Source organism: Symsagittifera roscoffensis, chromosome 2 (assembly GCF_963678635.1).
Source record: "Symsagittifera roscoffensis chromosome 2, txSymRosc1.1, whole genome shotgun sequence".
Lineage (NCBI taxonomy): Eukaryota > Metazoa > Xenacoelomorpha > Acoela > Convolutidae > Symsagittifera > Symsagittifera roscoffensis.
In genome coordinates, this window is record NC_087063.1 from 61,060,820 (window position 1) to 61,184,819 (window position 124,000).

Here is a 124,000-nt window from a genome sequence, read left to right on the forward strand (position 1 = left end):
TATCTATAATAAAAAAATTTCTCAATTTTGGTGGAAGGTGCGCAATTGATAACCAAAAATGCCATATACTGCTTTTATTAGTAGGGCCAATTAACCTTTACGCTATCTGTTGACAAAATCAAAATAATTTCATGCGAGTTTTCAATAAAAGACTCAAAAGGAACCTTGGAGACATTAAGATTTGAGAAAATATTTTCATTTGAGCGCTTTATCGGGTTTCTAATTTCTTTGGCCAGTTATTTTGATTGACTTGCATAATTTGATCTTCAAATTGCAAAAACCACAACGAGGGGTTTTGATTTTTGTTTTTATGTCTTACATGCACTTTGAAACTGTTTTTCATGCTTTCAACGAATGCATTTCCAGATAATAAATATTTAGGGATCGGAATTAGAGACTTAACCGTACCATGCAGGTCTGTAGCAGCACGGTCACTCAGATCATATCGACTGCAAGAAAATTTTATCAAAAAAATAGCATTTCAGGACGAGACGGTTGAATCGTCAAAAAGTGGTTTCCAAATAAAAACTCCGGGATTTGCACATCAGTACTTTATTTTTAGATACACCATAAAATTACTAAATTTTGAACAATTGGGAACACGCATGGATGAGCGTCTTTAACCAAAAAACAATTGTCGTTTCAGCGCCAGAAAAGTTTGGCTGCAAAAAACAAAGCGGAGTAGATGTTTCAATCTCTAGCCAATTAACACTTCTTTTCATACGCATACGCTTGTTAAGTTTTCCCCGCTTTCGAAATAGGGGCGTGGCAGAGTCTTGGTAATCAAAACACAAGGTGACCACTTCGATCGGAGTGATTGCTGAATTGTCAAAACAAGTATATAAAATTTCATAATATATGTCATTTAAAACGTTATAGTAAAGTCTAGCACATAAAAGGGGTCACCTTCTTCAAAATCATCCGAACCTATATTCTCGAAAATTCACTATCAAGCACTGCCATGGGACAAGTTCAACAACCACATTTCCTCAAAAAAAAATTCTTCCAAACCTCAACAAAATTTCTTGTCCCCTCTCGACAATTGTTTTGGTCCTCAACTGAAAAAACTTATGGATACAATCTTTTAGGCACAGCATTTTTCCCGTGATAAACTAGTTTATAACCCTGAAAAGAATCAGGTTCAAAACAAAAATCACGAACCGAATTATTTCACCCATACTTCTGGTTTTTTTTGACATGCAACTCAAAATGCTTCATCTGATTGAGCGCGCAAAATAGGTTCCGCTTCTCTATCGCCGGACTCTACGTATCTAATTGCTGCTTGAGCATCACAATGTGACAAAATTTGCCAGTCAACACCTCTAGGTAACATTTCTCCAAAAAATTTTGGATCGTGAAAATTTAACTTGAAGGACGGACAAGAAGCTTTTGGCTTATTCGCATTATAAGTTTTTCAAATGAATCGTATTTATAAAAGTTTCAATTGATGGTAACGTGCTTCACGTAAAATTTTTGAAAAAGTCAAATCGAGTGATAACATTTTTTTTGGCTCATTTTAGAAAAAAAAAGATACACAGAATTGACAAAGTCAATATTTTAACAAAAAGTAATCAAACACTGCAAAAAAAGCACGTCCTAAGAAAAAACGGCAGGTTAAGATTTCAAAAATTTGGCAAAATCAGAACGACCTCTGAATTGTTATTTTAACACAGACAACAACACATAATGCTAAGAATTGTCTTCCCCACAGCACTGAGTTTTACCCTCATCATAAGTTAGGTTTTTTACACCACTTTAAAACAGTATCATTTTTTGTCATGACAAAACTAATAATCAGTGAAAATTGCACTCTCTGAGTAGAGACATGCAATTGTCTCGGACCAAAATTCTCAATGAAAACTGCATTCTCTGCATACAGTTTATTAGACAAAATTTCTCCTAAAGAAAAAAAATTGTTTTTTTTTCTATCAATAGCAAGAAACAGTAAAGAATCAGTAGTGCAAAAGTATCAGAATGTGAGCGAAAGCTTGGAAAAATTAGCAAAATTTCAAAAAACGGGCAAAATCAGGACAACAGCTGATTTAACATCAAAATTTGAAGAACAGCAATAATGTAGATAAAGGATGTACCCTATAAAACAGCAGTTTGGCCCTCACATCAAAAATTAGGTTTTACACAATTTAGGAAAGATATCATTTTGGATTATGGCAGTATACAAAAAAAAGTCATCGTTGAAAATTGCACTCTCTGAATAGAGTATTGCAATTAGTTTTCACCGCAGGTCTTCATAAATCAAAACAAAACGAGGTCTTTTTTCCTTTAACAAAAATTTTACAAAATTAGGACGACAGCTGATTTAACATTAGAACTAGAAGCACAGCAAATAGAAGAACAGCAACTAGAAGAACAGCAAAGATGAAGAATGTATCTTTTTTCGAAACAATTTTAGCCTCTCATAAAAAATTAGGTTTTACCCAGCTTAGGAAAGATATCATTTTGGCTTATTGTAAAATATAAAACAAAATTATCAGTGAAAACTGCGCTCTCTGAATAGAGTCTTGCAATTGTTTGACCACAGGTCTCTTTAAATTAGAACAAAATGGAGTCTTTTTTCAATCAAGGGCAAGGAACAGTAATGAAACACTTATGTAAAAGTATCGGAATGTAAAGGGAAGTATCGAAGAACCAGGATTTGAAGTTTCAGCATTGGTTAGAGTTTTAGGCAAGACCTAAGTCTAGATCGCTTTCTTTGTCACTGTCCGACAGAATTTGTTCATGACCTAGGCTTGGTAATTTGTCTATTGTCTCAACGCTTTGCGCGATAATGTTACGTTTTGAGGACCTTTATTTCAGCGATCGTTGCCTGCAGCATTCAGACCCTCTTGAGTTTTACAATATGCGGCGTTTGATGAATCCGGATAGCGTATTTGAATAAACTCTCTAACACAAAAAAGTCAGAAGTTAATATCACCATCCAAATTTTGATTTACCACCAAAAAACTCACCTAAAAAGTTAAAAACACTCTACATTATGTATTTTTAGTTTTCACCAGAAATATTGTCAGCAATTATCTTTAAACTTGCGTATAGGTTTGTTAAAACATTGAGTCTCGAAAGCGTCGAAGAACAAAAGTATTTTGCCTCCTAAGTTTGTCTCTACGCTCTGGCTCCAGCACAATTTTTCCCCTCTCCGCCCGCATCCAGTTTCAAGCGTTAATAATCGATTATATTACAATTTTAGTACCAGTCTCACTAAAATTGAGAAACAATCGATTTTATTCAATTAATAATCGATTATAATCACTCTTTTTAAAATCAAATTATAATCAATTATAATCAATTATAATCGATTATAATCGATTTTTTATTCGTCTATTTTTCGATAAAATTATAATCGATTATAATTGATTATAATCCATTATTTTCATTCAAATTTCTATTTCATTAGTTTTGCACAAAAATCCATTATAATCGATTATAATTGATTATAATCCTTTTTGTTTGTCCATTTTTGTCTTCGAAGTTGCATCTAAATTGCTTATATTTTATGCTTTTTGTGGACATTGGTTTCTATAAAAAATGAGAAAAATATTTTAAAAATTTTCCAATTGATTCAAAATTATAAGTTTTTTTTTCATTTCTTCCCCATTAGGGTTGTTTTGTGATGCATATTTAAGGCTTTTTTAAACACCAAAACATCAGCAAATTGATTCAGTCTCATGATCGATTCGGTAAATTTATTTTTCATATACCGCGAGAACCTTTCCCTTCATATGAAAGGATCTCTATGAAACTTTTGTTTCGTGGTAAAACTTTGTGTTCAGATGAACCAAAGTGTTCAAGAGATCTCTCTTTTAGAGATTTTCTTACTGACACAAAATTAATAACCCATAAAATATAATTTGAATATCGCAAAATTTCGGCAAAATGAGAGATTATAATCGATTATAATCGATTATAATTGATTTTAAGGGTTTTTAGTAAGAACTGTAATCAATTATAATCGATTATAAGAGATTATAATCTCTTGGAAAATATCACGATTATAATCAATTATAAATCCCTTAAGGACCTAATTTTGGTAATTATAATCGATTATAATTGTCAAAAAATCATCATAATAATCCGTTATAATTGATTATTTACGCCTAAACTTGGATGCGGGCGAGTCTTTGAAAAGTTTGCGAACAATTTGCCGGCCAAAAAGACCAGCATGCCTTGACTTGATGGCCATCAAGTTCTCGCCATTGCGTATAACTTGTTGTCTTTGATTCAAGACATCGTCCGTTTCGTTATTATTGGTGAAAAATTCGGGTCTTTCAACAGTCAAGTCCTGAAAACATTTACGTCAATATTACTGTGTCTATTAGCATACCGCAGTCGTTTCTATTTTCATTTTTAACAAATTTTATTTCGGTCATGATACCCTAAACTATTTGCTATTCAAAAAGAGAAACGTACAACTTCCTTCAATCCTCCGTCAATTTTGGTACTGCACTTTGTTTGACAAATTGGCAGTGCAACGGTTGCAATTTTCACCCATTGAGAGCCCATGTCTACATTGTTGTCTCTCATTTCTTTCACAGTAAGGTGAAGCTCCTCTACAACAGATGTGAGCTCCCTCACTTGTTCAGTATGAGCTTAACATTTTCGAATGCAGTCCTCGCAACTTGTTGTAGGTTTTGACGCGACTTGTTTTGCCACTATACCAAGGGTAAATAAGTCCTTATTTGAGACGTGTTTTAATAACTGATCATCAACAGTTATCTGTTTAAAGGTTGCTCCTGAACCACACTGATAACTTGGCGACACTCGGCAAAAAGGTACCTTTATCAACAGGGGTCTTTTTTTGAATGTACTCCGTTGAAAAGATTATTTTGAGAAATAATCTTTTGAGAAATTTCGTTGAAAAAGTTCGGCTCACTTTCAACAATCTTGGGCTGAGAGTTCATAGCCAATTCCCCCTGTTTACAGTTTTCCTGTTTTTTTTAGCTTACACGTCCAGATTCTCCACTTCCGACGTATTTTGGCGCATGAACAAATCCGGGGAAACTTACATAATTGTTGGCTTCTCGTTCTTTTCGAAGGACAGAAAACTCAGTTTGTTTGGTTTTAACATACGACTCTTTTCCGACTGCTTTGATTTGTGCTTCTTGAGAAAAAACTTTGTATTTGATTTTCCTTGTGTGCTCAACCTTAAGTTTGCAATTTCAGATTTTTAAGGTCCAACACTGCCGTTAACTGGAACACATTGTAGCATGCAGCTAAAGATCTCCCTTTATCGGGACAATCCAAACTGTAATTTCAAATTTATTTATTCGCCATTTTTCTTTTAGTCCAAACCAAGTCGATAGAAGAGTGGGAAGATCCGAGGGTAGCGCTCTGTAGATCAGTATGGAATACAACTAACCAGCATATATTTTTCATGTACCTTTTTTGGAGAACATCTTCGCCGTTAAAACTTGTGTTCAGTAATTGGGAACTCGGTTGGGACGATGGCTTTGCCAGGTCATCATTTTGTACGGCATTTTCCACCAATTTAGAGTCAAAATGGACGATTGTTCTTATAAGTGATTTATGTAGCGGAAAAGTAATATTTTGATGACAACCTATACCAAAACTTTTCAAACCATACCCCCTACCATCAAACAAACCTTAAAACCAGTTTCTTCTCAACATACGATAACAGCCGAGAGTGGTCAAAATATAACTCGTGCACGGACAAAATACACCTCGAGCACGGACGAAATATTTTTAGAATACTGTCAAAAAATATAAGGAGAGCAACCAAGTTCGAAGAAAACGGAAGTTTTCTGAAAAGACCACAAACAAACACCTTCAAAATTTATTCAGAGAAGGATGTTCCTTTTGCGGAAAGAACAATTCGACGGGGTTTAATGAAAACTCAAAAGCAATTATCAAAAGAAATACAATTTAAGGAACACCAATTGTGAGAGAAAGTCAACAGAATTGGAGCCGACATCCAATAAGCTAAAACTCAGCTAAAAAAATTCGTCAAACCGTATATAAAAAATTGATGTAATGCCTAAATAGGATCCTCGATAGACATGTCAATAGCGTATGCAAAGTAGACTACTTAGTTAGAAACTATACCAATTCAGCTTAATCCAACAACTATGAAGCCGAAAAATCATCAGCAAAAACATCAAAACTCTAAAATTATACAAACAATAAAAAAATTCTGGTCCAATGGCCGGATTTGGCGCAAAATTTAACACATGATGTCCCTTGTCACTACCTTTCATATCCCTTGTGGCTCCCTTGCGTTTATTGGGGGCCGAGAAACGTTTTCCGGAAGTCGAGGTTGGGACTATTTGATTAGGGCAAAACACCGGAAGTAGGGGTCCAGGTGGTCTGAGGTTCCAACTTTATAACATACTAAACTTTGGTCTCATTCCAACCGCTAATGACAGAGTTCTAATAGGGTTATTTGCACTTCCAGGAACCGCCATCACTTTTCCCAGAGATGTCCAAGGGTCCAGGTTTTTTTTTGCCCGGGTCGAGTCATTTCTAGTTTCCGTTCTATGAGTTTCATTAAGGTAGCTTCCTTAGTTCCAATGTGAGGGAAAGGGTTGTATCAAATCTAATTTCCCCTGGATTTTGAGCTATTGGTGGAGTTAATTTTTTCAGAGGCGAAACTTCTTTGAGATTGGTCATTTGTTCGTTTTTCTACTTATCGTATTGACTAGGCAATCTTAACAATCGTGCTACACATTTACCTCATAAAACTAGACGCAACCTGATAGCCCTTACTTATGAAACACGATACTTAAAAATCTATTGCCGGTTATCACAAGGCTAATTCCGACAGTAAGGAGGTTATCTCTTAAACTAAGGAAGGGTAGAGAGGGCACAGCTCCGCTGTAAGAGTTTCCTTTTTTCTTTTAACTTACCGCTATTCTACGGGTTATTCACAGGGATCTCCTAGCACACCCAGGGGGATGGACGAAGTTACCGGCTCTAAGTACCATGTAGAGTCTTTACGAGGGCTTTGCCGGAACCTTTGCATCACTTGCGAGGAGTGTGAAAAGCGACGGGCAGTTTTGCTGAGTGACGGCTCATGAAACACTCTAGCCTCGAGACCTACCGCCAGTTATGCGAGCGGCTATGTTGAGCCATGGGCGAAACCCCCGTCTCCGCTGCGACTGTTAATCAATAAGTCTGATTACGCTAGAGCCAGTTATTAGGAGGGACATTTCGCGTTAGGTACAAGGATGCCTCCCCATATTACTTAACTAAGCCGAGAAATAACAAGTTTACACAAAGTACCACTTTGCACCACAATTAAAATGAAATGGATTTCGAACTTGAAATACTGTTTTGCCTGGGCGAGAAGGAATGATGCCGACAACTTGGACATTTTCCGCAAAATTTTGAAAATGAAGCATGCTAAAATACTGCATTAGACAAAAAACAAAAACCTACGGATGTTTCTTCCCAAAAATATAGAAAAAAGAAAGAACTCTATAGTTTTTGATCTCAATTTGAAAAGATTTTTTTTTCGCTAAAAAAATCATTTTACCGATTTGGTTTCCAATTTTTTTCTATCTATGGAGCATTCAGACACCTAAAAGCGTGGGACTGAAAACTGTGGCGCGCGGATCATCAACTAATAATGTATTTGCCGGCCTACCTGCATTTTGCGACAATACCAATTTAAAACCTATGAAAGGAAGAGATTCATTTTTTTTGATCAAATCAACGGAAATTTTTTGAGCATTTTAATTTTTAAATAAAATTCGGAGGCGGCAATGGGCTGTATAGAAATAGTTGATCATTTAAAAAACGATAATTTTTTTTTCTTATCTATACAATGAATTGTCCAAAGTATCAATGTTAGGATCAGACGAATGGATAACATACAGCCAGCTCAAAAAATAACAGTTTCAATAACAGTTTCAAAATGAGGAGGTTGCCATCCGCCATGGCTTTAATGATTTTCACAAAAAAATTTGCAGATCTCTATACCTGAAAAAAAATTTCAACGTGGACATTTGTACACTTTTAACAAACTATTCCATCAGTTTGACAATTAAATTTACTTGTCTGTGCTTTTATAAGTAGCATAACTCTTTCAAGATACCGTTAAGCAACTTGAATGAATCATAATTACCCTCATAATAAGCAACTTCAGAAAAACCTATGGTCAAAGGATTTTAATAAAATAATTTTTATTCTCTGATTGATCATAGAACCAGTCTGTTTCCAATGTTTCCAATCTCACCAACAAAAAATTGTTTGGACTAGACATGAACAGAAAAGAACATGAAAAAACAGTGGCTTCCATGGGTGACCACACTAGCATGTCGAAGGATCACCCGGAGGATCACATTTATATCTACAAGCACTCTGGCTGCGAGGTGCTCGCTGACTAAGGCATTAATCATGATCCCACTACGAAGATATGATCGTTTGACGTTAGGATCCCATTTAAAAAGATGGACTGGAGTTGCGAGGTTTGTAGCTAGGCAAAATGCTGTTGTTCGAAAATCATTCCCCTGGTAAGCCAGCCTTCGTCAGAAAAAGTCTGTCGCAAAAAGAAGCTACCATATGAGTGAAGAGAATAGTAAACAAGATCCGTTGTTTAAGCTGCTTTTTTCAAGTATCTTTACATTTTTTTAGAATGAGTTATTAGACTTTCTTGTTTTAATTGTGATTTTTGCGATTCGGTCTAATTAGCTTGAGCATAGTCCATATCTTTTATTTCCCCACATTCCAGATTGAGTTATTTTGTTGATCAAAGCTCTTTTTTAGCAACTCAAGGTCGTTTTTGTTTTCCGTCTAGTTTTCGTCTAGAACTTGCAAGTGGTACCTTTAATGTCGCCGTAATCGGTCAGGCTGCGGTGACTTCGAAGCTAGAGGTCAAGTGAGAGCTGGTACTCACACCCTATCATTGCCATGGCCGAGGATCGCCTACACAAATTAAGGGCCACCATAACGGATAATGGCGGCACTTAGCATTGTGGTAAGGCGTTTATATCTATGACTTATTTAGTCTAGACTATGACAGTAGCAACGATTGATCTGAACAAACTGCTATGACAGTAGCACAGAAGGATCTGATCAAACTAATTTAAAAAAATCAATTCAAAACTGAATAGAAGTTTGTAAAATATCAAAAAAAAACATTAAAAACTTTTTTTTTGCAATTGTTGTTGCCTAATTTTCTTGTTGTTTTTTGCTTGAAATGTGATTGAGTTAGAACTGCATGCAGGAAAGAAGGATAGCTATTTTTGAAATAACTTTGTAAATTTAATAGAATTTAGCTTTAAAAGCCAGCCTCTCATCAAGTTTCGAGACTGTGGGAATTTTTTTTTGAAGTTTTCAGATTACAATTCAAAAGGTTTTAATATACAAGTACCAATGAGGACTTCCCTTACAAAATAGTCATGTTTGTTGGTAGAAAATGAATATAATAATAACAATCTTTTTCTTTTTAATTAAAGTTCGGTTTGAGAAAAAAGTTAAATAGTTAATTCATATTTAACAGAATTGATACCGAAAAGACTGAAAAAAATGCACAAAAAAAAACAAAATTCAAAAGTAATTCAAAGTCAAAAATCTTTTTTTTTTTCAGTTTAAGTTAAAAGCAATTCCATTTTAGCTTCAACATGAAGCCCCGACTTTGATTACTGTCCCTTTAAGATCTCTAACTTACGCGCTTCAATCTATTTTTGTAACAACATTACCGTAGCAAAAACTCAAAGAGGTATTTTTTTTTATCATTTGAGGAGCTGCATCAAAATCCACTTTCTTAATTAATTAACTTTAAAGTAGAAAAGACTTATGCAATGAAATTATTGACGTGCTACAAGCAGAGTATGATACAATGAAAGCCAAACACTACTTTATGCTTTCAACCAAATTTTGAATCAATTTTGTTAAGTTTAATTGAATAAAAAGCTTAAGCTATAGAAAAACAAATTAAGTTTGGACTTTTAATATGGATTAAAAAAAAGATAAATATGAATTAGATGTAATCAAAATGGAAGCTTGAAAAAAATAAAACGAAACCTTGATTTTCCGCGTATAAGTTCTCCACTTTCTCTAGAAACAAGAAGAGCAATTTAATTTTAAACTGTTTAAACTGCAACTTGTCTATAGTTTGTGGCTTTCTGATATGCTGTTCTGCTTTTTTTGGCTCTTTTTTTCAAACATCCCCGTGTTCCTTTTAAATTCAAGCATTCCCATCCTTATTAATCTAGCTTCAACGTATTAAGTCTAAACATAAGTCTGCAAAGTCTGAACACGAGTCAGCAAAGTCTGAACATTAGTCTGCAACTCCTGAACGTAAGTCTGCAAAGTCTGAACATAAAGTCTGCAAAGTCTGAACATAACGTCTGCAAAGTCTGAACGAAGAGTCTAAAAAGTCTGAGTCGAACCGCGTTGGGACCCAAAATTCATTTCTTTGGTTCACATGGTCTGAAACTGGATTCATTTGGTCCACATGGTCTGAATACGGAAATCTTCGGTCCACGTGGTCTGAACCCGCATTTAGTTAGTCTACACGGTCTGAAAGCGGATTACTTCGGTCCACGCTGTCTTAATCCGGACTTCTTCAGTCCACGCGGTCTGAACCCGGATTTTGTTGATCCACGTTGTCCGAAAACGGATTCCTTCGATCCACGCTGTCTAAAAACTGATTCACTCAGTCCACACGGTTTGAAGATAGTATTTTTTGGTCCACACAGTCTGAACATACCATATTGTGGTCCCAACAGTCTGAACATGCTAAATTCTGTTCCACACGGTCGGAAAACAGAAACCACGGCGTCGACCCGGGCCGTGAGAAAATTGTATACGCAGGCAACAAAGTTTGAGAGTCCTTGATTCCACAATCAATCCTTAAAAAGGCTATTAAACATAAAAATATGTGTTAATCTATTCCGCGCCAAATCCTGCTAGTGCAACTCTACTTAAATCTTCCCAAGATAAGCTTTGAGAAAAGTCTCCAAGTTCAATCGCACAGACGAAAATCAAGCCAAATTTATAAGAAGCATAGCTGTCCGCATCAGTGGGAAACCCTGTTTAATATTTCGTCGAGAGCCCTTTAGGTGTCAGTAAAATTTTGTTTCTGTTAAATGTTGTTAATAAAACTTTCCAAAATTTTTTTTTGTGATTGTTTTTGAAAGTCTACATTCCATGCTCAAGGCTCATGACAAACATACGTATAAACGCAACTTTTTACAGATAAGATCTTTCAGGTTTCGGAATCTACTGTAAACGTGTATGTTTGGTGCTTTTCGATTCCGCAATATGCAGAGGGTCACGCAATTTTTGCAGTTTCAGCTAATTTTTTGAGTTGAAGGCTTTTTTCGAAAATAATGTCAAAAAAATATCACAAAAAGACAGTTTTGTTGAGTAAAAAACAAACATTTTTTTCTTTTGTGAGTTCGACAATGAGCTGATTTTGCACTTTTTGCTTCGCAGCCACATAAGTTAGTTGACGACAGCTTGGCCTAGTAATGAACATTTTGAGTCAATTTTGTACAAAAATTAGATGAGAAAATTGCATGAAAAAAGAAGTTGAAAATGCGTGATCGGAACCTTGTGTTGTTCAAACATTGCTGATGTCGAAACTTTCTGTGAATGGTCCTGCTTGATCATTATAAATTTCTTTGGTAAAGTTTTAAATTGAAAATGTTGTTTTTTAAACTTTCAGTCGCTGAAAAAATTAGGCATAAAATAGTTAAGTGTTGCCATTTTGCTATACAAAATGACTTATCGAACATCGGCTCTTTTTCATAAAGATTCAAAAATGACAAACGATCAAATAAGACCTGTATCTGACATGTGGTTTTTGGATACTTAAGAGACAATGAATTATATTATTTCATTCTCTCTAATATTGAAAAGTAAGCTCAAACTTGTTTGCTCAATTGTGTCCGTTTGGTGATATTTGCTCCTTTTTGTCTCTGCAGCACGTTTGGTCTCCTGGGAGGAGCAAATATTCATTTTTATCTACTCGAGATCTGTTTGTCAAAATTCGCGACCGGTTTGATAAGCTGAGGGAAGAGTAAATTGTCACATATTTTAATCCACTCGGTATATATCTGGATAATAATTTTGGTACCGACTGCATGTGAAAGTTCATAAGAGATCATATCTTCAACTATCAACACAAATTACTGCTCCAGAGAAATTTCCAGTTCTCCAGTATAAATCATTTCAGTTTTGCAGAGAACTGTTTACCCGCTTGATTCTTGTTGTTCTTCTTTCCACTACAACTACTTTCTCTCCGAAATAAATTAAAGGCTTGTGGAACTAACTCGCTCTAAGGCCTGTTCCTCGTTATAAATTGGCCCGAAAATGTGGAAACAGTGTTGTAGTTTTTAATTAATAAAGATAAAACTATTCTGTTATTCTCTGTCTTGAAGACTTGGGATTCTTCGGGGAGGCTTGTTTATTTTCTCAACTGAGTTACAAGATTTCTCTTGTGTTAAGCCCGCTATAGTTTGAGGCACCGGCCCACTATGGATAGAGCTCTGTAACTGTCTCAAACTGGAGAAAACATAAAGATATACCGAAAGACATTTCCAACATATATGCGACTGTCTTTCTGGAACCTGATCTAAACTATATTTTATGATTGGATAAATTAAATGTTTTACCAATGTAAAGTATTTAATATTAACCAATCATGATCCATCTAACTAACAACCCACTTATTTGTAAGTGCTGAAGTTACTTGTAATTTCAGCACCAGAGAGATTTGAATTTAACTTAGAAATTAGTTGGACTCTCCCGAGCACTTCAGCAGCCGCAATAAACCAGTATACCCTAGATCTATTGAGCCTAGCAGAGACTAGTTAAACAACCTGAGACTAGATAGTATAAGAGTAAGATTAGGATCGGTATTAGACTAAGAAGTTGCACGAATCTATCCGGCCGAAAATAAGATAGCGTGACGAGCAGACGGTGTACCCTATCCGAAATTACTCTATGAGTTACACTTCGGTCCTAACTCATCTGGTGCGACCATAAGTCTCGAACAAGACCTTACTAGATTAGAATTAACCAAAATTAGATTAGAAATTAGACAAAAACATTTACAAAATGTTATACGACAATAATTTAATTGAAATGTCTCTCCGACTCAATAGATCAGAGCCAATATTCCGAACCATAATAGAACTACCCGGAATTGGAAGAAGACATCGAACCAAAGACGACATACGACAAAGTAGAAACTTGCCGTATAGTTATATGATAGTTCGGCAAAAGCCAGAACAAACTTTTATATTTCGAATACTACTTGCAATGAATTTAGATTTCCATTTGCAAACATAAAACCTTGAAGTTAATCTTCAAAATCATTTCAGGCGCTAAACAAAATTAATATTATACAATAACGATTGATAAAAAGATCTAAGATCGTTTTCCTAAAACTCTGCAGTATTATACAAAACATGTTTGAAAAATATTTATTGGAAAACAAAAATAAAAATTAGTAGCATGACAATAAATGGTTAGTAATCATAAATCATCTTGTTGTTCCAGCTTCATCATCTAAAACATAACAGCAATCATAAACCCACTAATATCATCAAAACACTAAATCTTTCCTTTACACACATTTAAAACTTTATTAAAACTTAAATTCACTTAATTTTAAAACCAGATCATCAAGGCTTATCCTTGGATCTTAAATCATTTTCTACTTAATTAAATTTTAAATTTGATCATCAAGGCTTATCCTTGGATCAAACAGAACAACTTTGTTCTCCCCCACCCACTTAATTAGTGTCTAACGACCTCAAACGTCGATTCACTACCCAACCCTTTCTAAAGACCCAAGACTAATAGAAATTTTTAAAACAAAACTAATCATTCAAATTAGGATAAACAGTGAAGAACTTCGGTTATTCATCCTTCACTTGACCCCCCCTCTTACCAGACCCAGGATAAATCTTAGACTTAGTAAGTTTAAAATAGTATCTAACGAACTACTCGCGTTCTAATTATACCTGAACCTTGTGGATCGATTTACTATTCTCCAACCCTTGAACACAATCACTACCCCTAAGTAAGATTAAGTAAGTTAACACCTTAGCTTATACTAGTCACGAGAAAGTAAAAATCATTCTTCGGAATCGATATACTTTTCTCTCCAACCCTGAACAAATAGACCCAGGTTAAGCTAACCAAAAAATCGTAAAACTAACAGTTTAGGAAAATAGAAATCATTTAACAACCTTTTGCATCCGTCATCCTAAACCTTATGTCATTTAAAAACCTAGGAAATAAACAAACAATCATTTTACACAATTGTGAAATAGATAACAAAAAATACGACCTTGTAATCACACCTCATACACAAACAGTTGGATACATTCGAACAAAACGACAAACACTAAAGAGAAAAATAATAACTAAACAAAGACAAATAACACGAAAAAGATTTTCAAAAAATCGAAACGCATTTTCAGAATCAGAAACCAACAGTTTAGACGAACTTTACAAATTAAAAGAATCAATAGATAAAAATTACCCACAACACGATCAATTATATTTTTCTGACTCAGAAACAACTTCAAATTCATCACAAAGAGGAAAAAGAAGAATAAAAAAACAGTACAAACACAAACCAGTACATTTATACAATTGGAATCAACCAATTCGACACATTAATAATTACATATTAACAGTCATCGAACGAAAAAATGAGTTCAACACACACCCCAGGTGACGAAACTCCAGATGATGATGAAATCTTTCCTTTTATAGTAGACGCAGATACTGATAGAGGACAACACATATTTTGTCAAAATTTACTCGTAAATTTATTTGAACCCGGAATCAGTCCATGTAAAACAGAGTTCCCCGATGTAAAAATCAAAAGACAAATCATAGACCACTACTTAAAAGATATATGCAACATAACACAACAGTATGGAATCTACTCCATAGAGTTCACTTCCCCAAACCATAATAATAGAACATATACTATACAAACAGACGATCTTGATTTAGAATTTTCAAAAGTTTTTTCAGAATATATAAAAAGCATCCAATACCATAACTCACAAAGAGCAAACTCCATTTTCACCAATGAAGTTTTCGCAATAATATATAGTTATATTTCGATATTAGAAAACGAAATCCCATTAACAAATGTCTCACCGACAGAAACATCTAAACATTTAAGAGTACGACATGAAATCACACTACTCTCTAGTTATTTAAACATCATTAAAGAAAATTTCACGAAAGACGACGTTTCACAACATACCAAACACGATTTACAAAAAATTTTGGCATGGTTCATAATAGATTATTTCACACACAATATTGATTTAATTGCACAAGCAAGAAAAAATTTTAGACCCCAAAATTCGAACGATGATACCGCTATCACAGAACAATCAGATTATGTTTGGGACCCCGAATGGTCTCATCCCGCATTTATAAGCTTTCCACAATCAATCTCAAGTCAAGCAATAGGTACAATATCTTACATAAGAGATTACGTAAGAGTAATACCATTAACAATTGATGCAACACCATTAAACTATAATACATTTTTACCCGATACACAAAATAATAGTTTAAACTCTACAGTCATACACAACGAAAACCTCAATGGAACTAGGAATCTTACTCAACAAGATATCCAGACACCATCACACTTCATAAATGAAGAAATTGTACACACAACAACTACACAACAAAGTATTTCACCAATACACCCAAATTTAATAACACCAAGAAATACAAATCCTTCACAAACACAGGTAACCTTACAATCAACCGTTAAACCTTCGGTTGCTCCTAAATATTCACATATGGATTACCAAACATACAGACCCATGACAATACCATCAAAAACACGCAAAACATTCACTAGAAACAACTTTGCAGACCATAATTATAATTATACACATCCATCAAAAACAAATTATCAACCACAAAGGAATTTTAATCAATATACAAAACCTCGAAACTGGGATAACCCAACGGCCCAATATAATTCCAAAAATTTTCAACCAAATCCTCCACAGGATCGCAGTGAAAATTACCCATTTTTTCAACAAAATAAAAATAAAAAACAAACATCTTATCAAATGGATTATTTATCCTCAGATGATGATTTCTTACAACCAGATATATTTGCACAAAATACTCAAGAATATCGCAGACAAGGAATACAGAAAACACGTACAAATCATAGAAATTTTTCTCCACAACCGATAGATGCACAACATCAACAACCAATTCAACAACAAAATCCAATTATTACACAATCTTTTCAACCAATTCAACAACAAAATCCAATGACTGCACACTCGTATCAAGCATCACAAATGCAAAATGAAATACCACTCCCATATTATCTTCAACAACATGAAATAACAAGAAACCAACTTTCAAATTTTTCTCAAATGCCAAATGCAGCAGAATCATTACAAATGACAATGAATCCATACCTAATGGGTGGATCATCAATAACATCAAACAAACCCTTAATGGTTTTCACAGGAACAGACCCTGAATACTCTGTAGAAGATTACTTAAATGCAGTAACAGCAAATTTGATTTTAAATATAGGACCTGAACCAATTAACACGCCACTACATCAAAATTGGATACATCGACGCACAGCGTTGATACAAACAACCTTAGATGGCGCAGCCCAAAAATGGTTTTCAGTACTACCTCTAGAAATAAAATCAAACTGGAAAAGATTTACACAAGAATTTTCAAAAATGTTTGACTCCGAAAGAAACAAACAACAACAAAGAGTTTTATGTAATGAAATTCGCAGATTACCAAACGAAACCATCAAGCAAATAGCAGTACGAATCGAAACACTAGTTCGAAAAGCATATTCACTAAATACACATGACTATAAAAACACAAAGATGACAGAAATCTTAATGATGACCTTAACACCACAATTAAGGAAAATAGCAATAAAAAAGAGAGCATCCCATCCTTCTTCAATTCGAGAACCCGATTTAGATTTTCGAAAACTAGTAGACAAATTAGAACAAGCAGAAATCACGATGAAACTAGAAGAAACGGAAAATCTGAAATTACAATACGTTAACAGAATTGAAACGACTCCCACTAATATTAATAATATACAGGAATCAGAAACAGACCTCGTCGAAAAAATCACTGAAATACTCAATATTTACGAAAAGAACCCGAACTTTAAAGGCAAACCATCTTTTAAAAAATGGTGTAATTATTGCCGCCGATACGGACATAGTATTTCCGAATGTAGACAAAAACAGCAAGATAGTCAAAATAAACCTCAAAAATACAAAGAACCAAATAAATCATTCTATCAATACATGAAAAAAGATCAAAATCTACCGAACAAAACAGTTCACAGCAACAACAGTTCAGGAAAACCACTCCCGAACAATACAAATTATACAAGAAATCAATCCCCATATAACTCAAGTTATAGAGGAAGATCACCAGAACGAAGAAACACGTATAATTCATCACAAAATCACTACAATAGACCAAATAGTAGAAATAACTACTCCAGATCAAATTCAAATACACAACGATTTGTTTCTAGATCTAATTCCCAATCAAGAAATAACTACTATCCAAACAATCAATCACGAAATTCATCGTACAATAGGAATAGAAACTACTCCTATAATCGAAATAGAAGTTATTCAAACAACCGAAACCAGAATTACCCGAACAATCGATCAAGGAATAACTCATATAATAGATCGAACTATAACAGACCAAACAATAATTACCAAAACAGATCGCGAAATAATTCACAAAATCGACACCCAAGTTATAATAATCGTTATAGAAATTATTCCCAATCACCACATAGGAATAATACTAACTATAATAATTCTAATAATCGTCACAGAAGCAGTACACCTAAACATCAAAGACAAATCAATCAAGTACAAGCTAACCCAGAAACAACATCAGACCCTCCAGGTATTGATGACACAGTAACTGATACGTTACAACTCAATCAAATAAACTGTACATCATCAGATTCAGAAAGTGATACTGAAAACACTCTTGCTATCAATATGATAAAAGTCGAAAATGACTATGAATCTGTCATATATGAACAACCCTTTCCATCACATATATATGAAAATCAATCAGAATTTCTTCAAAATAATTACACTACACCCATAAATTCCACACCAACGACGCAAGAAACAAATGAGATAAACACTACAAATCAAACCAATAAAAATACCAAAACAAAATGCTTGAATACAAACCACATTTATCAAAATATACAAAAAGAACAACCCAAAGAAAAAATTTGGACAATACCATTTCTCTTAGAAAGCCCAAGAAATAAAGAATTTCAACCACCAGACCTTGAAATAGATTTTTTAATTGATTCAGGAGCAGAATCAAACATAATAAACATTCCCACATGGAATGAAATAAAAACTTTACATCCGAAGCTAACGCCTCTCGAAACCTCCAGTAAGTTAGCAACAGCACAAGGATCAACATTGATAAACTACGGAAAAATCCAATTATTTCTCCTCCCTACCAGAACAATGGAGCAAAGCAAAATTTTAAATAAGCCATTTAAACAAATATTTCATATCACTGATATTAATTATAATATCATTGGAATACCATTTATTTCGAAGTATATACCAACAATTAACATACTAAATAGTAAAATATTAATCAAAGATAAATATACAAAAACAAAAGAAACATCCTTAACATTTTTTCAAAGATTAAATAAACAACCACCATTCTTTTCAAAATTTTATCCGATATTTAACCAACAAAGAAAACACCTGAAACCACTATCAGGAAACATCTATAATTTTTCAATCAAACAAGTTCACCAATATGATAAAGAACAAAACAAACAAAAATTTTATATGTCAGATTTTGAATTCAAACCTATTCATAAATTTTTCAAAATCACAATCTCTTCAATAAAATATTTGAAAAATTCGAATTCAGATATTATTTCCTTACATGTTTATAACAACACACCTTACCAAGTAACATTACCTTTAGGACTTTTAGGATATTGTGAAACCAACGCTACAATATCACCAATACACGAAAAAGCCTATCGCGTAAATAATATACTCCAATTACTAGATATTTGCCAATCTACAATTCTTAATGAAGAATTATCTATAAATAATATAATAAATAACGAAAACAGAAATACGGATTATTTCACAAAAACTCCATATTTCAAACCTACATTCAACATAAGTAACTACACAGCAGACCAACAGAAATTTTTAACAATGTTTAATTTCCAACATTCACAAATAACACAAGACGAATTCGAAAAATTAGCCAAACAGCTAATTAAATATTCACCAGTCTATGCAACATCAAAATTCGATGTTGGAAAAATCAGTTCATCACTACATCTTCCGTTAAAACCAGACGCAGTTTTCAAAAAACAGAGAGCAAGTAAAGTACCAATTCACTTACATGATAAAGTAAATAGATTACTCGATATTTTAGAACAATACAACATTATATCACCAGTTAATAAAGAAGAACAACCAAAAGGCAACACATTCATCAACCCCGTTATCATTCTAGCTAAAGGAGAATCATTAAAAATCGTTCTCGACGCTAGATACCTCAATTCACTCATAGATGAATCAAAATGTAATTGGCCCATTGAACCAATACAAGTTATTTTAACAAAAATAAATGGCAAATACTTTACAACCGCCGATATGAATAGTGCATACAATCAAATGCCACTAGATGAACAATCACGACGTTTAACACAATTTGTTATCGGAAACCAACAATACGAATTTAACCGCTTATTCTATGGAATATCCATAGGACCAGCAGCATTTTCAGCTTTTATGAGCAAAATTTTTAGACCACTAATACTCAAGAAAAACGCAATCACCTATCTAGACGATGTTTTTATGCAATCACAAACAAAAGACGAAATGTTCAATGTTTTAGAAAAATATCACCAAATACTTCAGAACGAAAGTCTGAAGGCCGCCCCCGATAAATCACACTTCTTTTTGACAAGAGTTAAATTCTTAGGACATAACATAGAAAGAAAAACAATAACTCCACTGAAATCACGCATTGACGCTATTCAAAAACTTCAACCACCAACAAATAAAAAGAAAATCCAAGAATTCCTTGGAATGTTAAACTTTTTAAGTAAATATGTTTATAAAATGCAATTATATCTACGACCATTTTATAACATCCTTAGACAACAAAATAATTTTGAATGGAATACAGAACATCAAGCACGATTCGAAGAAATAAAGAAACTTTTAACCGAACAAATTTCAAATACAATCCCAGACCCTGATCAACCATTTTATGCAATGTGCGATGCTTCGAACTTTGGCATCGGCGCAGCATTATTACAATCACATAATGGTACAAACAAAATGAACCTTATATCAGCAAACTCCCGATTATTCACTCAAGCAGAGCTACGACTCTCAACCCTAATGAGAGAATGTACAGCCATAATATATACACTGACAGAATATGAATTTCTGATACTTGGATCAAAACATCCCACAGTTTTATTCACAGACCACAAACCAATCATTTTTCTTTTTACACAAAAATCTAACCCAAACCACCGAGTTTACAGATTTCAATTAATTCTAATGAAGTTTCCAAACTTACATATAGTTTGGACTGCAGGAAAAAATCTTGCATTACCAGACACCTTAAGTCGAAATACACCACCTGAATTACTTACACGAAAAACAACAGTTGAAATACCCAAAAATATAAAATTCTACCTTGCAGAAAACGAAACATCACCTCGATTAGAATGCAAATATGCAGTAAAAACTGATATTGAACAATCACAAATAAATAATTTACAACATTTCCCACTTTATTTAGATTGTCAAAATAATCATTATGAAGTTGATCTACTTGGAACATCAACCTTCAAACCAATCCCATATTCTCAATGGATAAAAAATAACACCCAACAAAAACGAACAAAACAACACCTACCTAAAAAAGACCATTTTCCACTAATTGAAAAAGAAGATTTAACTGATAAAATAAATTTATCAGGACCACAAACAAATAATTCAAAATACACAATAAATCAAGTTTTTGACCTCCATGACCCACTTGATACAATACCCTTATCTAAATTAGAAATCGAAAACATTTTCCTCCCCCCAACAGAAACAATTACAATTTCAACACTGAAACAATATCAAAATCTTGACCCAATAATTCGACAACTGAAATCATGGCACAAATATAAAACTAAACCTATCAAAGCAGATTCAACCATTCTAGGAAACAAAACACTCCTCCGATACTTTCGCAAATTTAACAACACAACAATTAACGAAAAAACAGACCTTTTAGAGTATAACCTAAATGAATCTACAGTTCCCTGTCTCCCTATAAGTATGATTCTTATAGCTTTTAATATTTCACATACACAAAATATTAAAGGACACTCTGGATCAGAAAAAACATATTCAAATTTTATACAAAATTTTTACTTCCCAAATGCACCGATTTGGATAAAAGTACTATGCAATGATTGTATAGTATGTCAACTGAATAAACCTTACCCAAATCAAAAACAAATAGCACAAAAACAAGATTTTAAAGGACAAAGTTTGTACTTTAATCATCGTATCTCATTTGATACTAAAGGACCAATTTCACCCTCATCCGAAGGAAACTCCTACATTATGGTAATTGTTGACGCATTTACACATTATGTAGCAATTAACCCAGTACCACATTGTAACGCTTATTACGCTTACACAACACTCTATGAACACTGGATAGCAAAATTCGGACTACCAGAAATTTTAGTTACAGACAACGGTACAGAATTCATAAATAATGAAATAATAACACTATGTCATTTATACAACATTAAACACAAACCACGTACATCTCATGCACCTTGGACAAACGGTTTAGTCGAAGGTATGAACCGTTCACTACAAGAATATCTTAGATGTATCATCAACGGAAATGATACAAAATATACCGAATGGTCAGCAGATGTAAAATTATTTCCCTTAGCATATAATTCACAAATCACGACAACTTTAGGAATGTCACCATATGAAATGGTTTTCAATCAAAAGCCACGCAAACCAATAATGTTTACAGCAAATTCCCATAAAAACGCACAAGGTTATTGTCAACCAACTAAAGACTCAATTTGTTATAACCTACCTTTACATACACACGATGAAGATCATTTTCATCACCCACAGATTCTTAAATTAGCCTCCGGTACACACACCGAATGGATTTTAAATAGAGATAAGAAACACAATGAAATTTACCAAAAAATAACGAAAAAGTTATTACAAAGACAGAACATAAATGAACAAATCAATTCACGTTTTACACCAGCTTCCGATTTAAAAATTGGAACATTTGTTTTAATACCTAATTTTAATACTCAAAAAGGAATTTCTAAAAAATTACAACCCCTCCGAAAAGGACCCTACCAAATAATTGCAAAACCCACTGATGTCACATATAAAATTACCGACTCAAACAAAAAAGAAATCGTTCAACATCGAAACAACCTATTACCTTATTACCCAAAAGAATACGCACTCCGCGAATTAACTCAATTATATTCTTTCACAGGATTAAAAATCATTCAAAATGAATCACATCTGAAAAACACAGAACAAAATGATAACCCCACCGAAAATCAACACACAAAACCAACCGCCACCAAAAACAATACACAAAACCATAAAGAATCTCCAAAACAAAGAAAAAATAGAAAAATGACCGAACAAATAATACCCCAAGAAGAAATAGACAAATCAGAACATAGAAAAACAACAAGACTCCGAAATCAACCACGTAAAAACTACAAAATGTTCATCCCCCAATCTAAAATATTAAAGAAAGTAGAATTTAAAAAGTAATTTTAAGATTTTATACTTCACAATCTTGAAACCTCCGTAACAATTTTCATTTCATTTTTTCAAAATAACATGCTCACAAGTACGCAATAATTCTAGTTCAAAATAGACCAATAGGATTCATCCAATCCGCCACTTTCTCTAACTCAAACTAAGACCAATTAGACGAATAATCTAGAACTCCAGGCACATCTCTAACTATAACTTTACAACCTCCAGGTCAAAAATAAGCAAACCACTCCAACTTGACAGCTAAAATAAACATCACCATAATACCGTACCCCTCCCTTATCTAATAACCCAAAGATCAACAATATTTCCCCAACTCAGACCACGAATACCCCCAAAACAAATTTGATAACTTAGCCTAAAGTAACAAAATGAAGATTTTAATTAGCCTAAAGTATAAAAATCTCACCATACCCCGGATCATTTGACAAACAAAAATAAAGAAAAAGACGACCTCCCAGTCACCATGAAAATTGCCCCCAACAATTTTTTACAAAACTCAACCCACTTGTCAAAAAACTAATAAATAATTCGACCACACTAGAAAATCGCCTCAAACAGCAAAAAATATTCGACCAAGAGATCATTTCTTAAATGCTTTTCTCTCAAACAGTCGCTCAAATACTTATAAATTTTAAACATTTTTTTTCAATACTTGAAGCTTTTATAATATTTCTTTTTGATCTACTTGAATCTTTTCTAATAATCTTAATCATTTTTTGTAACATTTTTTTAATTTTCTACACAATACTCGAACTATTCCTCCAACTTTCCAAAACCCTTGAATATATCCACAGGTACGATTTTAACAACTTGTCTAAATGATACGAACAATTTTCAGTAGAACTGATATTTTTTTATTGTTTGTAATTTTCATAACATTTCTATCATCCCTCATTTTGACAATATGTAAATGTATAAAGAAAGCAATCATCACATTTGCCCTAGCAACAATTTTTCTAATTATTTTTTTGGAAGAATATTATAATAAACATAAACCTTCCCACTAAAAGTAACAATTCAAAAATCCATCAAAAATTGCTACCCAACAGTCACAGAATCAGTCTTCACCGACATCATCCCAAGATAACCAAACACCACCTTCAACTACTCAAAATCCTCCAACATCTACACGAATTTCTTTTCAAGACAATCCATACACTTTTGAAGAACGGCACGCTCGTTTATCTGAACCACTAGAACCAGTTCAACGACAAGCATCCCTAAGTGAACCAACATACAATCTTTACCCAACACTACCACAAGAACTAAGTAGAATACGAAACCTTAGTCAAAACCAAAACACAACAGAAATAGATAGACAAATTATACATCCTCGACGAAACAGAAATTTTCAAACTCCCCGAGTTCATTTTGATATACCTCAATCCCCATCACAAACCACTCCAGAAAACACCACTGGTATCACACCAGAAACTCCTACACTTTTTTCACAACGAAGCACTTCAAGTCTCCCCTCAGACTACTTAGGTTCAACACCAACATCTGAACAAATACGTGAAAATCCTTTTAACCCCCCAAACCAAACATCACGATTTCCATATTGGACTACACATTCATTTACACAAGGTGAACCAAATTTAGTCAATGACCCCATAGATATTTCTACGGATACAACAACATCCTCATCACTACCAGAAACATTATCACTACCATCAACACCATCAATAAGCCAATTTTCACCACTACCCTTTAACTTAAACTTTCCAAATAATCTCGACGCCAGATATCGAGAACAATCATCAATAAATATTCCTTTAAGATTAGATTGGAATACATTCACAGCACCTCCACCATTATTTGGACAACATCAAGAAAGTAACCGCCTTCATAACTGGGCACTTAATAGATTACAATATCGCCAAGATATTCATAACGATATCCGTGATCACAATATTCAAATACTCCAACAAAACAGTTTACAATTAAAGTTTGAAATCACAGTTAAGTTAAATAACATTACCCAACATCCCTACCCATTAAATCCACCTAACATCACAGCTCAATCACTACCACCACCGTTTATAACTACTGAAGTAATATATAAATACGACAGATACACCAAAAACACAATTGGTTACATTACATTTTATAACCCATACTCAGGATTATCATACACATGTATATTCTAAAATTATTAATTTTTCTCCAACTCCTTTTTCTAGTAACCTCAAATCAAAACATAAACCCTTCCCCTCGTACAGGACCACAAGATTTATTAGTAACACATTACGATTGCGAAGAAAATGAACAAAAAACACTACACAAATATGCAATAAATCAAGTATCACAATGTGAAACAGAACCACAAGCTATAGAAACCACAGATATAATAGCAACACTCTATTCAAAAGCCCGAGCAACAACAGTTACAGATTATAAATTCACAGCAACATTTTCCGAAAAGAAAGTACATTGTTCACAAGTCTCGAACGGAAACAAAAACCGACTTGACCATGAATCATTCTATCAAAGTAATATAGAACGTCTTTTACATCTCAATCCCGACGATTGTAAAAATGAATTACTTAGACTAAACATCACACAAAATAAAAACTCCCAAAGAAAATTAGTTAATTTTCAAGTTTTTTCAGACTCTGTACACCAATCACAACTTGAAAGACACCAAGGACATATAAAACTAGACGAAAAATACCCGTATAAAGGCGCACACGGACGATTAACCTATGACCTACATGATAAACATTGGATACCACACATTGGTATAAATAACCCATCAAACTGCAAAGCAGACACGAAAAATAAAGGATACCAAGAAATAATGTTTTTCGATTGGAAAATACAACTCGAAAAAATACAACTCACACGAGATTTATCTGATAATACAATGATCTATCAAGGAATCCGACTACCTTGTAAAAATGATCAAGGATATTGCGACCCTACAACGAGAACACAAGCAACAATTGTTTGGTTCCCCGAAGATACATGTACAACATTTCAAGTAGCAAAAATACACGCTCGTATGATAAAATTTCACGAAAAATATTTTATACAATCAATTCCATATGAACAAGTCCATCCATCACGCAAACTAAGTTCCGATTTTAGAAACATAGATAATATAGAAAATAAATTGACACGTTTTCAAATATATCAAGAAACAGAACTTGCATGTAAATACAGGAATCCACTTCACAGAACACAATACTCTGAAATATTAGTTGAATACGAAAAAGGATTCGACATGACCACTGGAAAGGTAAAAATCGACCCATATGCCACAGGTCATCCTCTAAACGAAGGAACATCCTATATACCAGTTAATTTTGAAAAAAGCAACGGACAACCTGGTGGACATCTAAAACCTTATGACACCAGAAGCACACGCTTACAAGAATTATCACTAATGAATACTACATATTTCGGTAATATCCACTATGATATTCATTTGGATATGAAACTAGACTATACAATTAGCCGCATTTTTCAAGAAATGTCACTCTCCGAATTAGAAACACTACACCAACTATGCGAATTAGAACGAACACAAATATTACAATCACTTGCACTAGCAGTATTAAAAATACCCTACGCAGGATACTTATTATCTGGAAATAGATCAAATTTTTTAGACTACGAAGGAAACATCTTATGGTTTTATACTTGTACTAAAAAAGTATCACCACTATACGTTTTTGAAGATAAACGATGTTATAAAAGAATCCCTATCTTTTATAAGAATAAAGTACATTTCGTGGATACACTTTCACGAAGAACCTATTTCTGGGATACCGCAGTCCCATGTGGATCAGAAAATAGCCACAATGTAGTACAACTAAACCCTGATGAAAATAAATATTACCTTCTCACTCCATATCCCACATTAATGCAATCACTCAAAAAATTTTCACCAGAAAGCATTCGCGCTATTGCTCGAAACCCAAATATAGACTTACAATCAATAGGAATCTATTCAAAATCAGATATTCAACATCACATTAGAACACAACAATTCCAGGAATTATTAACACAAATGGACACAATACAAAGACAATCAATAGACCAAAATTTACGCAAACTTGCAGAAACCGCAGGATTTGCCGATATCTACACGCAAGACTATAGCGGATATTTTAAAGACATTAAAGATTATATATATCTAAACGGCGAAAAATACCGTCCCCAAGATATATCACCAATTAACATTTTTAGCTTTGTTACACTCAAGAATGAAATCCTTGATTTTCTAGGATGGCCCTACTACATCTTAGAAAAATTGACTATTTTATACGCAATGTTTAACTTTATTGGATTTCTTTTCTCACTCTTAAAAGGAATCTACAATACATGTGCTATACACACACAAGTAAACAGACAAGCAAGCGTAGCACGCATACTCTTTGCAGGATTTTTTGGAATTTTTTCGACATCTATAAACAAAATTCTTTTAGACGCACAAATAAAAGAATATAACACAAAAATAACAACACGACAAAATACATACGACGAAGAACATAACAATGTCGACACACAGCCAACGGCACCACAATTACCACCCCTACCAAATAACCATCCACTATCCCTAGTCCCACGAAATTTTCGAAATTTAGCCATCACACACAATCCAAATTTTAGACTCACCACATCGCAAAGTCCCGTCCAACATATAATAACACATCAATCACAAGATGATAATACTTATGAACAAATTATTGAACAACCCCATACCACCGCTTTTCAATCTCAAAATAATAATTTTTTTAGCCCACGATGAGCCGCCAACTTGGATCACTCCATCGATCAAATTCCCATCCAACCAACCTTCCTTCTTCAATCCCAATAATACCACTTTTTGCTTTTCCGCCACCCGATTTTCCACCTAGCAATGTAACATCAGGCATGAATTCCGACACTAACTCACAAATTTCAGTTTTATACTCCATTTCACAGCTAAATAATCCGAATATTGAAACCCCCGATGAATTTGCCGACTCAGAACCATCTCCATCCAATAATTTTCATAACCCTTCTCATTTTTCTCAACCTCCTTTTCAACCCATTTTGTCAAATAACCCTGACCCAATCACTCCCACACCCTCTTATGCTTCCCAAGTTACCCCAACCTATTCCTCATATCATTCTGACCAATCATCTCCAGACACCCCCCGAATCTCCCCAGAACTAGACAATTTTATTACCCTCCAACAACAACCCTACCACCTTAACACCCCGACCATAAACCAAATCTCCTCCACTACAAATTCATCCAACCCCCCTACACCCTCTTCAAATGATACTGAATCATTAGCACAATCATCCACATCAACTGAATCCTCACTCAACACTAATAGAGCTTACCGCACTTTTAAAAGAAAGTTCCCCAACCATCCTTTCCCAGCAAAACCAGGAACAGCCCGTGAATACATCAACCACCCCAAACATACTAACACCAAAGAATTTTTAGCTATCACTTTACCCTCATTTCCACAATACACCTTAAACACCCCTCATGACGCTAACGAAACACGCAACTTTGTAGACGAATACGTTTTAATGCCCACTCTCTCTTGGACCTCATACTATCATTTCACTAACCCTCTTTGCTTACCTTTAACCAACACATCCATCGATACAGACCGAAACAAAGATATGCTATATCGACTAACTACACCACTCACCGCTAGACAGTTTACTTACGTAGGATATAAAAAATCACTAAAAATACACACTGCACCTAGAGCTAATGAATATACACTAGAATACTACGATCACAACATCATCAGAGCTAACCAAGATCAATTCTTAGACGACGATCGCTTCGCTAATCCACAAATCACCGAGAAATTTTTCATCAAGACACCATATGTATTTACACTAAACATTTTCGACCGAAAGTTTGATCACATTATTTCAGAAGCACTAACAAACACACAAGCATACGAAAGTTTTAAAGAACGCTTCCAAATCTTTTCACTAACCTTTCATTTCCTTGCACCACACGAAAGAGATTTACACTGCTCACACGATATTATGTTGCGCACTAAACAAACACATACATACAGTTACTATCGTTTCATCCAAAATCACTTTGACCTACACACACCCTCTAGACAACCACACCATCGTTTTCAATTCATTAATTCCAAATACACTTCACCATTTTTCCTAAATTTCACATATTGTATTAAAGACACTAACCTCCATGGTATTCTTCGTAATTATGACCCCATAACCCAAATGTACATTTTCTGCCCCATCACCAAGACCTTCAACGCCGAAGAATCCCGACCCTTCCTTATCCCGCACGAGTTTGTACAGCCTATAGAGATCCCAATTTTAGAATTCATCCACAACACTAAATTTAACCACAAATTATATAACTTAATCCAAAACACACCTTATGAGTTTGCAGTAGGCACTGAAGAACTAACCACTATTAAGGCACTTCAATTGCTTTGGCCACTGCTTCAAACTAAAAATATCATCCGCATTCTAGCTAAACTACTAACAACTTCAGAACTAATTCACGATATCTTCCCCCACGGTTTTTTCCCCGACGACTAACAGGTAAGTATGAATTCAATGAATATTACTAACTAATTAAAATATTAAAAAACTCACCATTCATTATTCATGTTTTCTTTAGATTTTTAGCCTTCATCCTAGATCATCTGAAAAATTCACAAAAGAAAAATAAAAAATAGCAAACTTCTTCAAAACTGTTAAAAACCCTATTAAACTTGTGCACCAACAATCAAATAAATATAATACCAATGCAGTAAATTAATTTATAAAATTTTCCCCCAAAGCAGTAAATCTAATTATGATGAAAATTTGTATCTTAAAATTCCCCCATAACTAGCAGTAAATTTCCAAATTCTATGCAGTAAATTAATAAAATGCAATTGCAGTACTAACCTTTTGATATTTTCATTCATTCGCACAGAAATTCTATCCACACTCGCACAGCTCGCCCACGAAGAATTGTTTAAAATAATGAATTTCAGTTTCAAGTTTTCACACTCAACAACTCTAACATATAATAACATGTTTCAAACTTTCCTTTAACCCGGTTGAAAAGGAATCATATACTAAACAAAACTAACCAACGCAGCTTACTAAATACCACAAATCATAGAATAACAGCATGACTAAGAAAAGGAAACCAACGGTACCCAAACCGGATTAACCCAGTTTAAAACTGGATAAATTATTCTTTTGAAGACTATTATAAAGTCTAAGAAAGAAATAATAAAACACAAAAAAGTCGAAAGACAAACCCATACCACAAACAATTTGCTTTTTAGAAAAAGTACATAACCAACAAGACATAAGTAAAACCACAACAAACCCAACATAAAACGTTGTCACATAACAGGACCCCTCACAAACACCGCATGAAATTATACTCCCACACCTGGCCTAACCCACCAGGAAAGGACGTCCTGAGCATGCTCTATAGCCGGCCTAACCCACCGCGCTACATCCACGCTTTGTGACCACACCTTTATTTTTAATAAGAGCTACTCAAGGGTGAGTAACTCTTCAAAATAACCGAACTAAAACAAAAAGCTTTTGTGAAAACAACTAACTAAAATCATTATTAAAAAATATTAAACTAATAAAAGTTTTATAAAATGTAAAATCACATGATGCAATATATAGATCAGAATACAACACCAAGGACGAACATCAAAAGACAAGACGACCTCACTACACTCGAGAGAGAATGACCAACTACAATCGATATGCCGCTCACAATCACAACTCAAAGGATTTAGAGTACGACTTGACTTCGCAGAAAAGGACTTCATTGAACTAGACCAATGACCACCTCGATGTTCAAGTATACGTACAGATCCGAGTAACCAGGCATCCCCTCCACGCACAATCTCCACGCCATTCCCAAACTAGATCATACACAAAAGAAGTTCTCCACGCAGAACAGAAAAACCTGACATAGCCAACCATTCTGGAATCAGAATTGACCTTGTTGCAGAGACTCAGTCGTTGTCACAAGAAGAAGCGAAAGAAAATTATGATGTTCGCCAAATACCAACGTCCATCATCCACCCTTGAATTACAGGAGAACTGTTCTAAAAAACTCTGTAAAACGCGGATGGGTGGAACCTGATCTAAACTATATTTTATGATTGGATAAATTAATTGTTTTACCAATGTAAAGTATTTAATATTAACCAATCATGATCCATCTAACTAACAACCCACTTATTTGTAAGTGCTGAAGTTACTTGTAATTTCAGCACCAGAGAGATTTGAATTTAACTTAGAAATTAGTTGGACTCTCCCGAGCACTTCAGCAGCCGCAATAAACCAGTATACCCTAGATCTATTGAGCCTAGCAGAGACTAGTTAAACAACCTGAGACTAGATAGTATAAGAGTAAGATTAGGATCGGTATTAGACTAAGAAGTTGCACGAATCTATCCGGCCGAAAATAAGATAGCGTGACGAGCAGACGGTGTACCCTATCCGAAATTACTCTATGAGTTACACTTCGGTCCTAACTCATTTCTTCGGCTGTTAAGAATCGAGTATTTATTTAATTTAATTCTCCACTTTTCCTAGTTTTGATCTCAAATAAAACCAGTTTTTGCTGTTTGATTTTCGTATTTTTTATCTTAAGTTCTCCCGGCTGTTAAGTCATAAATTTAACAGTGTATATCGTTACCAGCACCTTGAAATTTTTAAGCGGCTTCAGTATAGACATTTTGAAAACAAAAGTCAGCGCAAAAAAAACGCATGATATTATCTGAAGACGTTCCCGTGTTAAATGAACATTTTGTTGTGGGAGTTAATGAGTCGTAACAGGCACCTGTTTACTTGTTATCCAAGTTCAACGGACCTTCAATCATTTTAATTATCGCTCCATTCAACCACAAAATATCATGTTTTCCAAGACGCCGTACACAATGATACCATTAGGTAATTGTCTACGTTCTTCACGTTTTCATTTTCAATCTATCAATTCTTTTTATCATTTTAATCAGATAAAACACTATTTTTTGGATTGGATTTTTAGTAAATTTTCTGGAAGATGAAGTGGTCACAGGACAGTCTCGATACAACATGCAGGTTGACAACTGCGACTCCGGATGACCTTAATAGTCACAAAGAACACCTGAACAACTTCTCGGTCGGCAACGTGAACAGAAGATATTTCGCGCCTCTTACACCAACTTCACAGTGTAAAACAGCTCACAATCAGTTCAGTCCAGTGAATCTTGCTACTGCTACTCCAATGGTCAATCCCAACTCAATGAACTACTACCCTCATCCAATCCACCGAGGTAAGAGGGCAGAGAAATTTAGGTTGCTATTAAGTTCGTAAGTTCTCTGATAAAATGAAGTTCTCTTTTGTAGCGCTCATTTGGACTTTTTGGGGAAATTCACCTTTGGCTGACTATACAACAGTTTTTCTAAAGGCGCTTTCGGCGCCAATATATACTTATTTGGAAGGGAAGCGAGTGCCAAAAAAACGCGTGTTTTTGGTCAAAACTTTCCGAACAGTGTCTAAAACGCCGTTTTGGCCCGTTTTTCCAAAAGATCATTATAGTGACTGGGAGAGCACAGAAAATCAATTTAGCTGTGAATCCAAAAAAATCGTATTGAAGTGCGGATTGGTGTTTTGTAGAGGGTCGATTTCGTAAGTCGGAGCGATACTACGTGCATTTTCACCATTCTTTCGTAATCGAACGAGTAGCGAGATAAAAAGTTGAATTCTCTAAGTGAAGCGCCAAGTGACAAGGATACGTATGGTATGTTTGAGTTTTGGCATCGATTTGGCCATTGTTCGGTTTCAATGGATTCTTTTGCTGCGATGACGGCTCCATAATTATTATCCAGTGAGGTTTGTGACAATAATTTTTGAAAATCCGTCCTACTTCGAGAAAATCCTAAATCCGCCCCTGTCTGAAAACGTATTAACTTGGCCTAAAAGGCTAGAAGTTAGCGGCAATAGCCTGAAAATAAGTCAAGTTATAGTCTGAAAATTAGTTACGATATAGTCAAACACGAATTCAAACCTTAATAGAAGAAGCGAAATTTGGTGGTGAAAAATTCTGCTTTTTGAGGATTTGATACTACAATATATAAAATTTATCCGTCAAAAACCAGTAAAAATACTACAATAATTTTCAACATTTTGTGACGAGCAAATTTTGTTAATTCGCTTAGCCGTATACGGCTATTAATGCTTAGCCGTACATGAAAACAAAACTAAAACGGCAAGCAAACATCGAACTGCCTAAATATTACGTCAACGGAAAGAAAAAGTCAACGGTCGCGCTTTTCGCAATTTTTTTTCGCGCGGGTCACGGTTAAGGTTTCTTGATTTAAACTTGGTGCGGATGCATCTGCTTGGTGCATAAATTTTGAAATACCGAATAAAGCCGAAAAAAAAATTGAAGCATAATAAAATGGTTATAGTCCTGATTTGATCTGCATAATTGCTATCAGAAGTTTTTCTCTTTGTGGAATTGAAAGCTTATCTTAGTCAACATTTTTATGTTCGGAAGTGTTTTTTCAAAAATTAATAACAAAATGCTATTTAATTTTCAATGACTAAAAATCACACTGTCCTAAAATCGCAATTTTATTTTTTCACATTTTTTGCAAATTAGAAAAAAAATGAAAAATATCTTCAGTTATTCTTAGATTGAATTTTTCAGCTAGAGCTGCTTCAAAAAATGTCTTTTCTCAAGAAAACTCAGCTCATCAGATTAAAGGATTATTAAAAATTTACCCAAAAAAATTATCCATTTCAAAGTGTTCCGAAGATTGAGAAGTTGAGAAAATTTTTTGTAACCCACTGGCGGTAACGTTTTGGTTTCAAAAATCTATCAGAAGTTTCCAAAATCATCACTTTTTTTCAAAATCATCAGAGGAAAATAATTTTGAGATGACGTACTAAACTTGGTGCTCTGTAAATCTGCTGATTTGGAATGTTTCGATGTGTTTGTCAAATCTCAATTTAACAGTAAAACATTTTTACTTTTCTAAAAAAAATATTGAGTTCTTTTATCAGTACGCTCCCACTGCTATTTTGCGGCAACAATTCTCAACAAAAATTATTTTAATTAAATTTTTGCTTAAATCACCTTAAATCATATAATTTTCATGGGTAACATTCAATAAAAAAAAATCAATGAAACAGTTTTTAAGGTTGAATATAATCTAATAAATTCATCTTTCTGTTTTTTTTTTAATTTTTTAGAATTTATAAAAAAAATTTGAAAAAAAATCAAAACAACACTGAAAAAGTACGTTTTCTTGACCTTGTTTTCTTCAAATTTTAGCTATCACTTGAAATTTCAGACAAGAATTTTCGATCAACATCTGCAACTGATCAAATTTTAATTTTAAGAGTAAAGACGGTAACACTGATATCTTGCATGCAAGTTAGTTTTGGATGCTCGCGACTGAAATGATAGTTGACCCTCACTAGCATATTAGTCAAAACGAAGAACCAAAAAAAATGGTTCAATTGTTTAGTTTTTATCGGAAACTTTTTGCGCAGCTAAATTAATCAAAATTGTTTTCTCCGAATGTCATTCTGTAGATGTTTTACCATTAGAAGTTTTTGATTTACTTTTTAATGCTGCCAATGTTCTTTAAAACCTGTAGCACACGAGAATTTGCAAAATTTATTGGAAAATTGTGGCTTGCTCTTGGATTAGGCACGAGTGCGCTTAGATAATGCACGAATGATATAATGCTTAATCTAATTCTTAATCACGCTTAATCTACTGTTGTTAGTTGTTTCCTCTCGATATTTAACGGAACTTTAAAGTACAGGTAATTGTGTCTAAAATTAACTAGACTGCTCGTATTAGAGAGAAACCCTGGCTGTTCCGGCTGCCTTTTGAAGCCCAAAGAGCAGTGTTCGCCTAATAAAATTGATGATGAATATTTAATTTTTAAATATTAAAATTTTTTTATCAGCCCCACACGCCATACAAAGGGACAGTTTTTGCTTCTAGTAACGTATCAATTATGACAAATAGCCTGCTTCAACCAATTTGGAACGATTTCAACGACGAACTAAATTTCAGCTTGCGTAAACAGCGCGAAATATCTCACGCTTTAACCATCTCCATTTGGCGAAATTGGCTAGCTTTAAACCCCCACAACTTTCCGAAAAAAGATCAAAAGTGAAATATCTTGAGCTCAAGACAACAATACCTTTCGACAGATATAAAACTTTTATAACTGATATATACACTTCCGTCGAAACTGGCTAGTTAAAAAGTCGAAATTTGTAGAAAAAAAACACAAATATTTTGTCACTTTCTTTGAAAGCGGAACGAAAAAGTAGGAATCTCAGTATACAGTTGATTTATTTCATTTAAGTCGAAATAAAAGTTTTTGCAATGCATATCATAGGTACAGAAACGCCCTGTAATTACTTGAACTGCACATTGATGGCCGTTTAAATGTTGGAAGTCCCACCCCGATTTGTAATGGCGTAGACCTCATATATCAAATGATTTATGGGTTTCGGAAGTTTTTTGCTTCATCGGCTAGTTGTGTCTCATTTGGCACACTTATTTCAATGTTTCTTGTCTTAATATCTTAGTTTTTAAGATAAAATTTAATGATGTCTGATCTTCCCGGGTACTGATTTTGTCATATACTCAGTTTCCCAATATTTTGAAACATTAAAATCCTATATACATTTCTTGAATATTTTGAAACTAATGAAAAAAGCATTTTGAATAACGCTGACAATTATAAAGTATTTATAGATGTTTTTAAATCTATTCTCAGAGAAGTTAAATTGAAAGCTTTTGAATTCCTGAAAAAATGAGTGAATGATTTGTAGTCAAAACATAGTCTCAGAAGACAAACTTTCTACTTCATACGAATTGGTTTTCTTAATTACTCAAGAACTTATTAATCACAAGAACGATCCTGACAATAGTTGATAACAACAAAAAACGCAAGGTTCTCAAATTGTAACAAAAAATATGAAAAAGAACTACAGAAAAAGTGTTTAAATTAGTATTGAGAATGATTAAATAGCGTGGCATCGAATGCCCGTTGGCAATGCAACGACCCTTTGCGCTTTCCAACCAGTTTATTTGCCGCTAATTTGATCGAAATTTACTCTGAAATATTCTGTTTCTCATATTGAGTGTGTTTAATACTGAAGTTGTCTCGTAATTTTTTTTACCTTGATAATATGGAAAAAAAAACACTTTTTCATTCTCTTTTTTGTACTAAAATTTTTTCAAAAATGAATGTGAATAATTGACGTTAATTAATTTTTTTTCTCTGAGATTCCAATTTTGGTTTTCTGATCCTACAGTTTGAATGGTAACTGATAGCGTTTTTGTTTGATGAAACGTAGCATGTTGGCTGAAATCCAACTTGGCGTAACTTCAGTCATTTCTAAGTCTGTTTGCTTTCTTGTCCAGTCACGAATTATTTTTGGATTTGGTGATTTTTTTTATTTTCAATTCCTAGCGAAAATCGGCATTGCTTAACGTAATTCCAGATACCTAAATAGTCGACTCATTCCTAAGTCATCGACTTTTTTTTCCAAGAATTAGTTGAGGATTTGGAGGTAAGTCCATCAGAGTATTTGAGTTCATTGGCTTAGACAGGGCGGATTTCGGGGGAGATCGGCAGATGCCCTCCTTTTAGGGACTCAACCCCCTCGCCAACCAAAGTGTCCCCACTTTGGCATTTTCTTATGACATCCATTTTAAGCCAGCCAACCCTAAAATTTTTCAAAGGCGCCATGACGCCAATATATACTACATTACGAGGCCAAACTGTGCACTGGATAGGCGTACAATTTTGTGTCTGCAGGGGCGGATCTAGGATTTTCTCGAGGGGGGGGGGGCGGATTTTTTTTTTTAGGTCGACCAAATTGATTTTTTGAGCTCTCCCAAAGCACTGTTTTGCCCCTATTTTGGCTAAATTTTCTGCACCGCAGGCAAACTTTTGAAAAAACAGTCAAAAAAGCCGTTTTTGTGCACTTTTTGAAAAATTATGACAAAAAATCGCGTTTTTTTTTTGGCGCGCGCTCCCCCTCAAAGTTAGTATATAAAGGCGCCTTCAGAAAAATTTTAGGTCGGTCGACCAAAAATGGATTTCTGAAAAAGTATCAAAGGGGGGACCCTTTGGGTCGGCAGGGGGTCGAATCCCTGAGGGGGGAGGCGAAAGCCCCCCCCCCCCCCCGCCTCCCTCCCCTTCCAAAATCCGCTTGTCTTAATGTTTGTCTGTATGTTCCTGGATTCCAAAAACTAATTTTCAAACATGTCCCAAATTGTAAGTGGATTCCACTTACAAAACTTTCGTGGATTCCGCGTACATATGAGTGTAACGTAAAATTTTGTCGGCATATTTGTTGTGTCGAGGGTTCCGCAACAAGCGAATATAGCTAGTTGGTTTGGGTTCTGCAACTGTAAGTAGATTCGCAAAGTATAAGCGGAGTCCCAAATGTCAGCGGATTTCGCAAACTGTAAGTAGATTCCGAACTTTGTTCATTACTGAACTTGCATACTGAAGTAAAAGCTAGAGCGGGAATTCTGATCTGTAGCAATGCGGAATTTAAAAGCAAGGACATAATCCTTGTTAGCGGAATCCACGAACAAGTCTTAATACATTGGTGAACTAAATTGTGAATCTTTTAGTATTTAGGATTATTTTTCCACCAGGAAGCAACTTTTGGGGTCATAGTTGTGGAAAGACAACATCTCATCACTTATCAAAAAATTATTTGGATTTGAGGGGTTTGAGAGGGTTTGGAATAAAATCATTATCTGGGATTAGTGATATGGTTGAGAGTGATTTCAAAATATGAGGGCAGTGTTTGATATGAGATTATATAAAGAGTTCAAATCATGAGGGCAGTATTTGAGGAACAAAGAAAGCTGGTTGATATGCAAGTACCACAGGAATTCAAGACCACAGTTATCTAAACCACAGAAAAATATATAGATTCAAAAATAAATGAATGTTTCGAACGGGCAAAAATGAAGAACAAAGATACCTGAAATGGGACGCAAAAAGTCAACCTACGTCATAGTTCCAGGAATCCACAAACAAATCTTAATACATTGGTTACCTAAATCGTTGGATATCATCTTTTAGTATTTTGGAAACACAACACCGAATGATTTCAATATTTTGAGTCATTGAGTTAAGAGTGTATGGAAACACAACACACAGCATATCGCCAAATTAGGTCAGTATTTGGGATTGCGTCAATCCCAAATACTGAATTTAGAAGCATAACCCCGAAAAAATACAAAAATTGTAGTCGTTGGGTTGGGAGTGTATGGAAACACAACACACAGCATATCGCCATGATAGGTCAACTTTTGGGATTCCATCGATCCCAAATACTGCTCAGTATTTGGGATTGATGGAATCCCAAAAACTGGAATGAATTGGAACAAATGTGGAATAAATTCTTTATTTGGAGTCATTAGGTTGAGAGTGATTAGAAACCCAAGGCATAGCAAATCGTCGAATTGGTTCAGTATTTGCGATTTCATCGATTCCAAATGCTGGTCAGTAATTGAAGTTCCATTAATCCCAAACACTGATCTAGTAAATTCTTATTCAAATGAAATAAAATCATTTAATTAAAAGATTTAATTCTAAACGCTACTACATATATGCATATATGTAAACGGAATCCGCAAACAAAATGCGGTTTCCACTTACAATTTGCGGATTCCACGTACACTTTGCGGATTCCACTCACAGTTGAGGATTCCGCAACAGCTCAATTTAACTATACACATGTCTTATTGTTTGTTTGTGGACTCCACAAACTGTTTTGAATTCCGCAAATACGGTTGCGGATTCCGCAAACTCGTCTATTTTTGGAGCGATTTTGAGCGGAACAGTGTTTTAAGTATTTGTTTGTGGAATCCATAACATCAAAGAAGATCAAAGAAAAGTAGCAATGATGTTGATTGCGCCACAAATCTGATTTTGGCCTGTTGTGGAATCCGCATAGAATGCACAGAATGCACAGTTTGGCCTCGTAATGTAAATTTGAAGAGTAGCGTGCGCTAAAAAAATGCATTTTTATGTCAAAATTTTCAAAAGTAGCCCAAAACGGCATTTTTGACCTGTTTTGTTTTTTTAATGCCTGTGGCGCAAAATTTCTTGGTAACAACATGTGTGGTAGCGCTCGGAAAGTTTTTGAAAATCCGCAACCACCTGTGATAAAATCCTAGATCTGCCACTGGGCTTAGAAGCATATTATCTGAGTTTTGTTAAAGATACCTAGAAGTTACATTCAAAGTCAGCTGATTTGATTTATCTATGTTAAATCACAAATTATCTATGTTAAATAACAATGGTCATTTAAACAGATGTACAATATAAGTACGAGAATCAATCATTTTTAAACATAGTTTTGTTTTCATTACTATTAAGAAAGACAAAAATTGGACGGAAATTATTATGAGTGTTGTAAATAATCGTAGTTACGAAGAAATGGATAATTTTTTCTTATTGTTGTAGTGTGTTCTTTGGCTATTACTAATGAAGTTCATAAAGTTTTTTGGTTTTTACAGAGAAAACCAAGTGTGACAAAGGGGTCCGATATCACACTAATTCTAACCAAAACAGCATTTAAGTAAATCAATAGTAGCTGCTCGGTCGTTTTCAAGATGTTTTCTAAAAAACGTATTTGATCTGCCGCAATTGTGCTAACTTATTCGATATTGTCACCGAAGCATTGAATTTAAAAAATTTGACGCTACCGAGGGGAGCTTCTTGGGACTCCAGATGGCGTGCCTTATGATGAAGAGAGTGTTTGAAGATTAATTTCAGCCAATCAAAACTGAGTATTCAAAATCCTCCAAGAAACTTGCAAAAGTCTCCAATTAAGCAAAATCTTAAATTGGTTCTCATAACATTATACTTTGTTTTCATAATTTAACTATAGAAGTTAAGCCTTTAAAGTCGAAAAGTTTCATTTGTGATAAGTTACGCCAAGTTGTTGGTGTTGATAATTGGTGCACGCAAAATTTCCAACTTTCTTTTAATGAGTAGCCGGTAGGTATTTCCAAAATTCGACTTTTAAAAAATAACTGTTCCGACTTTGGAAGAAAGTGAGGAATGTATGTGCCCGAGGGTGTTTTTTATTCAGACCGATTTTAGAAAAATTGACTGCGTATGGGCATCGATCCGGAAATCGTGGGATTGCCATGCAAGGATGCTTGCGCAATAAGAACATAATTTCGCCAAAAAAAGATTAAACCCAAAACTAAGACTCACGTAATTAGTTGATTAACTAACACAATGACTGTTTGTATATAGAATTGGATAAGTATTTTTGTGCAAGATATCTACTATGCGAATTGTAGATATCTTGCACAAAAATAGATTGGGTTTTATTGTGAAAGTGTTTGTTCTATCTATGACAAGTTAAAACAAGTTAAACTTAGTTATCAAAATTCTGGTTGTTAACCTCCCCGCACTGACAAAAATGGATTAGGATCAATTTTAGTATGAAAAAAGTACGTTGATTAAATTTAAATCGATTTTAGTATAAAAAAAGTATGAAGATTAAATTAAAAAGATGAAGATTGATTTGGATCAATTTAAAATCGATTCAAATTTGATCTTAAATCCCAGCTAAATAAATTGATCCAAATCGATTTTAAATCAATTAAATGCATTTTTTCCAGTCTGAAATTGTTTTTATTTTTAAAGGGATTAAAACGGATTTAAATCGATATAAATTGATTTTTTTTATTCGAGTTTTATCAGTTTCAAAATTTTATTGCATTTTTTTCTTGCCTATCAGTTTTCATTTTACATCCATAGCGTATTGTAGCACAAAAAATACCAAATAAAATGACCAAAATATCGATAAAGTTCTATTAGTTTCTTGCATATTTTGAGTTCAAAAACTGATCTATATTGACCCTTTTCTTGATTCGTTTCATAAGTTGTTGCTTAAAATCTGATTTATTTTCGTGATTTTTTTTGCATATTATTGAGATCGCAATTTAATTTTACCTGACCTTTTTCTGGTTTGTTACAAAGTTTTGCCCATAAACTGATTTACAAGGGTTTTATATGATTTTATTGCGAATTTTTGAGCTTAAAACCTGACTTGTGTGGATCATTTTATTCAACTCTATAACATCTGGCACGAGTGTTTATATTTAGGAAATCGAAAATAAAAAATTTCAAGAAATTTTTTAAAGGGTATGTTTTTTCGCCATGTTAGCAAAAAAATCGATTTTAGTGTGTCATAAAATCCATCGAAATCGATTCAAATCGATTTTTTAGACACTTAAATTGATTTAAAATTTTCAAAAAAATCGACTTATATTGATTTAAAATGGATTTAAGTGAGATTCTGATGGATTTAAGTGAGATTCGGATGGATTTCAGTGAGTCGGAAAATCCATCGAAATCGATTTAAATTGATTTTTTTAGACACTTAAATCGATTTAAAATTTTCAAAAAGATCGATTTGAATCGATTTAAAATCCATTTAAGTTCGTAAAATGTACATGGTTAATCAATTTGGATCGATTTAAAATCAATTTAAAATCAATTTAAATCGACCGGAAACCATTTCTGTCAGTGCGGGTCACTTGTAATAGAAAAAACGGAAAAACAATAGCGATTGTGTTTTTCGACTTTCTAATTAAGATAATTCTTTTTAAGAAAACTCATGACAACTGGATCATTTTTGGTATTATTGATATGCTGATAAAAACTACTGTTAGAAGATGCGTTTGAATTGGTACTTTGTTTTGTCAATTTTTTTTCCAAAGTGGGTAAAACTTTGCATATTAAAAATTGTTACAGCTTATTTTTGTTCCGATTTTTTTATTTGTGTTTGTTTTTTGTTCTCAATGTTTCCATTATCCAGATTTTTCTGCACCTTTTTTGAAAAAAGGGGCGAAATGTTGCGGCTCGAGGTGCCTTTTCTCCAGGAAATTTTGAATTTTCAAGAGGCCATTTTGGCAAAAACTTTTATAACTTTGGAACAATTTTGTTATACTAGGCTGAAAAGAAGTTTTCATCTGCAACTGTCGGATTCAAAATTATCAAAGATGGGACTATTTTGATAAACATACTTGAAGTTGGAGTAATAAAAGCGCAAAATGTTTCGTTCTATTAAATCGTAACCAATAATTTAATCCGTTCCAAAATAAGTTGAGACAAGCAAATTGCTACGTTATCAATTTACTAGAAAATAGTATGAGAAAAAATTTTTTACCGTATGCTGCGATATTTTTAACAAGCTAAAAGGACGCGAAGCTTTAATAGTTTTTTTTTCGCTTCTTACTTGTCAATTTTTTCAAGAAAACATTTTCATTGACGTTAAAAGTCAGTCAAAAATATTGAATTATGCCGTAATACGAGCAGTCTTGATAAGTTCAAGTTTAATTGATTAAGAATTTTGAATAGTTTATAATCAAAATGAAACGAATTTTTGAAAGTGACAAAATTTTTGTGCTCTAATTGATGCTTCGTTTCTAGTTGCATTGAAAAAAGTGATCAACTTTTCAAAATTCAAACCATTAATAAACCTATTAGTAGGCAGAAACTGATTCTTTATAAGTATAAGAACATCCGGTTGTTCTTCAAGAAAAAGCACAACTTCTTTTTAAAAAAATTAAACTTTTTTCTAGTTTTGTCAGATTAGCTTCTAACTTTTTGTTCATGATGTGGGGGGAAAGAAATTTCTGTTTCTTGTAACACTACTGTTGTCTTTTCTTCACTGCATTCATCTTAACAATTTAAATCACGAAAAAAATTAATAAAAAACGAATAAAAAGTTTCAACGCTATAAAACCTACATAATTTACTGCTTCAAAAGCTAGTGTTGCCAATTTCAGTAGAATTTGAAGTTTTTTTTACACCGCTTGCTCTCTTCTTTGTAGTGACTGTCACTGAGTTAAGAAACAAATTTTTTCTCAGCTCAACCGGTTTTTCTCAACACAGGGGAAAATATTTTAAATATCGATTGAATCCCGACTTAAAATTATTTATATGGTCTACCATTCAGCATGGTTTGAATTCGTTTGTCGCACTTGGTTTCATGTATAAAAAAGGGGTTACACGCCGAAAGCTTCGAATATGAAGCTTCGTGATCCAAAGCAAATCTAAAAAAAAAGATTTTTCCAAAAATTTAATTAAAAAATTTACTTCGAAGAGGTTCAATGGATAATGAAAAAATCTCAAATAGCAAGCTTCGCTGATGTGATATTTTTTGTAGTTCCAAACTTTGAAGAAAATGAAAGAAATGCTATTGGCGTTTATTTTTTTAAGACTGATTTCTGCTATGAAACTAATTTTCAGTAGTTTTTCTCATGCCAAGTTACGGACTTGGATCAAATAAAAGATTTGCTCTGCCCGTGGATACTTTTTGAACACTACAGGGTCTTAAAAAAATTGTAATTTGAAGCTAAATAATACGAGCTGTGTTTTTAATTTTTTTTCCAGCTACAATGTGTAGTAAGCGATAATTTAATATAGCTAGATTCAATCAAAAACTAATTATGGCATGTTTAATGGTCTAAGCAACGTGTTAATAAGGACTATTTTTGTCTCAGTTTTTTTGATGTAGTGCTAAAGAGAAGCAGATTTAAAAATAAACAAATTTCGAAAATCTTTTTAATGAGGGTTTTTCGAAACCATTCTTTTCATTAAACTGCATATTGAATGACGCAACATATAAGACGTAAGTTGTTTTCATGTTTTTCAAATTAAATGTATAAAATTGACTTTACTAGCAAAAATTATCACCTACAATCATTAATTTAAAAATATATAACCTAGTAAAACTGTCTATCTACTTATTTATACTAATTGGCGTTTTTAGATGACAACTGTGCGTTTTCAATATGCAGCCAAAAAAAATCAATAATCTGATCTCTGTTACCTCATGTTCGAATTCTAGCCTTAATTGTCTGGTCAAAGTGTGGTTCATTTTATGATTGCGGCGGAAATTACCATTTTAAAGACAGTAGGCCGAAACAAGGGCTCCGGAATATCCCGCTAAAATTTTAAACTGCGATTAGCAATCGCTTGTAGACAAAATCCTCCTAAAACAACTGGATTTCAATTTTTAAAAAATCTTTACTGTCATGGACCACTGGGGTAGCTGGGGATCTTTTGGAACTCAAGGTAAGAGTTTTATTTATGGAATTAACATGGAAAACAACTCATCGAAAACTTTGAAAAAATTACTCTTAAGCTGCATCTGAACTCTTGATTGTGGCAGGCTGCTCTTCAGTTTTTGATTCATAGTTTTACACTCATAGTTTTCTCTTTTTTTGATGAATATAGCAGTTGGTCTGCAAGTAAACTTTTGCAATGGAAAAAGACTAATTTTAATTTATTATTTGATCTCTAGCCCCGAATGGCACATAAACCAGAGTTTTTATTTTTTAAATACGTCAAACCATTTGAAAACAAATTATTGGGGATACATTTTTGAATCTAATTCAACGAAATTTGTATATAACTATGAATCCAATGTACATTGATTGTGCACGGTTTTTTCCAACATCGAGAAGCTAATTGACGACGAATACCAACAAGACTGCTCGTATCAGGGCGAAGCCTTGAATGTTCCGACTGCCTTTTAAGGTTTAAGGAGCAGTAATAACATTAAAAAACTCAATGAAGTAAAACAAAATGAAAATTTTTTCTTCGAAAATTTGAAATTTTTTACGAAAATCATCCCCCCACACGCCATATAAAGTACAAAAGGATAGATTTCGCTCCTTGTTACAAATTAATTATGGCAAATAAGCTTCTTTCAACAAATTTGGAACGATTTCTAAGACGGATTAACTCTCCGCTTACGCGTTAATAGCGCGAAATATATCGCTCGTTAATTGTTTCAAATTGGCCAAAATGGCAATCTTTAAACCCCCGTAACTTTACGAAAAATGATCACAGGTGAAATATCTTTTCAAATTTGAGCTCAGGACAACAAAACTTTTCGAATGTTAAAAAACCCACCCCGAGCACAAATATTCCGTTACTTTCGTATCGAAAGTCGGAACAATAAAGTTACCCTACTGATAAGTACTGCATTGTTATTAAAAGACGTGGTTGAATTTGAGGATCAATTTAGCAATCTCCTCCCCCCCCCCCCCGTAATGACCAATTGAGCTATCTCCCCCCAGCAAAAACGAATAAACTCTTCAAAAAGACGTCAGTAGATGGATGTTTTGTTTATAGCACGCAATCAAAAACTTTGACCGCAATCAAAAAACTTAGCACGCAATCAAAAACTTTGACCGAATGAAGTTTTTTTTAATGAGTATCGAGAAAAATTTTGAAAAAAAAACTCGAAATTTATGAAATTTTTTTTTTGCAAATTTTTGTATAGGCGACCATAGCCTCATCGAGGAAGCGATTTACCAGGGTTGGTGCTCTAGCCTTGTATCTGAATAGCAAAAACGGTTCTCCGCAGCACCTTAATATTGCACGCAAAAGCTTTTTGTCATTTTAAGAAAAGAAAGAACAAAGTCGCTTTTTATGCCTGATTTTTTGATTCTTTTTTCTATTTGAGTGAAACTTTCGAGCTTGATATTGTAAATTTTGGCTTGCCACAGTCGTTGGAAAATATGGTTTATGATTTCATGTCATTCAAACTATTTTCAAGTGATTATAAACATGTTTCAAGTACCTATTGAGCTATCTCTCCCCCCCCGCCCCCACACGCGAGAATGGGGCGGGGTGGGGGAGGGGGGGGGGGAGATTGCTCAATTGATCTGAATTTGACTTTGACTTACAATCACCGAATCAAACATTAGTCCGTCTTTTTCTTTGAAAAAAACATTGCTCGAAGTTTGTAGAATTCAAAATTCATTCACCATTTGCATTACGCTAGAAAATTACTAAATGATGAAAATGTGTAGCATGTGTGTTGATTAGAATGTCCATGTGAACGAATGCATTTGACTAGCTCGCTTTTTGAAGAAATAAATACAGAAATTTGTTTGCTCAAAAATAGCGTGCATTTAGCGTGCGAAGAAAAAATTCAATTAATTTCAGCAAATCAGATGACTTCCATAACAAATGGCTTGATTTCGAATCATAATCTAGTTTTGGTTAAAAAAAATTATTTTCAAACATTATTTTTCGTTTCAAAATGACGAAATGTGATTGAAAGATTTTGAGAAAACTAAAAAACGTTCATAATTTTAATGCACGCCTTACTAAGGATTGCTCAATCAAAATTTGGTCACAACCTGATGAAAGTGATTTTAGGCCTATGGAAAAAAAACAAAAGCAATGTTTTGTCTTCATGAAAAGATATCTCAGTGGAAACAACCCAATGCTAGAAGTGGGTATGATGATGTTTTTTGAATTGACCTAAGGTTTAATTGTCTGTTTATACGATTGAGTAGTGACAAGTAAGCTGTAAAATTTGAGTGGAGCAGATGTATTTGACCAAAAACATCCTGTTTATGTTCGAAGAGACAAAAGAATACAATTTTTGATGCAACTTATAATTTATTTATATATTACCTTAATTCTTTTGTTTTTTGAATAACAATAACTTTCATCTTTTTCTCTTGATAACAGAAAGAGAGCGTGGAAGTAAATATTGGTGAAAAATGCATTGCTCAAAGTTTTTCGAACTTAAAGTTCATTAGTCATTTGCATTACAACTAAGATGCTAGAAAAGCGGGCTAATTGATAAAAATTATCTAGCCCAAGTTCAATCGACTGCCGGCCTATTGGCATGTGGGTCAATTAGCAAGCCTATGTAAACGAAAGCATTTGACTGGTTCGCATTTTGAAGAATTCTTGACTGAAAGTTGTTTTTTCAAAAAAGGGTGCTTTTTGCCGAGAGTTAAAATCAGAAAAGATAAAGTTTTAATTCCTCCAACAAATTAGATGAATTTTTATATCTTATGGCTCAAGCTCAAATGATAAATAGATTCTCCTTACAATTGTTTTCAAACATTATATTTTGTTTCAAAATTGGTCAAATGTGAAATAATGATTTTGAGAAAACTAAACAACGTACATCATTCTAACGCAGGGCTTACTAAAGATTACTCATTCAAAAATTAGTCACAATCGGATGGAAGAACTGATAGAAAAAAAAGTGAAAGATAAAAAGACAGCGACAAAAGCGAACAGTCGGTTGTCCTCGAGAAAAAAAGACGCAATCTTGAATTGAAGTTTGAGATGAAACATGAAATGAAATAAAATTTCTTGCGAAATCTCTTTCTGGCCACAATTTTTGTCCGCAAAACTTGACATTGATAAAATTAATTGATTATTAAGAACCCTGAGGCCGATATAGTTTTTTTAAAAAATTGAACTGAAATCTTTCAAAATTTCTTCTGATTGACTTTATTCAATTATTAATTCTCCTAGTTTTTGTTATCCAAGTTACATTTATTATTCCTAGTTTAAAAAAATGTTTATTTGACATATTATTTATCATGGATGTGGATCAACAAGATATTTTAGTGGGAACGTCAGTCAGCTCCACTCCTGCTCGAGGTTCCGTGAGTCAAACAAGTGACACTAAGGCGAGCGAGATACAAAAAGAAATCGATGGTTTTAAAATGATTTCACGTGCTCAACAATTGCGAATTCAAGAGTTGGAAAAAAACAACGGACCATGCGGGAACGGCTAAATGCTCAGGAAAGAGATTCAAGAAAAGATAGTATTATAATATTGAATCCTCTTTACGATGCGCGCAATGTGAGAGACGTTACAATAGAAACCCTAACTGTTTTTTGGGTATAACAATTAGGTGTGAAGGTGTAAAAGCTTGCCATGTCCTGCCTGGTGATACAGGTAATTTCCTTCCCAGCGTAATATGCAAATTCATTTAGTTCGAGGACAAAACGCAAGTCTGAAAAAATACAAGGGCTCTTAGAAAAAAGGTCAACCGAATAAACCAAAATCGAACTGCAACTTTTGGTTTAGTATTTCTTAGTTTGTGTTATGATAAAACGATCAAAATATTGAGTTGATACTAAAGCGCCGTGCAACTCTGCACTAACCTAACTTGGTTTTATTAAATATACTATTGCTTTTGTTTTTTTCCTTTGAACCATGGAAGTGACTTTTTGGATTTTTGTTGCCACTTTTTACAAATTGGTTTAAAAATTCAGATAAGTCAAACTATATCAGAAACAACTTAACTCAATCTTTTTGGTTTGTTTCATATTGATAACCAAAGTCAGTTTCTGATTAAAATCAGACAGTCAGTTTCATTTGCCCTGCTTATGATAACGCGAGCGCTCCATATTGGTTGTGATAACGCGACCTCCAAGCCTGGAAAGTAGTTTATGAACTGGTTATGCGAATGAATTTTTGTGTGCTCTGTGATAACGCGTAGTTGACATTATATGAAAACTTTTATTTTTATCTTGAAATTAAAGTTTACCTAGGTTTCAATTCTATTATTACGACTATATTTTTGTAAATTTTGGATATAAATGAGGAAACTTCAGGTCTCTACAGTGAAGGAGTGCAATTGAAAACACGGCAAGTCAAGAAACTTCAAGTTTCTAAAACATAAAGTTAAGGATATTGTTTACATACAAGAACAGCGTATGAAAGATAGGGTGGTAGAAGGGGAATATTTTCAGGCCAACTGAGGGAGTTTGTGATTTTTTCACCCTCATTTGTTTTTTCCTATCTCAGATCAACAAAGACACACAAAGCAGTATATCATGAATACCACTCAGCAGGTTCGTTTGCAAAATATTAGATCGATACCAAAAAACAGACGAAATTCAAATAAGCCTAACTCAACTAAATTATTTGCCTAGCGTTATTTGTTGCACCGAAACCTGGCTTTTCACGAAACCAGAATTTAAAAATTTTCAAAATAAAAGAGTATCAACCTCTCAAAGGAAGTTCTCGTAAGCGTAAAGGAGGAATCGTATGCTTATATGGCAAATGTGGAATAAATTATGAAATATTAAAAACAACAAGTAGTAACAACATTCAATTAATAAAAGTCAAAATTACAAATGAAAAAGTAAAAAATACATTTACTACGTGTGTTTATATTCCTGCTTGCGCTGTAAAAACTTAGACACTCCTTGTACTACAAAAGTTTTTGTATGATTTTATAGTAGCACCATCTACACATCATTTACTTTGTGGTGACTACACCAATAAAATTTCAAGAAAAAGTAAACCACTCTCTGAACTTATAAGTATAATAAATGGAAACGATTTTTCCTACAAAACGGAAAACAAGCAAACAGAGAAGCAAACAGAGAAACTAATACCAGTAAGTCGTGTATAGATCTGGTTTTTTTTTTCAATGTAAAAAAAACCAGTAACCATGATCAAAACATCGGTAACTGTCATTATGGAGTAATTTTAAACGCAACATCACAAACATGCAAAAATGATTATTTTATTACCAAAACTGACCATGGTACAATCTTGAATCCGAATTTTTTCTGAAAGAATTAAATGATTCTTTATATTAAAAGTTATTTAAAGTTGAAAAAAAAGTTAACCAATTTAATTGCGATGAGCGTTTTTTATTGTTAAACGAAAAGCTCAAAAATAACATTTTATCCTTTTTACCAGAAAAAACATCAATTAGAAAACTTCAAAGCACTGGGTTGATAAAGAGTTGAAAAATGCACACATAGAAAAACACCGGTTTAGGAAAATTTTTTTAAAAACTGGAATCACGGAAGCCAGAATTAATTTTGAATCTCAAAACAAATTAGTTCGCAAAATGCTGAGTTAGAAAAAAAAATTATTTAAAACAGTTTACGATTGGAAACCAACAAAAACAGCGGAGAATTTTACCCTCTGTTTGATGACCTAACACGTGCTACTAAAAACAACCGCCAGGAAGAAAAAAAAATTGATGATTTGAACGACTTCTTTGCAAATCTTGGAGAAAAAGTGGCGAGAAATTTTAATTCTCTAAAAAAATTGATAGTCAGAAAGCAAAATAACTCAATGTTTAAAGCTGAAATAACGCAAAAAAACTTCAAATGTAACCGAATTGCTAAAAATCAACTTTAGCTTGGATAATTATGGACTTTATCACTATTACTTGAAAAAAAGTTTGTCCAGTTTTGCTCCAGTTTTGACCATAACTTTTATAAAAATGTTTGAATAGACAATTTTTCCAGACATTGTCAAAACTGCCAAAGTTGAACCTCTCTTCAAAGAAGGCAATGATCTAGGCCAATCAAATTACAGGACAATTCATCTTGTTTCAGTTTTAGATAAAATTTTTGATCGATTCAATTATAACAGAATGAACCATTATCTCACTAAGTATCAATTTTTACAAAACTGCCAGTTTGGAATCAGATCAAAAAGGAGTGAAAGTGATGATTTGATAAACCTAATAGAAGAAGTGCGTCAAGATTGGAACTCTAATACCACGAAGACACAGTGCACATTCATTGACCTTAAGAAAGCCTTTGATACAGTTGACCACATTCATTTACTGGAGAAATATGACGCATATGGTTTTCGGGGACCTGTTTTGGATCTTCTGAAATTTTTTTTGAAAAAAACCGCCAACAATACGTTGCCACTAAAACCAAACGCTCTCAAACCAAACGCTCTCAAAAATGTTAATTATGGAGCACCACAGCAATCCATACTAGGCCCGCTTCTTTTCATCATTTATATAAATGATATTGAGCTAAATGAAAATAGTTTAGATAATCTGACTTTATATGCTGACGACACAGTCACAAAAACCACAGCCAGAAACAGTGACATAACCGATAAACACCAAAACAGCAAGTTGACAAGAAAAAAACCAGCTGACCTTAATTGAAGATAAAACAAAAATAATGATACTATCTAAGAAGAGCAGAGGTAAATCAGATATAAAAATGGATGGAATAATTATTGAAGAAAAACATTCGTTCCGATATTTAGGTGTTCAGATTGGCTCTAAGATTTCTTTTACTGCTCATATTACAAAAATTGAAAACAAATTGTCGAGGTTTTGTGGGATGTATTATAGGCTGAGGAAAGTGTTAGGTAAAAACCAACTACTGAAAGCGTATTAATCCATTTTACAGTACGGGATTTTGGCTTCAACAGACAAAACGAAATTAGAAACATTTGAACTTAAAATTAAACGGCTTTTAAAAATCAATTGTTTTAAGAGAAGAAATGAGAGCATCGAAGAACTGAGACATAAATTGAAAACATCCTTTGTGCAGAAATTACATATCTATGAATTATTAAAGTTAATATGTAAGGTTTTGAGAAAAGAGTGCATATCGGCCATTGTCCAGGAAGATGTAATTGAGAAAAATTTGAATACAGTTTTGAATAAGAGAGTTTTAGCTAGGCAGATACCTGTAAAAGGGTGATCAAAAAACTTCGGTAAAAATTAGAAATAGAAAACTTTTCAACTTTGTTTTAAAATAAAACCCAGATTTGTAACTAAGATTCAAAGCTGCACAGAATATCCATTACAAATCTTCAACCATGAGTTTTTGGACAATTTTATTCTAGCAAATTATCAGCTGGTTAAACTCATTTTTGAGTAGAAATAACATTTAAAAAAGGATTTGCTGTCAAGGGTAGGTATACTGCTGAAATTTTCCCCTTTTTCGCTTCAAATTTTTTTTTCATTAAATCTTTAAATCTTTTTTTTACAGATTTCTTGATTTACTATCGATATTAATAAATAACAGAAGTCATAGCAGGATCAGAGGTACCTGAAAACGGGCTGCATAATTCCACGGCGTTCTCGCAATGAGATTTCGTTTGGTTGTGAATGTAGTAACTTTTACAATGACCGGAATCTAATTTGCAAATAGTTTTTAACTACATCATTAGATAATTTTGGGTCATTTCTAAAGAAAATACTACTAAAATTTAGTTTTCTTTTCAAAAAATTTCTATCATCGTAGAAACAATAACCCGATGCTAGGTGCGGGTATGACGGATTTTTTGGAAGTGACCAAAGGCCAAATTTGCCGTTTGTATGATTCAGAAGCAGAATTGTCATTATTGTTTTATTAGATAAAAAAATAATACTAAATTTGATGCAAGTTAGAGTTAACTTAAACCTTGCTTTTTGTAATAATCATAATCATTATCTTTTTAATGATTCTTTTCTTACAATAAAAAAATGAGAACTCAAAAGTAAGTATTGACTGAAGATGAGAAACACTTCAAATAAAAAATTGGAACAGGTCAAGTTTTAGCAAAAAAGTATTATAAAAAAATATATAAGTAAATATAATTAGTTCTAGCAGAATCACAAAACTTATGAAAAAAATTGCAATAAATCTTTTTACTGATAAAAAAGTATCAATTGAAGCTATAAACTTTGTTCACGATCATCATTTGCCTTCATAAAGCTGAAACCGAAATCCTGGTATTGGATTGCTTATAAGAAAAACAGAGAGAGACAAGACAAATGGCGGTTTTTTGAACGCTCAACTTATTTATTTTTTTTTACAGCAGAGAGCCACTGAAAGCATAAAAAATGTTTTGGTGACCAGATCTTTAATCATACCTCTTTTGAAAAATCTTAATAGGGACTACAGAAACTCGTTTTGATCCGAAAGCTTGTTAGTCGTAGGCGCTTGTAGTTTGAAACAAAAAATTTGTCCGAAACCGATTTTGTTCAGGAAAATTTCGGTTTTGATTTGAAACTTCTTTCTCCTTGTCCGGTTAATTTAATTCAGCTTTCATTTAATTCAGCTTTCAAAGCTTTCTTGTCCGGTTAATTTAATTCAGCCATGATAATTTTTAATATTGGCTCACTTGTAAGTGCTCGGGGACAAGGTTTCTTAGAAAAACGGAGCAGCGTGCTTACGTCAAATCGGGGGCGGATCTAGGCTTTTCTCGAAAGAGGAGAGGGGGGGGGTTTCAAAAAAAAAATTTCGACCTTTTTTATTTTGGGTCGACCAAATTGATTTTTCGAGCTCTCCCAACGCACTAAAAAGATCCTGTTATGGCCAAAACTTCTGCGCCACAGGCAGATTTTTGGGCACTTTATGGAAAATTTTGACCAAAAATCGCGTTTTTTCGGCGCGCGCTCCCCACTCAATATTATTATATATTGAAGCCAAAGGCGCTTTTAGAAATCTTTAAGGTTCCGTCGGCAAAAACGGATATCTCAAGATAGTGCAAAGGGAGGACCATTTGGGTCGGCAGGGGGTCGAATTTCTTGGGTCGGCAGGGGAGGGGGGCTTGTCCTTTTAAGTTCTCATGCTTGTGCTTTTCACACTTCGCAAAACCAATTTTTTCTAAGTGCTTTTTCCCAAATTGCAAGAACCCCCAGCTGTCACAGCTCTTTTTAAGTGCATTTTTTGGTGCTTTTAAGTCATAAAATAGTGCTTTCTATTTACTTCAGTAGTAGATTTCATTCGTGTGCAGCCAGCGATATCAAACTGGATGGATTTGGAAAAACACAATCTCTTTTCACGCCCTTACCAACTATAAGGGACAAAAAAGTTAGAGGAATCACAGGAAAAAATGAATTTAAATCAGGGGCTGGTCTGGATTTTTTGTGAGGCGTTGAGCAAAACTTTTGGTAACATACCTTTGAGTTTCCAATTCCAAAAGCTACCAGCGCTCTAAATGAAGCGATCAATAAAAAACAAGGTTTGATAGTTTTTCAAAGAACATATAAAAAAAATTGGGTTGATCCTCATTTGCTCGTCTAAAGAACATCAGTTTTTAAAAAACTATGCTTTATTATATCAAACATTCATTAAATTTTTCAAATAATTTTTTAAAATTATACGCATTTACCTTTCTTTGTTTCATTCCTAGACTTATTTTATGGCCTAAAGCCTAGCTGACTCAGCACGTTTCATCCGCAAGCGAGAAAAAAGATCAACACAAAAGATGTTCTTTATAAAAGAAGTTAAATTAATTAAAACACATTATGATTAAAATGCCCCTAACTAAAATACACATTAAGAATTTTTGATTATTTTTGATAGACTGAGTACTGTTGTCTCATATTCACGCAACGAGCAGTGATCATCATGGGTCTACAAGTTTTTCATATATTCTTTTATTTTATACGCATTTACTTTTCTTTGTTCCAACCCTAGACTTATTTTATGGCCCTAAGCTTAGCTAATTTAGCACGTTTCATCCGCAAGGGAGAAAAAAGATCAACACAAGAGATGTTCTTAATAAGAGAAGTTAAGTTCATATAAAAAGACCATGATTAAAATGCCCTTAACTAAAATACACATTAAAAGTTTTTGGTTATTTTTGTTATACTGAGTACGGTTGTCTCATATTCATGCAACGAGCAGTGATCACGGTGGGTCTCAAAGTTTTTCATATATTTTTTTTATTTTATACGCATTTGCTTTTCTTTGTTCCAACCCTAGACTTCTTTTATGGCCCTAAGCTTAGCTGATTCAGCACGTTTCATCCGCAAGCGAGAAAAAAGATCAACACAAAAGATGTTCTTCATAAAAGAAGTTAAATTAATTAAAACACATAATGATTAAAATGCCCCTGACTAAAATACACATTAAGAATTTTTGATTATTTTTGATAGACTGAGTACTGTTGTCTCATATTCACGCAACGAGCAGTGATCATAATGGGTCTACAAGTTTTTCATACATTTTTTTATTTTATACGCATTTACTTTTCGTTGTTCCAACCCTAGCCTTATTTTATGGCCCTAAGTTTAGCTAATTTAGCACGTTTCATCCGCAAGCGAGAAAAAAGATCAACACAAAAGATGTTCTTCATGAAAGAAGTTAAATTAAATAAAACACATTATGATTAAAATGCCCCTAACTAAAATTCACATTAAGAAATTTTGGTTATTTTTGATGTACTGTTGTCTTATATTCACGCAACGAGCAGTGATCATAATGGGTCTAGAAGTTTTTCATATATTTTTTTATTTTATGCGCATTTACCTTTCTTTGTTTCATCCCTAGACTAATTGTATGGCCTAAAGCCTAGCTAGTTTTGCACGTTTCATCCGCAAGGGAGAAAAAGACCAACATAAGAGATGTTCTTCATAAAAGAGGTTAAATTAATTTAAAAACACCATGATTGAATTGCCCTTAATTAAAATACACTTTCAAAAATTTTTGGTTGTTTTTGATAGACAGAGATTGCTGTCTCATATTCACACTACGAGCAGTGATTACGGTGGGTCTCAAAGCCACCGACTTTTCAATAACGAGGCCAAAATTCAGCCAACTCACCAGGCATTTCCTCAAACTAGTTTATTTTCAAAATCTGATTTTTTCAGACCTAATAAAAAACCTCGCTTCGTTTAGCACCTTTCAGCCGCAAGGGAGAAAAAGATCAACTTAAGAGATGTTCTTCATAAGAGAGGTTAAATATTTAAAATGCACCATGTTTAAATAGCCCTGAATTAAAATACATTTCAAAATGTTTTGGTTGTTTTTGATAGACTGAGTACTGTTGTCTCATTTTCACATTACGAGCAGTGATCATGGTGGTTCTCAAAGCCACCAACTGTTCAATAACGAGGCGAAAATTCAGCCAACTCGCCAGCACTTTCCTCAAACTAGTTTGTTTTCAAAATAAACCGGCGACCATGAACTGACAAACGGCTTTTTAACTGCTTCTTGTCAATGTCGTCTGGAAAATGTTCGCTAAAAAATACTCTACTTAAATTATAGAAATTTTCGCTCAACTTAAACACTTTTAATTTCCCGTAATATAAATTTCGTCTACTATATACAACCCCACTCTTCTTGCCATCGCAGCCATTCCAGATTTGAATGGCCATCTTTATTAGACAGCAAGTTACGTTTTGCAGAACTGAAGGTTTTTCGGAAGTCTCCAGGGGTGAAAGAAAACTTCTGTTCCTTGAAGCATCAATTCGCAATTAGCGACAATTCTTTACAGGCGACAATTCTTAACACGAATAGCTGGCTACTGTACAAGTAGCAGAGAATTTTCCGACCACAGTTTTCAAAAAACTACAAGAAAACAGTTTTTCTTTTCAAATTAGTATAGTTTTTCTGCGTAGGGTGAGAAAAGAATCTCGCAAAGAATTATGTTTTAGGCTTATTCGATAGTCAGAGTAAAATAGGGAACAGGCTAACTGTTTTTGAAGAAAATGTCAAACCAACTATAACGGACAAAAAAAGTTAAAGGAATCACAGGAAAAAATGAATTTAAATCAGGGGCTGGTCTGGATTTTTTGTGAGGCGTTGAGCAAAAATTTTTTGATAACATACCTTTGAGTTTTTAATTCCAAAAACTACCAGCGCTCTAAATGAAGCGATCAATAAAAAACAAGGTTTGATAATTTTTCAAAGAACATATAAAAAAAATTGGATTGATCCTCATTTGCTCGTCTAAAGAACATCAGTTTTTAAAAAACTATGCTTTATTATATCTAACATTCATTAAATTTTTCAAATAATTTTTTTAAAAATTATACGCATTCACCTTTCTTTGTTTCATTCCTAGACTTATTTTATGGCCTAAAGCATAGCTGATTTAGCACGTTTCATCCGCAATTGAGAAAAAAGATCAACACAAAAGATGTTCTTCATAAAAGAAGTTAAATTAATTAAAACACATTATGATTAAAAAGCCCCTAACTAAAATACACATTAAGAATTTTTGATTATTTTTAATAGACTGAGTACTGTTGTCTCATATGCACGCAACGAGCAGTGATCACGGTGGGTCTCGAAGTTTTTCATATATTTTTTTTTATTTTATGCGCATTTACCTTTCTTTGTTTCATCCCTAGACTAATTTTATGGCCTAAAGCCTAACTAGTTTTGCACGTTTCATCCGCAAGGGAGAAAAAGATCAACATAAGAGATGTTCTTCGTAAGAGAGGTTAAATTAATTTAAAAACACCATGATTAAATTGCCCTCAATTAAAATACACTTTCAAAAATTGTTGGTTATTTTTGATAGACAGACTATTGCTCTCTCATATTCACACTACAAGCAGTGATCACGGTGGGTCTCAAAGCCACCGAATTTTCAATAACGAGGAAAAAATTCAGCCAACTCACCAGCACTTTCCGCAAACTAGTTTATTTTCAAAATCTGATTTTTTGAGTTACGTTTTGCAGAACTGAAGGTTTTTCGGAAGTCTCCAGGGGTGAAACAAAACTTCTGTTCCTTGAAGCGACAATTCGCAATTAGCGACAATTCTTTACAGGCGACAATTCTTAACACGAATAGCTGGCTACTGTACAAGTAGCAGAGAATTTTACGACCACAGTTTTCAAAAAACTACAAGAAAACAGTTTTTCTTTTCAAATTAGTATAGTTTTTTCTGCGTAGGGTGAGAAAAGAATCTCACAAAGAATTATGTTTTAGGCTTATTCGATAGTCAGAGTAGAATAGGGAACAGGCTAGCTGTTTTTGGAGAAAATGTCAAGAAAAACAATAAAATTGACAAAAAAATCAAAAGTTTTTGTTTCAGTTTTTTTTTGTCAAACTTTCTTAAAGTTTATAAGTATATGAGTCCCAAAATGACACTACTATTATTCCCGTATCTAATGTAAGCGCAGCAGAGAAAAACGTCTTCTTTTTATCAATTTGTTTTTTGAATAGTAGCTTGTTACAAATTGTCGTCTATTACGAATGGTCGCATATGTTACTAATTGTCGCCCTGCCCCCCTGTTTCAGTCAAAATTTGAAGTTTAGTGAAAATGGGTCTCTTAAAATTGTGATTAAAACTTAAGGTTTTGATCGTGCCAGCAGGTCGACAAAAACTTCCATTTGTGCAAATGCAGCTTGTTTACAAAAATTAAAATCAGATTGACTAATTGGAACTAGAGTTTCCTACCTCTCCCATTACTTTCCTCCCCTCCAATTATTTTCCTGCTGCAATTTTTTTCCTGAGCCGAGAGGGTAGTAGGGGGAGAAGGGGGGCTGGTGAGTGTACGGGGTTTGCTTTTTTCTTAGTTTGGTTGCCATGTTTCAAAAAAGCTCCCCCTTTGATACTAATTAACGACAGCCAAAATTAACCATAAAATTTTTACGGCGCCAATAGATTGCCCGCTGAAAAAATTGAAATTTATGCTTTACTACCATTCAAAAAAGGCTCAAAAACAGCCAGGGGTGGATTGAGAAATTTCTCGGGGGTAGGTGTGCGGACTTTCAAAAAGTGGTGATATAGTACAATGGGGGGTAGGGTAAATTCCAATAGCTCGATTGCTTTTTGCTATACTTCGTACATTATTTATAATTTATTTCAAAAGCCAAATTTTTTGTCGAAAGAAGTGTAAAATTTGAATGTTTGAATACAATTTCATTTGGCAGAGTAGTTTATTTACAAAACTATCTTAGTAGTAGTACAAACTGATTGAAAATGAAATGACTATGTTATGCCTTATAGTTCTGAGATTTAATACATGCACTATACTCAAAATTACCACCTATTGTAACATATCACCCAAAAAGTATGCCGAATTTCTTTAGGTCGACCAAATTGAATTTTTTGCTCTCTTAAAGTAATAAAAAGTTCCTGTTTGGGCCAAATTTTCAGCGCCGCAGACAACAATTCAAAAAACAGACCGAAAAAGGCAATTTTAGACATTTTTTGGAATATTCTGACAAAAAAGTCGCAGTTGCTTAGCTCGCGCTCCCCCCCCCCCCCCTTAAAATTAAGGCGCCTTTAGAAAAATTTTAGGGCCCGTCACCAAAAATAGATATCTCAAACTAGTACAAAAGGGGAACCCTTTGGGTCGACAGGGGGTCGAATCAATCATTGAGGGGGGACGTACGTTTCCTCCCCCCCCCCCCCTAAATCCGCCCCTGAAAACAGCAATGCTTTTCAAAGTTGGTCATTCTAGGGTTTTGGAACAGCTCGAAATGGCTGATCTAAAAACATTGCCAAAAATTTCGTCAAAAATTCTTGTGCACACCACTGCCTGTTAAAGTATAATGCAGAGTTTTCAATTAGTATCTTTTAAAATCAGTATAGTTGGTCGCATTAATCTGCACGCAAACCCATATATCAAAGTTTCCTAAGACCATTAATGGTGTCAGTAAACGCGTCTACTTGCAGCGAGTAACAATTAAAGAGGAAGCTTTTGTCATATGCATTAAAAAGTCCAACAGCCTTCTGATAAAATTATTAACAATATGTATGTATAGTAATTGAGTTTTAGTTAAAAAGATAATGACATTTAACTTAGATCTCGTTATAAAACAGGAAACAAAATATCGAGCTAATGATATAAATTGAGCTAATCAGAACTTTCTTGCATCATCAGAACAATCGTCTTTCAGCTTCGCAAAGCAAAAATCAAGTTGGTCTGCGCCATGTGGTTTAAGAAAAGGAAAACTGCTTTTGAATTATTTATGAAATTAAGTTGGAAAACTCATTCTTTGTTCATCTTATTTCCCAAACACGTGCAAATGCTGACAACCGATGTTCATAAGCACATACGAAAAAAAGTGGAAAAAAGTTATTGTGACATTATCAATTTTTTATCGTTTTTTCTTCCGTCTGATTAAAGAAAACTGCTGTTCTGTTCAGAATGTTTTGAAACAGTTCCTTAGGCTGAAAACCGAACCAAAGTATAATTGAAACATCAGTTACGGATTTTTTCAAATACATTTAACGCTTTAGATTTATACAAGAATTGATTTTCCTCCAGTATATTGCGTACCATTTTTAACAATTCTTGATCGCAAACCATGGTAATTAAACAACATCCTTCAACTCGCTTTAAATATGTTTATATTGAATATTCTATCATTATTCGCATCCTTTGTATGCCATCTGAAATCGTTTGTAATACTCTGAGCCATAACTGGATTGCAACTGGACCAAAACTGTCGATTCCTGTTTGCCAAAGCGGATCAGCTCTGCACCTGTTCTATTAAAACTCCGGCCTCATTAATACATGACCATTGCTTCATTTAGTCAGAAACTACTTTTCTTTCCTAGTTTTTGTCTCTTTTTTTATCCCCAAACAATAACAAAACTGATTACAAGCTAGATGATTTTTACTCAAACAGAAATTTGTTACCTCAAAAACACACGTGACCCTACATTTACTATTCGAAAACTTAAATCTATACACCGTTTCTAAAATTTCTACTTCAAAATTTGTTAATTCCGGATGCCATTTGTAATCACTCAACGTCCTGTTGAAAAAACGACTCAGATTTGAATCTAATTAGAGATACTTTTACAATTTAATCCAAATTTTGACAACCTTTTTGCATGGAACCTATATCGCATTCGACCATTCTTTTGACCAAAACGGAACCCCTGGAAAATCATCGAGTGGTTGCTGATTTTTTAAATTTGTTGTCTGATCTATTTCATTTATCAGTACTTTTGGCTCATTTTGCGGAAGTTACTTGTTTTCCGCGAGCAGTAAGTCGCGATCCGAGAATAAAGATCGGAGCATATTAGTCATTCGTTGCGAAATCCAATTGAAGATAACTCGTCAATTAAAAAGCTATCTGTTATTCGTGAGCTGTTAGTGGTAACAAACACACCGGCACTAATACACGAAAACCGGTAAAAACTGCGCGGTTGAATTGTACTTCGAATTGTGCATGCGTCGTAACTTCCGAGTGGATGTCTTCCGATGGGATTAGACGACCACTATGAGAAGCATTTGAAGTACTTTCCGAACCCTAACCACTTCAAGAAGGACTTGGAGTTAGATCTCTGCAGCAGTGGTAAGGCAGTAACGCCCCACATCCAGATCAGTCCAGCTACAGTCGCAGCTGCCGCATCATCCCCCGCTGGACCATCAGGCGCCGGATTCACTTCACATCCACACCCGTCCGGCACTGAGAATAACCCAAGTAATTTGCCTGTCTATTATAACTATTATAAGATTTATCATTTGGCAATTATAAACTATTCAGACACTATATGGATGTCAGTGCGCCATGGCAAGTCGCAGCAAAAGATCAATCGTTGCCTCTTTTTGTTGAGAGTTGCCGTGCTCCTGGATTGTGATGAAGGTATTGCTTAATCGAGAAACAGCGATAGTTAAACGTGAAGAGCTGAATTTGCACCTCGTTTTTTGGTTCCTCTTTCGTTGATCAAAGCCAAAGATCATAGTTTTTTTTCAATTTATGAAATGGAATCATGACTAAGTAGTTTCGTGCGTATTTAAATTTTTGGAGATAGCAGTTTGACTTGTTGGAATTTTGCTCAATTTTTGCAAGAGGTAATCTTATTGACCGACTCATGTTTTCATCTAATTATGATAAGTATATAAAAAAATCAGAGTTATAAGCTACCGTGGCTCTCATTGTCAAACCTTATGAGCCCGAGTAGCAGTCCTGGAAAAATGTTTTAAGAATTACAATGGCGACAATGATAGCCAAAAGAAGTACCATTTTTAATCTGAAATTTTAAGAGTTTGATAATAAATTCAACGTCTCCCAATAAAAACAATTTATTTTAAGTTTTGGTTAACAGTTGACGCAAGTTCTTTCAAACCTTACTCGGCTCTTGTTTTCATTGAAGGGCTATAAACTGGTCTGCGGTTGTTTATGTTAACCCTTGATTTTTTGGGCTATTATTTCAAGCACCTAGATTACTCCAACGCACGAAACCGACAGCAATACCAACCGTAAGTTATTTATTCAATGGAGCGAAATTTCCTAATAGCTAATAAAGCTGCTCAAACTGCGACAACCAACTAAATTTTAATGACTATACTCATTTATACAAATAAAGAATATATCTTTTTAAATAGTGAATTTCGTAATTTCAGTACCGGAAAAAACTTTAAATCAAGTAACCATCATATAAAATATCGTTTTCCTGTTGCTGTTTTCGGCTATTAGAATGTCTGCATTCAAGTGTAGCTAATTTTCATGTTCTTTATTTCCTAGAATTTTCTAAAATTTGGCAGGCGTACTAAAGAGTTATTTCTAGTTAGCCTCATGCCCGTTTTGAGTTAGTTTTTGTGCTTGCAGTTAAATTAGGCAAACATAATGCAATTTCCCTCAAACGCAAGAGCTGAAAAATCTCAAGTTGCGTCCAAGGAAACGTTTGAAGCAGAATGAAACTAAACATGTTTATGTTTGAATATCCACATTCAAGACCCGTAAGTGCTATCAACACTTGAAATGAGATCACCCAGAATGCAAACCCAGAGTTTTCATAATAGCTAGAAAGAAATCAGTTATTTTATTAGTCCCAATTTGTCTTTTTGCTTCATTTAAACAAAACTACTTATTGCGCTGACATAACCACAAACTGCAGCTTTATTTTCGACGTTGTTAGAGGCGCTTAAGAAACTGGCTTTTGTCATATGGTCGCCTAACCACCTCTGGCTAATTAAGGTTCGTGGGTCAGTATCACGTACAAATCGTATTTCCTTCTAAATTTGGAGCCCAAATTTGTATTACGTATCCTAACTTACATGCCTGAGGACAGGTAATTTTAGGGCTTTCTAAAGCTTTTTTTTCCAATTGCAATTGTTTAGCTTCAAATTTATGTTATAAAAAATTATGATTTTGACACAACACTGAATTCTGTCAGCGACACAGTAAGATTTTCATAAATTTTTCAAGTATTGAAACGTTTAAACTTTTCAACACAAACACTTTTGTATTTGTAAAACTGTTTGGACGTTACATACGCAGCATAAACCTACAACAAGACTGCTCGTATCAGGGCGAAGCCCTGAATGTTCCGACTGCCTTTTAGGGTTTTTGGAGCAGCAGTAATAACATATAAAAATTGAATGAAATAAAACAAAATGAAATTTTTTATTCTAAAATTTGAAATTTTTAATGAAAATCATCCCCCCACACGCCATATAAAGTACAAAAAGAGAAATTTCGTTCCTGGTAACAAATCAATTGTGGCAAATAAGCTTCGTTCAACCAATTTGGAACGATTTATAGGACGGATTAAATCTCCGCTTACGCGTTAATAGCGCGAATAATATCGCTCGTTAATTGTCCCAAATTGGTCAAAATGGCAATCTTCAAACCCTCATAACTTTACGAAAAATGATCACAGGTGAAATATCTTTTCAAATTTAAGCTCAGGACAACAATACCTTTTGAATGATATAAAAAACTTCCGTCAAAAATGGCTAGTTAAAAAGTCGAAATTTGTCTGAAGAAAAAAAAACCCACCCCGAGCACAAATATTCCGTTACTTTCGTATCGAAAGTCGGAACAAAAATAAAACTTTTTGAAATGTTTCCTTCCAAATTTTGACTTAATTTAAACTGTTTGGACGTTACTTTTTGTAAAACTGTTTGGACGTTACATACGCACCTAATTAACCCACTAAAATAAAACTTTTTGAAATGTTTCCTTCCAAATTTTGACTTATTTTAATTGATAACTTTCTTTTGTTGGCTGTTGTGCAGTAGCGTGCCAAGGGATGGGGGGGGCTTCTCCATCAATTATGGTTGCCAACTTTTTTCAAAGGGTCCCCCTTTGGTATAACTTTACATCAATTTTTGGCTGACCAACCGGAAAATTTTTCTCAAAGGTGCCTTCGGCGCCAATCTAAATTATTTTGACGGAGGATCGCGCGATGAAAAACAACAAACTTTTTTGCCAAAACTTTCCAAACTTGCCTGTTTTTTGAAAAATTTGCTTGTGGAAAATCAAATTGGTCGACCTAAAAAAAAGATCCTTAAAACTTTCAAAATTTTTCGAACCCCCCCCCTACAAAAATTTCCGCGCACGCCAGTGCTGTTCTGCAAAGAATCGAGTAGTTAATTATCGTTCAGACTAAAACCGCTAGAGGTGCAAAGAACTTTGACCTAGGTTGATGTGTTTTTTTTCACGAAAAATCAGTTACCACAATAAATATCAGACAGGGTTCAGAGCGTTGATTCGAATTCAAGAAAAAATTCGAATCGACAAAAAATCGCTCGTTTAATACTCAATGCACAAAATTATTACGAGTGACCACATATCATGCACTCATATTTGTTTCAAATTAAATAGAGATAAGCTAATTGTTAATATTATTTTGAATCAATTTTCGCACTTCATATTCGATGTTTTCATTCCAAATGAAGTTTATCAGTTTATCAAAAAAATTTTGAGAAAAAACTATTCCAGTCCAAATAAGGGGCACTCAGAACGGAACATTGAGCGCTTTATCTTGATATGCAACGAATCTGGTCATTATTTAGAAAACTTTAGAGTGCTCATAAAACTTAAAAATTTTTTGCACCTTGATGAAAAAAAAATCGTTTTACAATTTTGATCAGTTTTTCAGAATTTTTTAAGTAATCTGAAAAAACTAGTTTTCAAACCTAATGATGGGCAGCTGCAGTATTTTATGTTCATTCATCACTAAGTTTATAGGCTTTGTTTTTCTTTCCAAATAATTATGGAGTTAGAGAAAAATATACAAACCCAATTTGATCTTCCGCATTTTCGATGCCCTACTGGTTTCTCGTAGAAAAGTCATTTTACCCTCCTTGTTTTCAAGTTTTTTTTTGCAAATTTACCCTAAACAAATTGGTGTGAATTTTTAAAATGTCTACCCAAAACTTGAATTTAGATTTTTACGAACCAATAAAATCTCAAACTTCAAAATTTTTGAAACAATTCATTTTTTTTCAACCAATTTTTTAAATATAAATTGATATAAATTAAGAGGAGAAGAATCTATATCATCTATAAAAACTTTACGCTGCCTCGAAAAATTAAGAGGGTAGTATTGAAAAACTGTCCGCGCAAAATCAGTTTATGTCATTAAACATCAGATGGTTTTTTTAAGTTTTCCTCTATTAACAATTGAGACTGTAACAAACATTTTTAAAATTTTGTCGCAAATAAAGGTTTTTAAAGTTTTGCTGTTGCGATTACATATTTGCTGCGAGTTATACAGGAGCATAGAGTGTACAGTTTGTCAAGAAAAACTTGAATCATACAAAATACTAAAACTATTAGTAACCAATTAGTTTAAATTGCTAATTGTTCCGACTTTCGTAACGAAAGTAACGGAAGATTTGTGCTCGGGGTGGGTTTTTTCTTCAGACGAAATTCAAATTTTTAACTAGCCATTTATGACGGAATTTTTTATATCAATCGAAAAGTATTGTTGTCTTGAGCTTAAATTTGAAAAAAAATTACCAGTGATCATTTTTGGTTTAATTATGGGGGCTTAAAGATTGCCATTTTGGCCAATTTGGGACAATTAACGCGCGATATATTTCGCGCTATTAACGCGTAAGCTAGATTTAATCCGTATTAAAAATCGTTCCAAATTGATTCAAGTTAGCTTATATGTCATAATTGATTTGTTAATAGGAGCAAAATTTATCACTTTGTACTTAATATGGCGTGTGGGGGATGTTTTTACAAAAAAAATCTCAAATTTTTTTTAAAAAAAAATCTTAATTTTTTTTAATTAGATTTAAGTTTTTCATGTTCTTGTTGCTCCATAGACCTGAAAAGGCAGTCGGAACATTCAGGGCTTCGCCCTGATACGAGCAGTCTTGTTTATCTTACCATCTCTCCCGAAGAAAAACGACGAAATCTCCAACATAAACACGAGACAAAGAGCGAAAAACTATTCAAAATCATATAGTTTTTTCTCAAGTATAAAAGTGGCGGAACGATTTTCAACGCGTTACAGTTCACAAAAGATACAGTTTGACCTGGTAACGTTTCAAATCAGAGATAACGATTAAAAACTGCAATGTCGTGTCATCTGTATACTGGAAACTTAATTTTTGTGTCAGCGGGATCAATACTATAAGCTATTTTGACAATTTCGATTTTGGCATTTTTGAGTTTTGACATTGGTTAATTTTGGCATTGGTTCCGTTACTGAATACTCGGAATAGAACTGTTGCGCCTATATTTTGACCATCTGGAAATTAACCAAGCGAACTGTAATGTGACGCGGCACTCATATATCTGTCTACTGAACGCTTAACTTCCCTTACAACATTAGCCGTGTTAGAAAAAAACTAAAACCATATTTGCCAATTCCCGCATAAATTTTGAAGTAAGAAGAAGAAATTTCAATTCCCAGTGATCAGTTTGCTCTTCTCAATTGTTTTTCTCGCCTTTAATGTTGGTTATTTGTCTGTTCCGAAGTAAATGGGCCGCTGTGTAAAAATGATTTTTTAGCGATAATCAATATATATTATATTATTCAGATTTGAGATTTCAATACTATCGTAATTAACAAAATACATTGTTTTTCAAAATGGTTCGGCTGAAATTGGCAAGAGAAGATGGCTCGGTCAAAATGAGATCATGATTTTTTTTGAAACGCCAATCTGAGCAAAACGATAATTATTATAAACTTGTAGAAACAAACTGTTTTGAGCTATTGTTAACGCGGCAATGAAGTGTTCAATGTCAAGTCCCACACACTAACGCATGATTGCAATATATCCGTCCTATACAACTTGATTGCCGGTTGTCGTTTTGTGAGAGTTGTCGCTTTAAGCGAGTAGTTCCACTTGTCTTTTCTTACCAATTGTTAAATTTAGCTTTAAAATTCGCCCTAATTTGCATCATACGACCCGAACACTATACTATTGGATAGACTTGCTTTACCTGTCTTTTCTGTTCCAATTTCAGACTGGAGATTAGTTCTCCTGGACAGTAATTTTTTATAATTAAGTAAAAATTATATTTTACCATTCCGAAAACATTTTGACATTATAACGTGCTGTGTAACAATATTCGTTTAAGCAATAAATTTTGCTTACATACTTTTGTTTGTTTTCCTCTCTTCTAGTGGAGCACCTGATTATGTTCCCGCTGCGTCTGGTCAGTGGCATTTCCCAGATCACTGGCACTGGGGACGGGGACTTCGGGGACAGACTCAACCACAGATACACTCCCATCCTACTGATCTTATTCGCAATACTCGTGAGTCCATTTTTGAAGAGTACAAATATCTACAATGCAGGTCTGGTAAAAATAGAATAAAATCGAGATTTGGGCTTCAGTGAAAATGTTTGTCAGAAATTGCTATGAACAGTTCTCTGTGCATAACTTTTCGATATTTTCGTTTTCGTGGATGTTTCGGTTTTCAATTTCATAATTATTGTGCACAGAAACAAAATTTATCCACTAAGTTATAATTTAGGAACTCTAAAAAAACCGTTTCAATGTTATGATGCTAAATTAAAAAAATATTTTCGAGACAGTCTTAGAAAAAATCTCTAAACATTTTGTGCTTCCTGCGAATCGCAGAGGAGCTAACTATCTTGTCGCAGAGGTCTTAACAGTCTTGTCGAGGATAGTCCAATTGTACTCTCTCCCCACATTCCAGACTGTGTTACTTTTGTTGGGTGAAGCTCTTTTTATTACGACGCAAGGCCGTTTTTTGCGTCTAAAGTTTTCACGTGGCACCACTATTGCAGCCGTAATTGGTCAGGCTATGGTAGACCTGAAGCTAGAGGTCAAGTGAGAGCTCGTCCTCACACGCAATCATTAACATGGCATGGGATCGAATACACGATCTGACGAGTTCATAGTGAACGGCTAACCACTATTCTGAGTGCGTCTTAAATGCCTATGCTAAGTGCCTGCACCTTGGTGCCTCATTTTACGCTGTAAGCGGCTGCTGATCCTCCGAGGTGCTTCTAATATCCATCCAAGGAGCTGATTTAAATTAGAAGTATTGATAACAACGCTGTAAAATCATTCCTCGACCGAAATTCTTTGCTACTCTAACCAAGCCCCTTGGACAAAAAAGCAGAATAATACAGGGACAACGCTTAGCCCTATAAGCGGACAATTTGTCTTCCGCCAACGGAATGTTCCAATTTCGAAGAAAATACCGGAATATTTATGCTTGGTGTTTTTTCTCAACAATACGAGGCTCAACTATGAGCTGGATAGGCACAGAGTTTGTTGTCTGTAGGTCATTCGTGTGACATAAATATTGTCAAAATTCCGTTAGTTGTAAGTGGATTTCAAAATGGTAACACTGAACTAAGAGTTCGCATGTTTAACAAATAAAAGCTAGAGCTAGAACTGTTATCTAGCAAATGTAGAACTTAAAAGCAAGGACGTAGCCATTTTTAGTGGAATCCACGAAAAAATTATTTTTTGATAAGTTAAAATTGTGGATGTACCCCTTTTAATTTTCCCAGCATTCGCGAGAACAAATTGATAAACGCAAGGAATGGGAAAAATAATTTTTTAAGATGAGCGTTAAAATTTGCACAATGCCGCAGATAAAAGTCCTTATGTTTTTTCGGCATCATTGGTTAATTACTCACTTCATCTCATACCCTGACATTCTGTATAGATAATATTCATTTCATCCGGTATCCTGAATCTCAGTATAATAGATATTAAAAATCCTGAGCATCCAATAAGGCTCAATTACGTTGCATTATCTGCACATAAGATGCTCAGTTCAAACCTAGTCTCCAAAATTTTGACCTAAGCATGTTGCGTTATCAATTAAAAAGGTTGCCAATTCAAACTTCGCCTTACCAGTTCTGGGATGTTTTATCTCGTATATCGAATTAAAATTTCAATTAAAATCTTGCATTTAATCTGGAACTTAGCTTAAAAGAAGTACAATGATGGCTTAGAGGTAATAAATTCCGCTTACGATTTGTAGCTTCCGTTTACAGTTGCGGGTTCCCCACCCACGAAATTTTTCATACACATATATTTTCTTTGTTTGTGGATTCCACAAACACTTCCTGACTCTGTTTGTGCACTGTTTGCGCGCAAGTCGTTGCAGATTGAGCAAATTAATCTGTTTTTGGAGCGATTTTTTTGAGCAGTTTAGTGTACTAGCTATTTGTTCAAGGAATCCCAAATAGCGGGGAAGATCGAAGAAAATTAACAAAATTTCGAATACCGCGACAATTGTAATGTTGCGGAGTTCGCCAGTTGTTCACAAAATACGCAATCGAGCCTCCTAGTGAGACTAGTTTTGGTTAACACATTTTTTATTATTTTTTACCAGTTAGAAGCTATCGACAGTGCGAGAGCAAAACTAAGTCAATTTTTACGAGCTATTACTTGAATGAAAAGTCAAGCTGGATGCGCACTTGAAACCCATCATCTAAACTTTTCCACGAGTGAACTCAAGTTATTTAAATGAATGAAGTGAAAATTTTTCAAATCTGCACTGACGCGATCTTGAGTGCTGATTGAAATTATCCGGAATGAAATTGTAAAAATAAACTTGAATTAGGCGTAAAAAAATTGTAAAAACTCTGCTTATTCAGGTTTAACTGTTTTTACACACTCATGTCTCAATAAACACTAAAATTTAAATTCAAAAAGTCGAAAAAGGTTTGCTTTTTCTTTTATGTGTATAAACTCTAAGTTGCGTGATCTTCGCTTAACAATTATAGTTCACATAACAAATCGAAAAAAAAACTGAATTTCTTAAATCTACAGGTTGGCACTTTTTGGAGAATTGCCGTAAAAAAGAAAGGACACAGTCTGGTGGGACAAAATTTAATTGGCCGAAAAACTGCGGAAAAAGACAAAGTGATACTTATTGAATGAAAAGTTATTCTTTTGCGACGTCTCGGAAGCTTCGAAAAATGAACCAGATTTATTTTATCAGCCAGCAAAATTCAATCATCTTTGGTTAAGAAAGATCTTACTGGACGAGTCAGTGCCACGAATCTAGAAATTTGAAAATTAAATATATAAAAGACGCAAAAATTAAAGCTAAATTTTTTTGGGAAAAAAACTACCATATTTTTGGGAAAGGTGTTTTGGAAAATGTGTTTTTTTTTTCAAGCGCCAACTTTCAAGCGACTACCAAATAAGCTTTTTCATCCCAATTGGATCACTCCAACAGCAAATGTGTTTAAGAAAGGGCAATTTTCTGGGGAAGAGTTATTGTAGTCATTTATGGAAACCTCAACTCAGACAAACGTTAAGGACCACTCGAAAACTAAATAATGGAGAATGATTATCTGAATGAAATATACCAGCAAGAAAATGCCAGCTGCCACCCCTCAAGTTGCCAAGTAAAAGGTTTTCATATTTCGAATGATCGGCCCCTACAATTACCAGATTTTGACATCAACAAAAAAAGTATGGAATGATATGAAACGGAAGAATCGTGAAAAGCAACTTACAACAATTCGAATACGTTTTCGTTATTTGTCAATTGTTGAGTTTTTTGGCAGTTCCGAACGACTACATTCATCGTTTCTATCATAAATTTCCTTGTAGAGTTAATGCAGTTTCAAACAACAATTCACAACATACCAAACACTTCAATTGCTGAAGTTTGTTAAATTTTTTTGTATTTGTTAATTAGTTATAATTTTTTTGTAAGTTTTTGAAAAAAAAAGTAAAAATTGGGTGTTGATATTTGTAGATTTTTTATTTTGCGAAACATTTTTTAGTCAGTAAAATTCGAAACAGCACTGTATATATACATCATATTGCAAACCAAGCAAATTATTTAAAGCCAGTTTAGCGTAATATTTTTGAAAACTTCCAACTTCATAATTTGCTTCGATTCCGTTCAATTTTGCCAAGCTTTGGCAAATGTTGCTTTGTTCTCAACGCCATTTATAGCGAAAGAAATTCAACAAAAATCAATATTTTGGTTTCAAAGTCAAGAAGTTTTGTTTGGCATGTATACAGCATTTTTCTACCGTCTGCAGATTATCAATGCAAACAACACAAGCTTGAATTATTTGACGTCTGAACCCCTTCTGAAGTTTCAAAACTACCAAAAAGTTTGCAAAAGAAATGTGGCAATCACGTCTTTTTTTATAAAAACAATCATCGTTCGCAAAAAGTGGCATCGTGCAAAGTTTACGCGACTATGTGAAACGAGTGAAAGTTCGTTAATTATAAAAAATTGAATAGTATTACAATTTTGTCAGGTTTTAAGTGGGAAACTGTTTTCAGGTGTTTCCTGTTCTCAAACGTTACAAGTTTTGGGCTCTGCCTAGTTTTAGAATGTTAATTTTCTAGCGCACTCACGAAAACTACAAATACAACAGAAGAACCATACTCAACGGTTTTTGATTTGGCTACAAATGCATAGCCAGAAGCCAAAATTTTTTGTGCCACTGATACAGTGCTGATTTATATTATCCGGACAGAATTAACAAATCTTGAATTTTCAAACACGTTTTTCTCAAATTGGGTTAGGATTAGACAAAAAAATGAACAGAAAAGAATTGCTTAGAGTTTCATCAGAATTAATATGGTTTATTTTTTTTTTCTCCGAAATTCTCAACCAAATTTCACCCCAAAAATGGGTCATTTTTGCTTTTTTCAATTAAACAAGAGTTACGCTGAAACTACTTCGTTAATTGATAAAGAATATATATCACAAGAAGCCTCTTATATAGCCCAACAAAGTTTCAAAAGTGTTAAATCTCCTAACTTTAATTAAATTGTTTAAAATTTGTTTTTAAGCAAAGATTTTGGGTTTTACATGGTAAAAATCACGTTTCTTGACTATAAAGCAAAAAATTTTTTCTCTAATACAGGTTTTTTAGATTTTGTTGGGTTGTGTAAGAGGCTTCTTGTGATATATATTCTTTATCAATTAACAAGTAGTTTCAACTTAATTCTGGATTAATTGAAAAAAGCCAAAATGACCCATTTTTACGGTAAAATTTTGGGTGAGAGTTTCGGAGAAAAAATCAAACCGTATTAATTCTGATGAAATTCTAACAACTTTTTTCTCTTCATTTTTGTCTAATCTTAACCCAATTTGAGAAAAACAGGTTTGAAAATTCAAATTTTGTTCGTTTTGCCCGGATAGTTTAAATCAGCACTGTATCACGCACCTTCATGTTGTTTGTTGTTTGATCTTTCACAGGCCAGCACTAAGCAGTATGTGGGTGAGCCAATCAACTGTTGGGTACCTCAGTCCTTCTCAAGTGCATGGACCACATACACCAACCAGGTAAGACCCCCTGCCAGACACACAACAAAACAATTATCGATTAACAAACAAGAGTCTTAATGTGGAAAAACTGAAATATGAGCTATAAATTTTCATTTCTATCATATTGTTTTAAATCTTATTGAACTTTTTCGACATGGAGATGTGTTCTTTTGTTCATTCAACCCTATTCAAAAAATATGACATATATAAATTTCAAAAACATTTTGCTGAAGTTTGCTAAACGCAAAAAGAACCAATAAAAAATTGTTTTTATATCAAATTATTTTAACCATGAAACGATTCGTCGACGTTTCGATTTTTATGAATAATTTATTTCTAATTTTGCAACTGTGATATGTAGATGTGTTGGGTGTCTAACACGTACTACCTACCCCTGAACACACCAGATGTGGCACACCACCCCATGAAGCCCAATTCATACATCACCTACTACCAGTGGGTGCCCATTGTACTCACCATACAGGCCATGTTCTTCTACATACCCAGGTAACACTCAGTCTAACAGCACGTATGTTATGTTTCCGTAACTGATAACATAGCACCTATGTCATGTTTCCGTAGTTTAAAGCAGGTTTGATCAAAAAGACGACCCAAACTTCCCCCACTTCCCACACCGTTCCAGCCGACCAATACACTTTTAGACAAGTCTAAACGCAATTACGCAACCCTGTCCCGAAATCAATTTAATCTAAGCAAAACTGCCATCAATTTCCAAAATTCTTTCTGCCTCTCGTAGCAATCAACTCTCCTCCTAAATTGAGCACTAATAATTTAACACATCCTCAATTTCTTAGACTCTATTTGCACATATTTCACTATCTATTCCAGGAAGCTGTGGCGCATGGCGGGAAAGAGGAGTGGGCTGGACATTGACAACATAGTGGTTACTGCGACTACCTTTGAGAATGCAGTGTCCAATGAAGTGAGAGAGAAGACCATTCAACACATTGCTAGGGTGAGGACCAGTCACATCACTTCTTCAATTTCTTTAGATGCGATTACAAATTTGTTTTAAAATCAAAGATATGTTTTAAGACTTCTATAGTTCTGACCATGTTTTCTCCTGAATGTTTGGCACCTTTTTCACTTTGAACAACAAAAGCTGACTGAAATTTTGCTTCAAAAATAATCTTTCAAAATGAGATGCAGAAACAACTTGTTTTCAAAAAAAGGATACGTTTTTGATGCAAAAAAGTAATGCACGCCTCATACATGCTCCTTCAGAATTGGTCGTTTCTTTTTTGGGCTTCAAAACCGCTCTCAAAATTAGTTCCAAGCTCATCGGTGTATGCGTAGGAATGTGTTCAGATATGCACTTGCTAAGCTATTTTTAAATTAATCCAATTTTTTTTAGAATTACCTTTCATCCGCCCTTAATTTTTGTTTGTGTTTCAGCACCTGGACCGCTACTTTGGCTCTCAGCGGGAGTACCGGAGGGGTTGCTGGCCCCAGTGCAAACAGGTGTTCTGCTTCATGTGCAACAGACGCCAGGGCACCTACCTCTGCATCTTCTACCTGTTCTCCAAGTTCCTCTACATATTCAACGCCATCGCACAACTATTCGCCCTCAACGAGTTCCTAGGACACAGGTCACTTTTACTTCAATCATCAAATTCAATATAACTTCAGTTAATAATAATAACAATATGACTTTAGTTTTGTTTATTAGTTTGAAATATAATATATTTGAAGAGCTAATTTAAGCCTTTGATTATTAGGAATAATTTGGAAAATAAGTAAAAACAGCCTCATTAATCTCAGAGAGATCAACATGCAAACATAACAAGACTGCTCGTATCAGGGCGAAGCCCTGAATGTTCCGACTGCCTTTCAAGTTTTATGGAGCAGTAATAACATTTAAAAAATTAAATGAAATAAAACAAAATGAATTTTTTTTCTAAAATTTGAGTTTTTTTAAATGAAAATCGTCCCCCCACACGCCATATAAAGTACAAAAGGATATATTTCGTTCCTTGTAACAAATCAATTATGGCAAATAAGCTTCTTTCAACCAATTTGGAACAATTTCTATGACGGATTAAATCTCCGCTTACGCGTTAATAGCGCGAAATACATCGCGCTTTAATTGTCCTAAATTGGCCAAAATGACAATCTTTAAAACCCCATAACTTTACGAAAAGTGATCACAGGTGAAATCTTTTCAAACTTAAGCTCAGGACAACAATACCTTTTGAATGATATAAAGAAATTCCGTCAAAAATGGCTAGTTAAAAAGTCGAAATTTGTCTGAAGAAAAAAAAACCCACCCGAGCACAAATATTCCGTTACTTTCGTATCGAAAGTCGGAACAACAAGACTGCTCGTACCAGGATGAAGCCCTGATTGTTCCGACTGCCTTTTAGGATTTATGGAGCAGTTATAACATAAATATCATTAACAAATTAAATGTAATAAAAAATGAAAAAAAAAATTGCTAAAATTTGAAATTTTTTTTTTGAAAATCATCCTCCCACTCGCCATATAAACTACAAAAGAGTATATTTTGCTCCTTGTATCAAATCAATTATGGCGAATAAGCTTCTTTCAACCAATTTGGAGCGATTTCTAAGAGGGATGAAATCTCCGCTTACGCGATAATAGCGCGAAATATATCGCGTTTTAATTGTCCCAAATTGGCCAAAATGGCAGTCTTTAAACCCCCATAGCATTACGAAAAATGATCACAGGTATATATCGTTCCAAATTTAAGTTCAGAATGATATAAAAAAAATTTGGTTAAAAATCCGAAATTTGTCTGAAGAAAAAAAACCCACCCGAGCACAAATATTCCGTTACTTTCTTATCGAACATCGGAACAAAAAATTAAAAAGTAACTTTTGTGAACCCTCAAACAATCCATAGAGCTAGGAGGTGTTTCTGATCCAAATGAGAATTTTTTTTTTCAATCATTTTCAAATGCAAACCAATGTGCTTCTCACTTAACGTTGCCACAATTCACATTAATTGTTCTATTTTTCGATACAGAAGTAACGGATTATTTCTGCTCAGGTGGGTTTTTTTTTCTTCAGACAAATTTCGACTTTTTAACTAGCCATTTTTGACGGAGTTCTTTTATATCATTCAGAAGGTATTGTTGTCCTGAGCTTAAACTTGAAAAGATATTTACCTTTGATAATTTTTCGTAAAGTTATGGGTGCTTAAAGGTTTAAAGATTGCCATTTTGTCCAATTTGGGACAATTACCCGCGATATATTTCGCGCTAGTAACGCGTAAGCGGAGATTTAATCCGTCTTAGAAATCGTTCCAAATTGGTTGAAAGAAGCTTGTTTGCCATAAGTGATTTGTTACAAGGAGCGGAATCTATCCTTTTGTACTTTATATGGCGTGTGGGGGGATGATTTTCCTTAGAAATATTAAATTTTAGAAAAAAAAATTTCATTTTGTTTTTTTTTAAACATTTTTTACAACTTTTTAAAGTTATGACTGCTCCATAAACATTAAAAGGCAGTCGGAATATTCAGGGCTTCGCCCTGATACGAGCAGTCTTGTTCTCTTTTAAGTTGAATTAGCTTAACTATGAGTCATTGTAAGTTACCTATCGTTTTTCTAATGTAAATTATAGGAAGCACCAGAATAGCGTTGTAACTTTCTGCAGGTACCACATGTATGGCATTGAGGCACTGTTGGACTTCATAAACGGAGTCAGCTGGCAAACATCCCACCGATTCCCCAGATTCACACTCTGCGACTTTTCCGGTCAGTGCAACATACTTCATAAATTGACACTCTATTATATCACAACCTCTCCCTATGACTGTTACATACTTCACGAGGTCTCATAAAATGAATCTTGTCGACCTTTAAAAAAGCCTAACTTTCGAATTGTTTATTAAAAGATTCACTCTGCTCCCCGAAGCCGAAAAGGTTTTAGATATAAGCCAATTTGAATTAATTGTTTTCTTTTTGATCAAAATAAAAATGGATTTTTTGTTCACTTTTCACTTTGTTCACTTTGTTCACTGTTCAGTGCGCGTGATGGGCGTGCACATCCATGACTACACAGTGCAGTGTGTGTTGAGTATCAATCTGTTCAATGAGATGATCTACTTCTTCATCTGGTGGTGGACTGTCATAGTCATTTGTCTCACAATCGTCAACTTCTCCGACTGGGCCTTCAAACTAGTCTTCACCGTGGACAGGATCGCATACGTCAAGAAACACCTCAAGTTCATGGACAGGTCAGTTATGCAACACGCAAATGACATATTATGTATTACATTGTAGGTTATGTAAGACGAAAATTTTCATGTGACAGAGGTCAGCTATGGACATCGCTTTTTCTTAAAAAAGCTTGTACTTGTTTCATGAGAAGCACAAAATTAGTTTTTTATGAACTAGCGATATCTCAATGTTTACGCTATGCTGAAAAAGAAACTGAATTGAAGGCTACAAACCCACCTATTATATTAGATTTTTTTGAAAAGGTTTTGGAATTTCAGAAACAAGACATCATCTCTTCAAATTTAAAAAAAAATCGATTTTAAAACAGCTATTTTCAAAATTTTCGAGGGCTAAACCAAAACATGAGGATACGTTCCAAAAAAAACAAAAAGCACTCTTCTAGGAAAACTTAAAAAGAAATTGATTGACACTCATATTTTGTTCAGATACGACAAGACAGAGCACCGGAAACTGATCAACACCTTCGTGTACCACTACTTGAAGAACGACGGGGTCTTCCTCATCCGCCTGCTGGCCAAGAACACCAACACCCTCATGACGTCAGAGATAGTGGCCCAGTTGTGGGACAACTATAGAGAACGTCACAGAGACAACAGACGACTGGACTACTCCAAGACCCCCACTGGACAGAGGCTGAACAATGACTCGAACGGAATGCTATCACAGGCAGGCACCACTTTCAAAAATTATATTACTTAATATTGCCAGTCAAGTATTGTCACAAATATGCTATCAATATTCACAACACAATCGATGCTGCTTTCAGAAAAGTAACAACATTAGAGGCAAAATGTTCTGTTTCAATTTTTTTTCCTCGTTTTAATTATAAATTTTTTATTTAGTTGCATTTTTATGCAGCTAAAGATTTACGAAAAAAGTTATACTGTAATGAATGATAAGAACATTCAAGGAAACTTCTTTTTGAGTTAATTTAATATTTGTTTAATGTCACAGGGGAACAATGCTCGAAGGAGAAATAACAACATGCCACCTCTGAATGACACTGTTCCCAGGGGGAGTAATCAGCACATGTACCCACTGACAAGCATGGGGTGGAGTCCTCCTCCCCCTCCACTGACCGGACAGCCGGGGGAGCCTTACTTCGGGGTAAACCTATACCAATTTGCCCAACTTCATGTAATCGTTAAAGCTGGCAGCTGGTTTTGCATAGTTATAAGAAATAAGATTTGAAAAATGTTGAAGAAAAAATACAGCTAGGAAAAGAATTTCGAATTTTCAGATGTTGGATGACTCCTGCTGGCAGGATGAGAAGTTCAAGGCCGAGATGAACAGCAACATGCTTCACAGTCACCTCCCTCCCCCCTCTGCACCCCACCAACAAGGGGGACAGCAACTTCCTCCCCCTCCCATCTCTCATCAGCTGGGACTGCCCAACATATCGGTCAGGAGACATCAGAAAAATATAACTTTAATAAACGGAAACAGACATGCAAACGATACTTAAAACGCATATTTAAAAGACAAACGATATAATAAAAAAATGATTTTCAGTTTATAAACATGTTTGCGAACTGCTTCGGCACCAGTTGCGAACAAACATAACCATAAACAACTAGTAAAAAACATCTCAAGACAACTAAGCTTGCAAATACATGTTTGCGAATGAACCCAAAACTAACTTGACAAAAGTTTCGAAATTGAAAACCCAGTTAACATGAACTAACATGGGGGAAAAAGGACATTTTGAATAAAAGACAACTATCAAAATGCTTAATTATTTTAATATTTTAATGCTTAAAACACAGCTTAAATGAGAGAGTTATTTCAGGGAACGACGGGAGACGACATGGGCTGCTGATCAAAATGGAAAAAGTCGTAGCTTCTGTCATTGAGCGAAAATGTCACGACTAGTCATAGCTGATGCCGACGACCATTTGTTCCAACCGGAATGAAATGCCCAAGACTTTTTCTATTACAAAAAAAACGATATTTCGCAATATACTGAAAAATTAGTTGAAACTGAGTGTTAGTCTATGTCCTAATGCATTTTTTGGTGTATTTTTATAGACTTAAAATTGTAAATCGAACGATTGGTCACAAAGTTCTGAATATCCTTTAAATAGACAATATTTAGCCAATTCAAAAATTTCCGCTTTTCTGTTATTATTTTTTCCTATGTCGGTCAATAGCGCAGCAAAAACAGCTTGGTACAACATATCAGAGGAGAAAGCGCTTCATGAAGACACATATTTCGTTTTTTTTTCAAAACTCAAAGCAATTACTCGAACTGTGCTGGATATGGCGTGATTTTAAGTTAGCAAAATGTTTTTTATTCAATTTTCGAATGAAAGTTCGAAAAATAGACATCGATGCTTGAGCTAAAAACTAAAATGATATTTCAGCTGTGATCATTATTTTTTGAAGGTAGACTATAAAATCCTTGATTTCAATCAACACTTGAATGAGAGCAATAAAGCAATCATACTTCATTTTCTATTTAAATTGATATTAAACCGCTTTTTGTAGCCTGATCTCGTGATATCGGAGTCATCATGTCTTTAATTTGTCTAAACCGTGGGAAGTGACTTTTTAGTGCGAGGAGTTACGCTTTCCAATAGATTTTTATGCACAAAATCCTGCTATAGCTTAGAAGCGCAATTTCACCAAGGTCCCCCCGCACTGAAGTTTCATGGATAATAATTGGATTTTTATTGTCAGTCTCTACAAAATAACAAAAATAATCGATTATAATTGATTGAAAATAGATTATAATCAGGGGTGGATCTAGGATTTTATCGAGGGGGGGGGGGGCGGATTTTCTAAATTTTGTCGACCGAATTGATTTTTCGAGCTCTCCCTACGCACAGTATATTCCCTGTTTTAGGCTAAATTTGTGCGCCGCAGGCAAAATTTTGAAAAAACAGTACAAAAAAGGCGTTTTTGGCACTTTTTGGAGAATTTTGACTAAAAAATTGCGATTTTTTGGCGCGCGCGCCCCCTCAAAATTCCTTTAGAAAAATTTTAGTGTCGGTCGGCCAAATATGGATTTCTTAAAAAGTACCAAAGGGGGGACCCTTTGGGTCGGCAAGGGGTCGAGTCCCTGAGAGGGGGGGGGGAGAGGCGTCCGCCCCCCCCCCCCCCCCCCTAAATCCGCCCCTGATTATAATGATAATATTTTTTGAAGCAATAAAATCCCAAAATAATCGATTATAAATCGATTAGGTGATCTAAATTTTACATGATAATCGATTATATTGATAACATTTTAGTCAACGAAAATCCATTATAATCGATTATTACCCATGAAACTTCGGTGCGGGCCACATCTCATTCAAAAATTTTTGTCTTAAACTCAGAGTACTGTAACCTTAAGGAAAACGCTAAGAATCAAGGACTAAACATAATTCTTACTTAAAGGGAAACCTCTTCATGTTCAATCAAAATATAATAGCTCTTAAAATATAATCAATTTTTTTTTCATTCTCTTACATTTTATTGTAGTTAAATTTGATCTCAGCAGTTCCAACATAGGTTCTCAACGGTCTGAAGCAATTGCACAAAATTTCTCGTGCCTTACTTCATTTCGCCTTAATGTCCTCAAACTCAAACCTGACTTCTTTTCTGGGCTTTGAGCAATCTCGCTTTATATTTGCAAACAATTTCATTAAAGTTCTTCTGCTGTTCTGAAAAAGTGCTCTCATTGTTCTATAAACTTTATTCCATAAAATGGATTGAATTATAAACTCTTTTCTTTTTTCTTGAAAAACTTCCTTATCCATGTTGGACTTTTCCTTTAGCTTTAACCAGGCTGTATTGAATTAAAGTTTTTCCTTGCAAAAAATTGATCCAAAGCCTAACGAATTGAGCACTGCATATCAGATTAGTGATCTAACTAAACTATGGCGCCTTCACGGACTTTTTTATGGAATGTTTTAAGTATTTTAATTCATATTCTGTTTCTGCAGCAACGGAATATAATTTCCCTGTCGCAACAAAATTTATACAATTTTTTGAGAAAAAAACACAACATCAAGTTGATTTATGAATTTAAAAAGTTATTCAAATTTTCTCTAACTTCGTCTGTTTCGCTCTTTCTCTCTCTCTATCTATCTATCTATCTATCTATCTATCTTTCTCTCCCTCTCTGTCTTTCTTTCTTTTTTTCGTTCCTTCTTTAGATCTTTCTCTATCTACTGATTTTGTGAATGTTTTTCAGTTTTCCTGGTGACTCCACGCTACTTTATTTTGTTTATTGAGTCATCTCAATACTTGTGTTTTCTTTTTTTGAACATTCACCCCAGCTGGCTATATTACGTGTGATTTCATCTCTTACCGATCTGCTGGAGCCTTTTACAGTTTTCCGCTGAGTCTTTAACTTTGAGTTTTGGCGTTAACTTTGGCTTGTTGTCCCTATAGTTTATTGCAAAACACTGGTTTTAACCCATAGTCGAATACGAATGGGATAATTTGAACTTGTATCAGCTGCTTATTGTTCCGACTTTCGATACGAAAGTAACGGAATATTTGTGCTCGGGGTGGGCTTTTTTTCTTCAGACAAATTTCTTTTTCTTCAGACAAATTTCTTCAGACTTTTTAACTAGCCATTTTCGACGGAATTTTTTTTGTATCATTAAAAGGTATTGTTGTCCTGAGCTTAAATTTGAAAAGATGTTTCACATTTTTTGTAAAGTTATGAGGGTTTAAAGATTGCCATTTTGGCCAATTTGGGGCGTTAAACTTGAAATTTAAAACGCGTTTTTCTCAAATTGGATTGAGTTTAGGTGAAAATTTATGAATATAAAACTTCCGTAAAATTTTAGCAGAATTAATATGGTGTAATTTGTTTTGCAAAATTCGGGCCCGATATTTTACCCCAAAAATGGGTCATTTTGGCTTTTCTTAGGTAATCAAAAATTACACCGAAAATACCCAGTCGATCACAGACATAAATATATCAAAGTGAGCCCCTTACGCAGCCTAGCAAACTTTAAGAAGGGTATAACCTCCAAGATATTATGTAAGTTAATTTTATTTTGTTTGATAGACAAAAAAGGTCGTTTTTTCTAAATAAAATACCAACTTTTTTTTTAAAAACAATTTTTAAACAACTTGCAATTTTTTTGGAGAAAATACCTTTCAACGAGTTTGTTGGGCTGCATAAGGGGCTCACTTTGATATAAATATCTTGGTGATCGACTGGGTATTTTTGGCGTAATTTTTGATTAAACTAAGAAAAGCCAAAATGACCCATTTTTTGGTTAAAATTTCGGGCCCGAATTTCGCAAAACAAATCACACCCTATTAGTTCTGCTCAAATTTTAAGCAAGTTGTGACCTCATAACGTTTTACCTAAGCTCAACCCAATGTGTGAAAAACGGGTTTTAAATTTCAAGTTTAACGCGTTTTGTCCGGTTAATTTAAATCAGCACTGTATATTTCGCGCAATTAACGCGTAAGCCGAGAGTTAATCCGTCTTAGAAACCGTTCCAAATTGGTGAAAAGAAACTTATTTGCCATAATTGTTTTGTTACAAGGAGCGAAGTTTATCCTTTTGTACTTTATATGGCTTGTGGGGCGATGATTTCATAAAAATTTTCAAATTTTAGAAAAAAAAATTTCTTTTTGTTTATTATCCATGCATGATTTGTATGGAAAATGACTAATCATGCGTAGCACAAACGTTGGTTTCCAAAACCCTCAAAATAGCTTTTTAACGGAGTAGATTAGTATTAAAATGGTTTCTCATCATTATGCAAGCTGTTGGTAAAATATTAAAAATTTTCACCATGCAAATCATACGTCGCAAATATATGGTGCTACGTATGGAAGAGATTTTTCACCATATTTTTTTTCTCTAGAAAACCGTAAAAATAGAGGTTAATTGACAAAATGACTGAGAAAAAGTATCTGTAGTGCAAAATACACTTTTATTAGATTTTAATTTTTTTCCACCATGCAAACCATACGTCGCACCATATATGGTGCTATTTATGGAAATGATGTTTCCATACAAAAACAACTTTCATTGAGCATGCGATATCACAACCAATACCAAATTTTGTCATTTAATTTTGGGGTGTGATTGCAGTTTCAAATATTGACAAGTAAGCTGAGAAAACACTTTTGGACAAAAAACGTGTAAAGAAAAGTGAAAAAAAAAAATTTTGATTTTTTTTTAAATTTTTCATTTCGGAACAATTTTTTGGGCACATCATGGAACAGGAGTAAAAACAGAATTCTGCTTCAACGGACCGTTTCTGATTATCACAACATAGTTTTAAATTAGGATAATTATTCAATAGTAAAACAATCAAATATTTAAAACAGTTCTAACATCGAAAAAAAAGTTTTTTTTTAATATATAAAACCAAACTTAACATTTTCTGCCGGCCTATTGATTTTATTTACTTTATAACTTTTAGCGTCGTTCTTTGAGGTCGTTCAGAGCACTTTTTGGATGCCCACGAGAATATTGAATTTATTTGATTACTCAGTTTCTATGTCGCACCAAATATGGTTCTTTGTCAATCATATGTAGCGCCATATATGTTTCCATGGTATCCATACGTCGCGCCATGCATGGTACCATAGTAACCATTCGTCGCGCCATGCATGATACCATAGTAGCCATACATTGCAAGCTTCCATGGTGACATATAAACTATCAACATCCCTAGTAAAAGTATCAATTTTGTCTAATTTGAAGTCCCCCATACTTTAAAAAATGTGGAATCATACGTCGCGTCATGCATGGAAAATGTGTTATTTGAACACAAAAATACGCCGGCAATTTTTCATGGCTCGCATGGAACCATGCATGGTGCGACGTATGGTTGCACATTTTGGTCAACCCGAGCTATTTGAAACACAATTATTCTTATTTTTTTTTGAGTAGATTCTCTCTCAGAAAACTCTCAGGAATTTTACTTATAATTTTTTGATCTGTTTAAATAAATCTACATTATTCAACAACTTATACTGCTCACAATAAAACATTTACATCAAATACAATTGATAGAATAGCACATATACAATGAGCAGAGTGAAATCATTGAGCAATTTAAAAAAAAAAGAATTTTAAAACAGTTGTTAAAATTTTTTGATCCTCGGAAATCTGTTTTTTTTGTTAGCGCAAGTTTTTGTTTCTGGTAAAATTTTAGGCAAATTGTGCAATACAAAAATTCACAAAATCGAAGTAAACTCGAAAAAATCATTTTTTTATTGATCCATCCTTTCAGTCGCAATGGGAAATCGCACACTTTTGTTCACTGCGCTTGATCCATTCTCAAATTTCTCTGAGTCAGGTTCAATTTCCAGCGTCGCTCCTTCGCTAATCGTTTTATTCTGACTTTGAGACTGTGACCGCGACGGGGGCGACGACTCAATATAACTGCTATACGATTCCCGGCCGCTGTTAGTCAGGCTTCCGAAACTCAACGAGTCCTTCACAAAAGTCCTGTTGGCTTTCTCTGTGAAAGTCGAGAACCTTCGTCGAGGTCCTTGAGAAAGGATGTTTTTCACTTGCTCCTCGTAACGCTTTTCGCAATCTCTAATGAAAACTTTTGCCTTTCTTCTTCTAGTGAAAAACCTGAAAACCAAAAAATATGAATTCAATTCCCAAGTTTTTTGGTCGATTTCTAAAAAAAGTGGAGAAGAGTTTTTTTGGTTTACAAACTAATCCGAAGCAAAATTACAAGGTGACAACTTCAAAACTCTGCCATAAATTATTTTGATCCAAAATTCAAATTTATTTGCCTTTAAGTACTGTTCGAGATATAAAAAAGAACGATTCAGCTTTTGAACTTGAAAAGGCACATACTGTAACATATCATCACTAATCCTAACGCAATTGAACTTGACCAGTTTTTTTTTCTGCAGACAAACTTTGACTCTTTAACTAGCAGTTTTCGAACCAAACTTTTTATTCAGTCTGAAAACTTTGTATACCTTGGCCTCAAAATAACAAAATATTTGCAAAAAAGCTCCTGAGAAGTTATTGTAGGGTTTACGAATTGCCGATTTGACTTGACTAGGCATAATTAAAATGAAGCTAAATTTTTATCTTTCTATTAACCCGTGTTTATAGCGGCGAATTGAATTGAGTCTATCAAATTAGTCCTAATACGACGCAACGTCACAACGTTCAAACAAAAAAAAAACAGTTGAAACGTTCAAAATTTCACCCTGTTATTAGAAGTTTTGTGAAACATACAAATACTTTTGAAACTTTTATGCTAAGAGTGTTTTTAATAAAAATTCTATTTTTTTTTGTCATTAGTATTCTGGAATCTTGTTTAGCTGATGTTTCAAGATGTTGAGATGCAACCACTCACTAATTTTAAAAAAAAACTATTGATATTCAAAATGTTTTTAGATTGTACATTTTCAGGTAAACGAGTAAATTTTCTTTGAAAATATCTCGATCAACTTTGGCAATTATTTCATTGAAGCTGCACAATTACCATAGTAGGAACACGAGCAGTTCTTATTGCAACTAATAATGAAAACGGTATCAACCAATGATTTTTACCCTGTAACTAATCATGAATGATTACCCGACAAAATTTATGTTAAGTAACTCCGAACTTCGATTACTTTGCTCAACTGAAAATTGTACGCTTCCATTTGTTTTTTTTTCATTTTTTCTATTTCTGCACCCTATATTAAGAGTCGATGAACAAAGTGAAAACTCTTATAAAGGTCTGGGTGATTTTTTTGTTTTTTTTTCAAAGGATTTTCTTTTATATAGGTCTTGATATTTTTTTTTGAAATTTTTATGTTCATTGCATGTTTTTTGTCATAAAAAAGTCTTAAAATGCTCTAATAACTACAGATGTGCATGCAATCATACACCTTAATGCATTTATGAAAGGACTTAGGTCAGAGGCGGATCTAGGATTTTCTCGAGGGGGGGGGGGGGGGCGGATTTTCGAAAATTTTGACGACCTTTTTTTTTTTTAGGTCGATCAGATTGATTTTCCGAGCTCTCTCATAGCGAAAAAAAAGACCCTGTTTTGGCCAAATTTTCTGCGCCGCAGGCAGTTTTTTGAAAAAACAGGTCAAAAAAGCCGTTTTTGGGCACTTTTTGGAAAATTTTGACAAAAAAACGCGTTTTTTTGGCGCGCGCTCCCCCTCAAAACTAGTATATATTGGCGCCGAAGGCGCCTTTAGAAAAACTTTAGGGTCGGTCGGCCAAAAATGGATTTCTTAAAAAGTACCAAAGGGGGGACCCTTTGGGTTGGCAGGGGTTCGAATCCCTGAGGAGGGGGCGTCCGCCCCCCCCGCCCCCCCCCCTAAATCTGCCCCTGACTTAGGTATATATGCACGTTTTGAATTCATTGTAAATTCATCTGCTTCTGAAAGTTAGGTAAATTTCGCTCGCCAAATAGGAACTTGAAAAAGGCGCCAAAACAACGTGAACGACTTCTAGAATCGAAAGTAAAATTTCTTTTTTAGATTTACCAGCGGAATAAAAACTTTGAATCCAGTTTTTTCAAAAAAAGTTGATTTTTAGCAAAGAAGTGTCAATCAAGTCAGAAATTCGTTTCGAAATTCAAAGGGAGTTAAGGACCCACTTTTTTTCTTGGAATTTCGCATGTTGAGGTTTTCTGGGAAAAAAAGTTGTTTTCTGTTTATTTGAGTTCATTGATTTTTTTCAAACTGCCCATTTGGTTTTTTCCATATTTTAAAGGAATGAATTTAAACTCCAAAAAAAATCTTCTAGAGATGAGTATTTTTGTTTTTTAAGTCTCTCGCGACCTTCTTCTCAATTGTGAAATGTGAGCCACCCGCGCTCTTGCTAAAGTACACTAATATTAAAATTATTCAAGACATTTAGATCGAAATTATAGACAAATATTTTACAAAATACACACAGTAAGAGCCGGTTTTAGCAAATGTTTTAATAAAATACAATTATAATCCGAAGCATAAAATCAGTCGGGGATTCTTTCTGTAGTAGAATTTTTGGTACTTTTTATTGTTGATATCTGTTGCTAGTTTTTGTTACTAATAATCTTGAAAGTTGTATTGAAATCATAATATCAAAAACTATTTGAAAAAACTCACTCCTTTTTTTTACTTTAATTGAAACTGTAATATGAAAATGAACTTGTTTTTGCATAATAAAAATTTCAGCTTTTGCTTGCGGATTTGGAAGTTTTTTGTTCAATCTTGAAAAAACAATCAGTTATGTATTGGCTTTTTTTGAAAAGACTGTAAGTTGTTTCATACAATTAAGTTGTTACCCGTACCTTACAAAAATTTGGAATTCAGATCTGAGCATCTTAAAATCTTGCCTAACTCAGATCTTGTTCAGACATGGTGCATATTTCGTTTGGACCTGGACATGCCTGAGTCAGGATTGAGGCAGGCATCGATTCTATCACAAATGAATATCTGCTCAAGTCCTGATTCAGACCTGGAAGATATATGGGTGAGATCTGGTGCAGATCTGGTTCCTATCTGAGCAGATCTGACCCATACATGTTCCAGGTCTGAATCAGGCCTTGAGAAGGTCTGCTTTGTGACCAAATCCATACCTGCTTCAGTCTTGATTCAGACATTACCATGTCAAAACGAAACATTCACCATGTCTGGACAATATCTGAAATAAGCAATATTTTAAAATGCTCAGATCTGGTTGATAAGTTTTTGTTGGAAAGATTTCCACTCACTTAAATCCATCCGAAGAACATATATCTACACGTGGTTTTCAAAAACGGAAAACAAAAACAAGGACGTGATATACTTTAATTTGTTAAAATGGCTTTTTTAACGAAAAAAAAACAAAATCTCCTTATTGTCCTAAATGTCCTAAATCTTTTAATATCTTGCTGAAAGAGCAACAAGAATTAGAAGAATTAGTTATGCTTGAAGAATTATCTCAAAATTGGTTCTAATTGAAACACGGAGTGCTATTTGGTCATAAATTCTCCATAGTGACGTACCGATAAGCATGTATATGCCTATTAGCATGCGATAATTGTAAGTGCAATCTGATCAAAAACAAATTATCCTCAGTTTATTCTAATTATTCTAGTTTAGCAGATGAATGTGTGTGGCTTCAAAAAGTTGTTTCGTGAAAAGTTTCGCCAGGCTTACTTGAAATCAAGCAGGGGCGAGCTCAAAGAAGAAGGAAAAAAAGCCTATTTAAAATTCGAAATCTCACGATTCTTTGTAGGAGTATATTTTTGCTGCTTTGAACAGATGTTTTCTTATCGTAAATAAAAATAAGTTTACCTGTTTAGAAGGTACCCGTGGAGACTGAATTGAAGTGTGAGTACGATAAGAAGCACTATCATCTCAACTTTGAAACTTAAGGAGTCCCCACACTTGCGGTACACCACCACCAGACACCCGTAGTTCACTACCATTGCAGACAGGTAGGTGGTCTGCCCCAACAGGTACTGAAAAAAAAAACTAATTATTTGTTTACTAAGAATAAACGGTTCTTTGCACAAGTAAGCATAGGTTCTGAGCCTGTTCATTTTCCAACAGAGAATATTTTTTAAAAAAGAAAATGTTTTTGTTAGAGAGCATGCCAAATATGGTAACTGACAGTTTACCAGACCGACATTTTACCAGAAAAGCTATAGCATAGACCGGGGTACTACAACAGTGCCAAATACAACAGTGCTCGAAAAAGAAAATGTTGTTCAACGATGCCGAAAATTGTTCTGAAAACTGTTTTAACTAATCCCGAATCACTGACAAGAAAATTACTTCAATTCGACGGAAGTTGAAAATTAACTTTTTTTGAACAATCAATTAGCTCAGCAAATTGTCAATTTTCTTCTCGGTTTCGCTCCAAAACAAATTAGCTTTCAAAAAAACTGCTAACAGTTTCCAAAAACTACCCAAAATTATCAATTATCCTCAATTTTTGGCATTGTTGACACACCATCAGTTTCGGTTTTGTTTATTCTGGCATGGATGAACGTACTGACAGAGATTTCTTAGCATATACACAAAAAAAAACGAAATTTATTGACAGATGCAATGACACCGTTTAATGTGATTAAATTTGTTTGTTTTAAATTTGTTTGTTTTAACCGCTTCCTTTTTGAATTTTTCCCTAATTTAATCATATTTTAACTGAACTCTTGCATTGTGGTCTAGTAAAAAGTCGGTCAGGCAAAAAGTCGGTCTGATAAAAGACCTAGCCCCGCCACATATTTTATAGTATGCTCTAAGATATTTTGCAGATTATTTAACAAAATGTTTCAAGTAGTGATTTAATTGGGCTGAAAATATGAATTTATTCTACAAGCATAAAAGTAGAAAACACTCTAGTTTTCAACTCAAATAAATCACTGCTTGAAAACGTTTTTGTTGAAAAGCATGCAAAAAAATCTTAAAGTATACGCTATGACCTTTAGCGAGGCTAGGTCTTTTACCAGACCCATCTTTTGCCAGACCGACTATTTACCACACCACAATGGAAAAATTCAATAAAAATAAGGTTATGAAGTCGTTAGAACAAACAAAACTTCGGTATGAAACTGTGAAAATATGGTCATTAATCAGACTAAACGGTCTCATTACAACTGTCAATCAATTTAGTTTGTCGAGTCTATGTTAAAAAGTCTAAGTTGGTGCGTTCAACAGTGCTAAGATACAACAGTGCCCAAGCTGATAATGAGTTCAACAGTGCCAAAAACCGGGGATATTTGAAATTTTGAGCTTTGTTTTCGAATTGTTGACAAGATATACGATTTATAATTTGTTTGTGAGCGAAACCGAGAAGAAAAATTCCTAATTTGCTGAAGTCATTGTTTGTTCAGAAAAAATTATGACGCTGCGCTCTTAGAAATTTGTTCTTTAACAAGCGCGCATCATTTAAAATGGCTGTTTTTGACTTTTCAACTTCCGTCGAATTGAATTAATTTACTTTTTAGTGATTTGGGACCAGTGAAAACAGTAGTCAAAACAATTTTTGATACTGTTGAACAACAATTTTTTGGCCCTGTTGTACTTCGGCCTTGTTGTACTGCCCCGGTCTATATTATAGCTTTTCTGGTGAATAGATGGTCTGGCGAAAAATCTGTCTGGTAAAAAACCTAGCCCCGCCAAATGTCTTGGAGTATGCTCTAAGATATTTGGCATGCTCTTTAACTCAAACGCTTTCAAGCAGTGATCTATTTAGGCTGAAAATTAGTATTTTGTCTTCAAGTATATAAGTAGACAAAAATCTAATTTTCAGCTCAGCTAAAAAACTACATGCGCAAAGTGACTATAAAATAAGTTAAAGTTTTCTCTGCGACATCTGAAACAAAGAAATGAAAACATTAGAAACGGATTTATGTTCCATTGGGTGGCCGTTTTGTAAACTGTTTGAATAATGCATGTAATAATTTTGGGAACTATAATGCATATTATAATCATTTTATTTTAAAGCAAAAGGTGTATGTTGTTTTTCACTGCTGGCAGTTTTGCTGCTTAAGTTGCATTTTTGCTAATTTAAACAAATTTTCCGCGCTTTTTTAACGTGCCAAAAGTTTACTTTGCAATATTGAGCAAGTGAGACAGCTTTTTTTTGTAAAGTGAAGTGTAAAAAATTCTAAATTTTCTTCTAGAACGAGTTGTCTAATTGCTCAGTTTTCCCGTTAATTGTTTGAAGATGTAGTTTAACCTCTGATGACAAAAAAAATTAAAATCTCCCAAAAATATGGCAATTTGACATTTCGGCACGTTAAATTTTTAAGTGTTTATGCTATAGAATGGGTACAACAGTAACTGTAATAGTAAATGAACAAAAATAACAAATAAAAAATAATTGATTCTTGAACACCATTTTGAAAAAAAAGCAGTAACCAAAAAAAACGAAAAAAAAATAATGGAAAAGAAAAATGCAAAAGTAACTCCTAAGATTGCAACATATAGTTTTAACCAAGCGTGAATTTTAAGTATACATATTTGTGGAAGAAAGAGAGTGATAAAACATTTTTTCAGTATAAGTAATACAGCTGAGAGTAGGTCTCATGGTTTTGGATGCTTGCTTCACAGAAAAAGAGACTAGAAATTACCGGTTTTCGGTTTCAAGGAGTTTTTTAATGATACTCAAAAACTTTAGTTTTTGTTGTATTCAAATAACAGCCCAAAAAACTTCAAGATGATTGAATTCTTTTGAGAGTTTTTTAAGGGAGTTTTTCAAGATGATTGAATTCTTTTGAGAGTTTTTTTCAAGGAGTTTTTTAATGATACTCAAAAACTTTTAGTTTTTGTTGTATTCAAATAACAGCCCAAAAAACTTCAAGATGATTAAATTCTTTTGAGATGTTAAGGATGTTTAAAAACACCGCAACCTGGAGTTTTTTTTTTTTCGATGATCAAATCAACTACAAAAACAGTAACACAATCGAAAATCTCGGTATGAAGTCTTTTACCAATTTTTTTTCTCCAAATTAACGATGAGTATGAAACTTATGGAGACCATGTTTATAAGTTGAGATCAAGCATTCTCAATCGAACTGACCAAAATGCAAGCTGATGGGTTTTTTTTACGGAGAACGACTGTTTCGACAAGCAGTCGGTGAGTCAATATGGCGAATACGGAGAAAGCTTTGATAAAAAAGTATCATCCACCCAAATAGCTGCCCTAGAAGTTTTGCTTTGATTTTTTTGGGACCATGCGTAGGCCTTCTCATTGCGGTCTTGTATATTATCAGCCAATATGTTGATCTAACTAACTGCACATCAAAAATCCATTCATCACGTGTTGTCTCGCAATTTGCATTTTGTAAAAGTTTTATAAGCAAAAAATTCAACATAATATAAATTTTCTATTGTAGCTTTAAGGGAAGTAATGTTTGTCTTTTAGTAGTCTTTTTTTCTTAATTCTATTTAAATCCTATAAAAATTTATTTGAAATTTTTAGCTTTCAGTTTTCTGGTACCCACATTTTAGGTGTTACCATGTAAACTTTGCTTAGATTTTTACTTTGAGACCATGTGTAGGCCTACAGCAAGTTCATTGGTCTAGGTAACTGCACTTTAAGCTTTCATTGAATTTTTTTTGCAAATTGCTTGTTTAAAGTTTCCAAGCAAAAAACTAGACAAAACTTTTAATGTCAAATTTCAGTTTGACTTAATGTTTCGACCCACTTCGACTTTTTGTTTCGAACAAGTTCGATCTAATATTTCGACCCAGTCCAATTTCATGATTCGAACCAACTGGACTTTATATTGCGATCCAGTTCGACTATAGGCCCGGCGCGACTATGGCTTTTTTTTGGCTCGGCGCACAATGGCATCTGGTTCGACCACTTCGGTCAAAACATAAAGTCGAAACCTCAACCCGGGCTCTTTTTTTTCTGTCGGACCACTGTTTATCCATTAGATAAATGATACAAGAGACCTCTTCCTTATCGAGACCTGTTGGTGTGGTTCTGTTTAAAAACTACACACTTTTAGTTTTGAATGTTTTCTGGGCAAAGAAATGATACATCACCCGCACGCAACGACAGCGAATCTAAAACCTCCAAGCTCAAGATGCTAATTTCTTCAGATGGTATAATTTTTTAAATAAATTTTGAGCTCAAGCAATCAAAACCGGCTAGTTTTTACCCCCTGAGCACATTTCAGCTTTGAATTCCACGGTAATTTACCGTGTTAAATGCGTGTTGTTGCGATGGAAGCTATGAGAAAAAATAGGTTCACAACAATGCTTTTGTTCACCATACAAAATCTCAATAAGTTATGATATTGAGAAATCAATTTTGTAAAATTGCAAATGAAACGGGGAGCAGAGTGCGAGAGCCTCAATATCTTTCAGACTGCAAAAAAAGTTCCGTCAAAATTTTCCAGTTAAGGTCAAAAATTGTCGGAAGAAAAGTCCTGCACTAGCATAAACATTCCGTCCTTTTCCTTTAAAGTCAGATAAATAATAGCTTGTTGATCGACATGCCTACTTAAAACTATTTTATTCAACTATTTCATGGTACCAGCATATTCATATATCCAAGGAAAACTTCATCATACATCAATTATTAAGTCTTAAAACGCATCGCACTCGAAGTCTTCACTCTTAATCTTGATTCAAACACCAAATTTAACCAAGTTTGACGAATTATCTTAACTTAGAGCGCATTGATTGTTTTGAGAGAGGCTTTAGATAGTCGGACTGCAGCTATTGAATAAGTGATAAGCTGAGCTGTTCAGTTTATATGCTTTTCCCGAGGAAAGTTACACGGTCAAGTCGTAGGTTAATAAGACAGGTAGGCTCACTGACTGCTTAAAGTCCAGCAAGGAGCCACATCAATTATTTACAAGTGTACTCGTCCAGGATATGTTTTGATCAATTGCAGTCCGGACCAAGTTAACATCCTTCTCCCCAAATACCTTTAGGGGGAGGATGTTAACTTGGTTCTAAGTGGGAATTTTCAGCCAAACAGAATTGAGCTTTTCACACGCAGTGCTTAGCAAATTTAATTTATATTGAACGATGGGGTGGAGGATCTTAACTTGGTCTATTTGGGGGGAGGATGTTAACTTGATCCTGAAGTCCTACTGATTTCGTAGAAGAAACTTCGGTTAATATTAACATAGAATAATTTTAGGGTTTTTGGATGCAAACTTGCTTTTCAATTGGAATATTCTTGAATTTCAGAACATCAGAATATAATACTTTACACACAGCGCTAAGCAATAGTAAGCCAAATTGAACTTGAACTGCGGGGGGGGGGGGTTTGGCGGAGGATAGTTTGACCCAGAGTTCAAGCATGAGCTTAGTTGCTATGATTCAACTTGATATCTTGACAAAACGAGCAGTAAAGTAGTGCACAAAAATTATTTTTTTTGGGGTCCTATTATGTTCATGACCTTTGACCTGTGTCTGACCTTGTCGAGGAGGGTGAAGTAGGAGGTGGATGGAAGAAGGGATGAGATCATGCTACGGAAGGTGAACGTCGTCAGCAGAAGAGTCAGTGTCGTTCCCACTCTGAACTGCACTCCACTATAATAAATATAAAATAATTTCCGGCTAAAAAGTTTCGTGAAATTTACAGCCCAGAAAACCCGAGAAAACGTCATTAGTCAAAAAGATACGTTGCATTTTAGTTTTGAAATTAAAAATTTAAAAGTTTACGTAATTCGAGTTTTTACCAAACATATTTGTTATAATTTTTTACTAAACTGTAACATGAATGACGTAATTAGTACATCCAAAATTTTACGACCACGCATAAAAGGGGTAAAAGGAACTATGACGTAGGTTGGTTTTTTGCGTCCCATTTCAGGTATCTTTGTTCTTCATTTTTTTCCGTTTGAAACATTCATTTATTTTTAAATCTATATATTTTTCTGTATTTTAGATAACTGTGGTCTTGAATTCCTGTGGTACTTGCACATCAACCAGCTATCTTTGTTCCTCAAATACTGCCCTCATGACTTGAACTCTTTATATAATCTCATATCAAACACTGCCCTCATGTTTTGAAATCACTCTCAACCATACCACTAATCCCAGATAATGATTTTATTCCTAACCCTTTCAAACCCCTCAAACCCAAACAATTTTTTAATCGGTGATGAGGTGTTGTCTTTCCAAAACTATGACCCCAAAAGTTGCTTCCTGGTGGGAAATTAATCCTAAATACTAAAAGATTCACAATTTAGTTCACCAATGAATTAAGATTTGTTCGTGGATTTTGCTGACAATGGTTAAGTAATTGCTTTTAAATTCCACATTTGCTATATAAAAAATTTAGCTCTAGTTTTTGATTGTTTATACGCAAGAACTGGTTCAGTTTAATTCAATTACAAAAATGCAAAATTCGCTCAGATTTTGAGGACTTCTCTCAAATTTTGGAATACTCTTCAAATTTTGCGAGTTGGACTTAAAATTGTGGAATCTACGTTCCTTTTGCGGAATTTGCTTGCCGTTGTGAAATCCAGAACAACTAGCCACATTCGTTAGTTCCGGAATCTGAGAAAACAAATGTGCCGACAAAAATTGCGATACAGGTATTTGTACATAGAAACCACGGAAGTTTTGTATGTGGAGTCCACTTGCATTTTGGAAAATGTTTAAATACTTGTCTCTGCATTCCACTGGCCTACAGACACCAAATTGCGCGCCTATCCAGTGCAAAGTTTGGCCTCGTAATGTTCGAAATTTTGATGCGGGATTTTCTATGTATGCTGCTAATTTTCTTAAACAAAAATCTGCTCATTGAATCACTTTAGGAAGTCTTCAAAATTCAATTCTCAAAGAGCTGCACTCACGAATTAGCCTCGCAGTACAAATCAGTCTTGTTGCTTCACCAATTTTGCAACGGAACTTTAAATGTGATCAAATGCGTTCCTTCTCAGATTTGCATCCTCATATTCTCAATTTGGATTTTTTTTTGATATTATATCCGATCTCAGGTAAACGCATAACTAAATCATGGGGTATATTTGAAAATGAAAAACTCTATGAGGTAGATCTGCTTTTAAAACTTGGCAGTATTAATGCTGCAGCTGTATTGATTTGATCTGCGAAGTCAATCCCCCCCCCCTTAAATAGTTTAAGGGGAATAGTTTGATATTTTTTAGAATTCATTGAAAATCAAGAAATCAAGATTCAAAAACTTTAATGGAAATCTTATTGGAAATGAAAACTCAAAAATTCTGTAAAATTATTTCAAGTTACAAAAGAGAAAAAATTGAAAACTCACAACAAAGCAAGCTTGAAAGGCTCTTTCTGTCCGCAAAATCGACTGCGTTGCAGAAACTTTATGCAAAAAGGGGTATTTCTAAAGCTTTGTAAAGTTCTCCCAAAATTATGGCTGGGTTGTTAATCAAAAGCTTGGTAAAAAACCATTATACGGATACAAAGATACATATTACATTGGTAATGAATGGCTATAAGAGAAAACGTTACTTACTCCCTTTGAATGGAAAAAGGGACGAAGGATAGACAAATGAGAGTCAACATTGAAAACAAAATGTTCAACAGATAGAATTGTGATCTCCTCCTAATGCGACATCTGGCACTCAGGAACGAACTCATTGTGGAACATTGGCTGGATTGCTTGGTGCCAGGTTTCTCCTTAGATTTTCCACTTCCCATTAGAGATATCTGGTTCTGAAAAAGGGTAAGACAATTAAAAGGTTTTCTCAGATCGAAGTGCTTGACTCATGTTTCGACTTTCAAAGTCCAAAAGCTGCAGCATCTCGAAAGTGGCAGTGAGTTTTCTGAATTGTTTAATGATATTTTGTGATCCATTTTTTCAGAAAGTTCGGTTTGATTTTTAATAGGATACTACTAATATAAACAAAGATCAATCTTTTGGCAGTTATCCGTTTGCAATGGTTTTCAGACATGCGTTCCATGTACCTTAGTCGTGTCAACTATCAATTTATGGTCAAGATTCATCAATTAGTAATTTTAGGATACCTTGGTTATGGCTTTGACAGACTCCAATGCTTGCAATGGCTTCTTCGCCTTCGATTTCTTCTCCTCGGTCTTATTGTTGCCACTGGGAAAGAAGTTGGTATGTGGGATGCAGTTCGGATTGCCTTCAACAATGTCCACGTGAGTGAATATCTCCCAGTCCTGAAATTCTAATAAATTTAGGGCAGTTGGTATATAAGGTAGAGTCATTCAGGTTAGAATAAATTAGTATTTATTATCTGCTATCGTATACATTCAACGAACTCTATTTCACTAACGTTCTGTAAAAACAAGTACTGCCGGTTGCTAAGCAAGTTGCACAGCAAGTTGCACAGATAACTACAAAAAAAAACAGTTTCTTTATTTCAAATTGTGTCCGTAGTCTAATAAGAGGTCTAATGAAAGCCTAACGAAAACCTAGCACTTATTTTACAACAGTTTTCTTAAACAATGAAAAAAAATCGATTTGAGAAAAACTAAAATTTCTTTTTTTTTTCAGAAGTTTTTAAAATTTTATCCCCAAGACAGCGCTAATAATTCAAAAAAAAACTATTTTACAGGAGAAAAATAAGTTTTTGCGGCTCAAATAAAAGCTTATCCACCTTTTACAAGTCTGCTCAGTCGTTTTATTTGCTGAAAATCGGAAGATAACTATAGAAATTTGGCTGAAAATTATAAAATTTCTCGAATTACGTATAAATTGGGTTTGTTTCGATACATTTCTTGACTCTTTCCGACAAATATTTGAAATAACCAAATTTGGGCGGTAAAAATTCAAAGAACTAAAAAACATCCGACGAAAAATCTTTTTTCACCTTCAGAGGTGGTAACACATTAATTTCCACAGAAACAAATTGACAATTCCTTAAAAGCTCCTTAAATTAAAAAATATTAACTAATGAGCATTGTGATAGGAAAAAAAGGATCATAAGTTTTAAATTGAAACAAATCGAAAACTTTTAGTTAGATAAAAGGTAGCCAGCTCTTTAAATAGAAAAGCAATTTAAACCAATCAGCATCGTTATAGGAAAAAAGATCAAGAATAACAAATAAGTGGCCCTAAATGCCCTGATTTTTGCGACTGCGCTTAACACTTTTTCCACGGTTTTAGATAAATCACAGCTTTCGAACAACTACTACTTTGACAAAAAGTTTTTTTTAACAGTTTTCGTACGAAACATAAACTTTGAACTTTTATCATTGTTTCTTTTCATCCCAAACAGCCTATATCAAACAGAAAAAAAACGGGAAAATTATTAGCGTTTTCAAATCAATTTGGAACAATTTTGGGTGCGGGATAACTTGCACACAGACTAATTTTCAAAAACGCGCAGAAATTAGTTCATACAACGGCCCGGCTTGAGAAAAAAAGCTTATCATACATTTTTCAAATATGAAAAAAATGCTTTTCATACTCTTTCAATTATGGGTAACAATTTCAGGGTAAAAATAAGTGTATGAAAAGAGAATAGCAAAATAATTACTTTTTCCATACTATCAAATTTTATAACAAGCATTATTTTCATACTCCGGAATTAAAGTTTGAGCTTTTTCATCATTCTTTGTATCCCCGAACTTGTATGAAAATACCATGATAAGCATTTTTTCTATACTATGAAATTGTATGATAAGCATTTTTTCCATAAATGGAAGAACAAAAAAGTTTTATTTATTTTCTGTTTTGTGTTTCATCCGAAACACTAAACACGGGATTTTTGCCATAAGATAACCCAGAGGGTAATTGGCAGTTAGCACGCTGGTAAACTGCATTTGGGGATTTTAGCAATTTGGCCGTTTAAGGTAATTTTAACATTTTCACATGAATTTATACACCAAAAACATAACTTTTTGTATAGACTTAGATAATTTTTGGTTTGAAAAGTTTGGTTGTTGAGAAAAAAGCAAAAAACTCGTGTTTGGGTGAAAACTCAACCTGGAATCTTTTATTAACACAAAAAGTCAAAATTTGCAGGCAACATTGTTTTCCGTGAAATTTATATTTGAGCACAAGAACAAATTTGCAAACAAAAAAGGAACTAAAATGTTTATCTCAAATTTGTTTTTTTGTTTGTGAAAAAAGTTCTATCATAAAATTTTCATTTTTGAAAACTATATGATAAGCATTTTTTCAATTGTAATTAAAATTATGTCTTTGATTTCCAAAATGACTCCCATCTTAGATATAATTATTTAGATCTTTTTAAAGTTATCCAAATTCGTTTTTCAGTAATTTGATTTTTTCTACGACAAAATGATTGAGTTATATTTCTCATACCTGAAAAATGTACAATAAGCTTTTTTTTATCGAAAAATTATGATCTTTTTTTGACGACCAGTAAGCTTCAAATAAACCAAAAACGTTCATTAAAGATTTTAAAAACACTTTCTAAATTTTGTAGGAATTTTGTAGAAGAAACATTTTCCCCTTAGACTTCATACATGAAAATGTATGATAAGCACTTTTTTATGGACGTCAACCCGCGGGTTAAATGGGCTGTTTTCAAACTCTGAAAATGTATAAGAGAAGATGGCAGATAAAATGTCTTTCACGTTTGAACTCAGGGCGTCAATATGTTCAATTGGTTACAAAAACTTTGAATTTTTATCACTATTTTGTTCCCTCCTAAACAGCCAAAATCAAATAGAAAAAAAACTGGAAAATTATTACTCGCTTCAAGTCAATTTGTAACAATTTTGAATCCGGGATAACTTGCACATAGACTAACTTTTAGAAACGCACAGAAAATAGTTCACAAAACGGCCCGGGTTGAGAAAAAAAGCTTATCAAATATTATAACAAGCATTTTTTTCATACTCCGGAATTAAAGTTTGAGCTTTTTTATCATTCTTTGCATCCCCGAACTTGTATGAAAATAACATGAAAAGCATTCTTTCTATACTATGAAACTGTATGATAAGCATTTTTTCCATAAATGGAAGAACAAAAAAGTTTTATTTTGTTTTAGTTTTGTGTTTCATCCGAAACACTAAACACTGGATTTTTGCCATAAGATAACCCAGAGGGTAAAGGGCAGTTAGCACGCTGGTAAACTGCATTTGGTGATTAACAATATGGGCATTTAAGTTAATTTTAACATTTTCACATGATATTATACACCAAAAATATAACTTTTTGTATAGACTTAGATAATTTTTGGTTTGAAAAGTTTGGTGGTTGAGAAAAAAACCTGTTTTGCACAACTTATTTTTATTTTAACAAAGGAAACAAAAAAATCGTGTTTGGGTGAAAACTCAATCTGGAATCCTTTATTAACACAAAAAGTCAAAATTTGCAGGCAACATTGTTTTCCGTGAAATTTATATTTGAGCACAAGAACAAGTTTGCAAACAAAAAAGGAACTAAAATTTTTATCTCAAATTTGTGTTTTTGTTTGTGAAAAAAGGTCTATCATACAATTTTCATTTTTGAAAACTATATGATAAGCCTTTTTTCAACTGTAATTAAAATTATGTCTTTGATTTCCAAAATGACTTCCATCTTACATATAATTATTTAAATCTTTTCAAAGTTACCCAGATTCTTTTTTTGGTGATTTGATTTTTTCTACGACAAAATGTTTGTCTTATATTTTTCATACCTGAAAATTGTACAATAAGCCTTTTTTTATCGAAAAATTAAAATCTTTTTTTTTGACGACCTGTAAGCTTCAAATAAATCAAAAACGTTCATTAAAGATTTAAAAAAAACACTTTCTAAATTTTGTATGAATTTTGTAGAAGAACCATTTTTTCCCTTAGACTTCATACATGAAACTGTAAGATAAGCACTTTTTTATGGACGTCAACCCGCGGGTTAAATGGGCTGTTTCCAAACTCTCAAAATGTATAAGAGAAGATGGCAGATAAAAAGTCTTTCACGTTTGAACTCAGGTTGTCAATATGTTCATTTGGTTACTAACAAATTTTGCCTAAAGCTAATTTTTGTTCGCTAAAATTGTTATTATAAAAATCACCCCGTTACTTTTTTTTGAACTCACAACAAAGCAAAACTTGATATGTTCTTTCTGTCCCCAAAATTGCCTGCGTTGCAGAAAATTTATGCAAAAAGGGGTATTTCTAAATATTTGTAAAGTTCTCCCAAAATTATGGCACTGTTGTTAATGAAAAGTTTGGTAAGAAAAACCATTATACGGATACAAAGATATATATTACATTGGCAATGAATGGCTATAAGAGAAATAGTTACTTAATCTCTTTGAATGGTAAAGGTGACGAAGGATAGAAAAATGAGAGTCAACATTGAAAACAAAATGTTCAACAGATAAAACTGAAAAAACTAAAAAACACCCGACGAAAAATCTTTTTTCACCTTCAGTGGTGGGAACACATTAATTTCCACAGCAACAAATTGACAATTCATTAAAAGCTCCCTAAATTAAAAAATATTAAGTAATCAGCATCGTGATAGGAAAAAGGGATCAAGAGTTTTAAATTGAAACAAATCGAAAATTTTAGGTAGATAAATGGTTGCCAGCTCTTTAAATAGAAAAGCAATTTAAACCAATCAGCATCGTTATAGGAAAAAAATCAAGTATAATAAATAAGTGGCCCTAAATGCCTTGATTTTTGCGACTGCGCTTAACACTTTTTCGACGGTTTCAGATCAATCACAGCTTTCGAACAACTACTACTTTGACAAGTAGTTTTTTATGAACAGTTTTTGTACGAAACTTAAACTTTAAATTTTTATCATTATTTTGTTCCCTCCCAAACAGCCAATATCAAACGGAAAAAAAACAGGAAAATTATTACCCGCTTCAAGTCAATTTATAACAATTTTGAATGCGGGATAACTTGCACATAGACTAACTTTTAAAAACGCACAGAAAATAGTTCACAAAACGGCCCGGGTAGAGAAAAAAAGCTTATCAAATATTATAACAAGCATTTTTTTCATACTCCGGAATTAAAGTTTGAGCTTTTTTATCATTCTTTGCATCCCCGAACTTGTATGAAATTACCATGATAAGCATTTTTTCTATACTATGAAATTGTATGATAAGCATTTTTTCCATAAATGGAAGAACAAAAAAGTTTTATTTATTTTCTGTTTTGTGTTTCATCCGAAACACTAAACACGGGATTTTTGCCATAAGATAACCCAGAGGGTAACTGGCAGTTACCACGCTGGTAAACTGCATTTGGTGATTATAGCAATTTAGCCATTTAAGTTAATTTTAACATTTTCACATGGATTTATATACCAAAACTGTATTTTTTTGTATATAGCTAGATAATTGTTGGTTTGAAAAGTTTGGTGGTTGAGAAAAAAGCCTGTTTTGTACAATTTGTTTTTATTTTTGCAAAAGAAACAAAAAAAATCGTGTTTGGGTGAAAACTCAACCTGGACTACGTTATAAACACAAAAAATCAAAATTTGCAGGCAACAATATTTTCCGTAAAACTTATTTTTGATCATTAAACACTTTTAAAATTTGTATAAATTTTGTAGGATAACCTTTTTTCCGTAGATTTCATATGGGAAACTGTATGATAAACACTTTTCTTTTATGGACGTCAACCCGCGGGTTAAATAGGCTGTTTTCAAACTCTCAGAACGTATAACAGAAGATGGCAGGTAAAATGTCTTTTAGGTTTGAACTCAGGGCTTCAATATGATCATTTGGGTATTAAAAAAATTTGCCTAAAGCTATTTTTTGGTCGCTGAAATTGTTATGATCAAAACCGACCCCGTTACTTTCTTTGAAAACTGGAAAACAATATGCTCGTATCATGCCTAAGCCTCGAAATGTTTTTTTTTTTAAAGTGTCTGATGAAATCTTTTGAATTAATAAAAATGCTTCAATTTATATATGGGAATGATTTCTGAACCGGATTAATAGGTCGGATATGTTAGTGATGAAGCAATCTTGAAATTCTGCGCGCATTAATCATCCCAAATAGGCCAAGTTTCCAATTTTAAAACCTCGATAACATAAAAAAATCCCCTTTGGGTCTGCAGGGGATTGAATCGCTGAGGGAGGAAGAGAGGTCCGCCTCCAGCCTACCAAAACCCAAATTGGTTCAAAACTTCTGAGAAAAATACAGCAATTTCAACTTAACCATTGAATTTCATTTTGTCAAAAAAATGCGCAATCTTACAAAACAGTTACCTGTGGGTCGTTCATATTATCCCTGTTGATGTAGGAGTACTCAAAATTGTCCTGTTTTAGCACCACTTGATCCCTCGGAAGTCTCGAGTAGAGAGTCACCGGCAACTCCTGGTAGTCCAGAGGGAACTCATGCAGCAACATCTTCGTCTGGAAAGTGCCTGGAAACAGATGCACATCAATGTCTAAGCTCATCTCATTTGTGCTCATTGTCATTGCTCGCAATTTTGAAAGAGAGGTAAAAAAAGTCAAAAAAATTTATCAAATCTCATCAGATTTTTAAGTTGATATCTTTTCCGGCGGATAGGAAGAACATCTGGTCAATAGAAATGGAAAATTGACATAACAAACCCTCTCCTCCTCCCGTTAGAGTTCAGGCTTGAAGGCAGATTGCGCTCAAACCAATGTCAGAAATGGTTTAAATTTGAGGGTTTCTTTTACACAAAACATTTCAGCACCGCTTACCTTTGATCTTCTGTCGGAGCACAATCATCTGCTGGGAGTTCATGGCCTCCTCCTCACACACGAATATCTGCTCCCGCCTCACATCCTCCTTCACCATGTTGAACACATGCACCTCCGGCTGCCAACAGGACTGCAAGTAGACATCCAACTCCTCATCCGCCAATTCCTCCACGGCCTCATCCAACCATCGGAGCTGAAAATGGTCAACCTTTTTTGATATTTTTCTAATTTATAGAACAATGAACCACAGAAAAAGTATACCTCAGACAAACTTTTCAACGTTTGAAAAGGTTCAATTGTTCAACTGTCCCCTCAATCACTAGGAGCTGCGAAGTTGCGAGTGTTTTTGATTTCGACAAGACTGCTTATTATCAGAGCAAAAATATCTGAAGTAATTTTCGGTTAAAAAATGATATAATTCAAAAATAAGCTAAATTTGCATTCCAAATGTTCACCCCACACGCAATATCAAGCGTAACAAGATTTATTTTTCGATCACTTAGGCCTTTTTTGGACCATTTAGCTGGCCTCAATTCAATTTGGTATAACTTCCGAGGCGGACTTTTTCCCCACTCACACTACGCGTTTGTAAAAAACTGGTAAATAGCGCTTGATTCATCCCAAAATGTTCAATGCAGTCCTAAATTCAATTCCTCATATAATCATAAATGGTCCCAAAGAAACAATTTTGAGCTCAATGATTTGTATATGCAATTAATTTTTGTAAATTATAGAGTTTGAAAACTATTGATTCGAATACTGATTTAAACAAGACTGCTTGTATCAGAAGGAAGCCCTGAAAGTTTTGACTGCCTTTTAATGTCTATGGAGCAGTAATGTCATGAAAAAATCAAATGTAATAAAATAAAACTGAAAAAATTTAAAAAAAAATTTAGATTCTTTGAGAAAACATACCCCCACACGTCATATTAAGTACAAAGCGATAGACTTTGCTCCTATTAAAAAATCAATTATGGCAAAAAACCTTCCTTCAACCAATTTGAAACGATTTCCAAGGCGGATTAAATCTCCGCTTACGCTCTAATAGCGCGAAATATATCGCGCGTAAATTGCTCCAAATTGGTCAAAATGACAATCTTCAAACCGCCATAACGTTACGAAAAATGATCAAAGGTGAAATATCTTTCCAAAATTAAGCTCAAAACAACAATACCTTTTGAATGAATTTGAAACACTCCGTCAAAAATGGCTAGTTAAAAAGTCGAAATTGGTCTAAGATAAAAAACCCGCCCCGAGCACAAATATTCCCTTCCCGGGTTGACCAAAACTTCTTATCATACAATTTCCATATATGAGAAACTTCTTGTCATACAATTTCATACGTACAAAAATTATATGAAAACTCTATGATAAGCATTTTTCCATATATGAAAATTGTATGATTGGTATTTTTCCATAAATCAAAAAATCGATTTTTTGTTTCTAAAATTATTTTCCAAAAAGTTTTCGGTTGTGTTTGCAACCAAACACAATTGAGAAAGACCTTGGTTACTCAATGCACCAAAATTTGGACAGTCTTGCACTTACAATTTATAGAAAACGACCTGAATTGTTTTCGAGCTGTGTTTCACAATTGATATAACAAAAATAACAAACTTTTAATTTATGGCAAAACATTTCAATGATGATTATTATAAATTTTTGAGTTTTCAAATTATTAGACGTTGATCAAGGCATTTATAAACATGCCATACAAAAGAAATAAGAATTTTCAGCGTTTTTGAAAAAAAAATTTAAGTGAAAAGAAAAAACAAGCCAGTATTATTGTATCCAGGACTACGTTAGCACACAAAAAATTAAATTTTGCATGCAAATTTTTTTTTTCGAAAAATGTTTGTTTGCGTACGAAATTCGGCTTGCAGTTGAAAAAGAAAACAAAAAAATTTGTGGGGCCATTTTTAGTGTGTTTGTGTGTCGTATATGGAAATTGTATGGTAAGCATTTTTTTTTAAATTTTAATTCAGTTTTTTTTTGTCACCAGTCTGTTCAACTATTCTCAAAACGCCGCAGAAATGGTTTAATTTTTTTATATTGTTTTTCGAAAAAGTATGAAAATTGTATGACAAGCATTTTCTCCATACACTTGATGTATGGAATTGTATGATAATGATTTTTGTTGTATGGAATTGTATGATAAGCATTTTCGGCGTATGGAGGTCAACCCGGTTTACTTTCGTATCGAAAGTAGGAACAATACAACTAGTCCTATGTTCGTCCTTGGAACTCCGACCAGTAGTGTATGATTCTCACGTCATTCTTTTCGTCTAACCGTCGCTAGACGGTAGGCAAACTCTAAACCCTAGCCAATTATGAAGCAGAAAACAGATACTATGATGTGGAGCTTTGTATGGTACAGATCAAGATTATAGCAAAATGCCACCATATTCAAAGTCGGTAAAAAGTAGCTCAATATTAGACTAGGCTCGTTAGTTATACCGAGCTAGAAAAAAAACTAAGAAAATTACTAACTCCTTGACTCATTATAGATGATGATGATTAAAACAAAACGTTGATGATAAAATTTTCGATATTATACATCATCAAATACTTTTTAAAAAATTAGAGAATCTTTAACTGAAACCTACAATCTTTAAATCCCTGGCCTGCTTGTATGTGATTGAATCAATTTGTATGCCTAACTAGTGTTAGATTCGAAGATACCTGAAAATTAACTAATATCTTTTATTTTGATTTAAAATATAGGGTAATAGCTTTTGGTTTTGAAAACATAGCATGCTAAAAGTTGGGAATCAGTGAATTTAATTGCTGCGTGCTGTTTGGCTCTGTCGTTTTGTAAAACAAGATTGCTCGTATATCAAGTCAACGCCCTGAAAATTCTGATTGTCTTTAAAATAGTCTCAAAAAGCTTTTGTAAAATTTTTTTTTGATAAACTTTAGTTAAAGTATAAGTGTTAAAAGTTGCGTGGTATAAGATAATCTTATGACCATTTCATTTGCCTAATTTCAAATTTAAAAAAATTGTTGGTATCACGCTATCAGAATCAAAAACAATATTCTCAAAGTATTAGGCGAGCCGTTTACCTTGCCCGTTTAGAATAGTGCATGCATAGCTCACCCGCATGCAAAAACGCAAATTTGAAGCTCAATCGCCACTGTGCAATCCTTATTTATATTTGGTCTGAACTAAAGCCAAAAGTGAACGCCCTAAAAACTTGGTGTAAAAATTACCCAGAAAATGATTAAAAATAGTGTCGAAAATTTTATCGAGCTCGAATATCTTTCCTTTTCGTTCGATAATTTAGTAGGAAAAATTTGATTTTATAACTGGACGAAATTTCAAATTTAAAAAAATTGTTCGTGTCACGCTATCAGAATCAAAAACAATATTCTCAAAGTATTAGGCGAGCCGTTTACCTTGCCCGTTTAGAATAGTGCATGCATAGCTCACCCACATGCAAAAACGCAAACTTGAGGCTCAATCGCCACTGTGCAATCCTTATTTATATTTGGTCTGAACTAAAGCCAAAAGTGAACGCCCTAAAAACTTGGTGTGAAAATTACCCAGAAAATGATTAAAAATAGTGTCGAAAATTTTATCGAGCTCGAATATCTTTCCTTTTCGTTCGATAATTTAGTAGGAAAAATTTGATTTTATAACTGGACGAAATTTCAAATTTAAAAAAATTGTTGGTGTCACGCTTTCAGAATCAAAAACAATATTCTCAAAGTATTAGGCGAGCCGTTTACCTTGCCCGTTTAGAATAGTGCATGCATAGCTCACCCGCATGCAAAAACGCAAACTTGAGGCTCAATCGCCAATGTGCAATCCTTATTTATATTTGGTCTGAACTAAAGCCAAAAGTGAACGCCCTAAAAACTTGGTGTAAAAATTACCCAGAAAATGATTAAAAATAGTGTCGAAAATTTTATCGAGCTCGAATATCTTTCCTTTTTGTTCGATAATTTAGTAGGAAAAATTTGATTTTATAACTGGACGAAATTTCAAGTCTGAAAAACTGATTGAATCAATGTGATTTGTTTATTTAAACTCAATATTCAAAATATTTATTCGGAAAAATTATTGAAACCAAAAGCGGCCTTTTTTTAAGTGGAACAATATGATTTTTTTCGATCTTTTTTCAAATAGCATAGAGACCCTTTTTGGCAAAATTTTTGCGCCGCAAGCAAAATAAGAAGAAAAAAACTGGTCAAAAATGCCGTTTTTAGGAAATTTTTGATCTAAAATCTGGATATAAAAATTTGGATATCAAAAATCGGGCGCTCCTATTCAAATTTAATGTATACTGGCTTCGAAGAGGCCCTTAAAAAATGTTACAGTAGGTCGGCCGAAAATGGATGTTATAGAAAAGACCAAAGAGGGACCCTTTGGTTGGTGGGGGGGGGGGGGGGCTCGAATCCCTGGAGGAGGGGAGGGAGAGGCTGTGGAGGCGGCGGGGAAGGGGTTTTCCGCTCTCCACACCTCCCCCTAAATCCGTCCCTGTTTGAGATCGTGGTGGTACCTACTATAAATCGCTCTCTTTTATTTTGCGACGATTTTCTTTATTGACCAATCGGGAATATTCACTCACTTGAATGAGAATTTCAGCATTGAAATTCTGAGACTTCGTGCTGATTTCGTAAATTTCCAGAAACCCAAACTTCACCAGCACTTCTCGGCAATTTCCAAGAGCCGAGTGATTAACGTGGGAGTGTGGATCTCCGTGGTGATGATGTCGCAAATCCGACGAGCTCAAACATAACGAGTTTCTTTTGTTAAGATTCGCATTAGTCGGTGCATTTTTACTCGGATTATTAAAAGAGGAGTCTATCAACGTTTGTAACAAAGAATTAGTTTCATAAGTTTCTTGAGCTAGGAGCTCAAGGGTCGATTTCAATAAGCTATTTTCATTGCCAGCTGCCATTTTGTAGAATATATTTTGAGTATTTTGACGAAGTTTTAACAGATATTTCAAAAGCGAATTTCATGTAAATAAAAAAGACCTTTAATCAGAAAAGCACATAAAAATCATCGTCTTATGATAAGATTTGATGATTTGTCTTTGACATTGACATCACTCAGCAATTCAAAATTATTTAACCTGTTTTCAAACTAGCGTTTGAAAGCATCTGAAAACAGCATCTTTTTTTGAATATTTTAGAGCAGCGATTTAAGGGAAAATTTAGGAAACGTATGGCTTTGGCAGCTGGAGTCATCGACTCCACCCATCAATACAAAGAAACTTGTTCTAGACAATGTGAGCTAAAGCAAAGGCTAGTATCTGACGATCAATCAAGTTAACGCCATGATATTGAAAAAATATCGAACTTTTGGGGCACATTTTGATGTCAGAAAAAAAATACCAAAGAGAGGCCCTTGGGTAGCAGAATAAAAAGACCCCTCAACTGCCTCTCATCTCCTTCCTTAAACCCAGTTCTGAACTAACCAAATATTTTTCTGCTAGAGCGGTTAAAGAAAAACTTGTTCTATCAATTTACTAGAATAATGTGTTTATGAATAATCAAACACGCAATAACTTGCCAATTTTACGTTTTCAAATTAACTATTCCAGATTCTTGGTTTCATTGTTTTGTTGTCACTTTTCGAAACTGTTGATTTTTTTAAAATTGATATTGCCTCCAATCAGAATGAAAGAATTTGATTGGTTGGAAACTTCTGCCGGTCGTTTCCTCAGCCGATAAAATGGCCCTCGTTCATTTTTCATAATCATTTTATCAATCAAGTTCGTCTTGATAGATGCTTTCAGTGATTCCGTCGTTATTTGGGTTATTTTCATCATCGTTTTGATTCAATTGATTTTGCTCGTCAGCTTCGCAAACAAAGTTCTCCGGAACGCGTTAAAAAATTCGGCGTTTAACTGTCATTATTTGCCATGGCTTTTTACGTGTTATCAAGAGTTCAGCTTGACGAGAATTGCCAAGTTACTAATGAAACATAAAGTTTATCAGAGTAGGTAAGTTGCCCGCTGAAAAACCAATTGCTGAAAATCAAATTAGTGCCAATTTTGAGCTGAACTTAACCATTGTTGTAGGTTGCAATTATTTGAGACAAACCAATTGAATATAGAACAATGATGTAAACGAGAGCAGAAACCGCTAACTTAACTGACTTTTTGTGAAGTTTTTAGTTGAGATCCGCAAGTTCGGCAAGCAGGAAGTCTACCTCGGGTACCTTGGGTAACAGAAAAAGAACCCTCAAATCCCTCTAATCGCCTTTTTTGAACCCAATTCTGCAATAACGACGTATTTTTCTGAAGAAACCGCTTTTTCCTGCTAGATAGGTTATTGGAGAGCTTCTTCAATCAATTTACTAGAAAAATATGTGCATGAGTAATCAAACACAAAAGTTAGCTAATTTTATGTCCAATTAAAACTTTTCAATTGATTCCAGGTATTTGATTCCATTGTTTTGTTAAGAAACTTTTCGAAGCTGTTGATTTGTTGTTATCAAAATTGATATTGCCTGACCTGCATCCTTTTTTAAAACAAAAATAAGGGGTTTGAAAAGTGCCTAACCTTTCAGTTTTTTTTAAAGTTGCATAAGTGCACTTGATATCCAACAAAGCTGCCCGTGTCAGGGCAAAACCTTGAAAATTCAGACTGCTTTTGAAGTTTTATGGAGCAGTAATTATAAAAAAAAAATAAATGTAAAAAAAACGAAACTTTTTTTCTATAAAATTGGAGGTTTTCGTGGAAACCATCCACCATATTAAGTACAAAAAGTTTTAAATTTTGCTCCTAGTAACAATTATGGCAAATAAGCTTCCTTCAACCAATTTGGTATGATTTCTAAGACAGATTAAATACCCGCTTACAATTTAATAGCGCGAAGTATATCGTGCGTTAATTGTCCCAAACTGGCCAAAATCTTAACACCCCGTTGCAAAAATTAAGCGCAAGTTCAGGACAACAATACTTTTTGAATGGCATGCAAAATGTTGTCAAAAACGGCTAATTAAGAAATCGAATTTTATCTGAAGAAAAAACCAACCCGAGCCCAAAAACGTTTTTTTTTTCGTTACATAAGTCGGCGCAATAATCAAAAACGCGTAAAACCTTACCCTTAAAAATTTGAGACAGGAAAAAGATCTGCATTCAAAAAACTTTCAAGTTAAATGAATGGAAACGAACTGGTCGCCAAAACTTTCAACAAGACTAGTGTTTGAAAAAAGGAATGTTGATTCTATTTAGTTTGTCCAAACTGCTCAAAGCGGAACCCTGAAATATCTGAGACTGCATGTGCAGTTGCAATCAAAATTTTTCATTACTGAACTACAAGAATTAATTGCTTGAATGCCCTACTAGATACAAATCACTTAAAGAAATCAAACACAACTGACTGAAATCTTTTTATTTTCGCAGAAACTTTTTTGGTTTTTTTTTTCAAAAAACTTTGAGAAAATTTAAAGGCACTAGAATCATTTAGACCTCTTGATCAATTTGGTCGCAAAAATAAACTACTTTTCAAACCAACATATACAAGCAATTTTGCTTCGCAGTTTTTCAGTTCTGCTTACCCATAAGTGAAAGTATGTGTAGTGAGCTTAAGCATATTCCAAAGCTGAGCCTACTTTAAAGAGTATGCAATAATGTTTGCACCAAAAACCCCAATCTGCCCAAATTGACAATTTACAAGCCACCTAAATTTTGCAAGGATAATTAAAAACACATTAAGACATTTAATCAAAAATTCTACAATGCTTAGAATGAAAGCCGCCACTAGCATATTTTTTGTAGTCATTTTGTTTGAGTTTCGACTCAGAAATGTTTTCAGTTTTTGCCATTTCAATTCCCACATACGCTAGTCTAAAGTAAGCACCGAAGAAATCTGGATTCAGACTACGTTCAGAAGTACTTAGCGCATGGTATCAAATAATTTTCCTTGATAATAACTTCAACAGAACAAGACTGCTTGTATATCAGGGCAAAGTCCGGAAAGTCTGAAAGTTCCGACATCCATATCCATATCCATATGCCCCTTAATCAATATCGAATAGCTTTTGGAAAAGAACATCCCGGTTCGAGGTAGTGTGGACCGTGCGGACCAGAAATTAGCATGTTCAGACCGTTGGGACCAGAATATGGTATGTTCAGACCGTGTGGACCAAAAGATACTATGTTCAGACCGTGTGGATTGAGTGAATCCGTTTTTAGACCGTTTGAGCCAAAAAGTTCGGGTTCAGACCGTGTGGACCAAACAAAAACCGGATTTAGACTGTGTAGACCGAAGAAATTTGGATTCAGATTACATGGACCGAATGAATCCGGTTTCAGACCATACGAACCAACAGAATCTTGATTCAGACAGTGTGGACCAAAAAAGTTCGGATTCACTATAAATTTTGGCCGATGTCAGAGATCATGTGTAAATTCAACAGCCGCACGAAAGTACGACCGATTAGTTTAGCTAGCCTCAATACAAATGAGAGCGTTTTTTTCTGTGCGGGATAACCTGCCACACATAACACGGGATAATAATTGTCGTTACACTTTCAGTATTATGAATAAAGTCTTCAAAATATGAATGGATTAATCCTGAGCATGGCCAAATTGGCAGTTTTCAAACTCTCAGAACTTTGCAACAATGATTGGATATAATATATCTTTTATATTTGATTTCAAGGAGTCAGTAAATTAAATGGGGTAGAAAATTTGTTCTCAAACACTTTTTTTTGAACGCTGAAAGCTGAAAAAGTTGATTGAATAAAAAAATCAAACCAAGCACAAATGATCTGTGTTTTTTCGAAACCTGAACAAAAATCCGCCAATTTTGTATGTTATAACGCAATTATCCCAATTTTAAAAAACCTTCATATATTCTTTTAAAATGATAACAAAAAACAAATTTAGCAAGCTAGGTTTGGGACAAAAATCTTTTTCTAGGCGTATAATGGTTGTCATTTGGTCGGATTGACACAAACTCATGATGTACATGTATATAATATATTATCGTTGGTCAAATGGCCTTAACCGATACGGCTATGAGCTTAACAATGTTAAGCTAGATAACGTTCAGTTGTCTCTTCTCTATTAGCGAGGTTAACTTGAGTTAGTTTACCAATGCATTAGGATTCTAGAATTAAACATGCGCAGCCAGCAGGATACAAAAACCCGTTGAGCATCCAGCCATTCTGGCAAAAAGCTTCAGGAGAGCCATCACTGGAAAGGTCCAAGTGTTAAGCCATGATAGAGGTGGCTGTGTTTGCCAAAATCGGGATTTAAGTATGAAATTTAATTTGAGAAAAACTTTTGCATATCGAACCGACAGAATAAACGTACCTAATATAATTAAGTGCGAAATAGAAGCAGAGAAAGGCAACCGGGATATCCGCCACCAAGAGAAAAAATTAACATTGTAGAAAACAGTAGTCGGAGGCAAAGAGAAAGGAGTTTTATGCAACACATTTGCGTGGGACGAGTCAGATGCAAAAGTAAGGAGCTACATATTCCTATGCATGATCACTGAAAGCCAACGCCAACTTCAGCAGAAACGACCCGGTCTTGACATACAATCGTCGACAACGAAAAAAACTCGTGAAGTACTCGAAGGTATCTTTATTATGACAAGAATTGTCGCGTTCGAAAAGTGCAGTTTTAATAGCCGAAAACGACAAAAAACGAGTTCTTAGAACCACATACTGACTTAAGACTTTTAGTGGTTTTACTGACCTAGTTGTATTAGTGGAGGTAGCATCACGCACACACTGAGGAGACCGAGAAGAGAAGACTTTTGAGATATGTTCACTGCTCATATGACAAATGAAAAAATAGCCGAAGAGTCACTGCCTGCAACTAGATCTCCGCAAGAAACATACGAACATGTAATCAGAAAAAAAGCAGGAATAGAACAAAGCAAAACAATGAAGACGAATCCGCTCGGATCATCGTCAGCAAGAACAATCAGTTAATACTTAAAGGAGTACATACAGCCACGCAGATGAGGGGAAAAAGATGGTTACCGAAACAATCAAAGCGGCCGGGGATACTCGAGAAGCAGAACAAACCACAACACTAGAGGTAACCAGAATCCAGAAGAAAGTCACAAGACACTGTGCTACAAGTTTAACAGACAGATTGGACGAAACCATCTAAGTCATGCCTTGCAAAAGTCAAAAATTGTGCAAAATGCGCCAAACGTTAACTGCATGCCAGAAACGAATAGAGGCCAATGTGATGAAGATGAAGAAGAAGTTACCCTGAAGAAGAAATCCATCCAGAGGTATACGCATAATCCAGATCGGAATACGGCTGAGAAGAAAAACCACGTGACAACCTCACCAATTTAGCGATCCCAGTAGCGATCGAAATTAAATATTCTGCAGATACTCGAAAAGGATTAAATGGCCACAAACTAAAACTAAAAACTAAAGCAGAAAACATATCCACGATTGCAGATTCAAGATGCCTGATGTCACTTCTAAATATAAAAAACTGCATAAAGGTTACGATCAAATGACAAGTCGGCTTTGTTCAAATATATCTCACCGGACGCTGCAGCCAGCAAACTACCATGCTATAACGGCCAATACAAAAATTAAAAGGACACAAGTTCATTGCGATCGAATCAGTGGTTTGAACCATACAGTCGGCCCCATTCATGATTGTAGAGGGCCAAAAAGCGAGTGTCGTCGGAAAAAATAGCATGCCACAGATTGCCATGAAACTTATTCAAGGCAAATCAAAACGCAAACAAATCATCAAAATTCATGAAAACTCAGATAAAGAGATAAAATACTGGTTAAAACACTTTCCAACAAGTACGTGTACAATTTGAAACACTAGGGTCACGTAATGAGATCAAAATTCAACAAGGTTGTCCCCCCGATAGAACTCAAAGGGAGGTGCGTGCATGTAAAAAATGAATTAGGCAAACTGATAGAACAGAAGCATGTCATAACACTCTTCATAAGATCAGAAAACTTTTTTATCAGCTGGATTTTGATAACGGTCAAAAACTATCAATCAGTAATTTTGGAATACGACTCAAAGATGATAAACATATTTATCCACAAGAAGAAATACCAGTTGCCCAACATCCAATTACTGTTAGACAAGTTTGCACAAACCATGAAGTCCAAAGACAAGAAAAAAAACATTATTCCTACTGGATCTGGACACAAGAAAAAATATGCAATTTCAGCATCATAGGAGGTAATGCAACGTGAACATACCAATTTCAAACAAGTTTTTATGGCCTCACGGATATGCCAGCCAAATTGCAATAAGCAAAAGGTCTCACACTTACAAGTTGCAAAAACATATTCGCTTGTCTAGACGACATGTTAATTGTAACAAAAAGAACAAAATGATCACAAAGGTTTTTTTAAAAAAAAACTTTGACAAAACTAGATGAAAAAAACAAGCAGTTTTGCTTGACAAATGCTTGTTTGCAAGTAAACAGGTGAATTTGTTTGGCTACAACGAAGCCATTAAACTGAAGAAGGGAAGCAATAGAAAAACTCTAAACACCTTAATCTTTCAAAAAATTAAGAGGCTTCACGGGTTCAATACATCAACTCACAGGATAAATAACAAATTTAAGAAAAATCTGCGCTAAAACCAATTCTAAAATACCCAAACAACGCAAAACTTTGGATTGGAAAACAAAACAAAACAATCGGATGCCAACATGTATTAAAATGAGTATTTAAGATAACTGAAAACTAACATTTCAACCATAAACCTGGAGACCTGTGTGGTCGGCGATTCATCTCAATTTGGTTTAGGAGCAGCGCTAGAGCAGTTGACAGAGGGGTGCTCGGTAGCAATAGTCTACGTCTCGAGATTCTTAAACTTACTTGATGAAAATTATTCCGAAAACAAACAAAGTTGCTAAAGGTTGTGCAGTAAGGAAAAAAATTAAGCACTTTTTAGACGTGAAAGTTTTACCGTCATCTGAGACTACCCGGCTAGAGTCAGTGCTTGAAAAGTAAGCGAAAGATCAAAAAGTAGCCATCGCAGGCTAACTAGTTGGATCGATTAATTAACCTCAATCATTTTTGACTTAAATCAAAAATATGAGCAAAATGGGACTAATAGACTATGACCAGAATTCCGGTAGGATTATAAGCGTTACCCCTCCCCCCGCGAGTTGGATGATGAATTTGTTGTGGCGTCAACTAACTCGTTGATTTCCAATCTCGAATTGATTGACAACCTCTTTCTAGATAAATTAGCCAATCAGAAACGAGCATCAAATCAAATGATTAAAAAGCGCGCGGAAAAAGAAACAAAACTAAAGAGACACAATTGCAATATCAAGTACATTTCAAACAACCCAAGCAAATCGAAACGGGTCATTCAGAAGTAAATAAGAGCAATCACATGACAAAATATTCACTCGGAAACCTGCTGATCACAAAAACACAACAAAAACTATCAATCTAAAAAAACAGAGGAGGGAAAAAAATTGAGACGAAGAATGCGTATAAAGTATTCAAATGAGGATTCATTCCGGACAGTGCCAAAACGAGAGGCGGAGCGAAAACACAAAACTTCCCCAAACACCAGACGGTAGAACTACCGAAACCATCTGGAGAAGAGAATCGGATACAGAGGAAAAACATCCGACGCCCGATGGCACTGCAGAACGAATAAGACAACGTACGAATGTTGGACTTCGTCCTCCTAAGCATTCACAACGAATAGCACGCAACTGGAAACACAAGTTGCATGAGAAATCATACAGATAAACGCCCAAATCCAAATCTTCGAAACACTTGTCTTCATGGACATCCCTACAGACTCCAAAGACCAACAAGAGAGAAATACCATCAACCAGAAAAGCCCACATAGTCACAATGCCCGGAAAACCCAAAAAAAAAATCGAAGAAGAGATTTCAACGATGACGCAAACAAAATAGGAGCAAACAGAATCAGAGACACAAACGGATTCAAAAACAGAATTGACGGTCGAATTTAACAAGCAATACGATTACTGCTGAATAAGGTTGAAACTACACAACGAGTTAGAGTAGTTGACCCCAAATGAGTCACCACCAATGATGACCGCCAGTTCCGGGGGAAACAATACCATACAAAAACTAGAAGCCGGCGGCAAAATGATAGATGCGAGCGCTGTGGCCCCGGTGGACCTTGGATAAAGCCGATTGTGAATTTCGTCAAAAAGAAAGACTAGGAGGCGCTGAGGTGTGCCTATAGATTACTAGTACAATATCAGAACCGTTTCCAAGTCGGAGACGACTGCCTCCTAATAGACGATCGAATCATAATACATCAACAACTGCAATTAACAAAACTAGACAGCCTCAGTATGACCCACCCCTGAGCCAGCGTGGTGTTGGATCTATGTGAACACAATTGGTTCCCCCATATACACGGGAGCATCTTACAAATAGCCCGGAATTGTCGAAACTGCGAAAAAAACAAGGTGCAAATTTAAAACCAGCACTAGAGAAAACACAATCATTCCAGATGGAACCGGTAGTCAAACCAAACACGGAGGTCGAATTACACTTCACTGGGTCCTGACCAGTTGAATTTGTAGAGACGCCTACCTTTTTTTTGACCTGAACAAATGCCAAAAATTCCAACGTCAAAAGTCGTGTCAAACACATATATAGCCATTAAATTTATGCAAAGTATAGATCTAACAATAAAATTCCACGATAAATAGGATGCGATCTAGTTCGTAATTTCAAAGATTTTGCAAAAAAAAATAAATGTTTTTGCAAAATGAATCATTTAAAACTGTTATTCGCACCCATAGATAATCGTAGATCCATAGTAGTCAAACGCATGATACAGACTTTGAAACGTAGGCTAGGGAAAATGCGAATAGATGAGAACAAGACACCATTTAAACGTGCGTCAGATACGCTGTTTTTATTTAAACGCTAAGAATAACTCCACTCGGATTTTTTAAAAAATATCCCCACTGGAAACCCACATGGTAAGAAAACAAAAGACATCTTTGTCAAACATAACAACGACTGGTTCACCAAATAACCTATTTAGAAAAACGACAAACACATTTGCGTTAATTGGAAAAATTTGATGCAAACCAACTGCCACCGGAGGTTTTGCGTAACTTAAAATTTGGGTCGGAGAGTGAACTCACGGTAAAAAGTAGGCCAATGGAACAAACACCGGAACCAACCAACACGAACCAAAAGGAGAAGAAACAATCAACAACATAAACACATAGCTAAATGAGTGTGTAAACTAGATATTCATCATCTAAGGAGAAGGAATTGCTAAATTTTATAAATAAAGGAAAACAAAGACAAGTGGAAATGAACACTAATAAACATATTCAACAAGTAGCAAGAAAAACTACGAGAATCGCCAAAAAATCATTAGACCCAAAAGATTTGAACAAAAACACAGAACAACAGACGGAAGAATCTCAGTATGCGCTCCACAAACATACAGAGTCCAAACACGAAGTAAAAACCTAGACTACTGAGAAATAGTCCAAACACGAAGTAAAAACCTAAACCAAAAATGCGCGGACCCTGCAGATCTTCATGTCTAAATGACTACGCAGCTTACAAGTTCTGCAGAAGAACGGACCAATGCTTAAGTTTTTCAGGCAAAGAGCAACCCAAAGCACTTCAATGTCCGATGTTTACGGAAGATGAGAAGACTGGACTTCCGCGAAAAACTTACCCGCAAGGAACAACAAACCCAAAAGAAGTCAAAGAGGGAGAGCCAGGAATTACAAAAAGGCGAACCACCCCGACCCGAAGGAGGACTGGCGAAAAACCAACACCCAGATACGCGACGGGTATTACATTTAAGCCAGACGGCAGCAGCAAACAGCTAAAGAAGAAAAGTACAACAGAAACAACAACAAAATCATGGGACGACTGGTCGTCAACAACATCGGAAAATACGGAACCATCTTCATAACAAATCGATGTTAAAAAGACACCTGTTCAAGTAACTATAAAAACACCAGAAACTCAACGCGAATACGAAAATCCGCATCACCAGAACAAAAACAACCACCACTGCATGGCAACAATTTACAGATCAAAAAAATTATTCGGTGAAATCGGTTTTAAAGAGAATTCTCCAGAATTTGTCGCCTGCGTGAAATTTCTAGAAACGATTAAACCGAAAGAAGCAAACCCAAAGTACGTAGTACCTCCAACAGAGAGCCCAAGGAGGCCGGAAAGATTGAACATCGTGGAAGGAAACAAGAAAACGGACGAAACAGAAGAAGAAGACAAATTCCAAGATAACTGAAACAAGACAGGAGAAGACGAAAAAAATAAAAAGAGGAGGTTACAGGCAGAGAAAAGCAACTGAAGTCGGAGACGGAAGAAGGAAAACAAACAGCAGAGAGAGAGCACACCTACAACTTACGAAGAAAATAGTCGCACGGAGACTCTAAGACTCTCATCCCATCGGGACACTATAAACTCATTTACAGTCCTCAAGACTCTCAAAACTCAAATTTCAAAGAGCGGCGCAAGTTCATGATGTGTTTATATTATCAGATATTACACAGAGGCGATGCTGCACTTCGCACACACAAGCGAAAATCGCTACTGGGAAAAACTGAATGAGTAAAATTTTGAGTCAGTAATTGAACATAGTTTCATAAGTGACGGACGCAAGTTATGAGTCTATCTAAATGCTAATTGATGCAAGCCAATTATGACGCATTAGCATAACCAGTAAAAATGAAAAAAGGAACGTAACATGCCTCAATTTATAGAGCGGACGCATTTTCTCTAGTTTACGAAAAAGTTCATTAAAAACACCCTTGTCAGGTTCGAACCCTCTTGTTTCGTTGCGGATTTCCTCCCCTACCTCTAGATACAGATCCATGATACCGTGCAGCTAAAGTACTTTTTGTAAAATAAAAGTCAGGGTTAATATCCTTAGCTCCTTAGCTTTGGCTGTACTTAATAGCTGGTTATTGATCAAAATGATCACTTTCAAAAATGAACAATTTGCGTGGCAGCAAGATTCGCGACTCAGGTTGAAAAAAGATAGTTCATACTATAACACAAGCTTTCCTTGTGTAATCACTGGTCTGATGGCCTTGACCGATACGGCTCAGTCGTATCAGAGAGTATGAATTTTCAGAGCTTAACAATATACTATAACGTTTAGTTATCTTCTCACTCTACCGAGATTAACCTGAATTATTTTACCAATCCGTTCGGATTCTAGAATTACTCATACGCAACGGTATGACAATTATGTAAAATTCTATCAAAATACTTTTTTTATAAGTCAAAATTTAAGTGAAAAAAAACACATCAAAAATATTAAGGGTCCTAAGGTAGTGCTCAAGATATTAATATTGCTAAGAAACTTAAGAAAAATTTTTAAACAGTCATTTTAAAATTCAACGCTTGACTGGACAAAAACGAATATCAAGCAGTAACATTATGTTTACTTTCTTGAAACATGAGTTACCTTTCGAGTCTAATACGGAAGACATGGAACCAGTCCATTCACAGGTCTCGAGTTTAAAATGGTAACAATTGCTAAAATATATCGATGCGATCACATAATTTGCCCATGCGTGGTTCGGCATAGATGAATCAAGAGTTAAACGGGTTAAGTTTTTAAGATCCAGAGTTAAGCAGAAATAATCATAGATGAGAACGTGCTAATCCAGTTTTTCAAAAAAAAACAGCTAGAATGATTGATGAATAATCGGTTTTTTTTTGTCGATGAACATAGACAAATAAGCGATGAAAAACAAACAAAATTAGCGTTAAATGAGCTATAATTATCGCTCATTTGTCGCCTAATGTTTAAGATTCAGAGCTAATGTAATGAAACATTGGTTTAAAACTGGTGAAAGGGATTGAAAAATCACGGCTAACTCACCGCTAATTCACTGCTAGTGTTCGGATTTTCCAGCTCTGAATCAGTGCTAATTCAGCACTCAAATGGTTCTCACAAATCACTATGAAAACCCTTTTTGTGGCCGAAATTCTCCCCCTCAAAATTAATATATGTTGGCGCCAAAGGCGCCTTTAAGAACATTTTAAGACCGGTCAGACAAAAAAGGAGATCTTAAAATAACACAAACAGGAGCGCTTTTGGTCGACACGGAACAAATCCCTGAGAAACACAACAACCCCCCCCCCCCTTAAATCCGCTGGCGACAACAGGTATCCTGTGAAATGTTTCAGGTGGGTGGGCTAAAGTTGGATATTTTAGAAGAAAGCCAAAAAATATCCTCTATATCTGCCCCTGTTTTCAACATGAACCCCAGAGTGAAATGATTAAATTCATCCAACATTTTATTTCATTTAGATAAGATGTAATAGAAAACGATTAAAACAACGGCGATTAATTAATAATTGAAAAAAAAACTCTGTATTAAACTGGAAATATCATTTCAAACACTGTTCATTTTGATTCTCTGTTCTCTGTTGCCGACGAGACCAATATTTGATCTAATGACTTTTTTTACTACTATGGTTTACTAGATGCTATTCGGGGAAAACCATATCAAAACATGAGGTCCGAATGACTGAAAACATTATTAGCCAATCAGGATTAATTTTCATAAAACTGAAAGAGTGAGTTTGATTGGTTCGAAAATTTCTGTCATTCATTTTCTCAGCCACTCGAATAGCCCTTGTTGTTTTGAAAGATCTTTCCTATTATCAATTTTTCAATCAAGCTCGTCGTTATAGAAGCTCTCAATGTTTCCGTCGTTAGTTGGATTATTTTCATCATCCTTTTGATCCAATTGATTTTGGTCGAGAGCTTCGCGATCAAAGTTTTCCGATACGCGTTGAAAACGTCGGTGTTTATGTGTTCTTTTTTGCCATTGCTTGCCCAGTATTTCAACGATTTCAGCTCGAAGAGTTTTGTCAAGTAATCCATAAAACGTAATGTTAATCAGAGTAGTTACATTACCTGCACTGTAAAACCAAAAACTGAGAATCACATGAGCCCCAGTTTTGCCCTGAAACGGACCATTGTATGTCGCAATTATCTGAGAAAGACCCACCGGGTAGTAGAAAACGACGTATATAAAAGCAGGAACAGCGAATTTAACTGAGCTTTTCAGAAGTTTGTAGTTGAGATCCGCCTGAAGTTCGGCATATGAGAAGTCTACTTGTTCGTTTACAGAGCGATTTCTCATACGAAGTTGTTTTTTGTACACCATGTACTGACTGTAAGCCCGGTACACGATCATCCCGAAAACAAAAACAGAGCTTATAACTATCAAAAGTAGAGTGATGTAATAGCAATTGAGCAAAATAAGCCCTTCTTCAACCACAAGGCACTTTTTTCCGTCTGTCGAATAATGAAAAAGTAAGTCTGGTTGGCAGCCACTACTCATGATGTAGTTTTCATTGTAACTGACTGGAAACAAATCAAATGTTCGAGCGTAGAGAATAGCTGTAACAACTATGCCAAATGGCCATACAATGCAGCAGGCTTGCTTAAAAAGCCTGTTTCCGTTCTGGTTATTTGTACCCAAATTGTAGTGAATGCAACAAAGAAGCGCGAATGACCTATAACAACAAATTGAACGTTTCAGAATTGTAAATAATACAAAACTGATGTTCAAAATTGTTTTAAAATAAATTTTAGAAGTTTCTTAGAAACTAGTGCGCCTCAATTTTGATGAGACACGAAGAAACTCAAAAAATGTTCCCACCCGCATCCAAGTTTAGGCGTAAATAATCGATTATAACGGATTATTATGATGATTTTTTGACAATTATAATCGATTATAATTACCAAAATTAGGTCCTTAAGGGATTTATAATTGATTATAATTGATTATAGTTCTTACTAAAAACACTTAAAATCAATTATAAACGATTAGAATCGATTATAATCTCTTATTTTGCCGGAATTTTCCTATTTTCGAATTGTATTTTATGGGTTATTATTTTTGTGTCAATAAGAAAATCTCTAAAAGAGAGATCTCTTGAACACTTTGGATCATCTGAACACAAAGTTTTACCACGAAACAAAAGTTTCACAGAGATCCTTTCATATGACTGGAAAGGTTCTCGCGGTAGATGAAAGATAATTTTTCCGAATCAATCATGAAACTAAATCAATTTGCTGATGTTTTTGTGTTTATAAAAGCTTAAAATATGCATCACAAAACAACACTAATGGGGAAGAAATGGAAAAAAAACTTATAATTATGAATTAATTGGAAAATTTTGAAAAAATTTCTCACATTTTTCATAGGAACCAACGTCCACAAAAAGCATAAGATAATCAATTTAGATGCAATTTCGAAGACAAAAATGGACAAACAAAAGGGATTGTAATCAATTATAATCGATTATAATGGATTTTTGTGCAAAACTAACGAAATAGAATTTTGAATAAAAACAATGGATTATAATCAATTATAATCGATTATAATTGTATCGAAAAATAAAAGAATAAATAATCGATTATAATGGATTATAATTAATTATAATTTGATTTGAAAAAAGAGATTATAATCAATTATTAATTGATTAAAATCGATTGTTTCTCAATTTTAGTGAGACTGGTACTAAAATCGTAATATAATCGATTATTAACGCTTGAAACTGGATGCGGGCAGGCAAAAATTGTTTCAATTGAACCCAGAACACTTCTACATTATCCATACCTGTGTAACATTTTTGTTCCGACTTTCGTAACGAAAGTAACGGAATATTTATAATCCGGTGAGTTTTTTTTCTTCAGACAAAGTTCGACTTTTTAACTAGCAATTTTGATGGAATTTTTATAATATCATTTGAAAGCTATTGTTGTTCTGAGCTTAAACTTGAAAACATATTTCACCTGTGACCATTTTTGTAAAGTTATGGAGGTTTAATGATTACCATTTTGGCCAATTTGGGACAATTAACGCGCGATATATTTTTCGCGCTACTTACGCGTAAGTGAGATTTAATCCATCTTATTATCTTTGCTCCATAGACCATAGAAGGTCTTCTCCCTGATACGACCAATCTTGTTTGTTTTTCTTGTCATTTTTAGAAAAAAAACTGCTTTCCTTTTTTCCTGTGACAATCGAATCTGCCTAAATTGAATCTGTCATTGTATTTTTTTCACGATGTTGGGTTGATGGTTCACTCGGATTATATACTGAAGAAAAAATTACTACAGTTTTAAAAAAGGTTGCAAATACAATAGATTTTAAATAGGAATAGTATCAATTTATGCACTTTTTTTGCTCATTCAATTTAAACTATATATATTCTTCCCAAATTCTGAAAGGAACATAAAAATGTATAACTTTTACTGGTTTTAAGAAAACATTTAGTACTGTTTTGGCAATTTTTTTTGTAGATATTTTCTACGGCAACAAAAGGTCAAACAAGGTATCGCTATTATGCAAAACATGAAAAATATGATAGCTGAGGTTAATGATAGCTCAAACATTTAATATTTAGAGAATTCGTAATTTATTTAGAGAATTCGTTTAGAGCAAAAAATTTCGAAAAGATAGCGTAATTCTGCTATATATCAGATTGAGAAGATAACAAAAAAGACGCTGCCTTCTTTGAAAACTAGCAAAAAATGACACCTCGTCGAAATTTATACGAGATGACGGAAATTTTGTGACATTTGGCAATGCCGTGATATCAAAAATAACGAGACTGCGCGTATCAAGGCGAAATCCTGCATGTTCCGACTGTCTTTTAAGGTATATGGAGCAGTAATAACAAAAATTTTTTTTAAAACAAACCGCAAAAGAATTAAAACTTGAGCGTTTTTTTAGTGAAAATTATCCCCCCACACGCCATGTAAAGTACAAAGTGATAGATTTAGCTCCTAGTCACAAACAAGAAATTTGTCACAAAATTTGCAAATTACTAATTGGTAGCGATTCCTAAGACGGATCAAATCTCAGCTTACGCGTTGATAGCGCGGAAAATGTTGCTCGTTATTTGACCCAAATTGGCCAAACTGGCAATCATTAAACCCCCATAACTTTAAAAAGGGTCACAGGTGAAATTTTTTTCGAGTTTAAGCTCAGAAAAACAATACCTTTGAATGATAAAAAAAAATCCGTCAAAATGGCGAATTAAAAAGTTGAAGTTTGTCTGAAGAAAAAAACCCACCCCGAGCACAAATATTCCGTTACTTTCGTTACAAAAGTCGAAACAAAAATGAAACTACGACAGCTATGATTCGGTTTTTGAACTTAAACTTGTTTTTCCTCGTGATACAGATATTAAAAACACGCGTCTATTGAGTATATCGTTCGGACTTTCTTAGCAAAAGTAACGGAATATTTCTGCACGGTGTGGTTTTTCCCTTCAGACAATTTTCGGCTTCTTAACTACCCTTATTTGGCGGAACTTTTTTATATCAATCAAGATGTTTTGTTGTTTTGAACCTAAATTTGAAAAGCAATTTCCAATATGTGATCATTTTTTGTTAAGTTATTGTGATTTAAATATTGCCATTTTCGCCAATATTGGACATTTTAAAGGTCGATATATGTCGCGCTATAAACGCGTAAGCGATTTATTCCGTCATAGAAATCATTCAAAATTGTTTGAAGGAAGCTTATTTGCCATAATTGATTTGTTACTATTAGCAAAATCTATCAAATTGTACTCTATATGGCGTGTGGGGGATCATTTTTGCAAAATATTCAGTTTATATATATTTTTTTTCCATTTTTTTATTGCATTTAAAATTTTCATGTTATTACAAAAATCATAAAATGTTTCCAACCAATATCTAGTTACAGTGTTATTTACAAATTTTTACAAATACAAATTGGAATTGTTTGGGAGAACACCATTAAGCCAGCACGGCCCGTTTTCAGGTGTCTCATTAAGCGGAAAACAAAAAAGTAACTTCTTTGATGGTATGAAATGGACCGTTCTACCGGTAAACATCTATCAAACATAAACTTTTTTATTCGCACCTTTCAATCCTTCTCTTCGAAAATATTGAAAATAATTTTCGCTTTCTCGGGTAGTCTTTTCCACATATAACCTAGAAACCAACAACAGAAACAAACTCAGCATTAACAGTAAAATCTCAAAGGATGCCCAATAAACTTGTTTTTTTTTTTCTAGAATGTAATCATCCAAACATTTATGATTAAAACTATTCAATTAAAAACCAGAAGCCCCTTTCAAAAAACTGATGCAGGCGGGTGTAATCGAACCTTTATTGAGTGTATTTCTATGTATAGCTAAATTTTCATTTGATTTTCTCTTTGAAAGTATCACATTCAACTCTCGTTCAGTAATGGCAAAACTCAATGGAGCAACTTGGCACTCTTTTCGAGTAATTT

The 124,000-nt window shown here is 34.2% G+C and overlaps 2 protein-coding genes across 9 annotated transcripts; one reads left to right on the forward strand and one right to left on the reverse strand.

Annotated features, from left to right (window-relative positions):
* Nucleotides 1-31,397: 31,397 nt before the first annotated feature.
* LOC134839534 (innexin unc-9-like) lies at nucleotides 31,398-77,943 on the forward strand. Of its 8 annotated transcripts, none has more exons than XM_063855117.1 (13): nucleotides 31,398-31,805; nucleotides 31,903-32,170; nucleotides 66,497-66,630; nucleotides 71,543-71,629; nucleotides 71,973-72,118; nucleotides 72,461-72,587; nucleotides 73,028-73,221; nucleotides 75,249-75,349; nucleotides 75,621-75,831; nucleotides 76,261-76,501; nucleotides 76,790-76,942; nucleotides 77,076-77,237; nucleotides 77,625-77,943. In XM_063855117.1, exons 2-13 carry the CDS (start codon nucleotides 31,918-31,920, stop codon nucleotides 77,652-77,654), a joined length of 1,839 nt encoding a protein of 612 aa, XP_063711187.1. In that variant the 5' UTR covers nucleotides 31,398-31,805; nucleotides 31,903-31,917; the 3' UTR covers nucleotides 77,655-77,943. The 8 variants fall into 8 exon arrangements, with proteins under 8 accessions (XP_063711187.1, XP_063711189.1, XP_063711188.1 ...); XM_063855119.1 differs by having other exon boundaries at nucleotides 31,398-31,804; nucleotides 31,893-32,170; XM_063855118.1 differs by lacking the exon at nucleotides 31,398-31,805 and having other exon boundaries at nucleotides 31,820-32,170.
* A 4,942-nt stretch (nucleotides 77,944-82,885) lies between these two features.
* On the reverse strand, nucleotides 82,886-106,751 carry LOC134839518 (uncharacterized). The gene is made up of 8 exons (XM_063855096.1): nucleotides 106,341-106,751; nucleotides 101,770-101,962; nucleotides 101,308-101,465; nucleotides 95,177-95,335; nucleotides 94,665-94,864; nucleotides 92,635-92,749; nucleotides 87,038-87,204; nucleotides 82,886-83,384 (listed from the first exon to the last, which is right to left on the reverse strand). The coding sequence occupies exons 1-8, from the start codon at nucleotides 106,671-106,673 to the stop codon at nucleotides 83,015-83,017; spliced, it is 1,695 nt and encodes a 564-aa protein (XP_063711166.1). The 5' UTR covers nucleotides 106,674-106,751; the 3' UTR covers nucleotides 82,886-83,014.
* Nucleotides 106,752-124,000: the final 17,249 nt, after the last annotated feature.

Excerpts from the sequence above, each read along its gene's own strand:
- LOC134839518 (XM_063855096.1), bottom strand. The coding sequence starts at position 106,673 with ATGGCAGCTGGCAATGAAAATAGCTTATTGAAATCGACCCTTGAGCTC. Across the intron at positions 101,963-106,340 it reads ATGCTGAAATTCTCATTCAA|CTCCGATGGTTGGATGAGGC; the intron begins GTGAGTGAATAT and ends GACCATTTTCAG. Across the intron at positions 92,750-94,664 it reads CCTTTTTCCATTCAAAGGGA|TGGAGTGCAGTTCAGAGTGG; the intron begins GTAAGTAACGTT and ends TATTTATTATAG.
- LOC134839534 (XM_063855117.1), top strand. The coding sequence starts at position 31,918 with ATGAAGTGGTCACAGGACAGTCTCGATACAACATGCAGGTTGACAACT. Across the intron at positions 66,631-71,542 it reads TGATCTTATTCGCAATACTC|GCCAGCACTAAGCAGTATGT; the intron begins GTGAGTCCATTT and ends GATCTTTCACAG. Across the intron at positions 73,222-75,248 it reads AACGAGTTCCTAGGACACAG|GTACCACATGTATGGCATTG; the intron begins GTCACTTTTACT and ends AACTTTCTGCAG.